We start from the raw sequence: 121,896 nt of genomic DNA on the forward strand, positions 1-121,896 counted from the left end.
GCTGATGGCTCAGAGCCTGGAGCCTGTTTCCGATTCTGTGTCTCCCTCTCTCTCTGCCCCTCCCCCGTTCATGCTCTGTCTCTCTCTGTCCCAAAAATAAATAAACGTTGAAAAAAAAAATTTTTTTAAATGCTCCAATCAAAAGACATAGGTTGTCAGAAAGAATGAAAAAAAACAAAAAACAAAAAACCAAGACCCAACAACTGTATGCTGCCTATAGGAGATTTATTCTAGACCTAGAGAGAGTGGAGAAACATCTATTATGCAAATAGAAACCAAAAGAAAGCCACAGTGGCAATACTTAGATCAGACAAACTAGACTTTTTTGATCTTGTATTGTTTTTATCCTGCTCTGGTATCAGGGCATTACCGGCTACATGGAATGATTTTGAATCCGTTCCCCCAATTCCATTATTTGTAAGATTTTGATAAAGATTGTCATTAATTATTTGTAATGTTTGTTAGAAATGACCAATGAAATCATGTGGACTTGTGCTTTTCTGTGCTGGGAGATTTTTGATTCCTAATTCAAATTTCATTCTATTATTGGTCTAAGATGATTTCCTATTTCTTGGCTTCATCTATGATTCAATCTTGATAACGTCCATTTTGAGAAACTATCTGCATTATTTTCTAAGTTATATGAATTGTCAGTATATAATTATTTATACTAACCTGTTATCACACTTTGTATTTCTGTGGTTATCTGTTGTATTTATTTCTCTTCCATTTCTCATTTGAGTCTTCTCTCTTTTTTCTTGGTTAATGTAGTTAAAGCATTGTCAATTTTGTTTGTTTTTTGGAAAAACTGATCATCACTTTCAATGTTATCTTATTGTTTATTCTGTTCTTTATTTCTGATTTTTCTTTGTTATTTCCTTTCTCTACTGAATTTAAGCTGCTTCTACCTTTTGGTTCCTTGTTGTGTGATAGTAAGCTGTTTGTTTAAATTTCTCTTTTTTTTAAGTCTATTTTTATTTGTTTTGAGAGAGAGATAAAGAGGAAGTGGGGGAGTGGCAGAGAGAAAGAGGTATGCAGAATCCCAAGCAGACCACACACTATCAGTGCAGAACCCAATACAGGGTTTAAATTCACAGTGAGATCATGACATGAGCCAAAATCAAGACTCAGCCATCTAACCAACTGAGCCACCCAGGCACCCCTGAACTTTTTTCTTAACACAAGCATTTATAGCAAAAACTTCACACTAACATCTGCTTTTGCTGCATCCCATATGTTTTGGAATATTGTTTTCTTTTTCTTTGGTTTTGAGACACATGTTGATGTGCCATTAGATTTCTTATTTGGCCCACTGCTTGTTCAGTACTGTGTTGTTTCATATTTATATACTAAATATTTAATATTTACATTATATATTTTCCAGCTTTGTTTTATTATTGCTCTTTAGTTTTGTACGATTGTTCCTGGAAGATATTCTTGGTATGATTTCATTCTTCTTAAATTTGTAATATTTGTTATGTCTTTTTTTATGTGATTTAACTAGGGGATTCCTTTGTGTGTGCTTGAAAAAAATTGTGTATTCTATTTTTCTTAAATGGAATGTTTTATATGTATTTTTAGAACCATGTATTCTGAAGCATGCTTCAAGTAAAAAATATTTTACAAAAAAACTAATAACTTTAGCTGAGGTTAACCATTTAAAATAACGCATACCAGAAAGGAGGCAGATGGGAGGATGGGTGAAATAGGTCAAGAGGGTTAAGAGTACACTTATCATGATATGCACTCTGTCTTAATGTATGGAATGGTTGAATCACTATATTGTACATCTAAAACTAATAAAATACTGTATGTTAACTATACTGGAATTAAAATAAAAAGCTTAAAGAGAAAGAAAGAAAGAAATAAAGAAAGAAAGAAAGAAAGAAAGAAAATGAATATTAAAAACAGCTCCCCAGAATACACCACCACAGATACGAAATCTACAGATAACATAAAATCTACAGATAACACTGTGCCAATAAATTCATATCTTTCAGTACTCACTCTAAATGTCAATGGAGAAAACGCTCCAATCAAAAGACAGAGGGTTACAGGAGGGATAAGAAAACAAGATCCATCTATATGCTGTTTATAAGAGACCCACTGCAGACCTAAAGACACCTTCAGGTTGAAAGTAAGGGGACAGAGAACCATCTATCATGCTAATGGTTGCCAAAAGAAAGCTGGAGTAGCCATACTAACATCAGAAAACCTAGATTTTATTAAGTTTATTTATTTGTTTTGAGAGAGAGACAGAGCACACGAGTGGGGGAGATGCACAGAAAGGGAGAGAGAATATCAAGTAGGCTCTGTGCGGAGAAGCTCTGTGCTGGAGCTCAATCCCACAAACCATGAGATCATGACTGAGATGAAACCAAGTGTTGGACGCTTAATTGACTGAGCCACGCAGACGCCCCCAGACAATCTAGATTTTAAAATAAACACTGTAACAAGAGATGAAGAAGGGCATTATATCATAATTAAGGGGTATATCCACCAAGATGATCTACCAGTTGTAAACATTTATGCCCCCAACATGGTGACACCTAAATATATAAATCAATGAATCACTAACAAAGGAACTCATTGATAATACCACAATAGTATGGGACTTCAAACCCCCTTATAGCAGTGGACATATCATCTAAACAGAAAATCAACAAGGAAAAAATGGCTTTGAATGACACACTGGACCAGATGGACTTCACAGATATGTTCAGAACATTTCATTCTAAAACAGCATAATACACATTCTTCTGGAGTGCACATAGAACGTTCTCCAGAATATAACATATATTGGGACACATCAGCCCTCAAGAAGTACAAAAAGATTGAAATCATACCGTGCATATTTTCAGACCACAATGTTATGAAACTCAAAATCAACTACAAAAAAAATTGGAAATACAACAAACACTCAGAGACTAAAGAACATCCTACTAAAGAATTAATGGGCTAGCCAGGAAGTTAAAGAGGAAATTAAAAATTACATAGAAGCAAATAAAAATGATAACACCACAGCCAAAAACCTCTAGGATTCGGCGAAGGCAGTCATAAGAGGGAAGTATATAGCAATCCAGGCCTTCTTAAAAACAGAAGATAGGACTTAGATACACAAGCTAACCTTACACCTTAATTAGCAGGGAAAAGAACATCAAATAAAACCAAAACCAATGGAAGATGTGAAATAGTAAAGATTAGAGCAGAAATCCATGCTACTGAAACTAAAAATACAGTAGAACAGATCAATGAACCAGAAGCTGGTTCTTTGAAACAATTAACAAAATTGATAAACCACTAGCCAATCTGATCAAAAAGAAAAAGGACCCAAATAAATAAAATCAAAATGAAACACAAGAGATCACAACCAACACTACAGAAATACAAACAATACGAGAATATTATAAGCAATTATACACCAATAAATTGGGCAATCTGGAAGAAATGGACAAATTCCTAGAAGCATATATACTACCAAAACTGAAACAAAAAGAAATAGAAAATGTGAACAGACCCATAACCAGTAAAGAAACTAAACTAATAATAAAAAAATTTCCAAAAATCAAGACACCAGGGCCCAATGGCTTCCCAGGGAAATTGTACCAAACATGTAAAGAAGAATTACCACTATTCTCTTGAAGTGTTCCAAAAAATAGAAATGGAAGGAAAACTTCCAAACAAATTCTACAAGACCAGCATTACCTTGATTCCACAAAGACCCCACTAAAAAGGAGAACTGCAGACCAATTTCCCTGATGAATATGGATGCAAAAATCCTCAACAAGATACTAGCCAACTGGATCCAACAATACATTAAAAGAATTTTTCACCACGACCAAGTGAGATTTACACGTGGGCTGCAGGGGTGGTTCAATACCACGAAATAGTCAATGTGATACATTACATCAAAAAATAAACAACAGGAACCACATGATCCTCAATAGATGCAGAGAAAGCATTGGACAAAATACAGCATCCTTTTTTTTGGTCTTTTGAGACTAGTCCCCATTATCTGCCTGCTGTCTGTTTGGAATTAGGTCCGTGTGTCCACTCTTTTTGCTTTTCACATATATATATTATATTATATTATATCATATTATATTATCTTATCTTATATTATATTATATTATATTATATTATATTATATTATATTATATAATTTATTGTCAAATTGGTTTCCATACAACACCCAGTGCTCATCCCAAAAGGTGCCCTCCTCAATACCCATCACCCACCCTCCCCTCTCCCACATCCCTCCATCAACCCTCCGTTTGTTCTCAGTATTTAAGAGTCTCTTATAGTTTGCAACCGTCCCTCTCTAACTTTTTTTTTCTTCCCCTCCCCCATGGTCTTCTGGTAAGTTTCTCAGGATCTACATAAGAGTGAAAACATATGGTATCTGTCTTTCTCTGGATGACTTATTTCACTTCACATAACAGTCTCCAGTTCCATCCATGTTGCTACAAAAGGCCATATTTCATTCTTTCTCATTGCCACATAGTATTCCATTGTGTATATAAACCACAGCTTCTTTATCCATTCGTCAGCTGATGGACATTTAGGCTCTTTCCATAATTTGGCTATTGTTGAGAGTGCTGCTATAAACATTGGGGTAAAAGTGCCCCTATGCATCAGTACTCCTGTATCCCTTGGGTAAATTCCTAGTAGTGCTATTACTGGGTCACAGGGTAGATCTATTTCTAATTTTTTGAGGAACCTCCACACTGTTTTCCAGAGCGGCTGCACCAGTTTGCATTCCCACCAACAGTGCAAGAGGGTTCCCGTTTCTCCACATCCTCGCCAGCATCTATAGTCTCCTGATTTGTTCATTTTAGCCACTCTGACTGGCGTGAGGTGGTATCTGAGTGTGGTTTTGATTTGTATTTCCCTGATGAGGAGCGACATTGAGCATCTTTTCACGTGCCTGTTGGCCATCTGGATGTCTTCTTTGGAAAAGTGCTTGTTTATGTCTTCCACCCATTTCTTCACTGGATTATTTGTTTTTCGGGTGTGGAGTTTGGTGAATTCTTTATAGATTTTGGATACTATCCCTTTGTCTGATATGTCACTTGCAAATATCTTTTCTCATTCTGTCGGCTGCCTTTTAGTTTTGTTGATTGTTTTCTTTGCAGTGCAGAAGCTTTTTATCTTCATGAGGTCCCAATAGTTCATTTTTGCTTTTCATTTCCTTGCCTTTGGGGATGTGTCAAGCAAGAAATTCCTGCAGCTAAGGCCAGAGAGGTGTTTACCTGCTTTCTCCTCTAGTGTTTTGATGGTTTCCTGTCTCACACTCTGAACCTTCATCCATTTTGAGTCTATTTTTGTGAATAGTATAAGAAAGTGGTCTAGTTTCATCCATCTGCATGTTGCTCTCCAGTTCTCCCAGCACCATTGGTTAAAGAGACTGTCTTTATTCCATTGGATATTCTTTCCTGCTTTGTCAAAGATTAGTAGGCCATACATTTGTGGGTCCAATTCTGGGTTCTCTGTTCTATTTCATCGGTCTATGTGTCTTTTTTTGTGCCAATACTGTACCGTCTTGATTATTACAGCTTAGTAGTAGAGCTAAAGTCTGGGATTGTGATGCCTCCCGCTTTGGTCTTCTTCTTCAATATTACTTTGGCTATTTGGGATCTTTTGTGGCTCCATACAAATTTTAGGATTGCTTGTTCTAGCTTCAAGAAGAATGCTGGTGCAATTTTGATTGGGATTGCATTGAATGTATAGATTGCTTTGGGTAGTATTGACATTTTGACAATATTTATTCTTCCAATCCATGAGCATGGAATGTTTTTCCATTTCTTTGTACCTTCTTCAATGTCCTTCATAAGCTTTCTATAGTTTTCAGCATACGGATCTTTTACATCTTTGGTCAGGTTTATTCCTAGGTATTTTATGCTTCTTGGTGCAATTGTGAATGGGATCGGTTTCTTTATTTCTCTTTCTTTTGTTTCATTATTGGTATATAAAAATGCAACCGATTTCTGTACATGAATTTTGTATCCTGCGACTTTGCTGAATTCATGTATCAGTCCTAGCAGACTTTTGGTGAGTCTGTCGGGTTTTTCATGTAGAGTATCATGTCATCTGCAAAAAGCGAAAGTTTGACTTCATCTTTGCCAATTTGGATGCCTTTTATTTCATTTTGTTGTCTGATTGCTGAGGCTAGGACTTCCAACACTATGTCAAACAACAGTGGTGAGAGTGGACATCCCTGTCGTGTTGCTGATCTCAGAAGGAAAGCTCTCAGTTTTTTCCCATCAAGGATATTATTACCTATGGGCTTTTTATAAATGGCTTTTACGATGTTTAAGTATGTTCCTTCTATCCCGACTTTCTCGAAGGTTTTTTAAAGAAAGGATACTGAATTTTGTCAAATGCTTTTTCTGCATCGATTGACAGGATCATATGGTTCTTATCTTTTCTTTTCTTAATGTGATGTATCCCAATGACTGATTTGCGAATATTGAACCAGCCCTGCAGCCGAGGAATTAATCCCACTTGATCATGATGAATAACATCCTTTCTTGATAAAAACCCTCAGAAATGTAGGGATAGAAGGATCATACCTCAAGATTATAAAATCCATATATGAAAGACCCACCGCTAATATCATCTCAATGGGGGGAAATTGAGAACTTTCCCCTAAGGTCAGGAAAAGACAGGCATGTCCACTCTCACCACTGTTATTCAACACAGTATTGGAAGTCTTAGCCTCAGCAATCAGACAACACAAAGGAATAAAAGGCATCCAAATTGGCCAGCAGGAAGTCAAACTTTCACTCTTCAAAGATGACATGACACTCGATATGGAAACCCCAAAAGATTCCACCAAAACATTTCTAGAACGGATCCATGAATTCAGCAAAGTCGCAGGATACAAAATCAGTGCACAGAAATCAGATGCATTCCTATACACCAATAATGAAGCAACAGAAGGAGAAATCAAGGAATCGATCCCATTTACAGTTGCACCAAAACCCATAAAATACCTAGGAATAAACCTAACCAAAGAGGTGAAAAATCTATGCACTGAAAACCATATAAAGCTTAATAGAGATTTGAAGAAGACACAAAGAAATGGAAAAACATTCCACGCTCATGGATTGAAAGAACAATTGTTGTTAAACTGTGGATACTACCCAAAGCAATCTACATATTCAATGCAATCGCTATCAAAATAACACCATCATTCTTTACAGAGCTAGAACAAACAATCCTAAAATTTGTATGGAACCACAAAAAAACCCAAATAGCCAAAGCAATCCTGAAAAAGAAAACCAAAGTTTGAGGCATCACAACCCCAAACTTCAAGATGTATTACAATGTTGTAACCCTCAAGACAGTATGGTACTAGCACAAAAACAGACACTCAGATCAATGGAACAGAATAGAGACCAGAAAAGGACCCAGAAAAATATGGCCAACTAATCTTTGTCAAAGCAGGGAAGAACACTGAATGGAAAAAATGACAGTTTCTTCAGCAAATGGTGCTGGAAAAACTGGACAGTCTCATGCAGAAAAATGAACCTGGACCACTTTCTTACATCATACACAAAAATAAACTCAAAATGGATGAAAGACCTAAACATAAGACAGGAACCCATCAAAATCCTAGAGGAGAAAGCAGGCAAAAACCTCTTTGACCTTGGCCGGAGCAACATCTTACTCAACACCTCTCCGGAGGCAATGGAAACCAAATGAAAAAAGCAAAAATGAACTATTTGGACCTCATCAAAACAAAAAGCTTCTGCACAGCAAAAGAAACAATCAACAAAGCTAAAAGGCAACCAACAGAATGGGAGAAGATATTTGCAAATGACATATCAGATAGAGGATTAGTATCCAAAATTTATAAAGAACTTCTCAAACTCAACACCCAAAAAATAAATAATCCAGTGAAAAAATGGGCAAAAGACATGAATAGACACTTCTCCAAAGAAGACATCCAGATGGCTAACAGAAACATGAACAAACGCTCAGCATCAGTCATCATCAGGGAAATACAAATCCAAACCACAATGAGATACTACATCACACCTGTCAGAGTGGCTAAAATTAACAATTCAGGGGGCGCCTGGGTGGCACAGTCGGTTAAGCGTCCGACTTCAGCCAGGTCACGATCTCGCGGTCTGTGAGTTCGAGCCCCGCGTCAGGCTCTGGGCTGATGGCTCAGAGCCTGGAGCCTGTTTCCGATTCTGTGTCTCCCTCTCTCTCTGCCCCTCCCCCGTTCATGCTCTGTCTCTCTCTGTCCCAAAAAAAATAAATAAACGTTGAAAAAAAAATTAAAAAAAAAAAAAACAATTCAGGCAACAACAGATGTTGACGAGGATGTGGAGAAAGGATCTCTTTTATACTGCTGGTGGGAATATAAACTGGTGCAGCCAATCTGGAAAAAAGTATGGAGGCTCCTCAAAAAATTAAAAATAGAACTATCCTACAACCCAGCAATCGCACTACTAGGTATTTATCCAAGGGATACAGGTGTGCTGTTTTGAAGGGGCACATGTACCCCAATGTCTATAGCAGTGCTATCAGCAATAGCCAAAGTATGGAAAGAGTCCAAATTTCCATCAACAGATGAATGCATAAAGAAGATGTGAGACACACAATGGAATACTACTTGGTGATTAAAAAGAATGAAATATTTCCATTTGCAATTACATGGAAGGAAGTAGAGTATATTATGCTAACAAAATTAGTCAGAGAAAAACAAATATATGATTTTGCTCATATGAGGAATTTAAGATACAAACCAGATTAACACAAAGAAAGAGATGCAAAGGAAGAGATATAAGGATAACACAAAGGAAGAGATATAAAAACAAGGAGGGGACAAAACATAAGAAACTCTTAAATACAGAAAACAAACTGAGGGTTGCTGGAGGGGTTGTGGGTAGGGGGGTGGGCTACATGGGTAAGGGGCATTAAGGACGACACTTGTTGGGATGATCAATGGGTGTTATACACAGGGGATGGATCACTGGAACCTACTCCTGAAATCATTATTGCACTATATGCTAACTAACTTGAATGTAAATTAAAATATAAACAAACAAAAGAATTCCCTATTTTTCTGTCACCTCTTCCACTAATTTACTAAATGTGGCTTCACTATCTTTATATTTTCTTTCACATGGGCTAAAACTATCCTGAACAAACAGTAAAAGTCACCCGTTGCCTGTGAAGGGTGGGGAAACATTCCAAAAAGGGACAATGCTGGATGTCAGTCTCTCACATGAAGCCAGAGGGTGCCCCAAAGTAAGCACATAATGAATCTGATTGACAAAATTAATTTTATGCTTCCTGACTCCAGTATTACAAATAAAAATGGAAGACCATATACATAACCAAGGTTCACAGCTCTTTATTAGTTTGGAAAAACAACATTGCATAATATGAGAACATCCAGCCCCAAACCTGAGTGCTAAGTTACTTAGCACTAATAAGTGCAACAAAGAAGGACTCCTCCAAAAAGTAATGAGTAAGTCTGATTTGGAGGAAATAGAAACGTATTCATGAAGTACATGGCACTTGAGCTGAACTTTTCTCTAAATCTGAATTTTGCAGACAATATCCAGGTAGAAAGTCTGTTGCAAATCCAGGGACATTAAAAAACCAGCATGGATGGTTTCTAGAACAAAGAGTATAAATAAATAGATCCAGGGAACGAAAGTGTGTTGCTACAGGGAGGCAAGATAGAATAAATAAATAAATAAATAAATAAATAAATAAATAAGTAGGAAATGCCTGCTGTGTGGATGGCGCTATGCAAAAATCATCTCATGCGTTAAAATCTTGTATGGTTAACATTTGGGAAACATTGTTTTTGCTTTATCAAAGAAATAAATATATTCAACAATATTCTTCCTACTAGAATCTTTCACTAATCAACTAGCTATGGCTGAAAATGAGTACAAACCAGAAAAAAGTAAATCAATGGCCTTTCAATACCACCAAACCCAAACATACATGTGAAACTCATTTTATGTAACTTGACATTATATAAATAGTCAGATTGACATGAATTTTCAGGTGTATCTACTTTTTGTTTCTGCAAAGAAAGACAAATATATCTGGTTAGTAGATATATTTCTTAGAAGCAATGTACCACAATAATCAAGCATCAGCATATTTAGATAAATGTCAATTAAATTAAGTACCAAATATTGAACATGTCAGAAATTTTGACAGATTGGAAATATAAAGATAAATTTTAAGAAAATTTTCTTCTAAATAATTCCCAACTTGTAGAAGACTTAAATATATGAAGAAATCTGTTAATTTTTTCACTCTGGTCCCACATATATGTCAAAAGATAAATGAGGCTCTTCTTAATAAATGATGAGTATGAAATCTAAAAATTTTTGAAATGGCAATATATTTGGTGTTCAACATAGAGACTGTAGTTGTCCTAAGAAGAATTCTTTCCTATGGAGTGATTTGCAAGAACTTCTCAGTTCCCTACTACAGACCCCTCAGTGATTCATCAAGTTAATTTTTTGTCATTAAGATAGTTCAGAAAGGAAGACACGTAGATATGTTATCACATATACTGAACTACCAATGAATAATAAAATGTAAGTTGGGGGGAGGAGTTAAATGGAAGAGAAGTAGGGGAACCCTGGGCATCCCACCTCCCTCAAACACAGCTGTAATGGAGTCAGATCACTTGGAACACCCAGGAAACTGATCTGAGGACTTGCAGAAGGATCTCGACAGCTGGAGGGAAACAGCTTGGCATGTGTGAGGTGTGTGGATGTGAGATGGGGAAGAGAATACAGTGGAGTGAAGGAGGGGAGGGAACCCTTTCCAGGTTCCCTGGAAAAGGGAGAGAAAGAGAGGGGTTGAGGTAGTGTGGCATCGAGTTAGCACAAGAGGAAAACCTGTCTTGACCACAGACTGGGGAGCAGGAAGTACTGAGTGTCCCAGTTCTTTTTTGCAAACAAGAACTGGAGCTCAAACTCCGAAGTTTTGGAAGTGCATCACTTTCTCTGGAGCAGAGCTATGGCACGTACTCCTGGGGAGGAGGGAGCTGGCTCCAGAATGTATAGCATGGTGTGACAATCTCCATGGAGCACTAGGAAAGAACAGTCTCCCACCTGGAGTACATTTGGAAGAGGGTTTATTGCCTCCCAAAGGACAAAAGACCCAGCAGGTGCCAGCCCAATGCCTTTCATCAGCAGGGTGGAGAGGCTCTAATCCAGAGCAGGAGAGCAGAGCTATGCCCTGCCAGGTCCTTTAGGACTTCCGGTTTTAATCCCAGCTGAGAACCAAGAAGGCACAGAATCACTGAGGCCCAGGACAAGCTGACCTCCCTCACTATTCTGTGAGGGCTGATTGAACAGCAAGGGTTGAGATCCCTGTTGTGAGGAGGAGAGATAGGGGTGTCGCCATTTTCTCCCCAACATCAACACGGTGGGACTTTAGAGACAACACAGCGGCCCCCAGTGGAGGCAGGACATGCTTACATTGAATCCCTCCCCTCGGAGTCTGGCAACTGCTTTTTTACTGGGGCAAGACTGAAGCAGACCCAAACCAGCCAGCCTCTATCCAGACCAGCCTGGCCACAACCCCCGGGCACCAGTAGACAACTCTCTTTTACCTCACTCTTGTTTTTTCCTTTTGGAATCAGGCTCATACTTTCTGATTTGTATTTTGTCATATCATTTTATCCTTTTTCTTTAATCAAGCTTTTTTATTCTTTTCTTTTTCCTTCTTTCTTCTTTTCTTCTGCTTTGCCTTTTTTTTTTCATTTCTCTTTTCTGTGAATCAGCCTTATAGTTTTTTTATTCTGTTTGTTTTTTGGGAGTTCCCTTTCCTTTTTCTCTTTTTATGGGATGCAGTTTCTTCTACCCCTCTTTTTTTTTCTCCCCAGGGTTACTTCAACAAACAAATCAGGCAAACCTAGTTAAGGTCCAAACACTCCATCACTGCAAGCAACGAGGGGCTTTGCAGAGGACTGACCAGTGGGAAAGAGCGGCCAAAATGCAACAGCAGAGGCACAGTACACCAGAAACACTTCCAGGAGTGCCAGTTCTGGACAGCGTATGACCTCTTTTTAATATAGTAGTACGCTCAGGTGAAGGACACATAACAAGCTTTTGACACACACAAAAGACACAAACTTAGCCAATATGACAAGATGGAGGAATTTTCCCCAAATGAAAATTCAGGAAGAAATCACAGCCAGAGCCTTCTTAAAAACAAATATAAACAATATATCTGACCAAGAATTTAGAACTACAGCCATAAGTCTACTTGATGGGCTTAAGAAAAGCTAGAAGATGGGAATGCAAGCTGGTGCAGCGATTCTGGAAAACAGTATTGAGGTTCCTCAAAAAAACTAAAAATAGAACTACCCTATGACCCAGCAATTGCACTACTAGGTATTTATCCACGGGATACAGGTGTGCTGTTTCGAAGGGACACATGCACCTCCATGTTTATAGCAGCACTATCAACATAGCCAAAGTATGGAAAGAGCCCAAATGTCCATCGAAGGATGAATGGATAAAGAAGATGTGATATGTATATATATATATATATATATATATATATACACACACACACACACACATACACACACACACACACACACACACACACACAACAGAGTATTACTCGGCAATCAAAAAGAACGAAATCTTGCCATTTGCAACTACATGGTGGAACTGGAGGGTATTATGCTAAGTGAAATTAGTCAGTCAGAGAAAGACAAATATCATTATGACTTCACTCATATGAGGACTTTAAGAGACAAAACAGATGAACATAAGGGAAGGGAAACAAAAATAATATAAAAACAGGGAGGGTGACAAAACAGAAGAGACTTATAAATATGGAGAGCAAACAGAGGGTTACTGGAGGGGGAGTGGGCTAAATGGGTAAGGGGCACTAAGGAATCTACTCTTGAAATCATTGTTGCACTATATGCTAACTAATTTGGATGTAAATCTAAAAAAATAATAAAATTATTTCAAAAAAGAAAAGAAAAGCTAGAAGATACCAGAGAAACCCTTGCTACAAAGATCAAAGACCTAAGAAATAGTCAGGACGAATTAAAAATGCTATAACTGAGATGCAAAATAAATTAGATATAGTGACAGTAAGTATTGAAGAAGCAGAGGAGAAAATAGGTGAAATAAAAGATAAGATCATGGAAAATAATGAAGCTGACAAGGGAAAAATAATACTAGATCACAAGAGGAGACTTAGAGAACTAAGTGAATCCAGGAAACAAAACAATATCCATATCATAGGCATCCCAGAAGAAGAGTGAGGAAAAGGGGCAGAAGGTTTATTTGTACAAATTATAGCTGAGAACTTACCTAATCTGGGGGAGGAAATGCATCCAAGTCCAAGAGGCCAAAGGAACTCCCTTCAAAATCATCAAAAACATATCACATATGATAGTGAAACTGGCAAAGTACAAATATAATGAGAATTGTATGATGAGAATTCTAAAAAGCAGCTAGGGACAAAAGAACCTTAACCTACAGGGAGACACATAAGATTGGTAGCAGACGTATCCATTGATCTTGGAAGACCAGAAGGAAGTGGCAGGAAATATTCAATGTGCTGAATAGGAAAAACATGCAGCCAAGAATCTTTTACCCAGCAAGGCTGTCGTTCAGAATAGAAGGAAAGATACAGACTCCCAAACAAAAACTAAAGGAGTTCATGACCACTAAACCAGCCCTAAAGAAAATTCTACAGAGAGGACGATCTAAGCGGAGAAAAAAAATAAAGGCCACGGCAGCAAAGACAACAAAGGATCAGAGAACATTACCAGAAACACGAAATCCACAGAGAACATAATGGCTATAAATTCATATCTTCCAATAAACCTCTGAATGTAAATGGACTGAATACCCCAATCAAAAGATACAGAGAGTCAGAACAGATTAAAAAACAAACAAAACAAAAAAACAAAAAAACAAGATCTATCTATTTGCTGCTGACAAGAGACTCATTTTTGACCTGAGGACACCTGCAGATTGAAAGTGAAGGGATAGAGAACCATCCATCACGCTAATGGGCATCAAAGAAAGCTGGGGTAGCCATACTTATATCAGACAAACTGGATATTATTTTTTTAATGTTTACTTATTTTGGAGAGAGAGAGAGAGAGACTCAGAGCACGAGTGGGGGAAGGGCAGAGAGAGAGAGGGAGACACAGAAGCCAAACCAGACTCCAGGCTCTGAGCTGTGAGCATAGAGCCCAACATGGGGCTCGAACCCACAAACCATGAGATTGTGACCTGAGCCGAGTAGACAGCCCAGGCGCCCTGAGACAAACTGGATTTTAAAACAAAGACTGTAATGAGAGATGAAAAAGGGTAATATATCATAATTAAGGGGTTTATGCATCCAGAAGAGCAAACAATTGTAAATATTTACGCCCCCAACTTGAGAGATTTCAAATATAAATATCAATTAACCACAAAATTAAACTCATTGACAATAATACCATTATAGTAGAAAACTTTAACACCCCACTTACAACAATGGACAGATCACTTAAGCAGAAAATCAACAAGGAAATAATGCCTTTGAATGACACACTGACCGGATGGACTTAACAGATATATTCGGAATATTTCATCCTAAGAGGCAAAATGCACATTCTTCTCGAGTGCACATGGAACATTCTCCAGAATACATTACATGCTGGGTCACAAAGCAGCCCTCAACAGGTACAAAAAGACAGAGATCATACCATGCATATTTTCAGATCACAACACTATGAAGCTTGAAATCAACCACAAGAAAAAATTTGGAAAGCCCTCAAATATACAGAGGCTAAAGAACATCCTACTAAAGAATGAACAGGCTAACCACAAAAGTAAAGAAGAAATTTAAAAATACATGAAAGCAAATGAAAATGAAAACCCAACAATCCAAACCCTTTGGGATGCAGCAAAGGCAATCCTAAAAGGAAAATACATTACAATTCAGGACTATCTCAAGAAGCAAGAAAGGTCCCAAATACACAACCTAGCCTTACACCTAAAGGAGTTAGAAAAGCAGTACCAAATAAAGCCCAAAGCCAGCAGAAGGGAAATAATGAAGATTAGAGCAGATATAAATGATATAGGACCCAAAAAAATAAAGGTAGATCAATGAATATAAGAGCTGCTTTTTAAATTTTTTAACATTTATTTATTATTGAGAGACAGAGCATGAGCATGGGAGGGGCAGAGAAAGAGGGGGAGACACAGAATCTGAAGCAGGCTTCAGGCTCTGAGCTGTCAGCACAGAGCCCAACACAGGGCTTGAACTCACGAACTGTGAGATTATGACCTGAGCTGAAATTGGACGTTTAACTGACTGAGCCACCCAGGTGTCCCTAAGAGCTGTTTTTTAGAAATAATATACAAAATTGATAAACCTCTAGCCAGAGTTCTCAAAAAGAAAAGAGAGAGGGCACAAACAGATCAAATCATGAATGAAAGAAGAGAAATCACAACCAACACCACACAAATACAATTACGAGACAATTCTATGAAAAATTATATGCCAACAAACTAGACAATCTGGAAGAAATGGACAAATTCCCAGACACCCACACAGTTCCAAAACTCAAACAGGAAGAACTAGAAAGTTTGAACAGACCATAACCAAAGAAGAAATTGAATCACTTATCAAAAACCCTCCAACAAATAAGAGTCCTGGGACAGATGGCTTCCCAGAGGAATTCTACTACACATTTAAAGCAGATTTAATACCTGTCCTTCTCAAGCTGTTCCAAAAAACAGAAATGGAAGGAAAGCTTCTGGACTCTTTCTACGAAGCAAGCATTACATTGATTCCCAAACCAGACAGAGACTCCACTAAAAAGGAGAATTATAGGCCAATATTCGTGATGAAAATGGATGCAAAAATTACCAACAAGATACTACCAAATCTAATTCAACAGTATATTAAATTAATTATTCACCATGACCAACTGGGATTCATTCCTGGGCTGCAGGGATGCTCAATATTTGCAAATCAACCAATGTAATATATCACATTAATAGAGGAAAAAATAAGAACCATATGATCCTGTCAATAGATGCAGAAAAAGCATTTGACAAAATACAGCATCCTTTCTTAATAAAAAAAAAAAAAACCCTCGAGAAAGTCAGGATACAAGGAACATACTTAAACATCATAAAAGCCATTTATGTAAAGCCCACAGCTAATATCATCCTCAATGGGAAAAAACTGAGAGCTTTCACCCTGAGATCAGGAACACGACAGGGATGTCCACTGTCACCACTGTTGTTTAACATAGAGTTGGAAGTCCTACCTTCAGCAATCAGACAACAACATGGAATAAAAGGCATCCAAACTGGCAAAGAAGAAGTCAAACTTTCACTTTTTGCAGATTACATGATACTCTACATGGAAAACCCAAAACCAAAAAGCTACTAGGACTGATAGGTGAATTCAGCAAGATACAAACTCAATGAACAGAAATTAGTTGCATTTCTATATACCAATAATGAAGCAACAGAAAGAGAAATCAAGAAATCAATCCCATTTACAATTGCACCAAGAACTATAACATACCAAAGATAAGCCTAACCAAAGATTTAAAAGATCTGTACGTGAAAACTATAGAAAAACTATGACAGAAGTTGAAGAAGACACAAAGAAATGAAAAAACATTCCATGCTGTTAGATTGGAAGAACAAATATTGTTAAAATGTTGACATTACCCAAAAGGTCTACCCATTCAATGAAATCCCAATCAAAATTGTACCAGATTCTTCTCAAAGCTAGAATAAACAATCCTAAAATTTGTATGGAACTACAAAATACACCGAATAGCCAAAGTAATATTGAAGAAGAAAACCAAAGTGGGAGGCATGACAATCCCAGACTTTAGCCTCTACTACAAAGCTGTAATCATCTAGACAATATGGTAATGTCTCAAAAACAGACACATAAAGCAATGAAACAGAATAAAGAACCCAGAATTGAACCCACAAATGTATGGCCAACTAATCTCTGACAAAGCAGGAAAGAGTATCCAACAGAAAAAAAGACAGTCTCTTTATCAAATGGTGGTTGGAGAACTGTACAGCAACACACAGAAGAATGAACCTGGACCATTTTCTTACACCATAACACAAAAATAAACCCAAAACGTATGAAAGACCTAAATGTGAGACAAGAAACCATCAAAACCCTAGAGGAGAAAACAGGCAGCAACCTCTTTGACCTCAGTTGTACCAACTTCTTACTCGACAAGTCTCTGAAGGCAAGGGAAATAAAAGCAAAAATGAACAATTAGGACGTCATCAAGATAAAAAAGGTTTCTGCACTGCAAGAAACAATCAACAAAACTAAAAGGCAACCAATGGAATGGGAGAAGATATTTGCAAATGACATATCAGATAAAGGGTTACTATCCAAAATCTATAAAGAACTTACCAAACTCAACACCTAAAAAACAAATAATCCAGTCAAGAAATGAACAGAAGACATAAATACACACTTTTCTAAAGAAGACATCCAGATGGCCAACAGACACATGAAAAGATGCTCAACATCACTCATCATCAGGGAAATACAAATCAAAACCACAATCAGATACCACCTCACACCAGTCAGAGTGGCTAAAATGAACAACTCAGGAAACAACAGATGCTGGGAAGGATGTGGAGAAATAGGAATCCTCTTGCACTGTTGGTGAGAATGCAAACTGGTGCAGGCACTCTAGAAAACAGTATGGAGATTTCTCAAAAAAATCAAAAATAGAATCACTCTACAACCCAGCAATAGCACCACTAGGAATTTGTCCAAAGGATACAGGAGTGCTGATCCATAGGGGCACATGTATCCCAATGTGTATAGTAGTGCTTTCAACAATAGCCAAATTATGGCAAGAGCCCAAATTTCCACCTACTGATGAAAGGATAAAGATGTGGTTTTTATATACAATGGTATACTACTTGACAATGAGAACAAATGAAATACTGCCATTTGCAACAACATGGATGGAACTGGAAGTATCATGCCCAGTGAAATAAGTCAGTCAGAGAGAGATATCATATGTTTTCACTCATATGTGGAACTTGAGAAACTTAACAGAAGACCATGGGAAGGGGAAGGGGAAAAATAATTTCAAACAGAGAGGGAGGCAAACCATAAGAGACTCTTAAATACAGATAACAAACTGAGGGTTGAAAAACAGGGGCCGGGGAGAGGGGGAAATGGCTGATGGGCATTGACAAGGGTACTTGATGTGATGAGCACTGGGCATTGTATGTAAGTGATGAACTATGGGAATCTACCCCCAAAGCCAAGAGCACACTGTATACACTGTATGTTAGCCAACTTGACAATAAATCAAATCTTTTTTTTTCATTTTTTTTAACATTTATTCATTTATGAGACACAGAGAGCACAAGCAGGGTAGAGACAGAGAGAGAGGGAGACACAGAATTGAAGCAGGCTCCAGGCTCCAAGATGTCAGCACAGAGCCCGATGTGGGGCCCAAACTCACAAGCTGTGAGATCATGACCTGAGACGAAGTCGGAAGCTCAACCAACTGAGCCACCCAGGCGCCCCTAATTCATATTTTTTAAAAATTCTAAATAAATTAAAAATCACTTCCCCAAAACCAATGACTGGGGAGTCGTCATTCAACTGACTATTGAAAGTTTTTGCACAGTGGAGCTGAAATTATGAGTTTTTGGAAGTCTGTACAATTTGCTGAAGTAGATCTGGGCAAATGGTGGTGTTCCAGGGGAGAAGTGGGGGTAAGCCCATGGACAGTGGACAGTGAGGTGTGGGGATCCCCTGAGTTTCACTGGGAGAGAATGTTCCCCTTCCTGGAGTGCATTTGGAGGAGGTTATATTGCCTCTCCAAGGATAAAAGACCCCCTGGCAACATTGAGTGGTTCATTCAATAGCAGGGGACAGAGGTGCACACAGGGGCAAATAATGTGGTTGCAGCTTTTCTTGTGCTTCAACACAAACCCCAGGAGCCTGCGTGGTTGTGCAACTGCTCTTCTGGGATAGAACAGTACCAGGCACAGTGCCCTTAGGCTCTATTCCAGATGGGAACAGGTCTGCGCCTTGCCAGGTCCTTTAAGATTTGGAGTTTTGAATCCCAGTCATGCGCCAGAGAAAAAACACTGGAAGGCTGTCAATGGCTCAGGAACAGAATGGTTGAGAGCAGGGATCTTATGAAACCCTGGGACACAGGAAGAGAGATTGCTTGCTTGTCTGTGAAGGCTACCTGAGCGGTGGTGGGTGTGAGCTCCCTTATATGGAACAAGAGTGGGGTGATGCCATCTTCCCAATGCAACCCCATGCCCACCAGCACAGTTGGACTTCAACGAGCAACACAGCACCCCCAGTCAAGGCTGAGGCCACTTACTACAACCTCCACTCCCCCTGCACCCTGCAGGGGCACCTTTACTAGGGCCAACACAGTGGGCCTCTCCTCCATAGGACCAACACAAGCCCCCTCAATGCATGAACCATGTCTACCAATCATAGAGTGCTCCAAAGCATCAGCTTCAGTTTTGGTGGAAATAGGACCAGGATTTGTGGGGTTTTGTTTTGGGGGGAATCAGGCTTAAAGGTTTTTTCAATTTTTTTAAGTTTATTTATTTGTTTTTGAGAGAGACAGAGACCATGTGAGTGGGGGAGAGGCAGAGAGAGAGAGAAAGATTCCCAACCAGGCTCTGTGCTGTCAGTGCAGAGCCCAATGCTGGGCTTAAAGACATGAAACCATGAGATCATGACCTGAGAGTCAGAAGTTTAACTGACTGAGCCAGCCAGGTGCCCCATGGCTTATAGTTTTGTTTTTTATATATCTTTTAACGTTTATTTATTATTGAGAGACAGAGAGACACAGAGCATGAGCAGGGGATGAGCAGAGAGAGAGGGAGACAGAATCTGAAGCAGCCTCCAGGCTCTGAGCTGTCAGCACAGAGCCTGATGTGGGGCTTGAACTCACAAACTGTGAGATCATGACCTGAGCTGAAGTGGGACACTTAACTGACTGAGCCACCCAGGTGCCCCATATAGTTTTTTATTCATTTGTTTCTTCATTTCTATTTCTCGTTTTTTGGGATCAACGACCTCCTTCTCCCTGTCTCCCTCCCCCTCCCCCTCTCCTCCTCCTCCTCCCCCTCCTCCTCCTCCTCTTCTTCCTCTTCCTTTTCAGTTTCTTTTTCTTTGAAATCAGGCTTATAGTTTTTTGTTTGTCTGTTGGTTTGGGGTTTTTTGTTCCTTTTCCTTTTCTCTCTTTTTTTTCCAGATTAGGCCTTTTTTTAAATCAGGCTTATATTAACAAACAAATCAAAGCACATCTAATTAAAGGTCCAAACACTCCCCACTGCAAGGAACTCTGTTGAGGACTGGTCTGGGGAAAAGAACAGCCAAACACAATAGCAGAGTTAAGCATACATCAGAAACACTTCCTGAAGTACCAGGCTTTGGATAGTATATGGCCCCTTTCTAATATAGCAATACTCTCAGGAGCAGGAAACATAAATTAACACTCAACATAACATAACATAACATAACTCAAAAACAGAAACCTAGATAAAATGACAAGATGCAGCAATTCTCCCCCAAAGAAAGATCAAGAAGAAACAGCCAGGGATTTGCTCAAAACAGATATAAGCAATATATCTGAACAAGAATTTAGAACAATAGTCATAAGAATACTAGCTGGGTTTGAAAAAAAAATAGAAGACACCAGAGAAACCCTTGCTGCAGAGATGAAAAAAAAAACCTAAAAACTAGTCAGGACATAGTTAAAAAAAAAAAAAACATGCTATAAGTGGGATGCAAAACTGACTGGATGTAATCACAATGAGGATGGAAGAAGCAAAGGATCAAATAGGAGATAGAGAAGATAAAATTAAGGAAAATAATAAAGCTGAAAAGGAGAGGTGGGGGAAGCTATTAGATCATAATATAAACTTAGGCAACTCAGTGATACCATACAGCACAATAATATCTATACTATAGCAATCCCAGAAGAAGAAGAGCAGGAAAAGGGGACAGGAGGTTTATTTGAACAAATTATAGCTGAGAACATCCTTAATCTGGGAAAGGAAACAGGCATTCAAGTCCAAAAGGCACAGAAAACTCCCTTCAAAATCAACAAAAACAGGTCAACACTAAGACATATCATAGTGAAACTTGCAAAATACAAAGATAAAAAGAGAATTCTAAAAAGTAGCTTGGGACAAAAGGTCCTTAAACCACAAGGGGACACATATAAGGTTAGCAGCAAACCTGTCCACTGAAACTTGGAAGGTCAAAGGGAGTGGCAGGAAACACTCAATGTGCTGAATAGGAAAAATACACAGCCAAGATTCCTTTATCCAGCAAGGCTGTCATTCAGAACAGAAGGAGAGATAGAGAGTTTCCAAGACAAGCAAAAACAAAAGGAGTTCATGATCACTAAACCAGCCCTTCAAGAATTATTAAAGGGGGCCCCTTGAGTGGGAAAAAGAAACCAAATACAGCAAAAACTAAAAAGGAATAGAGACAATCTATAGGAACAGCAAATGTGCATGTAATACAATGACATTAAATTCATATCTATCAATAATTACTCTGAATGTAAATGGACTAAATGCTCCAACCAAAAGACACAGGTTTTGGAATAGATTAAAAAAAAAAAACAAGGTCCATCAATACACTGCTTACAAAAGACTCATTTTAGACCCAAAGACACCACCAGATTGTAAGTGAGAGGGTGGGGAACCATTTATCATGCTAATGGACTTCAAACAAAAACTGGAGTAGTCATAGTTATATCAGACAAATTCGATTTTCAACCAAAGACTGTAATAAAAGATGAAAAAGGGAACTATATAAAGGGGATCCATCTAAAAAGAAGATTAACAATTGTAAATATTTATGCCTGCAATTTAGGAGCAGCCAAATATATTAATTAAAAACAAACTTAAAGAGAAGAAGGAAGATGGCGGCATAGGAGGAGGCTGGGCTCACCGCATCCTGCTTAGATTCCACCCACACCTGCCTAAATAACCCAGAAAACCACCAGAAGACTACCACAATGGATTATCCGGAGCCAAGCGTAGACGAGAGGCCCACAGAAGAGGGTAGGAAGGGCGGAGAGGCGGTGCGCGCTACACGGACTGACGGGAGGGAGCCAGGGCAGAGGGGCAGCCCACCGGCAAAGCAGAGTCTGGCTGGCAAAAGCAGAGGGGCTGGACGGAGAGTGTTCTGACAGCAAGAGGGACTTATCATCTGGAAGGTTATAAGCTAACAGCTCTGCTCAGAGAACGGGAGGGCTGGAGGACAACGGGAGGGAGAGTTGTTGAGCCCTGGACGACAGAGCTCAGCTTGGCGGGGAACAAAGGTGCTCGCCAGCGCCATCTCCCTCTCCCTCGCCCATCCCCCACCCAAAATCCCAAAGGGAACCAGTACCTGCCAGGGAACTGGCTTGCACCACGCAAACACCCAATGCTGTGCTTCTGCGGATCCATCCCTCCGGTGGCAGGTCGAACTCCCTCCTGGTCCCGCAGGGCCCCTCCCGAAGCAGATCACGGAAGGAAAAGCGAGCTGAGCCTGCCCCTCCCGCCCCTGTGCACCTTGCCAATCCACCCAAGCTAATACAGTGTGCAAACAGCCCAGAAAGGGGCCACACCACTCCACAGTGAGTCCTGGCCCTGGGAGAGTGGAAGAGGAGGTACACACGGGTCTGACCATGGCCCCAGCGGTGGGCTGGGGGCAGACATCAGGTCTGACTGCGGTCCCGCCCACCAATGCAAGTTATTCAAGACAGCACAGGGGAAGTACCCTGCAGCTACGAACCACTCCAGGGACTATCCAAAATTATGAAATGGAAGAATCCCCCTCAAAGAATCTCCAGGAAATAACGACAGCTAATGAACTTATCAAAAAGGATTTAAACAATATAACAGAAAGTGAATTTAGAATACTAGTCATAAAATTAATCGCTGGGCTTGAAAACAGTATAGAGGACAGCAGAGAATCTATTGCTACAGAGATCAAGGGACTAAGGAACAGCCAGAAGGAGCTAAAAAATGCTATAAATGAGCTGCAAAATAAAATGGAGACAACCACAGCTCGGATTGAAGAAGCAGAGGAGATTATAGGTGAACTAGAAGATAAAATTATGGAAAAAGAGGAAGCTGAGAAAAAGAAAGATAAAAAAAATCCAGGAGTATGAAGGGAAAATTAGAGAACTAAGTGATGAACTAAAGAGAAATAGTCTACGCATAATTGGTATTCCAGAGGAGAAAGAAAGAGTGAAAGGTGCTGAAGGTATACTTGAAGAAATAATGCTGAGAACTTCCCTGATCTGGGGAAGAAAAAAGGCATTGAAATCCAAGAGGCACAGAGAACTACCTTTAAACGTAACTTGAATCGATCTTCTGAGCGACATATCATAGTGAAACTGGCAAAATACAAGGATACAGAAAATTCTGAAAGCAGCTAGGGATAAACGTACTCTAACATATAAAGGGAGACCAAGACTCGTGACGAAGTCTACTCTCTACTGAAACTTGGCAGGCCAGAAAGGAATGGCAAAAATCTTCAATGTGATGAACAGAAAAAAATGCAGCCCAGAATCCTTTATCCAGCAAATCTGTCATTTAGAATAGAAGAAGAGATAAAGGTCTTCCCAAACAAACAAAAACTGAAGGGATGAAGGTATTCATCACGACTAAACCAGCCCTATAAGAGATCCTAAGGGGGATCCGGTGAGACAAAGTACCAGAGACATCACTACAAGCATGAAACCTACAGACATCACAATGACTCTAAACTCTTATCTTTCTACAATAACACTGAACGTAAATGGACTAAATTCGCCAACCAAAAGACATACGGTATCAGAATGGATAAAAAAACAAGACCCATCTATTTGCTGTCTACAAGAGATTCATTTTAGACCTGAGGACACCTTCAGATTGAAAGTGAGGAGATGGAGAACTATTTATCATGCTACTGGAAATAAAAAGAGAGGTGGAGTAGCCAACTTATATGAGACAAACTGGACTTTAAATTAAAGGCTGTAACAAGAGATGAAGGGCATTATATAATAATTACAGGGCCTATACATCAGAAAGAGCTAACAATTATAAATGTCTATGCACTGAACACGGGAGCCCCAAATATATAAAACAGTTAATCACAAACATAAGCAACCTTATTGAAAAGAATGTGGTAATTGCAGGGGACTTTCATACTCTACTTACAACAATGTATAGATCATCTAGACACAGGATCAATACAGAAACAAGGGCCCTGAATGATACACTGGATCACATGGACTTGACAAATATATTAAGAACTCTGCATCCCAAAGCAACAGGATATACTTTCTTCTCGAGTGCACATGGAACATTCTCCAAGATAGATCATATACTGGGTCACAAAACAGCCCTTCATAAGTATACAAGACTTGAGATCATACCATGAATACTTTCAGACCACAATGTGATGAAGCTTGAAATCAGCCACAGGAAAAAGTCTGGAAAACCTCCAAAAGCATGGAGGTTAAAGAACATCCTACTAAAGAATGAATGGGTCAACCAGGCAATTAGAGAGGAAACTAAAAAATATATGGAAACAAACGACAATGAAAATACAACAATCCAAACGCTTTAGGACGCAGCGAGGGCAGTCCTGAGAGGAAAACACATTGCAATCCAGGCCTAACTCAATAAACAAGAAAAATCACAAATACAAAATCTAACACCACACCTAAAGGAAATAGAAGCATGAAACAGCAAAGACACCCCAAACCCAGCAGAAGAAGAGAAATAATAAAGATCAGAACAGAAATAAACAATACAGAATCTAAAAACCTGTGGAGCAAATCAATGAAACCAAAAGTCTGTTTTTTGAAAAATAAACAAAATTGATAAACCTCTGCCATCCTTCTCAAAAAGAAAAGGGAGATGACCCAAATAGATAAAATCATGAATGAAAATGGAATTATTGCAACCAATCCCTCAGAAATACAAGCAATTATCAGGGAATACTATGAAAAACTATATGCAAACAAACTGGACAACCTGGAAGAAATGGACAAATTCCTAAACACCCACACACTTACAAAACGCAATCAGGAGGAAATAAAAAGCTTGAACAGACACATAACCAGTGAATAAATTGAATCAGTCATCAAAAATCTCCCAACAAATAAAGACTCCAGGACCAGATGGCTTCCCAGGAGAGTTCTACCAGACGTTTAAAGCAGAGATAATACCTATCCTTCTCAAGCTATTCCAAAAAACAGAAAGGGAAGGAAAACTTCCAGACTCATTCTATGAAGCCAGTATTAGTTTGATTCCCAAACCAGACAGAGACCCAGTAAAAAAAAGAGAACTACAGGCCAATATCCCTGATGTATATGGATTCAAAAATTCTCAATAAGTTACTAGCAAATCGAATTCAACAGCATATAAAAAGAATTATTCACCATGATCAAGTGGGATTCATTCCTGGGATGCAGGGCTGGTTCAACAGTCGCAAATCAATCAACATGATACATCACATTAATAAAAGAAAAGATAAGAACCATATGATCCTTTCAATCCATGCAGAAAAAGCATTTGACAAAATTCAGCAGGCTTTCTTCATAAAAACCCTTGAGACACTCGGGATACAAGGAACATACTTAAAGATCATAAAAGCCATTTATGAAAAGCCCACAGCTAACATCATCCTCAACGGGGAAAAACTGAGAGCTTTTTCCCTGAGATCAGGAACACGACAGGGATGTCCACTCTCACCACTGTTGTTTAACATAGTGTTGGAAGTTCTAGCATAAGCAATCAGACAACAAAAGGAAATGAAAGGCATCAAAATTGGAAAAGATGAAGTCAAGCTTTCACTTTTTGCAGATGACATATTATACATGGAAAATCCATTAGACTCCACCAAAGGTCTGTTAGAACTGGTACATGAATTGAGCAAAGTTGCAGGATACAAAATCAATGTACAGAAATCAGTTGCATTCTTATACACAAATAATGAAGCAACAGAAAGACAAATAAAGAAACTGATCCCATTCACAATTGCACCAAGAAACATAAAATACCTAGGAATAAATCCAACCAAAGATGTACAAGATCTGTATGCTGAAAATTATAGAAAGCTTATGAAGGAAATTGAAGAAGATATAAAGAAATGGAAAAACATTCCGTGCTCATGGGTTGGAAGAATAAATATTGTCAAAATGTCAATACTACCCAAAGTATCTACACATTCAAAGCAATCCCAATCAAAATTGTACCAGCATTCTTCTCGAAGCTAGAACAAGCAATCCTAAAATTCATATGGAACCACAAAAGGCCCCGAATAGCCAAAGTAATTTTGAAGAAGAAGACCAAAGCGGGAGGCATCACAATCTCAGACTTTAGCCTCTACTACAAAGCTGTAATCATCAAGACAGCATGGTATTGGCACAAAATCAGACACATAGACCAACGGAATAGAACAGAAACCCCAGAACTAGACCCACAAAAGTATGGCCAACTAATCTTTGACAAAGCAGGAAAGAATATCCAATGGAAAAAGACAGTCTTTTTAAAAAATGGTGCTGGGAGAACTGGACAGCAACATGCAGAAGGTTGAAACTAGACCACTTTCTTATACTATTCACAAAAATAAACTCAAAATGAATAAAGTACCTGAATGTGAGACAGGAAACCATCAAAACCCTAGAGGATAAAACAGGAAAAGACCTCTCTGACCTCAGCTGTAGCAATTTCTTACTTGACACATCCCCAAAGGCAAGGGAATTAAAAGCAAAAATGAATATTGGGACCTCATGAAGATAAAACGCTTCTGCACAGCAAGGACACTATCAACAAAACTAAAAGGCAACCAACGGAATGGGAAAAGATATTTGCAAGTGACATATCGGACAAAGGGCTAGTATCCAAAATCTATAAAGAGCTCACCAAACTCCACACCCGAAAAACAAATAACCCAGTGAAGAAATGGGCAGAAAACATGAATAGGCACTTCTCTAAAGACATCTGGATGGCCAACAGGCACATGAAAAGATGCTCAACGGGAACCCTCTTGCACTGTTGGTGGGAATGCAAACTGGTGCAGCCGCTCTGGAAAACAGTGTGGAGGTTCCTCAAAAAATTAAAAATAGACCTACCCTATGACCCAGCAATAGCACTGCTAGGAATTTACCCAAGGGATACAGGAGTACTGATGCATAGGGGCACTTTTACCCCAATGTTTATAGCAGCACTCTCAACAATAGCCAAATTATGGAAAGAGCCTAAATGTCCATCAACTGATGAATGAATAAAGAAATTGTGGTTTATATACACAATGTAGTACTATGTGGCAATGAGAAAGAATGAAATATGGCCCTTTGTAGCAATGTGGATGGAACTGGAGAGTGTGATGCTAAGTGAAATAACCAATACAGAGAAATACAGATACCATATGTTTTCACTCTTATGTGGATCCCGAGAAACTTAACAGGAACCAATGGGGGTGGGGAAGGAAAAAAAAAGAGAGAGAGGTTAGAGTGGGAGAGAGCCAAAGAATAAGAGACTCTTAAAAACTGAGAACAAACTGAGGGCTGATCGGGGGTGGGATGGAGGGGAGGGTGGGTGATGGGTATTTAAGAGGGCATCTTTTGGGATGAGCACTGGCTGTTGTATGGAAACCAATTTGACAATAAATTTCATATGTTTAAAAAAAACTTAAAGAAATTCATTGACAATAATATAATAATAGTAAGGCAGAGGTGCCTGGGTGTCTCAGCCACTTAGGTGCCTGAGTCTTCATTTTGGCTAAGGTCATGATCCCATGGTACATGAGATCCAGCCCCACATCAAGATCTGCATTGACTGCATGGAGCCTACTTGAGATTCTCTCTCCCTCTCTTTCTGCCTCTCTCTCTCTCTCTCTCTGCCTCTCTCTCTCTCTCTCTTTCTCTCAGATAAATAAATAAACTTATAATTTTAAAAAATAGTAGGGGACATTAACACCCATCTTACAGCAATGGACAGATTATTTAAACAGAAGATCAACAAGGAAACAATGGCTCTGAATGACATACTGTACCTGATGGACTTAACAGATCTATTTAGAACATTCCACCCTAGAGCAACAGAATATACATTCTTCTCAAATACACATGGAAGATTCTCCAGAATAGATCACATACTGGGTCACAAATCAGGCCTCAACAAGTATAAATAGATTGATATCATACCATGCATATTTTCAGATCACACTATGAATGTTAAAGTAAACCAGAAGAAAAAAATTGGAAAGACCTCAAATACATGCAAGTTAAAGAACATCCTACTGAAGAATCAATTGATTAACCAGGAAATTAAAAAGAAATTTAAAAATACATGGAAGCAAGTGAAAATGATATCACAACAGTCCAAAGTCTTTGGGATGCAGCAAAGTCAGTCATAACAGGAAAGTATATAGAATACAGGTCTTCCTCAAAAAGCAAGGAAAAGGGGGGCCTGGGTGGTTCAGTCGGTTAAGCGTCCGACTTCGGCTCAGGTCATGATCTCACGGTCCGTGAGTTCGAGCCCCGCATCGGGCTCTGTGCTGACAGCTCAGAGCCTGGAGCCTGCTTCAGATTCTGTGTCTCCCTCTCTCTCTGACCCTCTCCCATTCATGCTCTGTCTCTCTCTGTCTCAAAAATAAATAAACGTTAAAAAAATTTTTTAAAAAAAAGCAAGGAAAGCCTCAAATACACAACCTAACCTTTCACTTGAAGGAGCTGGAAAAACAACATCAAATGAAGTCCAGCAGAAGAAAGGAAATAATAATATTAGAGCAGAAATAAATGATATAGAAATTTAAAAAAAAACAGTAGAATAGATCAATGAAACTAGAAGCTGATTCTTGAAAATAATTAACAAAATTGATAAGCCCTAGCCAGACTTATCAAAAATAAAAGAGAAAGGACCCAAATAAATAAAATCATGAATCAAATAGGAGAGATCACAATTGACACCAGATAAATACAATTATAAGAGAATATCATGAGCAATTACATGCCAATAAGTTGGGCAATCTAGAAGAAATGGACAAATTCCTAGAAACATACACTACCAAAACTGAAACAGAAATAGAAAATTTAAACAGACCCATAACCAAAAAAATAAATTAAATCACTAATTTTAAAACAACAACAACAACAAAGGGGGTTCCTGGGTGCTCAGTTGGTTGAGCAGCTCGCTCTTGATTTTGGCTCAGGTCATGATCTCACAGTTTGTGAGTTCAAGCTCTACATCAGGCTTGGTGCTATGTGGAGGCTGCTAGGATCTCTCTCTTTCACTCTCTCTCTCTCTCTGCCCCTCCCCTGCTTGCTCTCTCTCTCTCAAAATAAATAAATAAGCATTAAAGAAAATCTCCCAGGGCATCTGGGTGGCTCAATCAGTTAAGCATCCGACATCAGCTCAGGTCATGATCTCACAGGTTCATGAGTCTCAGCCCTGCCTCAGGCTTTGTGCTGACAGCTTAGAGCTTGGAGCCTGCTTCAGATTCTGTGTCTCCCTCTCTCTATGCACCTCCCCTGCTCACACACTCTCTCTCTGTCTCTCTCTATCAGTAATAAAACATTTAAAAAATTAAAGGAAATCTCCCAACAAAGAAGAGTCCAGGGCCTGATGGCTTCCCAGGATAATTCTACCAACCATTTAAAGAATAATTAATAATTATTATAATATACATTTACTAATCAATACCTATTACTCTGAAACTGTTCCAAAAATAACAGAAATGGAAGGAAAACTTCAAAACTCACTCTACAAGGCCAGCATTACCTTGATTTCAAAACCAGACAAAGACCCCTCTAAAAAGAATTACAGACCAATATCCCTGATAAACCTGGATACAAAAATTCTCAACAAGACATTAGCAAACTGAATCCAACAGTATATTAAAAGAATTATTCACCATGATCAGGTGGGATTTATTCCTGGGATGCAGGGCTGGTTCAATATCCACAAATCAATCAACGTGATATACCACATTAATGAAAGATAAGAACTATATGTTCCTCTCAACAGATGCAGAAAAAGCATTTGACAAAACATGGCATTGTTTTTTTGATAAAAACCCTCAAGAAAGTAGGCATAGAAGGAACATATCTTAACATCACATAGGCCATATATGAAAGACTCACAGCTAATACCATCCTCAATGGGGAAAAACTGAGAGCTTTCTCAGTAAGGTCAGAAACATGACAGAATGTCCACTCTTGTCACTGTTGTTCAACATAGTAGTGGAAGTCCTAGCCTAAGCAATCCTACAAGAAAAAGAAATAAAAGGCATCCATATCAGTAAGGAAAAAGTCAAATGTTCACTCTTGGCAGACGACATGATACTCTATGTGGAAAACCAGAAAGACTCCACCAAAAAATTGCTAGAACTCATACATGAGTTCAGCAAAGTCACAGGATAAAAATCAATGTACAGAAATTGGTTACATTTATATACACTAATAATGGAACAGCAGAAAAAGAAATCAAGGTATCAACCCATTTACAATTACACCAAAAACGCTAAGATATCTAGGAATAAACCTAGCCAAAAAAGGTAAATAATATGTAAATTTATGAAATAAATTAAAGAAAACTCAAAGAAATGGAAAAACAGGGGCTCCTGGGTGGTTTACTCAGCTGAATGTCCAACTCTTGATTTTGGCTCAGATCATGATCCCAGGATCACGAGATCAAGCCCTGTGTCGGGCTCCATGCTGAGTGTGAAGCCTGCTTGGGACTCTCTCTCTCTGCCCCTCTCCCCCACTCACTTTATGAAAGAAAGAAAGAAAGAAAGAAAGAAAGAAAGAAAGAAAGAAAGAAAGAAAGAAAGAAAGAAAAAGAAAAACATCCCATGCTCATCGATTGGAAGAACAAACATTGTTAAAATGTCCATACTACCCAAAGCAATCTACACATTCAACTGAATCCCCACCAAAATACCACCAGCATTCTTCACAGAGCTGGAACAAACAGTTCTAAAAAAAAAAAACCAGAAAAGATCCTGAATAACCAAAGTAATCTTGAAAAAGAAAAGCAAAGTGAGAGGCATCACAACTCCAGACTTCAAGTTATCTTACAAAGCTGTAAGCATCAAGACAGTATGGTATTGGCACAAAAACAGACATACAGGTCAGTGGAACAAAATACAGAACACTGAAATGGACCCACATCTATATGATCAACTCATCTTCAACAAAGCAGGAGAGACTATTCGATGGAAAAAAGACAGTCTCTTCAACAAATGGGTGCTGGGAAAACTAGAAAAACATGCAGAAGGATGAAACTAGACCACTTTCTTGTATCATTCATAAAAATAAATTTTAAAATGAAGGACTTAAATATGAGACAGGAAACCACCAAAATCCTAGAGGAGAAAACAGGCAACAACCTGTTTGACCTCAGCCACAGCAACTTCTTACTTGACATGTCTCTGGAGGGAAGGGAAACAGAAGCAAAAGTGAACTATTGGTACCTCAGCAAGATTAAAAAAGAAAAAGAAAAGGAAACCTGCACAGCGAAGGAAACAATCAATAAAAGATATATGCAAATGACATATCAGATAAAGGGTTTCTGTTCTCTCCCTATTCCCCCCCACCTAAGTAGAACCTGGGACAATCCCTCTACATCTTCACCCAGAGGCTTAGATTTTTCCCTGTGCCAGAGTCCTAAGTAGGGGACCCCTGCCTAAGCTAACCTGACAAGCCCAGTAAGGGCCAGCCCTTCCCAGGCCTCTTATGGGGAGAAGGGCTTTAGGGATGATGTCCTGGACAGAGGGCCCCTGCCCTATTTACTGCAAGTAGAAATCAGTCTGCAGGTCCACATACAGGCTCTCCTACCTACGGTCCATGAATAGTTCCAGGCTTTGGGATTTAAGCAAGTTCTGAGGACTCAGGGACTGTGACCCAGGAAGCACCCAAACACCGACCCAAGCTGCAGACTCAAGAGACTGGCCTGCTTGTCCCGCTCTTGACTGATAGTGATGTCCAGAGAGAGCTTTGGGAGTGGGGGAGGGTAAAGACAGAACTATGAAGCCTGGAACTGCTGAGAACAGGAAGTTCGATCTCCATAGCAACTTTTAAGAATGAGGTGTGAAGGGGCACGTGGGTGGCTCAGTCGGTTAAGCGTCCAACTTTGGCTCAGGTCATGATCTCACGGTTGGAGCCCTATGTGGGGCTCTGTGCTGAGCCTGGAACCTGCTTCAGATTCTGTGTCTCCGTCTCTCTCTGCCCCTCCCCTGCTCATGCTCTTTGTCTCTCAAAAATAAATAAAACATTTAAAAATTAAAAAAAAAAAGAGCGAGGTGTGAATCACCCAAAACTGTGAATCACCCAAAAGCCAACACTGATAGTCTGCTAACATTTTCTGTTAAAGAGCCAGATAGCAAATATTTAGAGCACTGCAGGCCATACGGTCTCAAGTCCTATGCATGTGCTCAATCCTGCTGTAGCATGAGAGCAATGCATAAACAAATGAGCCTGGCTATGTTCCAGTGACATTTATGGGCACTGAAATTAGAATTTTCAGGGTGCCCAAGTGGCTCGGTCGGTTGAGCGTCCCACTCTCGGTTTCAGCTCAGGTCATGATCTCACGGTTGTGTGGGTTTGAACCCCAGGTCGGGCTCTGCACTGACAGCACTGCAGAGTCTGCTTGGGATTCTCTCTCCCTCTCTCTCTGCCCCTCCCCGACATGCACTGTCTCTGTCTCTCTCAAAATACATAAATAAACTTTAAAAAAAAATTTTAAGAGCTTTATCATTTTCACATGTCACAAAATACTGTAATTCCTTGGATTTTGCTCAACCATGTCTACGTCTTTAAGACGCAGAAACCATTCTTCGTTTGGAGACCATATAAAAACAAGCAATGTTTTTCCTGCCCTAGGGAATAGGGCGGCTACTGTCCAGCTCACAGCAGAGTGGGGGTCCTTCAGGAACAGCGAAGGAGTGGTTTCCAGTCACTTGAGGACAACGTGATGTTCATTCGGGTCTGTTTTTAAATATTTAATGTACAACATCTAAAAATCAGTTCTCACCGCCATCCTTTGGAAGACTTGCTCTAGCCTCTTTTCTACTAGACTTCCAGAACGCTCCTCATTGGCAGGAGGTTCACCGCCCTTGCGGGACCCAAGGAAATGGGATGACATTTTCAGGCTGGATAACTGGAGAATCCGAGGCTGATGCCAAAATCTGCGGCAGCCCGCTCCACCCGTCCTGGGCACTGGGGGCACCCGGATGTAGGCACAGCATCACGGGAGGAGAAGAGAGCTCGAATTAAAATCCCACGAGAGATATGAAGGCGCCATCTCACTGGACTAGGGAGGGAAAATCCAATTCTGTTCCATTTGAGCCGAAGACTATACAGTCCTTCCTACAAACGCGGGCAGCTCCAAGGGCTGTATCAGCACAGTCAGCAGCGGGATTCGGGGAAGAACCTCAGCTGGGGGGCTTTGCCACTACCCCCCCGCCACCCCAGGACCACTACCCATTTCACGGTTGGCCTCCTCTCGCCGATTCTTCCCCAAGAAGATCAACCTGGGGGTGTGGGGGGAGCCAGGATCCCACATCCAGCCCGGCTCTGTCCAGGCAGCATGTCGGGGACCGCTCCTCAGGACAGGCCTCCCAGAGGGACCCGAATCTCCGTGAACACCCATCTGAGCCCCGGGGCGGGGGCTGCCCTGCGTGATCTGCCCACTGGCAGCGTGGCTCTGGACAGCCCTGCAACCCGAGGCTCCGCCTGCATGTCAGGCCGTGGGCCTGCAGGGACCAGCAGGAAGAGGGCCACATCCACAGGTGCGCGTCACTAAGGAGCGCGTGGCCCCAGGGGAAGAAAAGTGGCAGCGAAAAGGCTAGCTGAGGCTCGGGTCGGAATCGGGGCGGTGCGGGCGGAGTCGGTCCTGGGGCGACACGGCAGCGCCCACCTGCCCGCTGGGCGGTCTCCTCACCTGTCGGCCAAGAACCGTATTGGGACTGAGGGGCAGGGACGGAGGAAGAGCAGAGGAGGAGCGGCCGCACGCACCTGCCACAAGCACCTGCCTCTGGCCCCACGCACCTGCCGCCTGCCGTATGCACCTACTGCCTGGCCTCACGCACCTGCTGCCTCCAGCGCTTCCCACCCGCACGCACCTGCTGCACGCACGCACCTGCCATAGGCCACACAGCCCGGCCGCCGGCAGCTCCTCCCGCCGCTCCCCACCCCCACCCGAGGCGCCTGCCGCAGAAGTTCGCGCCCATGTCTCCATGGCAACGTGGGGCCAGCACTTCCAGGACCACCGGGAGGACCCTGCCAGGTGCTCCCGCACTACAGACCGAGCGGTGCACCGGCTGCATCCTGCTTGCTGATTTGGGGCTGTCACCGCTCTGAGAACAGATTAGCTGGAGTCTGAAATTTGTCTTCTTCGGTGTAGGAAGAGAGAGAACAAAGAAAGAAAACAGAAGCACGACTTAATCGCAATTACTTGAATGTCGCTCCAAACGCAGAGGTCTTGAAATGTTCACTCCTGCATCCCAAGCTCTGGGAACAGGTGCTGAAGAAACACTTGTAAAAGAATGAATTGAAATGGGTCTGAAACAAATTGCTGGAAAGCATCTTTGACTAATATCTGCATTTCCCTCTTCTCAGTAGCTTTATTTAAGAGAACCAGTGTTTCATACATTTAAATGTGCTATCATTCTTAGGATTACAAAGATCCAAGGCATACATTATAAGTATGCTGTATTTTCCAAAATATTGAATTTCCAGCATATGGTATTTTTCTATATTTTCATTATGTTCTTTTTCAGTGTGATCAGCAGCAGAAACTTGAACAGAACATATTCCACGTATGTAATAAAGTTAAGCCCAAAAGATAAAAGTTTGAGGAAGTAGTAATACTTTATAGATTTTTCTTTCCCACACTAGAATATGAACTTTCTAACATATAAATTATGAGATATTCTATTTTTAGAAGGGGAAATAAAGAAATGTATTTCTAACTGCCAATATAAACAAAAGAAATCCATAAAATCAAAGCTAAACAAATACTCACCAAAGCTCTGAGTTGAACTGTAAAAGTAATAAGGACAATTAAGAGAATTATTAGAAGGAAAATGAAAAAAGCCTGTGACAGTTGTTAAAATCAAAAACAAACTGGCCAACCTTGAAAATTCCCTGTGCAGATAAAACCAGTTTAGTCACACAAGCAATACTAGCTTGGCCTGCATCATTTCTTGCTTACGCCTCTGGGAATATAAGCAAAACGTAAACTGTTTCCCAAGGTTGATGTCAGGTAACCACTAACCAATTACCTATCATTTAAGAAAATTATAATATTATAACCAATCCCTGTGAAAAATAATCACTGCTTTCTCACTATGTAGGCTGCTTCATAGCAATGTACCCCTGAGCCTCATTCTATGCTTTCGTTTAAGTGCTTCTGGTTTGTAACATGTCTTTTTAACAAACTTTTACTAATTTCTACTGTGGTGATTCATTGGTTTTACTTTGGCTATTTCTTTCCATTTTTTTAAGGTTTATTTATTTTTGAGAAAGAGAGACAGAGCACGAGCGGGGAGGGGCAGAGAAAGAGGGAGACACAGAATCCAAAGTAGGCTCCAGGCTCTGAGCTGTCAGCACAGAGCCCAATGCAGGGCTCGAACTCACGGACCGCAAGATAATGACCTGAGCCAAAGTCGGATGCTTAACTGACTGAGCCACCCAGGCGCCCCTACTTTGGACGCCTATTTCTGAACTCTTGCCACAGTTAAAAAGAATGAGCTGAAGCTATATTTCATTAAGGATAAATCTAAAAACCATAAAGTTGAGTACAAAGTATATAGTTACCCCTATGAAGTATTCTTGCCAAAAACACTGAACCTAAATCAAATTCAGCCCTTCAAACTTAAAAGATATGTACAGAGTGAAACTATTTGTATAAACTTTGTAAAACATGTAAATTATACTATATGACATTTGTGGCTATGCACATGTGTACTAAAAATATACAAACGTGCATGGGAGTAATATCAAAATCAGGATAGGAGTTTACCTGAGAAGGAAAGAGGGAGTAACCATGAAGGAGCAGACAAAGGGATTTAATTGTATTTGTAATATTTATAACTTAAGCTGGATGTTGATTGTTCCTAATATTATTTTTTGTATGCCTGAAATACTTGTTTTACCCCAAAAGCTCCAAAAGGAAATGAATTTGATAATTTCAACAGATGGCAAATGAGCCATAGAATTACTTAACATCAATCAGGCTTCTATTTCTCCATCAAAGAGCATGACCTTGAAATTCGGAATGGTAAGACAAACAGTAACATAAGGAAATTAAATATCAGATAGTAAAGGTATAACTATTTGCCTTGAATGAGTGCAAGTCTTCATACTGAGATAAAATCACTGGAAGGATCCTGAATGTCAGACAGATTGGCAAAGGGACCCCTGGAGGCCACTGTTAAGAAGTTTCACTGATGTGCAACTCAAAGGGGAGGAGCCAAGATAACGGAACAGCATGGAAGCATTTTGTGTGTCTCACATCCATGAAATACAGCCAGACCAACACTACACCATCCTATACACCTAGAAAAATGATCGGAAGATTAACACAACAAGGTGCACAACCTGAACCACAGAATTCAGCAGGTACGTGACACAAAGAGCTGAACTTGGGGAGCAAGAAGCCATGAAAGGTAGGGAACCCCTTTTGTGGGCAGAGAGAGGATGGAGACTGCAGAGGGGGGGAGCATACAGGAAAAGCACCCCTTCCCGAAAGCAGCTGGAGAGAAAGTAGAAAATTGGATACAGCTGCAGGGACTAAAAGGGAGAAAGGAGAAAGGAGAGGGCTTAAATTCCATTAAGACTGTAAACAAAGGGAGCGCAAAGGCTGCAACTCCGCAGCTCCATACCTGGCAGTGCTGTGGTGGGAAAGGTGAATCCCCAGGAACAGAGTGGGGTCCGGAAGGTTCTCGGGCCACGTGGGGAAAAGCGGTTCCACTGCTGGAAGGACATTTGGTAGAGACTGTTGAAGCCACCTGGTCCCAGCAGACCTCACAAGGCGGCCACATTCACTGGTGCTGGGGCAAGGTTGTTGAAGGTAAAGGGTGGTGCCAGATGTGTGTGGTGATTTTCCATAATCCCTGAAATACTGATGCTACACTGTCTTGTGATCTTTTTCTGGGGCGGGCTGGCACCTGGCCACAGTCTCGGGGCACCAGCAACAGCAGCGTCCAGCGGGCGTTCCTGGGTGCAGCCGACATTTGGCCATTGCTCAGTGAGACCCTCCTGCTGAGGGGCGGAACAGATCAAATCCACACTCCTTCCGAAGTAAGGGGCTGGGGAAAACAGCCACATCTGAGACAAAACTTGGGAGAGAGGTACTGCCTGGGGCCTGGTCACGGAGAGTGGGAAAGCAGGGAGTGGAGGAGAGCTGAAGACAGAGTACCGGTGTGCCATTGCTGATGCGGGAGAACAGACTGGGTAGCTGGGTGGCCATTTTCACCGCTCCCACGCATGCGCACATGCACCTACCAGCCCCTCAACAATCCACTCCAGTAGGCTAGCAGCGCCATCTAGTGGAGAGCAGAACTGTTACACCGAGCCCCACCCAACTGGGCCAACTTCACTCTTCAAAAACACAAACCTCACCACCAGCTTAATTTATGGACTATAAAGAACTACATGGACTGACCTCTAGGGGAAAACAAAGCAATTTCAGTCCTACTTCAATCTGTTAGGTTCATCTATTCAATTTTTTTTCTTTTTTTTTTCTTTTTCATTTTTCTCTTTTACAATTCTTTTCTTTTTCATGAATACAGAAAGAGAAAAAACTCATTTTTATTTTCAATTCTTATTAAAAATATGTTTTTAATTTTTATTACTATATTTCTTACTTTTGTGTAAATTTTTTCAAATTCTACTTTACTTCCATCATTTTTTTAGTCTACTTCAGTGTACTCACCTTTCCAAATTTTCAAACAATTTCCTTTTTTTCTTTCTTTTCTTTTCTTTTTTTCATTTCTTTTCTTTTCCTTGAATGCAGAAAGAGAAAAACTTCATTTTTACTTTCAATTTCTTTTCAAAATATTTTTATTTAATTTTTATTACTATATTTTTTGCTTTTATGTAATTTTTTTCAAATTCTATCGTACTCCCATCATTTTATTTGTCTACTACAGTGTATTCACTTTTTCAAATTTTCAAACGATTTTTTTCTTTTCTTTTTTCTTTTTATTTTTCGTTTTTTTTTTTCAACGTTTATTTATTTTTGGGACAGAGAGAGACAGAGCATGAACGGGGGAGGGGAAGAGAGAGAGGGAGACACAGAATCTGAAACAGGCTCCAGGCTCTGAGCCATCAGCCCAGAGCCCGACGCGGGGCTCGAACTCACGGACCGCGAGATCGTGACCTGGCTGAAGTCGGATGCTTGACCGACTGCGCCACCCAGGCGCCCCTCTTTTTTCTTTTTTTATCTTTTTCCCTTTTTCATTTATTTTCTTTCTTCTTACATACAGAAAACGAAAAAATTCTTATTTTTAATTTTTATTAAAAAATATTTCTGTAATTTTTTTCTACCATATTCTGTACTTTTGTGTATATTTTTTCAAATTCCATTTTACCCACATCATTTTAGTCTACTTTAGTGTATTAATTTTTTCAAATTTTCAAATGATTTCCTTCACCCCCCCTTTTTTTTTCATTTCTCTACTCTGTCAAACCATTTTCAACACCCAGACCAAACACACCTAGGATCTAGCATGATCTATTCAATTTTTGTCTGTGTGTGTTTTTAATTTTTAATTTTAATATTTTTTAATTTTAATTTTTTTATTTCAATTTTTCTACCTCATTAATTCCTTTTCTCCCTTCAAAATGACAAAATGAAGGAATTCACCCCAAAAGAAAGAGCACAAAGAAACAACAGCCAGGGATTTAACCAACACAGATGCAAGCAAGATGTCTGAACAAGAATTTAGAATCACAATAATAAGAATACTAGCTGGAGTCAAAAATAGACTAGAATCCCTTTCTGCAGAGATAAAAGAAGTAAAAAATAGCCAGAAGGAAATGAAAAATGTTATAACTCAGCTGCAATCATGGATGGATGCAGCAGTGGCAAGGATGGACAAGGCAGAACAGAGAATCAGCAATATAGTGGACAAACTTATAGAGAATAACAAAGCAGAAAAAAAGAGGGAGATTAAGGCAAAAGAGCACGATTTAAGAATTAGAGAAATCAGTGATTCATTAAAAAGGAACATCAGAATCATAGGGGTCCCAGAGGAGGAAGAGAAGAGAAACAGGGGTAGAAGGGTTATGTGAGCAAATCATAGCGGAAAACTTTCCTAACCTGGGGAAAGACACAGACATCAAAATCCAGGAATCACAGAGGACTCCCACTAGATTCAACAAAAACCAACCATCAACAAGGCATATCATAGTCAAATTCACAAAATACTCAGGCAAGGAGAATCATGAAAGCAGCAAGGGAAAAAAAGTGCCTAACCTACAAGGGAAGACAGATCAGGTTTGCAGCAGACCTACCCACAGAAACTTGGCAGTCCAGAAAGGAGTGGCAGGATATATTCAGTGTGCTGAATCAGAAAAATATGCAGCCAAGGATTCTTTATTCAGCAAGGCTGTCATGCAAAATATAAAGAGTGATAAAAAGTTTCCCAGACAAACAAAAATTAAAGGAGTTTGTGACCACCAAACCAGCTCTGCAAGAAATTTTGAAGGGGACTCTCTGAGGGGCGAAAACATGAAAAAAAAAAATATATATATATATGTCAAAAGCAACAAAAGATTAGAAAGGACCAGAGAACACTACCAGAAACTCCAAATCTACAAGTATCATAATGGCAATAAATTCATATCTTTCAGTATTCACTCTAAACATCAATGGACTCAATTTGACAATAAACTTCATATATTGAAAAAAAATAAACATCAATGGACTCAATGCTCCAATCAAAAGGCATAGGGTAGCAGAATGGATAAGAAAACAAGATCCATCTGTATGCTGATTACAAGAGACCAACTTTAGACCTAAAGACACCTACAGATTGAAAATAAGGGGATGGAGAACCATCTATCATGTTAATGGTCAACAAAAGAAAGCCACAGTAGCCATACTTATATCAGACAATCTAGACTTTAAAATAAAGACTGTATCAAGAGATGCAGAAGGGCATTATATCATAATCAAGGGGTCTATCCACCAAGAAGACCTAACAATTATAAACATTTATGCGCCAAATCTGGCAGTTCCCAAGTATATAAATCAATTTATCACAAACATAAAGAAACTCATCATAGTTGCCATTTGCAACTACGTGCATGGAACTGGAGGGTGTTATGCTAAGTGAAATTAGTCAGTCAGAGAAAGACAAAAATCATGTGACTTTACTCATATGAGGACTTTAAGAGACAAAACAGATGAACATACGGGAAGGGAAACAAAAGTAATATAAAAACAGGGAGGGGACAAAACATAAGAGACTCATAAATATGGAGAACAAACTGAGGGTTGCTGAAGGGGTGGTGGGAGGGGGGATGGGCTAAATGGATAAGGGGAATTAAGGAATCTACTCCTGAAATAATTGCTTCACTATATGCTAACTAATTTGGATGTAAATTTTAAAAAATAAAAAAGAAAGTTAAAAAAAATAAGTTTCACTGATGCGCAAGACTGGCAAATATCCAAATTTTCAAGAAGTAAAAAAGGTGAACTGTGGAATTAACAGGCTGAAAAGTTTGAAATGAATCCCTGACAAAGTTGTCCTAATTATTTCAGATCATTTATGATCAGTTGGGTTAACCAAGAACAGATAGTATATATAAACTCTATTTCAATTGCACTATGTTATTAGAGTCCTGTACTAAGGGTCTGCTGTAGAAGTAAAGTAATAAAGTATCTTCACATCAGCAAAGGCTATGGCAAATGTACCCTGCAAATATATGTGAATTGGACGTTTAGGACTCTTAAGTAGATTACTATTGGGAAGAATGGACACTCAGCCTGGAGGTTAATAGGACTCTTAAGTAGATTACTATTGGGAAGAATGGACACTCAGCCTGGAGGTTAATAGGACTATTAAGTAGATTACTATCATTAGGAAGAATGGACACTCAGCCTGGAGGTTAGTAGGACTGTTAACTAGATTACTATCATCAGGAAGAATGGACACTCAGCCTGGAGTTAAACAGGACTCTTTTTTTTTTTTAACAGGACTCTTAACTAGATTACTATCATCAAGAAAAATGGACACTCAGCCTGGAGGTTAATAGGACTGTTAAGTAGATTACTATAATTAGGAAGAATGGACACTCAGCCTGGAGGTTAATAGGACTGTTAACTAGATTACTATCATCAGGAAGAATGGACACTCAGCCTGGAGTTAAACAGGACTCTTTTTTTTTTTTTAACAGGACTCTTAACTAGATTACTATCATCAAGAAAAATGGACACTCTGCCTGGAGGTTAAAAGGACTGTTAAGTAGATTACTATCATTAGGAAGAATGGACACTCAGCCTGGAGGTTAAGTGACCATACAGAGCATCCTTCCTGCACCTCTTATTCAGTACCTTTGTACAGAAGGCCCTGAACTCAATTACAGAATTAGGGACTTCGTCTCTTTAGGAATAAGTCTAATCAAACTCAATTTCCTTTAGAGAAAGAGGATAAAATGTTACTAAATTGGAGGAATCAAGGAAATATTTTTGTATAATGATCTTTATTTAGCAATTATTATGAGCCAGGCATTTTCCTATATAATATATTGCATTTTCATCCTCACAATGAACTTGTGAGTGAAGGGTTTATTGTCACTATTTTATAGATGCAGTAATTGCAATGCTAAGGAGTTAAGTGGCTTGCCAAAAATATCAAGCTAGTGAGTAGCAAAGCCATTAATCAGGTCTTCTAAGATGGTACCATTTCTGCAATTCCACTTTTTAACAAATATGTCAATTGTTTCTAACCTCCTTTGGCTTTGAATAAACAGAAGGTCTGATTCGGCGGGAGAGGCTGTGTTTACATTCAAAATAACCCAGGTTTGAGATCCACGACTCTGGAGTCATGAGTTTCTTTTATCTTCTTTATCCTCCTTTGTAGTTTTAAACAAATTGTTGATCTCTTGGCCCTCAGTTTTCTTTTTTTTTTTTTTTAATGTTTTATTTTACTTTTGAGAGAGAGAAAGAGAGAGAGAGAGAGAGAGTGAGTGAGTACAAGCAGGGGAGGGGCAGACAGAGGGAGACACAGAATCCAAAGCAGGTTCCAGGCTCTGAGCTGTCAGTATGCGGGGCCCAAACTCACGAACGGCAAGATCATGACCTGAGCCAAAGTCAGACACTTAACTGACTGAGCCACCCAGGCGCCCCTGGCCTCAGTTTTCTGAAGTGTAAAATAAAGGCATTGTACCCAGTGATCACTATGATATCATCCAGGCTTGCAAATCTATTATCCTAATCATGAAATTTGAGGCCAGACAATGTGTTAAATTATTTCAATACAGTATCTCAGTTAATCATCACAACAACTCCAAAAACTAGGCACTTACACTGGATCTATTTTGCAGATGAGGAAACTGAGGCATGAGGTATAATTGGTTGGGATGTCACACACACATACCAAGTGGATTAACCTGAATTCAATCCCATAATTAAATAAATTTTATTTCATTTTAATATGCTTTAAATGAAGCTAATTGTAACCATTCACAAAGATATGCAATCATTCACCCCACCAAAAGGAACCAAGACTCTTGGAGTAATGACTGATACCTTGGAGAAATGAAGCAGGAAATATACAAAATAAGCCTGAAGTATTTTGTCCTGCCAGAAAGTAAAAAAATTATCAAGGACTCTTAGAGTTAAATGAAAAGGACACAGGAGACAAAATAAAGGCACTCCCATCTGCCAAAGATGGAATGATCTGAACATCAAAAATAAAGACTGCAAATGATTAAAACTCCTTCAGTATTTTTTTTAAAATTGATGCATTTGTGGCAGGGGGCCAAGATGGCAGAACAGCATGGAAGTTTCTTTTGCATCTCTCATCCCTGAAATGCAGCCAGATCAACACTAAACTATCCTGCACATAGAAAACTGATGTGGAGATTAACACAACAATCTGCATAACCTGAACCACAGAATTTAGCAGGTACACAGTGTGGAGAGGTGAACTAGGGGAGAGAAAAGCCGCAGAGGGTAGGGAGCTGTTTTTGCTTGTGAAGAGAGGACACAGACTAGGGGGAGAATACAGGAAAAGCACCCCCCCCCAAAGTAGCTGGAGAGAAAATGGAAAAGTGGAAACAGCTGCAGGGAATGAACTAAAAAGGGAGAAAGGAGAAAGGAGAGGGTTTAAATTCCATTAAGACTCTGTAAACGGGAGAAGCGCAGAGTCTGAAATTCTGACACTCGATACCTGGCGGTGCTCTGGTGGGAAGGGTGGATCCCCAGGAACAGAGTGCTATCGGAGAGGTCCTCAGGCCACAGGGGAGAGGTGGTTCCACTGCTGGAAGGACACCTAGTAGAGGCTGTGTGGCCTCCCCATAGCCAAAGGCCCCAGTGGACCCCAGAGAACAACCATGTTCACTGGTGCTGGAACAAAGATGTTAAGGGGGAAGGCTGGTGCCAGATGTATGTTGTGATTTTCCACAATCCCTGAAACACTGCTGCTACACAATTGCATGATCTTTTTCTGGGGCGGGCTGACACCTGGCTTCAGTCTCTGGGCAACATCAGCACGATGGTCCTGAAATGTTCCTGGGTATGGGCGGGCACCCAGCCATTGTTCAGTGAGACCCTCCCACAGAGGGTCAGAACGGGTCAAAGCTGCAGTCCCTCAGAAGTGAGGGGTTGGGAACCAGCCCATCTGAGATAAAACTCAGGATGGAGGTGCCACCTGGCAACCTGATGGATTGGTCACTGACAGTGTAAAAGCAGAGTAGACAGAAGCCAGACACAAAGGAGGGGTGTGCGATTGTTGATCGGAGAGAACACAGTTCAGATACTAGAGACTGGGTAGCTGGGTGACGCCATTTTCATCCCTCCTGCACATGCACATACACACCTACAAGCGCCACAACAATCCACCACAGTAAGCTAAGCAGCGCCATCTAGTGGAGAACGGAGCTGTTACAGTAAACCCTGCCATACTGGGCCAACAGCCCTCTTGGGGAACACCGCAAGTCTCTCCACCTGCTTACTTTACAGACTATAAATTGCTTCATAGTTTGACAACTAGGGAAAACAGGATGTAATCTCAATCATCTTTCAGTCTGTTCACTGGTCCATCTATTCACTTTTGTTTCCTTTTTCTTTTCCTTTCTTATTCTTGATTATAGAAAAAGAACAAATTTATTTTTATTTTTATTTAATAAAAAAGATTTTTCTTTCATTTTTTAACATTTTTTTCACCTTTTTCTAAGCTTTTAAAATTTTATTCTACTTTTATGATTTCATTTTATTCTGATTATAGTATTCATTTTTTCAAATTTTCAAATGTTTTCCCTTTTTTTCTTTTCCTTTCTTTCCCTTTTTTCTCTATTGTAACAAGCTTCTTTCAACAACCAGACCCAAACACACCTACGATCTAGCATCATTTATTTCAGTTTTTTGTGTTGTTTTTAATTTTTTATTATTTTTTTTACTTTAGTAATTCCTTTTCTTCTTTCAAAATGATGAAACGAAGGGATCCACCACAAAAGAAAGAACAGAAAGGAGTGACAGCCAGGGACTCATCACAGACAGCAGCAAGATGTTCTGAATCAGAATTTAGAATCACGAACTAGCTAGAATTGAAAATAGATTAGAATTCCTTTCTGCAGAGATAAAAGAAGTAAAAGCTAGTCAGGATGAAATTAAAAATACTATAACTGAGCTGCAATCTCGAATGAATGCCACAGCGGCAAGGATGGATGAGGCAGAGCAGCAAATCAGTGATATAGAGCACTAACTTATGGAGAAAAATGAAGCAGAAAAACAGAGGGAGACTAAGGCAAAAGAGCATGATATAAGAATTAGAGAAATCAGTGACTCATTAAAAAGGAACAACATCAGAACCATAGGGGTCCCAGATGATGAAGAGAGAGAAAAGGTATAGAAGGTTTATGTGGGCATACATAGCAAAAAACTTTCCTAACCTGAGGAAAGACACAGACATCAAAATCCAGGAATCACGGAGAATTCCCATGAGATTTAACAAAAAAAAACAACCATCAACACGGCATATCACAGTAAAATTCACAAAATACTCAGGTAAGGAAAGAATCATGAAAGCAGCCAAGGGGAAAAGAGTCCTTAACTTACAAGGGAAGACAGATCAGGTTTGCAGCAGACCTATCCACAGAAACTTGGCTGGCCAGAAAGGAGTGGCAGGATATATTCAATGTGCTGAATCAGAAAAATATGCTGCCAAGAATTATTTATCCAGCAAGCCCTCATTCAAAATAGAAGGAGAGATAAAAAGTTTCAAATACAAACAAAAATTAAAGGAGTTTGTGACCACTAAACCAGCCCTGCAAGAAATTTTAAGGGGGACTCTCTGAGAGGAGAAAATACACAAAGAAAAAAAAGCAACAAAGCCTAGAAAGGACCAGAAAACACCACCAAAAACTCAAACTCTACAGGCAACATAATGGCAATAAAGTCATATTTTTCAGTACTCACTCTAAATTTCAATGTACTAAATGCTCCAATCAAAAGACATATGGTAACAGAATGGGTAAGAAAACAAGATCCACCTATATTCTGTCTACAAGAGACTTATTTTAGACCTAAAGACACCTTCAGATTGAAAGTAATAGGATGGAGAACCATCTATCATGCTAATGGTCACCAAAAGAAAGTTGGCATAGTCATACTTATGTCAGACAGCCTAGATTTTAAAATAAAGACTGTAACAAGAGATGAAGAAGGGCATTATATCATAATTAAGAGGTCTATCCACCAAGATCTAACAATTGTAAACATTTATGCTCCAAAAGTGGGAGTACCCAAATATATGTAAATCAATTAATAACAAACATAAAGAAACTCATCGATAATAATACCATAATCATAGGGGACTTCAACACCCCACTTACAACAATGGACAGATCATCTAAACAGAATACCAACAAGGAAACAATGGCTTTGAATGACACTCTGAACCAGATGGACTTCACAGATGTATTCAGAACATTTCATCCTAAAGCAGCAGAATACACATTCTTCTCCAGTGCACATGGAACATTCTCCACAATAGATCACATACTGGGACATAAATCAGCCCTCAACAAGTACAAAAATATCGAGATCATACCATGCATATTTTCAGACCACAACGTTATGAAAATCAAAATCAACCACAAGAAAATAATTGGAAAGGTAACAAATACTTGGAGACTAAAGACCATCCTACTAAAGAATGAATGGGCTATCCACGAAGTTAAAGAGGAAATTTATGGGGCGCCTGGCTGGCTCAGTTGGTTAAGTGTCCGACTTCAGCTCAGGTCACGATCTCGCGGTCCGTGAGTTCAAGCCCCGTGTCGGGCTCTGGGCTGATGGCTCAGAGCCTGGAGCCTACTTCCAATTCTGTGTCTCCCACTCTCTCTGCCCCTTCCCCGTTCATGCTCTGTCTCTCTCTGTCTCAAAAATAAATAAATGTTGGGGCGCCTGGGTGGCACAGTCGGTTAGGCGTCCGACTTCAGCCAGGTCACCATCTCGTGGTCCGTGAGTTCGAGCCCCGTGTCGGGCTCTGGGATGATGGCTCAGAGCCTGGAGCCTGTTTCAGATTCTGTGTCTCCCTCTCTCTCTGCCCCTCCCCCATTCATGCTCTGTCTCTCTCTGTCCCAAAAATAAATAAACGTTGAAAAGAAAATTTTTTTTAATAAATAAATAAATAAATAAATAAATGTTAAAAAAAATTTAAAAGGTCATGGAATCCAATGAAAATGGTAACACCACAACACAAAACTTCCTGGACACAGGAAAGGTGCTCATAAGAGGAAAGTATATAGCAATCCAGGTCTTCCTAAAGAAGAAATAAAGATCTCAGATACACAACCTAACCTTATGCCTTAAAGAGCTGGGGAAAAAAAAACAGCAAAGAAACTCCAAAACCATCAGAAGACAAGAAATAATAAAGATTAGAGAAGAAATAAATGCTACTGAAACCAAAAAAACAAACAAAAAAAAAAAACAGTAGAACAGATCAATGAAACCAGAAGCTGTTTTTTTTTTAAGAATTAACAAAATTGATAAACCCCTAGCCAGTGTGATCAAAAAGAAAAGGGAAAGCCCCAAATAAAATCAAGAATGAAAGAAGAGAGATCACAACCAACACAGCAGAAATACAAACAATAATAAGAGAATATTATGAGCAATTATACGCCAATAAAATGAGCAATCTGGAAGAAATGGACAAATTCCTAGAAACATACAAACTACCAAAACTGAAACAAGAAGAAATAGGAAATGTGAACAGACCCATAACCAGTAAATAAATTAAATTAGTAATCAAAAATCTCCCAACAAACAAGAGTCCAGGGTTGGATGGCTTTCCAGGGGAATTCTACCAAACATTTAAATAGTTAACACCTATTTTTCTGAAGCTATTCCAAAAAATAGAAATGGAAGGAAAACTTCCAAACTAATTCTACAAAGCCAGCATTATCTTGATTCCAAAACTATACAAAGACCCCACTAAAAAGGAGAACTACAGACCAATTTCCGTGATGAATATGGATGCAAAAATCCTAAACAAGATAGTAGCCAACCAGATCCAACAATACATTAAAAGAATTATTCACCACGACCAAGTGGGATTTATATCTGGAATGCAGGGCTGGTTCAATACCCACAAAACAATTAATGTGATATATGACATCAATAAAAGAAAGGACAAGAACCACATGAGCCTCTCAACAGATGCAGAGAAAGCATTGGACAAAATATAGCATCCTTTCTTGATAAAAAAAAATACCCTCAAGAAAGTAGAGATAGAAGAATCATCCCTCAAGATCATAAAAGCCATATATGAAAGACCCAACACTAATATCATCCTCAATGGGGAAAAACTGAGAGCTTCCCCCTAAGATCAGGAACATGACAGGCTTGTCCACTCTCACCACTGTTATTCAACACAGTATTGGAAGTCTTAGCCTAAGCAATCAGAAAACACAAAGGAATAAAAGACATTCAAATTGGCCAGCAGGAAGTCAAACTTTCACTCTTTGCAGATGACATGATACCCTATGTGGAAAACCCAAAAGATTCCATGAAAAACTGCTAGAAGTAATACATGAATTCAGCAAAGTCGCAGGATACAAAATCAATGCACAGAAATCAGTTGCATTCCTATACACCAATAATGAAGCAACAGAAATGGCAATCAAAGAATTGATCCCATTTACAATTGCACCAAAAATCATAAAATGCCTAGGAATAAACCTAACCAAGGGGGTGAAAAGCTACACACTGAAAACTATAGAAAGCTTATGAAAGAAATTGAAGAAGACACAAAAAAATGGAAAAACATTCCATGCTCATGGATTTGAAGAACAAATGTTAAACTGTCAATACTACCCAAAGCAATCTACATATTCAATGAAATCCCTATCAAAATAACACCAGCATTATTCACAGAACTAAACCAAACAATCCTAAAATTTGTATGGAACCACAAAAGACCCTGAATAGCCAAAGCAAACTTGAAAAAGAAAACCAAAGCAGGAGGCATCACAATCCCAGACTTCAAGCTATACTACAAAGCTGTAATCATCAAGACATCATGGCACTGGCACAAAAACAGACACTCAGATCAACGGAACAGAATAGAGAACCCAGAAATGGACCCACAAATGTATGGCCAACTAATCTCTGACAAAGCAGGAAAGAATACCCAGTGGAATAAAGACAGTTTCTTCTACAGATGGTGCTGGGAAAACTGGACAGCCACGTGCAGAAAAATGAACCTGGACCACTTTCTTAAACCACACACAAAAATAAACTCAAAATGGATCAAAGTCCTATACATAAGACAGAAAGCTATCAAAATCTGAAGAAGAAAGCAGGCAAAAACATCTTTGAGCTCGATCGCAGCAACTTCTTACTCAACACGTCTCTGGAGGCAAGGGTAACAAAAGCAAAAATGAACTATTGGGACCTCATCAAAATAAAAAGCTTCTCCACATCGAAGGAAACAATCAGCAAAACTAAAAGGCAACCAATGGAATGGGTGAAGATATATGCATATGACATATCAGATAAAGGGTTAGTATTCAAAATCTGTAAAGAACATCTCAAACTCAACACCCATAAAGTAAATAATCCAGTGAAGAAATGGGTAAAAGACATGAATAGACACTTCTCCAAAGAAGACATCCAGATGGTTAACAGACACATGAAAAAATGCTCAACATCACTCATCATCAGGCAAATACAAATCAAAACCACAATGAGATACCACCTGACACCTGTCAGAATGACTAATATTAACAACTCAGGCAACAACACATGTTGGCAAGGATGTGGAGAAAGAGGATCTCTTTTGCACTGCTGGTGGGGACACAAACTGGTGCAGCCACTCTGGAAAACAGTATGAAGTTTCCTCAAAAAACTAAAAATAGAACTACCTTAGGTAGTTCTATTGCAATTGCACTCCTAGGTATTTATCCAAGGGATACAGGTGTGCTGATTCGAAGGGGCGCATGCACCGCAATGTTTATAGCAGCACTATCAACAATAGCCAAAGTATGGAAGGAGCTCAAATGTCCATCAACTGATGACGGATAAAGAAGATGTGGTATATATGTACAATGGAGTATTATTAAGCAATCAAAAAGAATGAAATCCTGCCATTGGCAACTGCGTGGATGGAACTAGAGTGTATTATGCTAAGCGAAATTAGAGAAAGACAAATATCATATGAATTTACTCATATGAGGACTTTAAGACACAGAACAGATGAACACAAGGGAAGGGAAGCAAAAATAATATAAAAACAGGGAGGGGAACAAAACATAAGAGACTCTTAAATACAGAGAACAAACTGAGGGTTGCTGGAGGGGTTGTGGGAGGGGGGATGGGCTAAATGGGTAAGGGGCATTAAGGAAGACACTTGTTGGGATGAGCACTGGGTGTTATACATAGGGGATGAATCACTGAAATCTACTCCTGAATCCATTATTGCACTATATGCTAACTAACCTGGATGTAAATAATTAACTAATTAATTATGAAGAAAAAAAGAAGAGAAAAAAAACGATGCATTTGTAATGATATTCAAAAAGAGAGAACCAAAAAAAAGTAGTTACCAATTGCTGCATAACAAAGTACCCCCAAAATTCAGAATCAAACATCAAATGTTTATTACCTCACACAGTTTCTGCAGATCAGGAATCTGAGAGCAGCTCAGCTGTTGGCTTTGAGTCTGTGACCTGGGCTGTAGTCATCTGATGGCTAGACTGGGGGCTGGAGGATGCACTTCTAAACTCGTTCAAATGGCTGTTGGCGGGGGTTTCATTTCCTCACCACGTGGGCCACTCCTCACAATGTGACAGCTGGCCTCCCTCAGAGTGAGTGATCTGAGAGAGAGGGAGAGAGAGATCAAGCTGGAAGCCACAGTCTCTTTTATAACTTAACAAAACATTAGAAGCAACATAACATCACTTCTGCCATATTCAACTGGTAACACAAACCAGTTCTGGTACAATAGGCACGGGAGCTACACAGGAAAAGAATCCTGGAAGGGTTCACTGATAGCCATTTCAAAGGATGGCCAACGCATGGTCATGGCACCTAGGGCAAACAACTATTTACTCTGAATACTAGCAGTTAAATTAAAAAGAAAGTATTTACTTTTATTCCTGTATGGTTATTTCAGAATAATCAAATCACCCTGAATTGATAGGCTGAGAGAAAATCCTTTTTAAAGAAATTTCTGTTCATAAATGTGACAAGACCTCTGGACTTAGAAAAATCACAATTCTGCAACCCCTGATGAAATGGTTGATTTAGGCAAAGATCGGTAGGTGAAACCACCAAACGAAAGATTGGTAGGGAACTACACATGGACAGACACAACAATCAAGAGCTGCACTCAGTGAACAATCTTAGCATCACAGAGTGTGGAACAAGTCAGACATTATACACCTCCCAATATAAAGCAAAAAGAAGTACATAGCCCCACCTAAAAATAATTCTTACCCATAAAAGTAAACCAAACTTGAACCAAACTTTTAGAGCTAACAGGAAATACAAGGCTAGAGTAATAAATGAAGACACAAATAGACAAAACCAGCAGCATGTGAAACATTTAGGACAAATACCCAATTTGTTCAGGGGGCATGGAATAGAAAATGGAAGAAGGTACTATTCTAGATCTAAATTAAAAGAAAATTAAAAGAACCAAAAAAAAAAAAAAAAAAGCATGTAGACTTTGGATCTTGATTAAAAAATAAGCATGCTTTACGTATTTGGACAAGTTTAGCATGGACTCAGTATTTAGTGGAAACCAGGAACTTGTTAGGTGGGATAATGGCATTGTAGTTGTCAGAAAATGTCCATATTTTTTAAGAAATGCATTCTGAAAGAGAGGGAAACAAACCATAAGAGACTCTTAGCCACAGAAAACAAAGAGTTGACGGAGGGAGGTGGGGGATGGGCTAGATGGAGATGGGCATTAAGAAGGGCACTTGTGATGAGCACTGGGTGTGTAGGTAAGTGATGAATCACTGAATTCTACTCCTGAAATCAATACTACACTGTATATTAACTAACTAGAATTTTAAAATTTGGGGGAGAAATGTATTCTGAAAAGCACAAAATTGAAAAAGCATCTTTGGGTTTTGCTTTAAAATATTTTTGCATGGAAAACGGCAGGGAAACAGACCAAACCAGAATCCGAATCTTATTTATTGTTAAGTCTGAGTAATGAGCCCATTCGGGTTCATTAGTCTTCTCCCAACCTTCTCCCAACTTCCGATTAGGCTTAAATTTTCACAAGGAAGTTTTTAAGTTTTGAAAAAGGGCATTCCATTATTTATCTCGTGATTTGGGTTCCTAATTAAGTGACTTTTTCACCTATTTCTGTCTCCAAATTCCTGCGAAATCATCGCTGTGCGGACGCGCCGGCCACCACCCAGGTCGCGGCCTCTGAACGCGCGTGGCTCGAGGACGCATGCGCGAGGGGCCCCGCGGGACTCGGAGCCGACTTCCCACCAGCGAGTGGCGCTTCCTAGAAAGTCGCCGGAAGTGGTTCCGGAGGACCAGAAAGCGGAGTTAACGCAGGTGCCCGGGTCTCTGGGCGCCTGGAGACACCTGGGCGGGGAGAGTGGTGCCTCCACCCCGCGCGGGGCGGGGACACAGCGGCGGGCTTTCGAGCCGCCCCAGGGGCGGCCCCAGAGTTGTGGCCGGGTCGGCGAGTCTCTCCCACACACACCTGCCCCGCCCCGCCCCGCCCCCGGCTCCTGTGGCCCCAGCCGCCTGGCGCTCGTCTTTGTCGCCCGCGCCCCTGCCTGTATTCACTCTCTGATCCGCGGGCGCGGGTGTAGACGGGGGTTCTGCGAGCACGGTGGGCAGAGCGCAGGTGTTAGCGGGGCACGTAGTGTGCGCATCCTAGCCCCGCGCGTCGCGGCGGGATGAAGAGCTGCTGAGCAGACGAAGACGCAGCGAGTGCGGCGTCGGGTTCCGGGGAGCACAGGGGCCCGGGGTGTGTCTTCTCGAGATACCTTGGGAAGCTGGGGCGGGGGGGGGGGGGGCGGAGCGCCAGTGCAAAGGCCCTGCGGTGGGAGAGGGTGGACCTGGGAGGGGAGTCGGGTCTGCAGCATGGGGGGGGGGGGGGGGGGCAGGGAAGGGGGAGTAAGGTTTTCTGCTATGAAGTATTCCGTTTCCTGGATGGCCTGGCGACCACCTAAGCTTTCCAGTAACAGACAGTAATGGGATGCCCTTTCTGTCTCTCCTCAGGGACGAGTCCCTGAATTCCTCGCCCCTCCTGATATTTCTGGGAGTTGACGTCCACGGACAAACCTTCATAGCTGCCCAGAGCTTTTTCCCCTCCCTCCTAACCTCCCGGAGTGTTTCTGTGCCTTGTGACAGGTGATGCTGTCAGACGGGAGTTCCGGACCACACCAGCGGGCCCCTGATGCCGAGCTCCTGCAGGAAGGAGGTGAGGCGCACAGGAGGCTGTGCCAGGGGCCCTGGCAGCTGAAACGGAGCAGGGGCATGGTGGGTAGGGTGCTTCCTGGGGCCTGGAAATCTCCTTATTGAGCATTTATTGGAAGCCTTCTATTTTTTTCTATACTAGGCTTGGATCAGTATTGAGAGAAACTAAATTATTCAGTTTCTGCCCTCATCTTAAATCAAATTTGGAAAAAATAATAAAAGACTCTACAAAGCCGGAGATGCCTGGGTGGCTCAGTCGGTTAAATGTCCAACTCTTGATTTCAGCTCAGGTCATGCGTGATCTCATGGTTTGTGGGATCAAGCCCCACATCGGGCTCTGTGCTGACAGTACTATGGAGCCTGCTTGGGATTGACTCTTTCTCCCTCTCTCTCTGCCCCTCCCCTTCTGTCTCTGTCTCTCTCAAAATAAATAAACTTTTAAAAAAAGTTTTTTAAGGTACTTCAGAGCAGTTTATCAAGGAAATGGAATGCACTCAATCACTTGTTTTATGTACAACTTGACACATATGATAAATAGCATATATGTGTGCATAAAACTTAAATAATTCAGTAACTCCTACCCCACCCACCAGTTTTACCAACGTTTAAATTTTGAGTGTATGTAATTTTACTTCTGTAACCTTTTTGGAACCCTGAGATTTTAAAGGTATAGAATGAGTACCTGGAAACAACTGGCCAAGAAGGAGCAAAGGTCTTGTCGTGAAGCTTTGGGAAAATGCGAGGCTGGGTTTAGAAATGCTCTTTGATGGGACATGTGCAGAGGAAGGTGGACAAGACTGTATAGACGCGGCTGCTGGAAGCAAAACCCAGGGCCTGGCGTTTAGCAATTCTGGAGTCCTACAGGCAGACCCTGAATGGCACCGACCTTTGGACAGAGGACGAGGCACCAGGCACCTCAAAAGTAGGCTTTTAGTATTTATTGTCTACAACGAAAAAAAAAGTATGTTATTGGCACTTCCAAAGGAGAAATCCTGACATTTCTACTGTATAAGGAATCATAAATGAATCAGTCTCATCCCAGATACTATCTGTGCCCAGCTTTAACAAATAGTTTTGTTATGGACTGAACATGTCCCCTCAAAATGCACATGTCCCTGAACTCCTGTGTAATGATATTGAGAGGTGGGTGGGGCCTTGGGAAGAAATGAGGTTTAGATAAAGTCATAAGGATGGCAATGAAGAGAGTAGTGTCCTTATATGAGGAGGGGCCCAGAACTCTGTCTCTCCCATGTGAGAGGAGAGGGACGGAAGCCAGGAGGGGCCGACACCTGGATCTGAACGTCCAGCCTCCAGAACTGAGAGAAGTGAGCCAGCCAGCCTGGGGTATTTTGTTAGGGCAGCCTGAGCTGACCAAGGTAGTTTCATGTCGTGAGCACACAGCCTGTGTCCCAGATTCATTTTTAACTTGAGGGCAGAAACTGACCTTTCAAAATCTAAAGCTAAAAAATAAAGCCTAAGAATCACTGTGGTGACCAGGGACTGGGGAGGGAGAGACACAGGCAGGTTGTGTGATGCATAGAGAGTTTAAGTTTTGCAAGATGAAAAAGTTGTGGAGATGACTCACATTGTGTGTTTTCAACACTGCTGAACCATACACTTAAGAATGCTTAAGATGGTAAATTTTGTCACATATTCTGTGCCATAGTTCAAAAAACTCTGGGGGCACCTGGCTGGCCCAGTTGGTGCACCACATGACTTGGACTCAGGGTCGTGAGTTCAAGCCTCCCATGAGGCACAGAATCTACTTTAAAAACAAAAATAGCATGATGAACACTTTTTTAAAAGAAGAACCACTATGACTTAATGACTATCCCAATCTGTGAAGAAGATAGTCAAAATCCAACGGGGACATTTCTGGAGGGGACTTTGGGCCAAATAGGGCTGTGCTTTGTCAAAACTCAGCCAATGGTACACTTACGACTTGTGTATGTATGTGTATATAAATGTGTATGTAAATTTACTCAAAAACAAGAATGTAAACACATACTGAACCCCAGTTAATGATACATGGGAGAAAGTGTTTTGGGGTAAAGTTGCTCATGTCTTCATTACTTTGAAACTCAGCAAAGACGAGTGGATTAGTAGAGACAGGGCTAGTTAGACAGACAGAGGTTTATTGCAAACATTAATTGTGGAACATGAGTGGGGAGTATGTGGATGATTACCAAACAGTTCTTTCAGCTTTTCTGTATATTTGAAAACATTCACAATAAAATGTGGATTGAGGGGCACCTGGGTGGCTCAGTCGGTTAAGTGTCTGACTCCAGCTCAGGTCATGATCTCACAGGTCATGGGTTTGAGCCCCAAGTCAGACTCTGTGCTGACAGCTCAGAGCCTAGAGCCTGCTTCAGATCCTCTCTGCCCCTCCCCCATTCACGTCCAATCTCTCTCTCTCTGTCTCTCAAAAATAAACATTAAAAAAAAAGAAGAAAATAAATAAAATGTGGATTGAACAAAAACCGAGCTGGGAGGTTACATTTTTGATGTCATGAGGATCCTTGCAGAGCAGACCAGCCTCTGCTGTGAGCCCAATGGGTGTGGGACCATGTGTGACCAACAGTCACAGAATGCATGGGCTTGTAGGTGAGACATGGAACAAGAGAGCAGGACCCATGAGGACTGAGACACAGCCCAGGTCTAAACCAAAGAACAATGTTCTTGGGAAATTTCTCTGGGAAGAAACCAGTTTGCTCCTAAATTGAAGTTCTGGTAAAATTGGAATGAAATTTTGGGGACCTAAGTCCACAGGGTGATCCTAGAGTCTTATCAGTTGGTGACCAATCTCCCTGGTATCTTCTGAAAGAGACTGCTCAGACTCGGATTGGGGATGTGTTGAAGAACTTTCTAGAAAGGTTAGTCACTGCAAACACAAGCTAAGGAAAGGTAGAGCTGGTCCCTGAGGAGTGAATTAGGGCTCCCTAGCCAGCTATGTGGGCCGGCCGAGGTGGAGGGCCGAAGTGCCCTACGGGCTGCCCCAGACACCTGGACACCACATGCTGCATACGCTGCATGCACTGCAGCACGGTGAGGGGACGGTGGCTCCGTGCCAGGAGCTAACGGGAGACTCAGAGTTGGGACACGTGCTGCTTCTCTAATAAGAACAAGGGAAAATGGCCCGAGGTAGGCCAGCTAGTAAGCTACCTAAAGGAACAAGCTGTGGGCCAATCCCCATCCATCCCCATCCCTAGTCCTTCTGGAGGAAGTGACCTCAACACTCAGATCCTGGAAGAAGGTCATCGAACCAGCCAGGAGTCAGTGATGTGGGCTTGGGGACAGGCGAGGTTATTCTAGGATGAAGAGCGACCACAGAAAACCACGTTGTAGGTGAGGGAGAGCAAGCATTTACCGTCAGCATGGCTGTGTGCCATGGCCTGCTGCCCAAACTGGAAACAGGCTGGAGAAATGAGGGGAAGGTGTGGTCTAGACTTGCACGTTAGGGAAGAGGAGGAAAGCACGTGCCAAGTTGACTCATTTCTCTTCCCTCAGCCCTGCGGGCTCCTCAGCATCCTGCCTTTGCCAACGACGGAAGCCACGGAGACGGGCCAGGAGCAAATACCACACCGGTGAGTGGGGCCCAGGCGAGCTGAGGCCCCTCCATCCTTCCTGGAAATACAGCACCACGTCCTGAATACGGCCTCGTTTTCACTCGCTCCCTGACCCCCCCCCCCCCCCCCGCCCAATCCAGGCATTCCACTCACAAGGAACATTTTGTTGGATGCCACACCATTCGTGGATTGTTCCCGGTCATGATTTTCGCTATGCACAGCCTATGCCCCCTTCCACCGCAACCCCAAATATATGTGGAACAGTAACCACCTTTCATTTCTAGAAACCTCCTGAGAATCCCTTCTTCTGCGTCTGTTTCCTGGGGACTGGGGTTTCCTCCGGGTCAGCGGGAGCATATCCTTGCAGGACGCGGTGACGTTTGAGGATGTGGCCGTGTGCTTCAGCAGCGGAGAGTGGCAGTGTCTGACCCGCGCCCAGAGGCACCTGTACACTGACGTGATGCTGGAGAACTATGGCAACATGCTATCGGCTGGTGAGGACACCCCGTGCTTGGCTTAGTCCTTTTTCCTGTCTTTACTCTTTACTTGCTGTCTATTGACGTCTCCGGGCCTCCCAGTGAAAGTCAGAGCCCTCATTCTTCCCTCGCAGCCACAACGGGGAAAATACAACCAAGTGACTGCTTCCTGGGGTCGCCTCCTCTGCCCTTCTGAGCGTGACCTTTCTGAGGTCATTCCTACATGCTTGCTTACACCTTGGCAGACCCCCCCAAGTACACCCTTTTCCCCCCCCTGCTCACACTCTCCTCTGCAGTGTGAGCAGAAGGGTCAAGGCCGGGTGTTGGGACAGAGGTGATCTGCTATGCACACTGACTTCCCTTCTCCACGAGCAGGCCTTGCCTGCCCTAAGCCACCCCTCATCTCCCATCTGGAGCAAGGGGCCGTGCCCTGCGCTGAGGACCTGCAGGACTGGGGGTTCCTGACCTGCTCCTTCCCAGGTGAGTGACGGGGAAGCTCCAGTCACCAGCCGTGTGCTGTGCGACAGCTGGTTCTAGTATGTTCTTAGTGCTGCGTCATCCATCCTCACCCTCCTGGAGGAAGTCCACTTAGAAAACCCTAATGGAGAGAAAACAAACAGCAGCAAATCGGACAATTATCCTGTCATTAATTGCTTCTGTGCACCGTATCTAACAGGCCCCTTTGCAATGTGGTCCTCTGAAAGGCTCCAAGAATTCGTCTCCCTTCTGTGGATCAGTTACTCCAGTGCCCAGAAAGCCTCCAGCTTTCCTTCAGGACCTTCCCCGTGTTGGGCTTCTGACCCTTCCTTTCCCTGTCCCCCTCACGCTTCAGCTCTGAGCCCTGAGGTGGATGCACACAGTGCTCACCTGGGTGATCTGGCCACAGACACATGCAACACCTCCCTTAGGTGTCAGGGCTAGGATTTCAGCCCAGGTGCTCCCACTCCAGAGCTGCAGACTTCACCCCCGTCTGTCTGGTTCACTGTGGAGCACCCCCGAACTATTTTATGCGAAGCAGTGGCGTGATAAGACCTTATTTTTTGAAAGAAGATTTTGGAAGCAGAGTAGAACACAGATGGTGGGGCTGCAGTGAGCAACCCGGAATGACCTGATGACCTGGCACTAGAAGTAGAGGGCACAGGTCAGGGCGGGGGTCATGGGAAGACTGACAGCAGGAAGAGTTAACCCCTGCTGACTTCTATAAACACACACCTACTATCCCCCTGTGGGTCTGCCTGCCTCTGTCCCTCCACCCCTCCCTCCCTGGCCCACTTTCCTTCCCAGTGGCTCAGTCCATGTGCCCACGCCTTCCCTCCCCTGAGCGGCTGGGGCTCTGGATATAAGTGCGAGCCCAGAGGCTAGGGAGGAGTCCAGGGAGCCGGGCCCAGACGCAAGGGAGGAGTCCAGGGAGCACGGCCCGGAGTCCAGAGAGCAGGCCAGGAGTCCAGGGAGCGGGAGCCCAGAGTCCAGGGAGGAGTCCAGGGAGCACGGTCCGGAGTCCAGGGAGCGGGAGTCCGGCTTGGGTCGGCGCCGGCCCAGACCCCCCCTCCCCCGCCCTACCCCGGCAGCAGTCATACCGCAGACAGGCCCCACGGGGGTAACTTGTACAATGTCCGGGAGGGACAGGGTTGAAGGCTGCGTCTCCTGCCTGAGGTGGGCAGGCGTTTGGATTTGCCACTCGCTTCTCTGGAGAGTCTGGGGAGCGAGCAGGTGTGCAAGGATCTTCATCAGGTTTATTCAGTGTGAACAGCGCGGTACTTGGGAACTTGCCACTACCGAACCCGCCCCAGCCTTTGGCGGTCAGATCACCCGGCCCTGACCCGGCTCCACTCGCCCCGGTGTTTGCTTCCTCTTTTCAGTATCGGCGGACCACACGCGGCCTGAGAACGGGGACCGCCGCGGGCCGGAGGCGAAGCGTGTCCTGGAGCGCGGAGGGGTCTGGGTCCCGGAGCCTGGGTCCCCGAGGAGGTCGCCAGGAGCGGACGGGGGGCCTGGCCGGCCCGCAGCGCGCAGCGCCCGCCCAGCCCAGGGGCCCCGGCCGTGCGCCCAGTGCGGGAAGAGCTTCCGCGGCCGCTCGGACCTCGTCCTGCACCAGCGCGTGCACTCCGGGGAGAGGCCGCACGCGTGCGCCCAGTGCGGGAAGGCCTTCAGGACCGGCGGACAGCTGGCGGCGCACCTGCTCACGCACACCGGCCAGAAGCCTTTCGGCTGCGCGCAGTGCGGGAAGGCCTTCGGCAGCAGGGCGGCCGCGTGCCGGCACAGGAGGGAGCACGGCGGGGACAGGCCGCATGCGTGCGCGCAGTGCGGGAAGGCCTTCGGCAGCAGGGGCCGCCTGCGCCGGCACGGGCTGGTCCACAGCGCGGAGCGGCCGCACCGGTGCGGCGTGTGCGGGAAGGCCTTCGGCCTCAAGCACTGCCTGACCGCGCACGGCCGGACCCACACCGGGGAGAGGCCGTTCGGCTGCGCGCAGTGCGGCCGCGCCTTCCGCGGGAGCTCCGACCTGGCCAAGCACGCGCGCGTGCACTCAGCTGAGCGCCCGTATACATGCGGCCAGTGCGGCCGGGCCTTCCGCCGCCGCTCGGACCTCCGCAAGCACGCGGGGGTGCACGCGCGCGCGGGGCCGGCCGGGTCCCGGGGGGCCCCCGCCCCGGAGAAGCCCTTCCGGTGCGGCGAGTGCGGCAGGGCCTTCCGGCACGAGTGCCGGCGCCGCGCCCACGAGCGGGGACACCGCGGCGACAGGCCGTACCCGTGCGGGCTGTGCGGAAAGGCCTTCCAGGACCGGCACTGCCTCACCGTGCACCAGCGGGTCCACACCGGGGAGAAGCCGTTCGCCTGCCCCCAGTGCGGGAAGGCCTTCAGCGGCAAGTCCAACCTGACCGCCCACCAGCGGGTCCACACCGGGGAGAAGCCGTTCGCCTGCGACGTGTGCGGGAAGGCCTTCCCCCAGAGCTCCGTGCTCACCCAGCACAGGCGGATCCACACGGGCGAGAGGCCCTACCCGTGCAGCCAGTGCGGCCTAGCTTTCCGCCAGCGCGCGGCCCTGCTCGGGCATCAGCGCGTCCACACCGGCGAGAGGCCCTACGAGTGCGAGCAGTGTGGGAAAGCGTTCCGGGTGAGCGCCAATCTGACCGGACACAAGAAAAGAATCCACCCGGCGCGCAGAGCCCACGAGCTGGACGGCACTTTGGGGGCAGCCCTCGCCCCAGGATCGGCCCCGCAGACCCTGTCGGTGGTCGGGGACTGACCACCGGCACCCGGGGTTCCGCACACTGGTGCCTCCCGGTTCTCGGGCCCCTCCCTGACTGGGATCCCCAGAGCCCGTCCAGACCCGGCTGCTCAGGGACTCACTTCCAGGGCGTTGCCCAGTAGCCCAAGGCTTTGCCGCGCGTCAACTCACTTAACCACAGAACTGCCCTGTGGGATGAGGAAGCGAAGGCATGAAAAGAGGACACTCGCTCAGGATCACTTCACCGGGCGGTTCTGCACCAACGCCCCCCCACCCCCACCCCTCCACGCTCCGACTCGCCCGCACCACGTCTTAGATGCGAGGCGACAACTCAGCTCAGCACCCACCGTGTTCTACCTGATGAAACACTGACCATTTTTTAGCAAGGTTTTTCTGTGTTGTTTTAACTTAAGGGCTGAATGGTACTTCCCGTGCGGGGTCAGGATGGGAAAGGAAGGCAGATTTAGAAATCTGACGTAAGCAGGATGCACTGCTCAAGTAACAGTTTACATGGGAAAGAGCACAAAGCCCATCTCACTTTCCTATAAATACATCAAGATGTCAACGTGTTCATTTCTTAAAGATTTGCTATATTTATTTGTGATGGATGAAATGCTCTTTCAAGTGTCTTAGAAATTTGTGGCTATTTTTTCACATTTTTCAATATCTCTTTATACTTTTACTCTTCAAATGTCACAAGTACTTTCTACAAACAGAATTAGGACCCACGGTGAATAAGGCTGTCAGAGACTGAAAATCCTAGAAGATGCTCAGGTCAACATAATTAGCATAATGACCATAACTGAGAATTAAATGTAGTTCTAAGTTCCTCAGCTCCTGGGGCGGGCGGGGGGGGGGGGGGGTACAAGATGAGCAATGGGCTATCCAACATTTCTCAAAGGTGTTTTACACGTTAAAGTTTTTCAAGTGTATTTTTGAGAGAGGCAGCGTGAGTGGGGGAGGGGCAGGGAGCGAGAGAGACATAATCCCAAGCAGGCTCTGCACTGTCAGCACAGAGCCCAATGTGGGGCTCGAACCCATGAAACTGTGAGATCATGACCTGAGCCAAAACCAAGAGTCCGACACCTAGGTGACTGAGCCACCTAGGCACCCCTAAGTTTTTTAAAATAATGACTTTAGGAAAGGCTGGCTAGGGGTGGCTTTTTTAATTAAAGACTTCTCAGTTTATGATATGCTAATATCTTTTCTAAACCTTGAAAGAACAATAAAAAAAATTGCTTTCCAAAACTGACCACAGTCCTGTTTGAAGCATCTTAGTGGGCTCCTGTATCACAGAAAACGTTTTGGGAAATGGTTACAGGTTATCTAATACTGAAGGACAAAGTGTCCAAGAGATGCAATTTTCTAGTAACAATATGGTTTATCTTTAAAAAGGATGGATTGGGGGCGCCTGGGTGGCGCAGTCGGTTAAGCGGCCGACTTCAGCCAGGTCACGATCTCGCGGCCCGTGAGTTCGAGCCCCGCGTCAGGCTCTGGGCTGATGGCTCAGAGCCTGGAGCCTGTTTCCGATTCTGTGTCTCCCTCTCTCTCTGACCCTCCCCCGTTCATGCTCTGTCTCTCTCTCTGTCCCAAAAATAAATAAATGTTGAAAAAAAATTTTTTTTTAAATAAATAAATAAAAAGGATGGATTGAAACATTGTTCCTTAGGCTCAGTTTCTACAAAAAAAATTCTTTTTATTTATGTGGCCATTTCTTACATAGTTTATTAGTGAAAGCCAAGATGAAAACATTAAAGACATAACTCAATGACATTGTCTCTATGGAGGAGAAAATTCTGGATACGTGGCTTCTGGGTGAGAAAACATGACCTAAGGACAGAATTCACGGTATGTCGGGAGCACTGCCAGTGGTTTTCCAATAATTTTTTGACTCTGAGGACCGTTTGTTTGATGGTCAACAAATACCAGCAGCACTCTCCCCCACATGTGCACACATGTTGTACTTTAATGCTTGATGGCAAAATATCATGCTTTCCTGGAAAATCTGAGGTTTTGTTTTTCACAGCAGGTACCTGCTCTTGGAAAATGCATATACGTGTTCATAACATTTATTTCTGCACCCACACGCTACGGTGTATATTGGGATTTGGGGCTCAAAGTCCTCAGCCCAACTTGAGAACCTGACGGGGCAATCCTTCATCTCCCTTCTCCAATGAGTTTTAACAGAATCTGGCAACAGGACAGATCCCGTTTAAGTTCTGGACCGTCCTCGAGCGTGGACATTTTGTGTTGTTGACTGGAGAGCTACATTTCAGACACCAGTTAACCACAGGGCATGGCCAGCCTGACAATCTGTTGTGAGAATTCAGAGGACTCTGTATTGATGAGCCCAAATAGAAGCCTTCTAGACTCACCCTCACCCATCCATCTTCAACATAACTATGTTTTCCTAGAATTCCGCTACGATCCTGACACCTGCTGGAAAGACTCTCAGTCCTGCAGTGAGAAGCTCCCATTACTGGCTTAAACTCCAGGAATCTCCTGGTGTTTCCTGAGCATTAAAATGAATATAGTGAAGAAACACTGAAGAAAGTTCAGATATTTTACCTTTGGGAAAAGTCTGTACATTTAAAAGAGGTCTGCCATAAGGTAGTAGGTTTGGCCTGAATGATGTGGAAGGAATTCAAAGGTGAGCAGCATAGTTGAATAACAAAACATGTTAGTGTTAAAAGCCTAAGATTCTTGTAACTAATTCTGAGGAGTTACCAAAACTAGAGTTATTGATTTAGTTATAATTTACTTAAAAACTCACCAGGTAATAGTTTTTTAACCTAATTACATTCTAAATGTAAAATCTGAGAAAAATTTCACACTAAACATTGATATAACGAGATTGTTTTCACTTGACCTTCACAAAGGAAGTAGAGAATGCCCACTTCACTCATTTTTCAAAAGGAGTAAGATACAGGTTTCAGATTTAAAATCACCCATGTACAGAAATGTCTTTCCGTAGCTTCTTTTTTTTTAGAGAGAGTGAGAATCTTAAGCAGGTTCCACATTGACATGGGGCTCATTCCCACAACCCTGGGATCACGACCTGAGTGAAAATCAAGAGTCAGATGTTCAGTCAACTGAGCGTACTCCCAGGCACCCCCTCTTTCTGTAGCTTCTACGTGTGGGTGCAGTTCGATGCCCTGGGATCATTACAGAGCAATATTAACCCACTTCTCACAAGATACTCTTTCAAAATTTTCAAGACAAATCAAACACTTCTTTTTCCACCAGACAAAATACCTGAAATTTCTTTAGTGCTTTCTCATGAAGTTTATTTTTAAATTTCAAGAAACCTCAAAAGATTCCTGGAGTTCAAGCCAGGAAGCGGGGTTTCTCACTGCGGGACTGAGAGTCAGCAAAGGATCTTTCAAGCAGGTGGCAGGACCCTAGCAGAATTCTAGGAAGACACAGTCACGCAGAAGAGGGGTTTGGGAGGGTTAGGGTCTGGAAGTCTTAGCCTCCCCTTCTGTTCCATTGGTCGACTGCCTATCCTTACACCAATGCCAAACTGGTTAATTACCACAGCTTTATAATATCTTTTCATCTGGTAGACGAAGTCCTATTTCTTTTTCTTCAAGACTGATTTGACTGTTCTTGGCCAAGACTATACTTGTTCATGCATTGGAAGACTCGGTGTTATTAAAATGTCAGTTCCCAAAATTGATCAATACATTCACTGCAACCTAAATAAAAATCCCAAGAGTGCATTTTTGTGGAAAATGGCAAACTGATTCTATAATTTATATTGCAATGTAATTCTTAGCCAAGAATTTGCCTTATGAAAGGCAAATTTTTATCCTTTTACAAGTAAATTTTGGATAATATTTGTATACCCTCAGGTCAAGAAAAGATTTCTCAAACAAGACACCAAAAAGGTTACTTTTAAAGAAAAATTTCTGATAAATTCGACTAGATTAAAATGAATTTCTTTCATCAAATTCACCATAAAGAAAAGGAAAGTACAATTTTCTCATGAATTGAAAAAACATTTTGAACTCACATACTTGGGCAAATAATTGTCATCCAAAATATTTTAGGGTTAGTCACATGAACTGCCATATTTAGAGGTTGAAGAGTGGCAGTTTAATATGGTTTGACCTTATATAAAAACTCCTTTAAATCAATAAGCAAAAGACAACCTCAAAACAGGCAGAAGGCACCAAGAAGTATTTCACAGGAAACAGAGTGATGACCACACACAAAGGGTGTACAGTCTCGTAACCAGGGACTCTGAGCTCAGTGACGGCTGTGAGACTCCGCTAGGTTGAGAAAGATAAAACGGACCTGACCAAGTTTTGGCAAGGACGCGGAGTTGTGGTACTCACTGGCCGCGCTGAAAACTGATGCAGGCACACTGGGAAACAAGCAGGCTCTCCTGTAAAGCTGAACCATGCCCTACAACTCTGTGGTTCCATTCCTAGGAACGCGCCCTGAGAGGGTCCTGCGCGTACGCACCGAGAGCCACGTGCAAGGATCTTCACAGCACATCTGCTCATAGTAGCAAAACCCCGGGAGCAGCCCAGTGTCCACCAACAGTAAGCAGGAAAGCAAACGTTGCCAGATTTAAAGAATGAGCATGTCACAGAGGTGAACGTGCCCACGAACATGGGTAGAGAGCGGACGTTCTTGTCGAGCGGGAAAGGCAAGTCCCACAAGACAACATGCGGTTTGGTACCATTTTCACAAGGTTCGAAAACAAAATAATACTCTGATTAGTGATCTATTCATAAGTGTAGATTATTTGTTTAGGTAAAGGAATGATAAGGAGTCAGTGACAAAAGGAATCAGTGATAGGGTAAGAGAGAGGCTCCTAGTTGGTGTGAGCATCTTAGTAACGTTCTAGCCCGGGCCCGTCCGACAGAGACAATGTGCCAGATCTGTGCTCGCATTCCTAAAACTTACAGTTGAGAAACAAATTCACAAAGCCGAGTTGTCCCAAACATACTTAGAAGTTTTCTAATAACAGAATGAAGAATTGTCTCTTAAATTTAACTTTTAAATAGTTAGAATTAAAAATTCAGTTCCTCAGTCACACTAGCCACATTTGAAGTGCTCCGTAGCCATAGGTGGCCAGTTGATACTGTGTTGGATGGTACAATTCTAGATTTTGAGTGACAAGTTCAAAAGTGCTCATTTTAATATTGCACTTCAAAATTTTTATACTTGGATATCTTCTGTAATGTATAAAATATAGTAAAAAGAAAGCAAAAAAACCTAGAGGAGCAGTCTGGGGATCCCAGTTAGTAGAAGTTCCAAAAGAACAATAAAAACAGACAGGAAATTATCAACATAATCACGTAAGAAAATTAGCTCCTAGAGAGAAAGCCCTGCCTAGCACACAATTCAATGAACGGCAAAACATCTACACCAAACACACCAATGAGAAATCACAAAATCCTGTGCATAAAAGAAAGACTTCCAGAGTTTTCAGGCAGGGGAAAAAAAAAAAGTCAAATACAAAGGAGAAGAAAATAAATTAGCTTGGGAATAAACAATAGTAACACTTGAAGATGACAGACAGTAGAGCAATGCCTTCAAAATCCTAATGGAACATGTTTTTAACTTCAATTTCTATACTCAAAGGATTACCCCACTAGGAGGTAAAATACGTATCGTAAAGACAGGAAAGGTCTCAAAAACTTTACCTCACATGCTTATTTTATCATACACTCCGCCCAAACAATTCAATAAAATAAATCAATCAATCGAATAAATAAATATCCAAAAAGCAAACTTGCAAAAGGAAGCAGCCAAGGCAAACCACGGACCCTGGCAGCAGCCGATCCAGATCAGCGAGGCAGAGAAGGCTAAGAGAAAGATCTCCAGGGAAAAATAATAACTGATGCATTGGCTACTTGAGAAAGAGTATTTAGGAGTGTCACTGTTATTTTGAAGAATTAGGGGGAAATATCCAATAGTGGCAGGAAACGAATCAAGTGAAAACATAAGGTAACGGGGGTGCCTGGGTGGCGCAGTCTGTTAAGCATCCGACTTCAGCCAGGTCACGATCTCGTGGTCCGTGAGTTCGAGCCCCGCGTCAGGCTCTGTGCTGACGGCTCAGAGCCTGGAGCCTGTTATCGATTCTGTGTCTCCCTCTCTCTCTGCCCCTCCCCCGTTCACGCTCTGTCTCTCTCTGTCCCAAAAATAAATAGACGTTGAAAAAAAAATTTTTTTTTAAAAAACATAAGGTAACTAACAAATCCAGCATGATCCAATTGCACGAGATGGCAAATATCAGGTATCTCATCAATGGCATCATCATTTCATACCTGTTTCAGTAGGAGAAAGTGCACAGTACAGAGAGGAAGGAAGACAGAAATCAGCTGTGGGATAGGTGCACAAATTCCAAAGCAGGAAGAAAAGACCAGTGTTTAAAAGGACAAGGATGGAAACAGCAACAGGAGGATGATGACTGTTTGGCTGACCCCTGATGTGCTCCTCACATCTGGTCCTTTTGCAGAACTGTAATCCCTGGATGCGAACTGCAGCTTGTACTTCTGTGCTACAATCTAAACACTACCATGTAAAAGTGAAAGCACTCATTTCTCTTTTCTCTGCCGGTTGACAACATGCATCTATCAAGTCTGATAAAGACACAGATTAGCCTGTCGGAGCACAAGAGATGTAAGAGATGTAAGCTGGGCAAAACTCTACCTCCTCTCTCTCAGGACCCTTACCTGGCCCGACGGAGGGCAGGAACAAGACAAAAAACACACAAACTGACCTCATGTAAGTTCTACACGACACATGAACCCTCCTAAGGAAACGAATATCAAACCAGTGGCAAAACTGAAATGCCTTTACATTAGGTTGAACAGAGAAGCAATTGTGGAAAGGAAACTAAAATAGGTGAGGCTAAAGGAAAAATTATTTTAAGGATGTCTGTGCAGAATTCTCTCAACTTCAGCCTCCTGCCCTCCATGATAAGAATGCTACTTTTGTGTTGGGATAGAAGGTGGACATCTTCCACATACGGGTTTTTTATCTCCTTTCCAGAAGAAAAAAGAGAGGGTCAGAACACCCTTCTTGCAGCTGTATTTGTAAGTGCCTTTGGCTCAAAATAATTCTTATGGCAAAGAATTATTCTACCACCCTACAGAGGCAAAGGACATTTTATTTCTCACCGTAACAGCAAGAGCCAGGCTCTCTCAGCCTCTACACATTCCTCAAGCACCAGCTCCCACAGGGGTGACTCAGATGGGCTGAGATGAATGCCTGCACACACAGTGGGTAGCCACCCTGAGCACAGGGAGCTCAGTATGAACGTCTATCCTTTGCACCAGATGGAGACACTATCTCTGTCTTCCCAGGCCGTTCTTTATATGAGTATCCTTGAAAGACAGTCCAGGAGAAAGGGCAGTTACTGCTCTGGGGGATAATAAGAAATATATAGTTGGTCTTTGTCCCCATTTCCTGACATAACTCCTAAGTCCCTTGGAATTTCCTGGGTGCCAGGAGCCTCTTTTGTTCTAACAAGGCCGTGTTGGTAGGTTTCAGAATGGGACTCGTCGCTAGAAAGACCAAGGCATAGTTAGAAGCCTAGAACTTGCAGCCCCAACCCCCATCCCCAAGCTTTCCGGGAGGGGAGAGGGGCTAGGGATTATAATCCATCATCCCTACATGATGAAACCTTCATAAAAACTCCTAAATGACAGAATTAGGAGCGCTTCCCAGCTGATGAAGGCCTGGAGGTGCTGGGAAGCGCCCCACCTGGTGAGGGCAGGGCAGCTCCGGATCCCCCCACCCCGTGCCCACCTTGCCCTGTGCATCTCTTCCACTTGGCTGTTTCTGACTTACAGTTGTTTATAACAAGCCAGTAAATGAAAGTCAGATGTGGGCCTGAGTTCTGAGCCATTTGAGCAAATTATCAAACCTGAGGAGGGAGTCTCGGGAACCCCTGATTTGTAGCTGGTCAGTCAGCTAGAAGGGAGGTCTGGGACCTGCAAATGGCATCTAAAGCAGGGTACAGTCTTGTGGGCCTTATGGGTGTCTGCAGAAAATCGGAGAATTGGTTGCTGGGGAGTGGAATCGGTACAGATACAATGCACGCAGAAACGGAGAGTCTGGTGAACAGTGTGGTGTGTGTCCTTCCATCCAGCCTGAGCCCCTGCTGTTCTCTAACTTCTCTGTTGTCCTAAATCCGGAACTTCAAAGTCCACATGCGAACTCTCTTTTTAGGTAGACATGTTACCACATTTTCGTAATAACTTATGTAATGCTTGTGAACCCCACTGGACTCTAAGCTTCATGGTGGAGGCGGAGGTTCTCTGAGCTCTTCTCCATATCCCCTCCCTAATACTAACCCTGTAGCTGATAGGAGGCAGACGGAGGCCAGGGAAGGCATCCAGGAGAAAACAGCTTCCACACTAAGGACTAGAAGATGAAAAAGAGGCCTGTGTGCGTAAGATCTGCTCAGAGCAGGGAGCCCCCAAGCGGCGGCGACGTGCGGCGCAGCTGAGAAGAAGCAGAAAAGCACGCAGAGGGGAGGGGATCGCCTCTAGAAATAGCACTCGGCGCTGGATGGCACCCGCCGCAGGGGGGCACTCGGCGATGGGGGCACCCGGCACTAGGGGTACCTGACGCTGGGGGTCACCTGCGGCTGCGGGGTACTCGCCACTAGGGAGCACCCGACGCTGGACGGTACCCGACGCTGGGACGCACCGGACGCTAGGGGGCACCTGGCGCTGGGGAGCACCTGGAGCTGGGAGGCACCCGGCGCTGGGACACACCTGTCGCCGGATCGCACCGGGCGCTGGCGGGTGTGTCCGGAGTCATGGGACCAGTACCCCCTCCGCGGGGGTCTCTTGTCGGATCTGCACAGGGTTCCAGACACGAGACAGCCGGCTGCCGGGGCCTCAGGAAGATCCGGAGCCATTCTGGACACATCTTATTCCTTCACAGGCGTCGGAGGATGTGCCTCGAGGTACAAAGGGATGCCGGAGTCTGTCGTACGGTCCTTCGTTCGTACTGAGGACCGCGAGAACAAGAGCACCTCCTGGCCGGGCTGCGGCTGTATCCGGAGTAAACACGAGTCAAAGGAGGAGAAAAAGGGGCCTGACTCAGGATGTGGGAACGGTCCACACTGCGCGTGAAGAAAGAAAAAGAAGCCCTGGCAGCGGTGGGATTCGAACCCACGCCCCCGAAGAGACTGGAGCCTTAATCCAGCGCCTTAGACCGCTCGGCCACGCTACCACTTCCGGCGGGGATGCTCCCTCCCGGCCCCCTAGAGGCGTGAACAGCAGCCGCCGGAGACTTCCGCCTCGCTAGGCCTCCACCCTCTGCCCGGCAGCCCGCCTCCCTCACTGCGGGCGGGGACCAGGCAGTCCCTGAGGAGCCGGGCGGCGGTGGCGTAGCAGTCTCTGTGTCGTCACAGAGCAGATCGGCTGCTAAGCTGCGCCGCGTCTGCTCTGCGCAGGCGCGGGGCTGCCATGACCCGCACCTTTAACGAAGGCAGTTTGGTCCATACGTGAGTATACGCTGAGGGCATTTTATGTCAGAAATAAAGTCGCAGTAAAGTTAGCAGCTGCAGTTTCTGTTTGATCTGCCTTTTATCTTCAAAACTTTCACGGAGTGTGTTTGCGGACATTCCAAGGAAGCCTAGCCTTTGGTACCATTTCCCACACTCGTTCCGGGAACTCACCGCACGTTCCCGCGGCTCCCGTCACTGCCGGAAGCCGCAGACGCGCGTGCTCTCGCGGGGATGCTTGTGCTCTCGCGCTAACGCGCGTGGTCTCGCGGGACATGCGCTGGAGGGGATACGCGTACTCCCGCGGTCCTGGAGGCAGAGCTGTGATGTCCTCGCGCGCAGGCTCTGGCGGAGGGGGTGGTGCCAGTCCCCTGGTGGCTGCCGGACCCTGGTTGTGGCCACATCCCCCCATCCTCCGAGGTCAGCATCCACGGCTCTCCTCTGTTCACACGGCCTCCGCCTCCTACAGAGGTCACCAGCTGCGCCTTACAGGGTCAAGCTGGAGCACCTCCCAAATAAGCGTGGCGGGCACACTTCACCTCCCCCACAGGAGCCCCAGGGCACCCCTGGAAACACTAGTTATTTTACCGGGGTTTGGCTGGACCGTCATCCTTGAGAGAGACCTGCGTAGACTCGGGTACGACCAGGCAGGTGTAAGGCGCTGAGGTTGACTTGTGCAGCAATAACGCCCCTTGGAAATGTTGGCCTGATAACCTGCTGACAGAGTCCCAGCAGCCTTCCCAGGTGCGACAGCGCCCACACCTACTGTCCTTGACAACGTGTATCCACCTGGACAGGAATAGAATATTCCAGATGGCGGAATATTCACACTGCGGATGACAGGACCCTCTCCGGCCAGACCCAGGAGCCCCATACTCCCAGCCAGGCACGGGGTGTCTTGTTTTAAGTTGTGGTTAAAAACACATCACGCACAACTGATCATTTTAACCGTTTATAAGGGTAGAGCTCAGTGGCGTTAGGTACGTTCACATCCCGTTCCTTGCGTTCTCTGTCTCCTTTCCATTTTGTAAACAACCAGGGGATCACAACTCAGAGTCACAATTTGCCCAGAGAGCCCCACCCGGTGCAGGGGTGCCATCCCATCGATGGGGCTGGGTCATGTTTGTCCCTCTTCCTTTCTCCTTTGAATGGAGAGAAGGCGGCGCATGAAACAGCCAGTGACTGTGGAAGGAGGCTGAGGATTTCCCTTGGGAAGCAGGTGGGAGAGGGAGGGCAGGTGGGTGATCGATCATTGAAGTGTTAGTGTGGCTTCAACAAACAAATGTATGTCACAAAGTGATTCACTAGTGTGTCCTCATCCTTAGTTGCAATACTGTAGTAATTACCTGCAAAACTTCTTCAGGAAAATGACTAAGAAAAAAGATTATCAAGAGAGCAGAAGCAACATAGTCACCCTCCGAGCTAAAGCCTCACTTTCCCTAGTCCCACAATGTATCCCAAGCTGCGAGCCCCCTTCCTCACCTGTGGTGTCTGCTGCCCTCACCTGGGTTCCCTGCCCAGTGCTCCCTGAATCCCTCGCCACGACAGCAGTGTCCTCTCCACCATCAGGACTGTGTACTCCCATGCGTTCTGGATCTCCTGACGCGATGGCCAGAGCTTGGTACAGACCCACCACTTTGTGACCATATTTAATGCTTAGAGACACAGAGCAAGAATACCATCCTGCTACATGTTCATTGATTCAGTGCTTCACCAACTTCACCTTGATCCATCCAAAAACTGATTTCTCTCTCTAGTGTTTGCATTCCTCCATGATGAACTCAGAGGGGAAAACAGAAGGATGAAGTAAGCTGAGAGAGACTATATCAACAAGTGGACAACGACAGTCTACCCAGTCATTCAGCAAGTATTGACTGCTAGCTACAGAGAATAGTTTGCAGGGAGGGGGACAAAACATAAGAGACTCTTAAATACGGAGAACAAACTGAGGGTTGCTGGACGGGTTGTGGGTGAGGGGTGGGCTAAATGAGTAAAGGGCATTAAGGAGGTCACTTGTTGGGAGGAGCATTGGGTGTTGTATGTAGGGGATGAATCACTGCATTCTACTCCTGAAATCATCATTGCACTATATGCTAACTAACTTGGATGTAAAATTAAAAAAAAAAAAATATATATATATATATATATATATATATATATATATAATTAGAAATAAAAAAGTATAGTTTGTCAGCTTCCAGTATATAATATACGAGGCTATTCTGTGTCTTTCTGCCTAATGTTTCACAGGAAATCAGCCCTCTAGGCCTGAAGGTAGTTGCTTCCTGAGCAATCTTTTCATGTTGTCATATTTTGTCTTCTCTATATGTAGCAACAATCTTTGCTTCATTTCTTTTTATATTTATTTTTAGGGAGCAGTCTGGGTGGGAGCCCTGAATGTGCTTAATGTCTTTTTTTTTTTTTTTAAACTTTTCCACATAAAGCTAATTAGATTAGGGACAAGGGACTCTTCTTTGAAAGCTATATGGTTTTTCTCCTGTTATAAACTGTTACTTTTTCTCCATGGAGAAAAAAATTTCCCTAACCTGTATCTTAGCACAGTAGGTTCCGTTTGCTCTCCAGACTGCTACCTGTGGGTTTTGGTTTTGTATATATAGTCAGTGCCAAGCATAGTGCCCAGGTCTATGGTAGACAAACTTATTGGACAACTTAATCTTACATATGTGTCAAACTTTATTAACTGAGGGAGGTATTGGCAGGATGACAAAGGACTGCCCCAGCTCACAGAGGTTTGGGGATTTCATGACTTTATATAGAGGGGAAGGGGCGGGAATGTGAAACTAATCACAAAAAGAGAACTGCTTCCTTTAACATGATCATTAAAACATCGTGTCCCCACCTGTTGGTACAGTGAGATCAGGGGCACCACGACCTCGTGTGGCAGCAGAGAGGTCACGGTGCATGGAACTCGAGAAATGAGGAGGAAACAAGCACTACAACGTGGCTGCGATCTAGACGAGCCGAGTAAGAAGACTGGTGCCGCAGGGGGACAGATGGGACTTCACCGTCGGCTTCCCCAGGTGTGCGTTCAGGGACGCGGCGACCCCTCGTGCGTCCGTCCCGGCGGTTCCTCGGGCAGCTGTTGCCACCGACGTCCCGGGGAACAGGGCGTCCAGGGTTACAGGGCGTCCCGGGGGGCAGGGCCGCGGCGGGGGACAGAGCGTACGGGGGAGGGGGGGCGTCCGGGGTGCACAGGGCGTCCAGGCGTCAGAGCCACGGCCGGGGACAGAGCGTACCGGGGGAGGGGGGCGTCCAGGGTGGCACAGGGCGTCCGGGGGGGAGGGGGGGAGGAGGGCAGGGCGTCCCAGAGTCAGAGCTGCGGCGGAGCAGGCCGTCCAGGGGTCATGGCCGCAGCGGGGGACAGAGCGTCCAGGAGGGAAGGGCCACGGTGGGGGACAGAGCGTACCGGGGGGTGGGGGGGGGGGTGGGGGGAGGCGTCCAGGGGGCCACAGGGCGTCCAGAGGGACAGGGCGTCCAGGGGTCAGAGCCACGGCGGGGCTGGGTGTCCGGGGCTGGGGCAGGGAGGGGCAGGACGGCCTGCCAGGAAGGCTTGTCCGGGGCGACCCTGCTTGCATCAGCCACCGCAGTCCTGGGCGCTCGAGGGGGTGGCGGGACACCCCCGCCCGGTGACTTCCAGGCCCCTCCCGGCCTCCTGCCCGTGGTCCAGGTGCTCAGCTCGTTCAAAGAGCCCCGCAGGTGACCGCTTCCCTCCGAACTTCCCGGCTCCGGAGCCCTTCCGTGGGGTCGGGGCCGCGGGACTCTGGGAACCGCGCGGCGCTGGCAGTGCAGCCAGGTGAGCGTTCGCTCATCGTTTTGTTTACACCACGGAGTTACGTTGTCATTTTGCACGTGCAACACCAACACTTGTGGAGGGTTGCAAAGATGCCTCACGTGAAAATGAAAAGTTAGTTCTTGTAGAATTGAATGCCAAGTGTACTTGCTCCTGCCGGGCCGGCGCAGGCAGAAAAAGTCACTTTCCCTGACCGGGAATCGAACCCGGGCCGCGGCGGTGAGAGCGCCGAATCCTAACCACTAGACCACCAGGGACGGTGCTGGGAGAGGCGCCGAACAACCCTACAGGCTGGATGCACCTGCCTCCGGCCTGTGAGCCGCTGCGCGACCTCGACCTCGGGGTCTATACCTGCGCGGGGGCGTGCGGGGGGGGGGGGGGGATGACTATGTGAACCCCACCCGCAGGGGGGACGGGGCGCGTGTGGACCCCACCCTCGGGAGGACGAGGGGCGTGTGGACTCTATCCTCAGGGGGGACGAGGGGCGTGTGGACCCCGCCCGGGGTTCATGGCGGAGCTAAACCAGTCCTTAGGGCGGTCTTCATGGTAGCTACCTGGACTGTCTTCCGTGCCCCTCCTCGCAGATCGCGGAGGGATCCGACACGAAACCGTTCCTTTAGCTTTGGTTTCCTCAACACGCTTCAGCACGCTGAATACGTAGAGAAAGACTCTCGCAATAAAGTCATACGTCTTAGAAGAGGACGGAGTGGGCGGAGCCGAAATAGCTCAGTTGGGAGAGCGTTAGACTGAAGATCTAAAGGTCCCTGGTTCGATCCCGGGTTTCGGCAAAGAGATCTCCCTTTTTTTTTTTTTTGGAGCCTGTAATAGCTAGAATATTGATTTTGACCTCAACAAGTGTGGCAATATCCGTTGAACCGAAAAAAAAAAAAAAGAAAAGGACGACTTTTTCTGAAAACGTGCAGACCAGGAGGATGGTGCGATAAGCACGCCCTAGGAGAGGCCGGAAGAGAACGTGTAAAGGGAGGAGCCACATGTGCTCAAGGAAAACCGCTTCCCTCCCTTCTTCCCTGCGGCACCTGCTTCTCCGGCTGCAGCTCGGCTCCGCACAAACCCGCCCTCTCTTCCCGCCCGCGGACTCAATCCCAGCACCCGGAGCCCGAGGCAGGAGGCCCGAGGCGCTCCTTTCCGCGTCATGACCCCGTCTCCCACCCCCAGCCCCATTCTCTGCCAAAGGCAGGGACTGCAGGTGTACAGGGGAAAGGGAAGTTTAATAGGAGGAATAGCAATTCCATCTTTTTCTCCATTTCACGTCCCTTCAACAAATATTTATTGAGTGAGTGCGCTCCACGCAGCTCTGCAGAGCAAGAGAGGCAGGAAAGGAGAGCACAGGAAAGGTTCCCGGGACAGGGAACTGGCTGAGAATGTACTCGCCGAGGCGGGGCGGGGCGGGGCGGGGAGCGCGGCAGAGGGAGCCCAGACGCTGCCTTAGCCTCCCTAGCCCTCCTGCTGACCTGCCCGCTCTGAGCTGGGCCCAGTCTTTGCCTTGCTTCTCAGAGAAGAAGGTTTCCCTCATTTCCAAGGCTGATTAACACTCGTCTGAGCTTATGACCGCTCGGCCCATGCCATGCTGCCCTGGGTCTTGACCTCTCCCTTACCTGCCTCTTTTCACGGTAGGAATGCCTGAATCTCCATCTTCACACACCAAACACACACTTGCCCTCCGGCCTTGCCCTCCGGATTCTTCCCGGACTCCCCTTCACCCACCACCACACCCGTTGGAAGAACAGCATTTGTCTCCACTTCTTTGCCGCATCAGTCCCGCAGTAGCTGAGGTCTGCCCTCAGAGAACATTACCCTGCACTTGCCAGCCTTCAAATGCCTTGGTTCTTTTTGGGCCCTAAATTAATGGTGTGCAGGCTGCACACTGCTGGTGTCCCTCCCTGCCTCCAGCGCCTTCCTTTGGTCCTGGGACTTCCACTCCTGCCATCCTTCTCCGGGCTCTGTCTGCTCCGCTTCTGACTCTCCTCTTCAAGACCCTCCTGTAAGGACCCCTAGAAATGGTTACTTTCCAGGTCCTGACCTCCATCATCTTTGAATTAAATTTTTAATTGTTAGACAACTGTAGATTCACATGCAGTTATACATAAGGCACAGAGATCCCAACCAGGCACCGTTTACCTGGTTGCCCCCAGTGGTGACATCTTGCAAAACTCGAGTGCAATGTCACTAGCAGGTTGCTGATATGATAAAGTCAAGATACAGAACATTTCCATCAGCACTGGGATGTCGACCTTTTACAGCCACATCCACTTTCCTCCTGCCCCCCACCCCCACATATGTGGCAATCACTAATCTGCTTTCCACATCCATAACTGTAATTTCAAGAATGGGACATAAATGGAATCACAGAGCATGGAACCTCTTGAGATTGTCTTTTTGCACTCACTATGATAATTCTCTGGAGATTCATCCAGGTTGTTGAATGCATCAATGGTTTATTCCTTTTTCTTACTGAGTAGTATCCTCTAGTGTGAATTTACCACACTTTGTGTGAACTTCCTCCCACTGAAAGACATCTGGGTCATTTCCAGTTTGTTGCTATTATGAATAAAGCTATTATACACCTTTGTGTACAGGTTTTTGTGTAAATATCAGCCTGTGTTCCTCTGGAGTAAATACTCAGGACTGCAACTTGGTACTTGCATGTTTGGTTTCTAAAGAAACTGCCAAACTGCTTTTCAGAGTGGCTGTGCCATCACCTGCCCACCAGCCGTGTACACAGCCTCATCAGTCTTTGGTGTGGTCAGTTTTACTCTAGCCATTCTGACAGGTACAGAATGATGCCTCACTGTGGTGGTAATTTGTCTTTCCCTAGCAGCTAATGATGTGGAAACTTTTTTCATCTGCTTATTTGCATTTATGTATCTTCTTTGGTGAAATATCTCTTTAGGTCTTTTGTCCAATCCAGTAAGAACATTTGTGCGCAGGTTTTTGTGTGAGAAGCCCCTGAAAACAACTTGAAGTTCGGACTTGTTACCAACTGCCTTATTATATACTTGTCACAGCGTGCAATTCTTATGCAGCTGTATTTACAAAATGTGATACAACCTTACTGCTTTGGGAAAGGCCCAGGGCACGATGGAGAAATCCCCACGATAATAGGCTGGTCAGAAGAGTTTCCTCCAGTCCCAACTGACTGCACCACCCTCCCCTGCATCAAAACCTAAACATCAAGCATAGGATAGTGTTTAAAAAATACTAATAATAAGACAACAGGCCCCAAATGGAGTGGCGTATGCTAAGCACCATGTCACCAAAACAAGACTTAATTAGTTTTGGCTCTTCCAGAGATGGAATCTTAAACCAATCAATCAGGAATTTCCCAATCAGTGTAAGTGAGGTAGTCTGCCTGATAGACACCACCCCCTCAACAAAAGAAGTTGGTAGCCAAAAAAAAAAAAAAAAAAAAAAAAAAAAAAGGATTGTTCCAAGCAAGTGAACTTCCCATTGGGTAAGGGGCAGGAGAGTCTTAGGAGGATTACGTCAACTTTGTGGGGGGGGCGGGGGGTGTTGAGAAGGCCCAAGTGACAAATTACCTCTTTGGTGCTGATCAGAAAATTCCCAACTGACCTGTTGAGACTTTCACTTCCAGAGGAGGCTGGAACTGCAGTCAAGTTAGGTGTTACGCCCAGGTTTGGTGACTTGGCCTATATAACACCATTTGGGGCCTGTGCTTTCTTTTGGACAATAAATATATATTTGGTCTTTATTGTGTTCCTGGCACTGAGCTCCCACACCTCTTGGAATTTCCTAAATTAGGAGAACTACAAAGGTGGGCTTTGTTATGTTAATGAGGTGACTTTTGGATCCCCAGGGGACAGAGACTGGTTGCCAGGGAAACCAATCAGGAAATGCACCAGTTACTAGTTTAGCTGGAGAGAATCAGAGGAACACGGGCCAGGCCGATGGAGGGAAGGTAAAGATGAGGCGGTAAAAGGAAGGATGACAGACCCACCTTGTGTAATAACCAGTCTCCAAAGACTGACCTGAATGTGGCACATCTGTCACTGACCACCCTGTGGGCCGGTCCCAGTGAACCTGGGCTGACCTCCTAGAATGTCATTGAAGTGGCCCTGTGACGTTTCTGTAAGAAAGGGCAGTTAGTTAGTCTCTAAGAGGAAGCCTGGAGGCCAGCCCGGAGGAGGCTGTGCACAGCTGTGGGGAAGGTCAGAGTCCTGGCCAGGCAGCACTCCCCGAGGACCCCCATCACACTAGACGGGCAAGGTGGCTACAAAGTGGGTCACAGTTCACACTACTCCTTCATTATAGGACATTAACATACCAAAATCTCCTCCCTAAGGGAGCCAGGACAGGAACCCTTAACCAAATAAGGAGGAAAAGAAGCATGTAGCCCCGCTTCCAAGAAAGCCCTGTCCCAAGTAAGAACATTCCAGCCCCTCCTTAACCGCTGTCAGTAAAAAATACAAACCCAACCCCCGGGGCACGCAGCTCGCTCTAGCATGTTCCCGCGCTCTCTCTCTCTCTCTCTCTCTCTCTCTCTATCTCTATCTCTCACTCACCCTCTCACATCTCTAGAGTGTACTTTTTGAGGAGGGAGCAAAAGGCAAGCTGACAAGCTGCAAACAGCCCCCCCACCACTACCAACCAGGTGGGACATGTGTGATGTTCCTCGGGCTCTCCTGGATGCCCAAGAACAAAAAAAGGGGGAAAACAAAGGGTTAACTAGAGATCGAAGTCCTGCAGGACGGGAGTCTCCATCAGTTTACAAATGCCTTAGTAACTAACAAGAAAAGGCAATCTTATCCATTGTCTAATCTCCAGAAACCTATAGACTCTGTTTCCTGGAGCCCCGACATCACCCTCTCCTCCACAGTGATGTGGGAACAAAGGCAGAAGGAAATGGCAGGTAGAACTAAGTTTCCTTATAACCTGCAGCCCATTGACAAATATTTGAGAGTAAAACATTTCTCCAGGAACCCCCTACTGTCTCAATGCTAATGCTTTGCTAGAGGGAAAACCACCACACCATGACAATAGCTAGGCCTCCAGTGTCCTGTGAATCTTCTCTAGCACATGAAAATCTCACTTGAAACTTCCCCTGTACTTTACCTGCCTCAACACCATAGTATATAACCAGTCTCTCTTCGTGGTCCTGGGCAACTCTTTCTGCCCATGGGTCCTGTCCCCATGCTTCAATAAAGTCATCTTTTTGCACCAAAGACGTCGTCTTCAGGAATTTTTTCTTGGCCGTCAGCTCCAGACCCCACCATCACCGCAAAAACCTCATCACTCTTCACTTTAATAAACTTACCTGCTTGCGTCTCTCGTCCACTGCGTTGTGTCTACTCTTGAATTCTCTCTCCTGGGGAGATCCAGAGCCTCAGCGATGTCTTGGACAGGCCAAGTGGAGGCCTCAGGGCCCAGGGTCTCCCCAGTTCCCCAACAACAACTCCAGGCCTGAGGCCTGAGCCATAAGAACCCTTGCAGCTTCTCACTTGGTTTCCTGGAAAGCTCCCTCTCAGAACCCGGTAACCAGACTGTGGGAAAGCAGCCACGTGGCAAGGCCAAGGCGAAGCCCCCCAGGGAGCAGCTTCAGCTGAGTCCTAGTGTTATGGAACCAGGCTGGAACGCTGGCGGAAAAACCAAACAGCACTTGGAGATCTTGGTGGTTCGGAAATTTATTTAACACCGGCGGGCTCAAAGGAGACCATTTCTCCAAAGACCTGAGCCCCGAATGCAAGCGGGAAGGGTAATTTATAGTTGTCAGCCTCCATATCTGTGGAGGTTTTCTCGGGCACAGCAAACAGGGCAAGAAGAACCCGGAAGAGGGGTCTCCAAGCCAGAGACCAGAGCTTGTTTTAGTCCCGTTGGCCATCTTTGGCGAAGTACTTTATTCATTTCTCCAACACTAGTAGATCTGAAGCATCAACTGCCCCTGCCAGTCAGGTGAGTGCGCCCTCAGGGACATCCCAGCCCAATCATGCCTGCTGGGGAGGACTGGAGTTCCTGCTCACATCACATGAAACAATTGCCCAGTCAAGCCCACAGAGTCAAGAAAGAGAATAAAATGGGGTTTGTTTTGTTTTGTTTTTGTTTTTAGAAATCATAGCACATTGCCGCAAACTTAATTGGCTTCAAGCAGCACAGATCTTGGACTCCTGTCGCCCCGGAGTCTGGTGTGGTCCCACCATGCTGAAATCAAGGCTTTGGCCAGTGCATTTCTTTCTGAGAGGCTTTAGACACTGATGTCTTTGTTTTCTGCTGGCTGTAGGCTAATGGCCATTCGCGGCTTCTAAAGGCTCCTAAGAGCCATCAGTGGGGTCCTTCTCAAATCACACCCCTATGACCTACTCTCCGCTTCCCCTGCCACTTTTAAGGACTCTTGTGATCAAGGTCCTTGACCTTCATCGCGTCCCCCAAGTCCCTTCTACCATGTGAAATTCACAGGTTCCAGGGATACGTGGATACCTTTGTTGGGGGGCGGGGGGAGGCATTATTCTTCCTTCCACAAGCCTCTATGCTTTGGAACTCTTGTTTACGCTTTTATAGATCATCAGAACACATTGTGAGCTGTGTCTTGACAACGCTCCAGACTTTAAACTTGACCTCAAAGACCATGCAGAGACCGAGAAGTGTCCTTCTGGCCGGAGAGGTCGGTGTAACTGGTATTTTTGCAGGCTGGTCCTGCCAGTACTGTGGGAGCTGGGCCGCAGCTGACACGCAGGTGCCTTTATGCAAATTATGTGACCCACATGGATGGATGAATTACAATAAAGTACCAAACAGGGGAAATGCCAACTCTTTTCAAGGACTCAGGGCTGGGGTCTCTGGGCTCAGCCCAACGTCAGCCCCTATTCACCTTCTCCACAATGGCTTGCAGGACACGTCAAGTGACAGGCCCTGAGTAGAGCACAGAAGAGGGAGAATCCATGGGACCAGGTCGCTGGAGGAACATGGCAAGTAAAACAGAACCGGGGGTTGAAAAGGACAGGAACATGATGATGCCATTCACCTGCCATCACAGCAGCTGGTCTCCTCCAAGGCGATGCTTTTCTTATGAAGATGTGAGATTGGAAAATCAGGGTCTAAACAGAACAACAGGCCCAGTCCACACAGGTGGAGAAATGCCATTGTTCACTGCCACATGGGAGTCCCCAAGGTCAGAAGACAAGTTTGGAAGTGAATGAAAGGAAGCCAACAGAGCTGATGAGGACGTGTTGCTGGGAATCATCTCCTTAACATACTTGAGAACTGGCTCAGAACTGAGGGGTCTCAGCAGGTGGGGAGGACAGAGCAGGAGATTGAGGAGAAAAAGGAGGGGAGAAAAGGATTAGAAGACAATGACAGGAAGATATTTCAGGATAAAATCTAGGCTAGACTAATTGTCAAAGAGGGAGAGAAATATTAACAATTCCCTTAATCTGAGAACTGTAGTTTCTTCCCCCTTAAGAATCACAGTTTCAGTAAATTTGCCTGCATGATTCTGTCAGGAGCCAACTTCTATACTTCCGCCTTCTCCAGGTACATAGGAAACTTGTGAGAAAAAATCCTACCCATGCTGCCTTCTCTTTCCCTGCAGAGAGAGGATACGCCACAGCTTCCAAAACCTCGTTGAGCAAATGGGGCCCAGGTGTGCAAGCGGGCTGCTGGTTCCCTCAGCCCTTCCTGCCATCCAACCCTCCTCTCTCTAGGCTTTTCACCGCTGAAGGTATTCTCTCCCTCCTCCCCTAGCGTTTCTCAAATTTTTTCTAGTAGGGTCCGTAATTAGAAACACTATTCACATCACAACCCTTACTTATTTGTAATGCATGCTGACATTTTGCAACCTATTCTTTCATCTAAATTGAAATTCTAGTTGTGATCCCCTGAAGTGATTCATGGCGCACAAAGGCGTCACAACCTGCAATTTGAAAAACTCACCACCTTTGACCTTACACTTAAACTTCAAGTACCAACCCAAGATGTAAATTTCAATTATATCTTATACTGACCACTTCTGGCCTTTCTGGCTCATTTTCTCTTGCCTACTGGCAAATTATTTAACGTGTCTCGTTCCATATGCAGCCCAGGTTTCATGGGTAATCATTAGAATTACTAGCAAGGATAGCCTTCATTTCCTTTCCCCACTCCCAGCCCCGGGACAAATCAAAAATGCACCACCACTTTCTCCAGACTCTGACTATCTGGGGGTCAAGAACACCCCTGACTGTGCTCCTCTTTTTAACCCATTCTAAACCAGACTTCTCCCCCCACTCCTCAGAAACCCTGTCATGTCTCCACAGACTCTATGCTGAGAAATCCAGTGGTCAATTCTCAATCTTCAGTTTGCCCACTTCTCAGGAGCGTTTGGCCCAGTTGATATTTCCTCTTCACAGAAACACATTCTTCACTTCGCTTCCAGAATACCACACCCTCCCAGTTTTCTTTCTACTTAAACGCAGTTCCTTACTTCCTCATCTTCCCAACCTCTAAAATTTGGAGTTCCCCAGGGCTCTGATGTGAGTCCACATACGTTCTGTATGTACACCCGCTGCCTGCCTGAGCTCACCTGATGACGTGACGGTAAGAACCCTCTGCCCTGATGCTTCCCATACTTAGACCTCCAACCCCATTTCCCACCGAGTGTAGTCAGTGATGTGACTGATGTCTCCTCCACTGAATGTCTAAAAGGCATGTGCTCACAGATGCCTTGATCTGCTCTCCAGCCTACAGAGCTGCTCCTTCCGCATTTGTCCTCATCTTGATAAAAACACAGCAGTAGGGGCGCCTGGGTGGCGCAGTCGGTTGAGCGGCCGACTTCAGCCAGGTCGCGATCTCGCCGTCCGTGAGTTCGAGCCCCGCGTCGGGCTCTGGGCTGACGGCTCGGAGCCTGGAGCCTGTTTCCGATTCTGTGTCTCCCTCTCTCTCTGCCCCTCCCCCGTTCATGCTCTGTCTCTCTCTGTCCCAAAAATAAATAAACATTGAAAAAAAAAACACAGCAGTAATTTGCTTTTCTTTTATTTGTTTGTTTATTTATCTTGAAAGACAGCAAGTTGGGGGAGGGCAGAGAGAGAGAATCCCAAGCGGGGTCCATTTGCACTGTCAGCGCAGAGCCCGAAAACACAGCAGTAATCTGAACTTGTGAAATAAAACTTGATTTTAAATAAGTTATACTTTTAGTAAATAAATTAAAAAAGTCCCGTTTCACCTGTTTGGCTGTCCTTTCCTGTGAACATTTTCTTTCTTTCCAAAGCAGTGTTATTTCCCCTCAACACGAGTCTGTGTCTGCATGTGTGTATAAACTTTTGTCACAATCTGCATCATACCATCAAACAATGTTGGAGAAAGAGCATATAAATTTCTGTTTTATTTTGGTCCTTTTCACTACTCTCACCCTCAAAGTGTTTCCAAATTAGAGGATATTCTCACACTTTGAAAGTGAAGGTTTTACAGGAAGCCAGCGGTTCGACATTTTTTCCTATGGCAGATGGCACACAGTAGCCATCTGGGAGGCACATGCCTCGGTCCATTTCTATGAAGTCGGAAATCTCATTCAGTTCTTCTGCACATTTTGAAGAAACTACACAGTGACCATAAAGCTCCAAAAACCACAACAGCCTCAATATCACAAGGAAACAAACACAATTATTTTTTAGCAGTGCTGTGTACAAGGTGTGCAGAACACTTACCAGATATTATCTTTTCATTTGCTTTGGTAAAAAGTTTGTAGGCTAAATAGAATTTGTCAAAATTTACATTTGTGCTTTTTGCCAAATATACAGATAGGCAGGCAAGGTCTAGTTTGTATTTGAACAAGATACCAACAACCATTTGTTTTATGTATCTGGTAATTTCGTTAAATCTACATACTGACCGAGAAGAAGGTTTTCAATGCCATGATGCAAATAAAAGGCATAGGGGCTGGGGGAAATCTTCTGTCTTGCTGCTGTATTTTGACGCATGACTTAAAGTGATAGCACATTGCAGACAGCAAGGTCCTCTGTGGAATCAGCTCCAGGCTACAAGGGGCCAGCACGTGGTACTAACGTGTCCTCTCTAGTTCATGCACCTGCTGCAACCTCTGACCAGGAAAGAGAGCAACCAATAAGATCGTGCCTGTTTTTTCCTAGTATTAGACCCCATGCCATTTTCAACTGTTAGTGTCATTTGGGAGGTGAAAGATCTTTGGTTAGAACGTCATCGGACTTGTGGACTCAGTGTCCCTGTGCAGGTCCACACCTCCTCCTCCCCCGTGGGGGGTTCCAGATCCTCTTCTCTAGTGAGGCTCTCCCTGTTTTGATTACATGGCTCATCCAGTTGTACCCGGTTTTTCATGTTAGAGCTTTTCAGCGATGTCTGGGTCGCACTGGGGCTCAAACGGCAATCATTCTCGTTTTCATTACCGGATCTCTTAGAAAACGTGGTCACACTATTCACAGTCTTAAGAATCACACTAGCATGAGAATGAACAAGTCACTGGGTGAAAGGCACAGCCCCGGGCCACTAGCCTGGCCTGGGCACCGATGGTGGCTGCACCCGTGCTGAGCACAGCAGAGGGTACAGACTTGCCTGGTCGCTGTGTTGCACGCCTGAAACGAGCACCTGTGTGTGTCAACTATGCTTCAATTAAAAGTACTTAAACTGCAGAATTTGATTCAAAGCACGCGAGTTAAGCTACAGGCAGAACACAGCTGCTCCAAAAATGCTCACTTGGCATATTGAAGTCATTCAGACGGCGTGTCTCTAGAATCCCAAACCACAGCTTGCAGACAGGCAGGGGGACAGGGACTCAGGAGCAGGAGTCGGACGGACGACAGGGGCTGGGAGAGGGGGGGCAGGCACTCAGGTGCGGGAGTCAGACAGTCAGACGGACGATGGGATGCGGGGGGTGGGACAGGGACTCAGGTGCGGGAGTCGGACAGACTACGGGGGGGGGTGGATAGAGACTCAGGAGCGGGAGTCGGACGGACGACGGGGGGGGGGGGACAGGCACTCAGGTGCGGGAGTCGGACGGACGAGGGGGGGGACAGGCACTCAGGTGCGGGAGTCGGACAGACGACAGGGGCGGGGGGGGGGGACTGGGACTTAGGTGCGGGAGTCAGACAGACTACGGGGGGGGGATAGAGACTCAGGTGCGGGAGTCGGACGGACGAGGGGGGGGGACAGGCACTCAGGTGCGGGAGTCGGACAGACGACAGGGGCGGGGGAGGGGACTGGGACTTAGGTGCGGGAGTCAGACAGACTACGGGGGGGGATAGAGACTCAGGAGCGGGAGTCGGACGGACGACGGGGGGGGGGGGGACAGGCACTCAGGTGCGGGAGTCGGACAGACGAGGGGGGGGGACAGGCACTCAGGTGCGGGAGTCGGACGGACGAGGGGGGGGGGACAGGCACTCAGGTGCGGGAGTCGGACAGACGAGGGGGGGGACAGGCACTCAGGTGCGGGAGTCGGACAGACGACAGGGGCGGGGGGGTGGGGACTGGGACTTAGGTGCGGGAGTCGGACGCGCCGCAGCCACCCCTTTCCGGACGCCTCAGCGTCTGGACCGCGCGGCCGGGGGTGGGGGGAGGCCGAGAACGGGCGGGACCTGGGGCTCCTCCTGACACTGGGGGTCGCAGTCGTGTGTGTGCAAGGTGGTCCCGCGGGCGGGCGGGCGGGGTCCCCGAGGGAGTTCGGGACAAGCCGGGGCGGGGGGCGCGCGTCCGGGTCCTGGGCCTCGGCCTCCGTGGGCCCGAGGGTTTGGCAGCTCCGGCCGGAGGGCGTTTTCTGCCCCGGGCGGGGGCGGCGCGAAGCTGGGCCACGTGCAATCTGGGTAAAACCGTGCGCCGAGGGCGTTTTGCCACCTGCCTCCTTAGCGCAGTAGGCAGCGCGTCAGTCTCATAATCTGAAGGTCCTGAGTTCGAACCTCAGAGGGGGCAGCTCACTTTTGCGCCCTGGCGGGTGGGCCAGAGAGAGGGAGGGGGGGTCTCAGATTTCTGGCTCCTGGTCCGTCTACACCCGCCGCGACTTATCCTCACCTCTTCCCAAGAGCCGGATCTTGTGTCCGAGTCCCTCTGATCTCCGTTCTTCCTTGGGGCAGTGGCCTTTACCGGTGCCTCTCAGCGTGTTGCAAACAAGATGGGACGAGGAAACGAAAACCTGACGTTCAGTTTTCCCGGCGAGGCCGTGGCCTCCTCTCACATACACCGCAGGTCCTGGCCGCGGCCTCCGTGTAACCCGGCCCTGACTACTTTCCCACCTACACGCACCGCGCTGGCCGGTGCTCCACAGACATGCGTGTCCGGCGTTGCCGGGACCACCCCGCGCGGGGAAGACGCAAGGAAGGGTTCTTCCCCAGGACCTTCAGAGGGAGCGCAGCTCTGTCAATACCTTGATTTTGGACTCTAGCCTCCAAAACGTAATTAATCACTTGACTTCTGCGAATAGAAAATGAAGCTCTAATTGTGTTAAGCCACACAGTTGGTGGTGATTCGAGCCGTCAGCCCTAGAAAAGTAACACACCAGGCCTTCTCGGCCTCTGACCTCCCAATACACCAGAGCACCTGTGTTCTTTTCTTCACAGCACTTACTGCTGACCTGCCTCGTCCTTTTATTCAACACGCTTACTATCACCCACCCATGCCCTTACCCTGTACACTCCACGAGGGTCCTCCCGATGTGTTTTGTCCACTCCTGTAGCTCCGGTGTGTATACCTCACTACCTGACCATGAGCCCTCGTCAAATAAATCCATGAGTTAATTAGCATTTTAACTCTTTCTGTCTTCCATATTCCCTATCACTCTCTTACTCCAGGCAATCAACATTTCAAATTTGGATCTTTGCAATACTGTGCACAGGGGACACACCTACTGAAATCCAACACCTCTCTGGCTTAGCGCTGGGAAAAGACAGGGCAAGACTTGGATTGTTCCCCCAAAACGTCTGGGCCGCCGAGACTTTGTATTTTGGGAGAGCTCTCTCAACAGGCTGCCGGGATGCAGACTCAACACGGCACATCTCAGTGTCTTCAGGCCCCTCAGCCTCTGGTTCCAGAAGCCTGTATCCCCACAGCTTAACGGATGCACTTAAAGATTTGGGAGACACCAGAGGGCTGGATGGGCTGGGTCTTCAGGCAGTTCCTTAGAGAATGATCCTTCCTGGTGCCATCGCTGTTCAGAATCTGTTCCTCTCCTTTGCAGAAACAGAAACCATGTTAATTCACCCCAGAGTTTTTTAGGCCTGGAGGACAGACACACTGTAACCAAATGTCAGAGACATTCCAAGCCAGGGTGTGAACGTATTTCAGCCACATTCGTAGTCGATTAGCATATTCTCATCTATGTAAAGCAGACTGCAGTGGAAATCAAGTACATTGGAAGATTGCTCCATGCATCAGTGATACAAATCAAATATCAATGACTATGATATCAGGCAATGATGGTCTTGGCCCATGTGGTTGGCCCCAGGGCAGACATGGAAACCCTGAGTTCTGATCATAGCATGCTATTTTCTTAAGCAAGTTTACAATATTACGACACCTTTACAGAATAGTGTACAATACAAGGCTACATGAGAGTTCTGTTTAATTTGTATCCTTGTTACCCTTACTGAACTTGAACTGAATATCCAAAAACCTTCCTCAGCCCTTCACTTACAAACCAACCCTTAAAGACACCTGTGCCTCACTCAGGAATCCTACAAACAGCCAACCACATCCTTTACAAAGTGGGTGTAGTAACTACTCCAGCCTTTTTTTTTTTTTTTTTTTTTTTTTTTCACTTAAATGAGACTAATAGGCAAAGATTATGATCCTGGTGCTATGTTCACGTTCATTCCATTCACAAAGATCTCAACCAGCCATCTACATTAGTACAAATCCCAGGTATTCCCACTATCTTTACTTTCTATGGGAGTCACTTACCCATTTTGTTAGCTGAAAGATTTGACCCTTGGGGGTGTTGCAACCTACCTAATCTGTCCCTGTTTCTGCACAAAACAACACCTTCACAAAGGTGGGGCCTGACACCAGCAGACACGCCCGAACAGGGACTTGGACCCTGGACCCTCAGATTAAAAGTCTGATGCTCTACCGACTGAGCTACTCGGGCCCCTGCTGCAAGGTATTTCCTCCATGTCCTAGTGTGAAATAAGTGTTTTGTCCAGAGTGCAAATGTCTTCCTTTTTGTTCATTCATTTATTTACTATTTCTAGCCCTTCCCTTTAAATTCTGTCCGTGTTCCTTTTCCTTATTCCCAACCCTATCTTCACTCCTTTGAACATGGCTCCAGGCTATTTGTGGCCCCAGGTCACTGGGGAAAAGTAACTTACCAATCATCCACCAAAGACTGTCCTGTGGCTCATTTCTAGGTATGTGTTTATTCATGCCACCACTTAAAGCAGATTTGCTGTGGTCTTCACAACTTCACTATGATAACATAAAGTGGAAAATGTTAATGGACTTAAATTAGAATAAAGGAATAGAGGCAGAAAATTAAGAAAAAAGTATGCTCACTGTACATAGAGCCCCCCACCCTACCCACATCTCCAGTTCAGCCGACGCTAAAGGGATGGCACCTTTTCAAGGGGTCAGAGGACACTTCTCCGGGGGAAGTGTTGTCTAAACAGAGAATCGGAGGGTTGGTATAAGACGCTGGACAAAAATGTGGCTCCCGCATCCCAGGAGGAGGGAAGAGCACAGCACCTTCAAAGAACTGAAAGCAGACCTGAGGTGCTGGCAGGCAGGGCGGGTAGATGGTGGGGGAAGAAGGCAGGGACACACCCGAGAGGACAGGTCCTGAGACCTCACCCCTGCAGCAATGCCTAGGTACTGGGCATTTCAAGCAGGGAGAAACAACCTGATCAGAGATGATCCTGGAAAGCGTATGCTGGCCTCACATAAAGAATGGGCCAGAAGGGGGCAAGAGGTGATGGGGACCCACAGAGGCCGTGCAGATTTGGCCTGGTGGCTCTGAGGCAGTAGCCGAACGGTGCAGAGCACGTCCTAGGCCCAGGACTCCAACATGTTGTTCACCTGACTGCATTGAGGTCTCCTGGCAAAGGGGTGGGACCTGTGGGAAGGGCAGAGGCCCAGCCCCAACATCACAGCACAGAGAGCACAAGGGTGGGCTTGAAAGCTGAGAGGGAATGGATTCACAGGGAAGGAAGGACACAGCTTTGCCTGGCACATAGTAGGCCCTCAGTAAACACCTGCTGAATATTTCCTACACAATAGGCTGAGAGGCTAAGGGTAAGATACTAAATTTCAATCGTGTTCATTTTGGTGTGAGTTGGGTGCTTATCTTGACTCTTGAAATATCACTTCAGTGTGTTCGCTTCTTGTCTCTCTGTGGGTGACTTAGAGTCCAGTAAACGTAAAAGAGCAGAAGGGGACAATGTGGTGAGACTGGGGGCGGAGTGGGTACGGATTCCCTGTCTTGTGGGATGTCCCTGGTGACCTAAGCAATTCCAGAAGAATGGTGAGAGAGGACCAATCGGTAATTAATAACAAAGGATTGCACCCCACGGTACACCCCCCCCCCCAAAGAGCCCTCCCTCCGCGCCTCCTCTCTGGGCCCCAGAGCCAGTAGGTTTCTTGACCCTGGTGTTTTTGTAACAAAAACAATTGCCAAGCCTATCTGAAAGGCATTTAAATAATGTCCTGGCTGTGTCTGAAATTGGTATAAAAAACAACCGTGAGAATTTTGGAGCATTTGGTTCTCGGTGGAAAGTCACTATTTGTAACTGAGCGTCACGTGGCCCCGTTACACAGCAGTGAATTGTCCGTCAGTCTTACCAGGCGATTCCCGCGGTTGAAAAAGCACACTTGTGGGAGAAAGGGATGGAGAAGGAAGGCAGACTCGTCCCCCACCCCATCCCCCGCATTGGTGGAAAGTCACTATTTGTAACTGAGCGTCACGTGGCCCCGTTACACAGCAGTGAATTGTCCGTCAGTCTTACCAGGCGATTCCCGCGGTTGAAAAAGCACACTTGTGGGAGAAAGGGATGGAGAAGGAAGGCAGACTCGTCCCCCACCCCATCCCCCGCATTGTCGTGGGGTCGGGGAAAAAGACGTGCCCCCTCTGAGGTTCGAACTCAGGACCTTCAGATTATGAGACTGACGCGCTGCCTACTGCGCTAAGGAGGCGCCTGCTCGCGCTCCTTGCGCACACTCCTACAAACATACCGCAGGACCCAGCTCCTGGGCGGGTCGGGGTCGCGGCTGCGCGGGACAGGGAGGGGCGGGGGTCACGCTGCGGCCGCCCCGGGGCACCTCGTCCGGGCGCGATCGGGGCTTGCGCTCCTTCCTTGGCTGCTGCTGCTGCTGCTGCTGCTGCTGCTTCTCCGCAGCGGCTCCGGGGCCGGACCCGGACGGCGGGACTTGCTCGCTCCTGAGGCCGGGGGGCTCACTCTCTGCCGGCGCCTGGCTCCCGCGCGGGTGAAGATCGGACAACGCCAGGAAGGCGAGCGCGCGGGTCGAGCGCGCGACCTGGGCAGGACCGAGGGGGCGAGGGGCACGCGGGAGGGCGGGACCTGCGCGACCTTGAGGTCGGGGAAGCGCGGGCAGCCCGAACCCTCAGGGCGGTAGCGTGGCCGAGCGGTCTAAGGCGCTGGATTAAGGCTCCAGTCTCTTCGGGGGCGTGGGTTCGAATCCCACCGCTGCCAGGATGCTTTTACTGCTCTGTCCACGTACCTGCCCGCTCCTTCACTCCCCGCTCTCGCCAGAGTCCCCCAACAGGGCATCGGCCCCCAGTCCATGATGACAGTGAGAGAGCCACACATCGGCTGTGCGGGCTGATGACCCCCCGATCCTGAGTACCCAACGTGTGGCACACCTCCACTTTACTGCTTTATTTTAGAAATACTTGGGCGCCTTCTTCGTGCGCTGCGTCCTCGCGGGGGCTCCCTCCTCTCCTGCGCGGTCCACTTGCTTCTGCCCTCAAGGTCTCGGCTTGGAAGGCGCTTTCCCCAGGAAGCCTTCCTTGATCTGTCCCTCCAGAATTCCAGCCAGTCAACGAAGGCACGTGAGGAACGGGAGTGAGGTTCCCTGCGCCGGTGCGTAGGAGGGGGACAAGCGTTAGACACTTAATGGCCCCTGGATGACACAACTTCCGCAGAGAATGAGCTGAGTGACATTCTAGATCTGCTATCAGGACAAAGAATGTAATCGAACATACGACCGCACAAGGTACAGGGAAGGACGCGATTCCAACCTTTCAGGGGCTCACGGTGTCAGAGGAGAGACAAGGTGGGGAGGGACTTGTTAGAGTGAGTGCTTATGTGTCTCATGAATCGAATAAGCGGATTCATGAATTTATGAATGAACTTTTAAAACCCCAGTGTGGTAAACACAGTAAAGGAGCAAGGCAGCGCGCTGGGGAGGATGCAACAGGCCCGGGCGTGGCCAGCCTTTCCGCGGCCGGCTTCCCTCATTTGCGCCTGGCGTCTGGTGGCCCACTCCTGTGGGCACGCCCGGGGCTCTTGGTGGCACGCTGTGGGCACTTCGTGGCCCACTCCTGTGCGCACGCCCCAGGCACGCTCCGCTGTCGTTCAGTCGGTCTCTTGGTATTTACCAGAACTTTCGGAAACTTTTGTGTAGTTGTCTGCTTTGCCTCATGTGTCATAAGCTTCGTCAGATACACAACCACATTTCTCTTGCTTCCCCATGTCATGAAAACTAGGTACATGTTTGTGTTAAATTCCAATGAATAAATATATGAAAGAATAACTTGCTAATTTGTGAGGAGAGCAGGGTATACAGAGCTGAGGACCCAGCTCTGTCAGGGCCATGTGTCCCGAAGGCCCGTTTCTACAGGACACCCCCGGTGAACTGGGTTGTGAGCGGCTGATTACACCACACTGACCTGATCCTTGGGGGTTCTCTCTGCTACCAGGTAACTGCAAGCCATTCTTGTTTAGGTCACCAGGGACCAGCTTGTTTCTGGACTGTGGGGCCCAATCATCTCTCCCCTTCCCCAGGTAGCTCCCCCTCTGTGTCTTCATTTGTTTGCATCTGCCCTGCAGTATTTGTTAGCCACGCACAGGCAATCCAAGGAAAGGGTGCAGCCTTTTAAATTCCACACTCAAAATTAAACCAACCCCTTGCCTTCTTTTCCAGGTCTTACCCACTGTCCTTTCCTAGGGAATAAATGTGCTAAGGTTGAAAAACCAGTCATTCCTACCCCTCCCCTTGCCTATCCTCAGAATATTCTGGCATCCTTTTAAAAGCAGTGGACACTTTCTTTTTCTTTAAGAAATAAGGATGTAGCTCATCCAAAAAATAAAAACAAATAAATAAATAAATACAGGATGCCCCCTGAGCTGGGAAAAAAAGACGGGAATTATTGGATCTAAGCTAGCTTAGACCATCTTTTAAAGACAGGGGACTCATGAAGAGGGAGAGTTATATGTGTGGACACTTACAAGAACTTTACAGTCACCTGGCCAAAAGTCCTTGGGTTTGACTGCTTCTCTCTACGCCATATTTAATAAGCAGCTATTTTGTGACAGGCGCCTTGCTTGGCTGGAGATCGAGCAACAGGATGAATTACAGAAAATGACTCAGGGATTCCTTAGCAACTCAGCCTTGGGACACTACCAGAGGCACATTGAGAACATGACCAATACTTAATATTTAGGTTGAGTAAAGAGTAATTTATACCTGAATATTTCATGCTGTATATATGATCTCTTTGTTATGTGTTGTTCTTACAGTTACTAGGTAAATAATCATGGTATCTTAACAAAGTTAAGATTTTGAAAAATAAGTGAGTATGTCTAGCAAGATCATGTCCTTCCTGTCTTGTTCACCAACGCCTGAGGACACCTATGTAGGGGTCCACATGAACACTGGAGTGTCCACTGGGAGCCGTGACCTGGCCGGCACAAAAAACAAGCAAAACCAAACCAAATATGCATCAGTCATCCCCTTTAGGCTTGTCAGATTTAGCCTATGGAGGAATGGGAAAGGAAACCCTCCCGAAAGTCTAACCCTGGGCTATCCCTCTGAGCAGTCATGCTCGCATCCTTTCGTCTACACCTTCAAGCAACAAGAATTGATGAGACTTCTATGCCCTACCAGACTTGGGGCATCAAAGAGGAACGAGACCGGGTCTGACACTTAAGACATTTTGCAGTGGGAGGACACATGTTCAAATTCCGAGCCCATGATTACAGCTGAGCAGGGAGGTGCCAAGAAAGTCTAAGGTTGCTCCAAAGGCCTTGGCAGGTATTTTGAATAAATAACTGAGGCTATAGAAAGGAGATGTTATATTTTTCTTTTCTCCCTTTTGAACTGTGAGATGAAAATCCAATTTATTTTTGCATGGATCAGAAATGAAGGCAAACTCAAAACCACCAGAAGTAAGAATATCCTTAGGACTCCATGCTTCCCCTGACATCAAGGGTAAGAAACCTGGGGGTTCGGCCCAGTGGAAGGTCAGTGCAAGCCCCCTCCCACCACCTGCCCCCCATCTGCCTCTCTTGTATTTGGCTTTTCCATCGCCTTCAGGCTGGAAAGTGTAGGAATTTTTCCATCCGCCAGAAAATGCCTTCATAAATTTAAGAAAGAAAGAAAGAAAGAAAGAAAGAAAGAAAGAAAGAAAGAAAGAAAGAAAGAAAGAAATTAGGAGGAAGCGGCAGAGCTTTTGTTTAAAGTGGTGCTTGATTCCTCAAAAAACTACCCTAGACCCAGCAATAGCACCACTAGGTATTTATCCTAAGGATACAGGAGTGCTGATTTGAAGGGGCACATACAGACACCCCAATGTTTATAGCAGCACCATCAACAATAGCCAAAGTATGGAAAGAGTCCAAATGTCCATCAACTGATGAATGAATAAAGAAGACGTGGTTTATATATACAATGAAATACTAGTTGGCAATGAGAAAGAATGAAATCCTGCCATTTGCAGCAACGTGGATGGAACTGGAGGGCATTATGCTGAGTGAAATAAGTCAGGCAGAGAAAGACAGATATCATATGTTTTCATTCATATGTGAAATTTAAGAAACAAAACAGAGGAACATGGGGGAAGGGAAGGAAAAATAAGATAAAAACAGAGAGGGAAACCAACCATAAGAGACTCCTAAAAACAGAGAACAAACTGGGGTTACTGGAGAGGACGTGGGGGGAGGGGCTAGATGGGTGATGGGCATTAAGGAGGACACCTGTTGGGATGAGCACTAGGTGTGTATGTAAGGGATGAATTCTTGGGTTCTACTCATAAACTCTACGCTGGGTGCTAAGTAACTAGGATTTAAATCAAAACAAACAAAACTGGTGAAATGGTGTCTCATTTTCAATCGTTAGGACAAGGCCACAGGAGGAAGGTCTCAGATGGATGGTGCACAAGGCCTCTTTCACGTGGGGTTCCATGGTGTAATGGTTAGCACTCTGGACTCTGAATCCAGCGATCCGAGTTCAAATCTCGGTGGAACCTTCCTATTTCCGGTCCTTTTACATGATTTCACTCCCAGGCCTGGACTTTTGCGTTGCTGCGTGGCCAGCCCAGGCACTCAGGGAAGGCCGTGCCCACCGAACAAAAAGCACGCCGAGGGCAGCGAGGTCGCGGGGACAGTAACCAGCACTGAGGAGTGGGTAAGGGGGTGGGCGGGAAGGGGGGAAGTGGAGGGGAGGGAGGGGAGAAGAGGGGAGGGGATTGTAAGCGGACAGACTTCACGGGCCGCAGAAGGAAAGCACAGTTCAAACCGAGGACAAAAACGGGGGAAAAAAAGCATGTGTCAGAAGTGGGATTCGAACCCACGCCTCCACACGGAGACCAGAACCCTCGAACCGAGGAAGCGAAGCTTGAGTCTGGCGCCTTAGACCACTCGGCCATCCTGACACCCGGGGGTGCGCTCTGCGCGCGAACAGACTCTTTCGTCGTCTCCAGCGCGCGCCCCGTGCGCGCCCCCGGGGTTCAGTGCGCTGTGGGGTGGATCCCTGGAGGCGAGGAGCTGCGCCCCTTCCTCGGCGGGTCGGAAACTCCGAGCTCCGGTGCTTTGCTCCCCGCCGAGGCTGCGATTGGGGTCCCTCCCCGCGCTCTGCCCTCCCTGCCCCGCGGGTACCCCAGGGCGCAGGACGCTGGCACCCGGAACGACCCCAACTGGCCCTGGAGAAGCCGTTCGTCTACCAGCAGCGCAGAACGGGCGGAGCTCAGCGCGGGCGGGCGAGCGGGTGTAGACCCGGGGAGAACGGCGGCGGTCGGGGTAGACTGCAGCGGGGAAGGGCGGGGCGGGGAAGGTCCAGAACTGCCGGTGGCTTCGCGCGCGGACGCGGGAACCCGGCGCGGCAAGGAGGAGACGCGCCGCTGGGCTCTGGCGCCCCCTGCCCGCAGATCCCAGAGCCCGGGGACAATCCTGTTCTCCCAGAGCCCCGGGGACTTCCCTGTCCTCTCGGGGCCCCGGGGATGGTCCAGTTCTCCCAGAACCCCGGGGACGGTCCTGTCCTCCCATAGCCTCGGGGACAGTCCTGTCCTCCCAGAACCCCGGGGACTTCCCTGTCCTCTCGCGGCCCCGGGGACGGTCCTGTCCTCCCCGAGCCCCGGGGACTGTCCTGTCCTCCCAGAGCCCCGGGGACTTCCCTGTCCTCTCGGGGCCCCGGGGATGGTCCAGTTCTCCCAGAACCCCGGGGACGGTCCTGTCCTCCCAGAACCCCGGGGACTTCCCTGTCCTCTCGGGGCCCCGGGGACGGTCCAGTTCTCCCAGAACCCCGGGGACGGTCCTGTCCTCTCAGAGCCCCGGGGACGGTCCTGTCCTCCCCGAGCCCCGGAGACTGTCCTGTCCTCCCAGAGCCCCGGGGACTTCCCTGTCCTCTCGGGGCCCCGGGGATGGTCCAGTTCTCCCAGAACCCCGGGGACGGTCCTGTCCTCCCATAGCCTCGGGGACAAACCTGTCCTCCCAGAACCCCGGGGACTTCCCTGTCCTCTCGGAGCCCCGGGGATGGTCCAGTTCTCCCAGAACCCCGGGGACGGTCCTGTCCTCCCATAGCCTCAGGGACAATCCTGTTCTTCCAGAGCCCCGGGGACTTCGCTGTCCTCTCGGGGCCCCGGGGATGGTCCAGTTCTCCCAGAACCCCGGGGACGGTCCTGTCCTCCCAGAATCCCGGGGACTTCCCTGTCCTCTCGGGGCCCCGGGGACGGTCCAGTTCTCCCAGAACCCCGGGGACGGTCCTGTCCTCTCAGAGCCCCGGGGACGGTCCTGTCCTCCCCGAGCCCCGGAGACTGTCCTGTCCTCCCAGAGCCCCGGGGACTTCCCTGTCCTCTCGGGGCCCCAGGGATGGTCCAGTTCTCCCAGAACCCCGGGGACGGTCCTGTCCTCTCAGAGCCCCGGGGACGGTCCTGTCCTCCCATAGCCTCGGGGACAGTCCTGTCCTCCCAGAACCCCGGGGACTTCCCTGTCCTCTCGGAGCCCCGGGGACGGTCCTGTCCTCCCCGAGCCCCGGGGACTGTCCTGTCCTCTCAGAGCCCCGGGGACGGTCCTGTCCTCCCAGAGCCCCGGGGACTGTCCTGTCCTCCCAGAGCCCTGGGGGATGGTCCTCCCGGAGCCCCGGGGACTGTTCTCCTGAAGCCTGGGGACTTTCCTGTCTTCCCACAGTCCCCGGGGATGGTCCTCCCAGAGCCGCGAGGACAGTCCTCTCGGGGCCGCGGGGACGATCCTCCCAAAGCCTGGGGACTGTCCTTCCAGAGCCCCGGGGACTGTCCTCTGCGTCCGCCTGGGGCCGGGGCTGGGCTGGGCTGTGCTGGCATCACGGAACAGACCCAGACCCTTGACCCTCGGAGGCCCCGCACCCACGCGGCCAGGTCCCCACATCAACCTTCTCCACCCGAAGGAATTCCGCAGCTGGGCTCGTAGTCCTCACTTCAAACAGGAACCATCAGATGTCTGTGAAAATATTTCTGGAATAAAGACAAAACCAACAGGCAGGAGGTGGGACGAGAACTAAGGCGAAAGAAACACCTTCGGGAAACTGGATTTTAAAACCATCACTAAGTCCCGAGTGACGTGAGAAACAACATTCATGAAACACGGCGAGAAGGGGAGGCGGGAAAAAATTTAGTGCAGTGATTTCAAAGCAAGGTTGTGGAAAGCCCTGGAAGAGTGTGGTGCAACGTGGAAAGTTGTCTCTACTGTATTATCTGCCTACAAAATAACAGATGCTTGCAGTCAAAATAAAACACACATCGCAGAAAAATGGAAGTTGGAAAGCAGACATCAGTCAGCATCCATGCCTCCCTCCAGTCCTGCTGACACGTCACACCCTTATTAATTGGGGTTAAATTTCCCTACGGATTTCTTTAGTGTGTGCACGTGTGCGCTATTGTCTTATAAAAAATTAATTCATTCCACACAATGTACCACAACTTCTTTCTAACATAGCAACTACCAGGGATGTCTTTCCATGTCGGTACACACACGCTTTTTAACGACAGAATAACATCGAGCATGCACCGTAATTTTTAAACTAATACATTTTTGATGATTTTTTTCTGTGCTGCTTTCTTTTTAACTATTTTGGTTCTCCCTTTCTCACTAGACAAAAAAAAAAAAAAACACAAACAAACAAGCTAAATTTGAGTAGTAAAATAAACCTGAAAATAGCAAGATACATGCTGTCTTAGAATGGAAGTGTTCAGACTCTGAGGAATGCACAAACTGTTATCTCCGAATGAAATATCTCAGGCTTCTTTTACTGTTAGAAGAGATTCCAGAGCCTGTTTGTAAATGGACCAGTATCTCTCAAAATCAAAGTGTAAATTTCTGGAACAAAACTCACTCCTTTATTCAGGCAAAACCATCACTGAAGTTTGAAGTTTAGAATAGAATACCCATTTCTCTGTGCTGAAAGGGTGCTTCACATCCTTGAGAATTCATTCATGTCCTTAATACAACTTTTTTTAATTTGCCTTGGATAAGGAAGGTGTGCAGGTGGTACAAAACTCAAAAGCTACAGAGGACTTTTCACCCCAACGCAGAAAGGCCCCCATGTTCCTGGGAGTCTGATCATTTCTCTGCAGGGATTTTTGTGGGCCTGGCCAGCCCCCCACCATGCTGTTTGCACCCCTCCTGGCCCCTCTACATCAGCCTGAGGGCAAAGGACAGAAGGCGAAGAGGGCCGTTCCTCATGTGTCACTTTTACACGCTGCCCTGAAGTGCTCACCCAAGATGAGTGGTGGCAGTGCAGTACCGGACTTGAGACACTTGGAATATTTCTGTTTTCCTCATCTTGTGTTCACGGTCATTGTGCAGTAACGAATCTGGCCTCACCTAAGGAGAGGTCTGGCCCTCATCTTCTCCTGGAAGTAAGCTGTAAACATATGAGGTTCCCCTAGGGACAGCAGCCCCTGTGGTCCCTGTGGGCCCCTCCCAGCACCTGCGACAGACAGACAGACAGACAGCGTGTGCCGCCCAGACTCAGCCCATGGCCCACACACTCCTTGGGTTCTCTGCACAGGCACTCCTGGCTTCGGGATGCGGGAAGGTGTTGGAAAATGAAGACACAAGGACAAGACAGGCCCAGGGAGGGTTTGGCCGCAGCCACGTCTCACGTGCTATTTGGAGTGACTTCAGAGAGATGGGTGAAAGGCAAGAGGTTTCATAAAACTCTGAAATCGGGTCACAGACCTTGCTAACTCAGGGCTGGTGACAGAAACTGCCAACAGCCATTTTCACCTTCCTCCTTCTTTGCCTAGGAACCCAGATGTTTATGTTGGGTCAGCAAATGTGCCCAGGAAGCAGTGCACGTCCCAGCCTCCTTTTGCAGGTGCCCAAGACATTTCAGTGAAAGTTGCTGTGGAGAAGAGCATCGGGAGTAGGATCCTCGAAGACCCTGTGATGATTTGTCTCAGTTTATCTGGGATGATGTGATGCGGTGTTGGGGTCTGGGAGCAAATAGTCAAGAAAGAATCGTGAGCCATTTTCGGTACAAAAAGGTGGTTTCACGAAAGCACGAGGACAGGACCCGTGGGCGGTTGGGGGGTTGTGAGGAGTGACAGGTTCCCAGGGCCTTGAGGGGCTAGCTGCTGTTAGGTCACTGACTACAGTGGAGCGAAACCTGGGTCCTGAGACCCTCCCGCTGTGTATCAGCGGCCATAAGCCTGGAGGATGATTGCAGGCATATACCTTGGGGGGGGAGGGGGAGGTAAAGGAGGTTCCCAAAGGAATTTTATATGTCAAAGTGGATGTTGGCTGATGTCCAGCTAAGGTTGCCTTTTGCCTCCAGCAAAGTAGGAACCTGGGGGCCGCTGAGCTTCCAGAGGAAGGTGGCTGTTTCAAGTACTCGTCGATGGGCTGCAATTGTAAGGAAGTTTAATTTTTCTGCACGTCTGTTGCCTTTGTTCTCCACATCCTGGGACACTTCCTATTTGAATAATGCTCTGTGCAGATATTTGTGTGAATGTAAGTCTTCATTTCTCTGAGATAAATTCGCAATAACAGACACATTTGAGACTCCAAACTGTAGCAGCCATTTGGTTCCCTCATAGGGGAGGCGCCCCCTGACTGCTCCGTATAAAATAACACCCCCATCACTGCTCCCTCCGTATCCTGACTCCTTTTTCATGGCATCTTCCACACGCTGCATTTATTTCTTGGTTTGCTTTTTGTCCATCTTTCTTTCTAGAAGGCAACTCTGAGCACAGAACTTTATTTTGTTCCCTGCAGTATCCTGGAGTCTGGAAGACAGTCAGGCACATCCTGGCCACTCAACAAATATTTGTTGAATGAATGAATGAGTGAGTGAGTGAATGAATGAATGAATCCCAGACATCTTTCCATATTCGTGTACTAAGATGTAACTCATTCCTTTGGGCACCTACATAGTATTCCATGGCAGGTGTGCATTCAGTGTCTTCCATCAACCCATCCCCTCATGAAGCCTATTTATGTCGGTTCCAATGTTTTACAAACCCAAACAATGTTCGAATTACAGTCCTTATACAATCCATCATCTCTGTGCAGAGGGGGCAGAAGTGGACTGGATGGTTCAAAGAGTATGTGTATTAAGATTTTTTTAGCCATTGCCAAATTGTTCTCAACAATGTTCTCCCAGCTTACACCTGGCGTTGTCCTAGAATGCCTCATTCTCACCAATAACCAGTATTGCAGTTTTCTAATCTTTACTAATCTCATAGATACAAAGCATCACATTTTATCTCATTAACTTTGAGTGAGCTGAACTTTTCACATGTTTAGTAACCAGTTGTTCTTCCTACACTGTCTTCTCAGCGTTTTCTTTTTGTCTCTTCTTACTTATATTTGTGAAAGTATTTTCTCTCTCAAGGAAATTCATCCTTTGTGTTATTTGCTAAAAGTACTTTTTCCTAATTTTCCTTCATTATTTGACTATTTGCCTGAGAGGAGGGGGAGGGGCAGAAAGGGAGACAGAATCCCAAGCAGGCTCTGCACTGTCAGCACAGAGCCCAACCTTGGGACTCAAACCCACAGACTGGAAGGTCATGACCTGAGTTGAGATCAAGAGTCAGACACTGAACTGACCGAGCCACCCGGGGGCCCTGATTGCTCAGCTGTTTAAAGGTACTTTCCTGGGGGCGCCTGGGTGGAGCAGTGGGTTAAGCGTCTGATTCCAGCTCAGGTCACGATCTCGCAGTCCATGAGTTTGAGCCCCTCGTCGGGCTCTGGGCTGATGGCTCAGAGCCTGGAGCCTGCTTCTGATTCTGTGTCTCCCTCTCTCTGACCCTCCCCCGTTCATGCTGTGTCTCTCTCTGTCTCAAAAATAAATAAACGTTAAAAAGATAAATAAAGGTACTTTCCTGTACAGAAGTCAGTCGGTTTTTACCTTTATGTAACCAAATGTATCCATTTGATGGATGGCTTCTGGGTTTGTGGTCCTATTTAGAAAGACCTTCCTCTAGACAACATTTTTTTTTAATCTTTTTTTTTTTAAAAGAGCTTTTATTGATTTGTTTTTTAAAATTTAAATCTTTCACTGATCTGAAATATAATTTGGTGTAATAAGAAGATGAGATATTTCCCCCAAACAGGATCATTTGTTGAAGGTAGGACACCAGTCTGAACTTTCCCTTTTATCCAAACTGAACTCTTATTCTGACTTGGGTCCACAGGCCAGCTTCTATTCTGTCCCATTGATCTGGCCATCTTTTCCTTAATTATCCTAGCCTTGTGTTTCTCCTGACTGGTCTTTATTTTTATTTTCCAGACTAACTTTGGTGTCACATGCTGAAGGCAGATAAGAGGAGCAGAGGAAGCACAAATACCTTAGGCATCACCAGGCCCTACTCAGTTTGGAGCCCAGAGAAAGAGCAATCCAAGAAGGGAAGGGGTCAACCCTGTCAAATGCCTCAAAACCTGTAAGGTAAAGACTGAGGTGTCCTCTGGTTTAGCTAATATTAGGAGCTCATATTTAGCAGCCAGATTGAGTAAAGAGAGTAGGTAGGAATTTATTTTAAAATAAAATAGCTTAGGGGCACCCAGGTGGTTCAGTCTAATAAGCATCTGACTCTTGATTTCGTGCTCAGGTCAGGATCTCACAGTTCGTGAGTTTGAGCCCCCACATCTGGCTCTGTGCTGACTGGTCCTCCCCTGCTGGCTCCTGCTTGCGAGCATGCTCTCTCTCTCTCTCTCTCTCTCTCTCTGTCCTTCTTCCCCTCAAAATAGAGAAAAAAAGAAAAAGAAAATTGTTTATTAATAAAAACTGTATATTATTAGTTAGGGTTGGTTTTAGTTGCATATGCAGACCATCCAAGTAAGTGGCTTAAATAAGACAGTGGCTTTAGCGGACCATGAAGCCTGCTGCAGACACTCTGCAGTGTGTAAGGACCCAGGCTTAGTCGCCTTTCCACTGCACCCTCCTAGTCGGCTTCTGGTGTTCCAGATTGCTTCCTGGTCCAGGACAGCCGCTCAAGCTCCTATCATCTCGTGCACATTCCAGGCTGGAAGAAGGAAGGACAAAGGTTAATCCCAGGGTCACAGTGCAGTTCGTTAGGCTCTAAGGGGAAGCCTGGAGGCCAGCACGGAGGAGGCCACGCCCAGCCGTGGGGAGGGTCAGAGGCCTGTCTGCCGCGCACTCCCCGAGAAGCCCCAGGTGGCACACCAGGACAGGAAGCTCCTGGTCAAATAAGGAAGGGAGCCCCCAAACCCTGCTTCCAAGAATCCCCGCCCCAAGCAAGGGATTCTCCACAGCCTTGTTAACAACTGTCAATAAAAGGCAGAAACCCAACCCCAGGGCGTGCAGCTAACAGGCTTGCACCCTGTGTCCTCTGGCTCTCTGCCTACAGGCAGCTCTCTCCATCCATCCCTGTCTCCGGCTCTCCCAACTCTGTCTTCAATAAACTTTCCTGCTGTGTTGCTCGTCCACTGTGTTGCCTCTGCCCTTGAATTCTTTCTCCTGATGAGACCAAGAACCTTTGGTGACATCTTTGGGTGGGGCTGGGTTGAGGCCCCAGGGTCTCCCCGGTTCACCTGATAACAACATATCCATAACCAGTTGGACAAGGTAACACTGCCTTCAGGAGGTACTTTCCCACTGGCAGCAAAGGGCCCAGGAAGTGTCTTTTATTGAGCATATTGCTATCTGGAATAAAACTGGAAGGTACGAGTGGAGACTGGCTGTAAAATATTATTCTGTTCAGACAGAAAGGCACTTATTAAAATAAATATGTGTCCCAGAGCCCCAAACTGGAGACCAGGAGGTCAGTTTCTTCTGCAGAGATATTTTTACAATCTTTAGTTTTCAACACTTAAAAGTCATTAAAGTTTCGTATAAAACTCTAGATTCCTGCCTTCTCTTGAGCTAAAACTTTGGCAGTATGCTGGGCCCGCATTTTCAACGGCAATCTTTGGTGAGATAGGAGAGTATCTCCTCTCCTGGAAGGGACATCTGTCCTACAGTTAGTCACTGTCCCCACTTTGCCTATTGGTTCCTGGTCTGGGCTGCCTAGTAAATTCCCCTCTTGCCTCTGGGCGCCTGGGTGGCTCAGTCCATCAGGCCTCTGACTCTTGATTTCAGCTCAGGTCATGGACTTGTGGTTTATGGGACGGAGCCCCACGTCCGGCTCTGTGCTGAGCATGGGGCCTGCTTAAGATTGTCTCTCTCTGTCCCCCCCCACCCCAACTCACACTCTGTCTCCTTTCTTTCTCTCTCCAAATAAAATAATAACAATTTTTTTAAAAGTCTCCCTCTTGCCTCTAATAGGCATGTGTGTTTGAACACTGGTCACTTTACAACGGAATAAATAACAAATTATTTTCAGTCTGATTAGAGCAAGTCGAAATAGAGAGCAGTCTGATTAGAGCAAGTCGAAATAGAGAGTCCTGGAGAGGACTCTCCTCTTTGAAGTACCTTAGTGTCTGGTATCAGTTTCCTATTTATGAAGTATGTTGGGCTGTGTGAGGGCTAAAGTCACTTCCTACTTTAAAAGTATGCTTAGGGGGTAAAATGGAGAAACATTGGGCGGGGGGATGAAAAAAGAAAGAAAGAAAAAAGTATGTCCTGCTTTAGAACTTTGTAAGAGAGGTGAGGGTTCCAGGCAAGGGAGCTGAAGTCTCCGCCTAGAAAACAGCCAAGTGCTCAGAATCTGAGGTTCCGCGTGAACGTGGGAGACTCACAGGGGAAGAGAGCCGTCAGTGTGCTGTTTGCTTAGGTTACACTCTGAGGAGGGGTAGGATCAGTGAGCAGGCCTGCAGAGGGCTGTGGTGGGCACCACCTAAGCCCTAAGAAGCTGGGTTGGGGTTGTGGCTTCCTGAGAGGACAGTGAAGGTGTTAGTCTGCGGTGGAGGCCAGAGCACTCCCTGGAACCTGGTGCTCCACGGTGTGGACAATGTCTGGGAGGCAAAAAAAAAAAAAAAAAAAAAGGGGTAGCTTTGGAGATTTGAGTGAGAAGTGACAGAATGAAAGGGGCATTTGGGGGCTTTTCTAAGGAGGAGTCCCATCCTGGCAGTGTCAGTAGGGAAATTACTGGAAATGCTCAGTCACCTGGCTACTAACTCACCTTAAAACGTCTGCAATCTGACAGTGTTGAAATAACTTCGGTCACGGTGTAACAACGGAAATTAAAATAAAGAGAGGTCTGTAGAGAGAGAAAGCAAGGCGAGACTGTCCGGATTGAATGAAACCAAGAGGATGAGGACAGTAGTGAGGAAACAGCAAAGGAGACCAGGAAATCCCAAGGTGGGCGCACTTGTCCAGTGGTGACCAGGAAGGGGCAGGCTTGCGGGTTTCTAGCCGATTCTGTGCCCGGTGAGCACTTTCGGTGTAATGGATAAACACCCTTATGGCTAAAACACTAAACGGGGTGGGCTCCCTCCTTGTTGGGCTGTCGTGATCATTCCCATTTCTCCGGAGAGGATGCTGAGGCTCTGGCGGTAAACCCGCTGGCTTGGGAACAGTGGGAAGGAGCCGAGGGGCACGGGTCTGATTCTGTGTTACAGAAATGTTGCCAGCACACAGGTAAGACTTCCTTTCTGGAAACAAAATTGCGAGGGTTCCGGCTGCTCGCATGCTCCAGCCTCCTGGAAACGCCACAACTGTCCTCGCCAACCCCACCCCCCACCCCCGCCCCCCACAACTAGGCTGAGGCCGGGGGCCGGGCAGGGACCCTGAGCAAAGCCCGGGTGAAGGTGGGGGGAATCCAGGCTCAGGGAGGGGAGGTCCGGGCCCGGGGAGGTGGAGGGGCGGTCCAGGGCTGGGGAGGTGGTGGTGGTGGGGTCCAAACGCGGGGAGGTGGGTGGAGGTCCAGGCTCGGGGAGATGCGGGGGTGGGTGTCCAGGCCCGGGGAGGTGGAGGCGGGGTCCAGGCCTGGGGGGAGGGGGGACTAGGCCCCGGGAGGTGGAGGGGGGTCCAGGCCCGGGTAGGTGTGTCCAGGCTCAGGGAAGTGGGGGGAGCTCCAGGCCCGGGAAGGTGGGTGGGGAGGGAGGTGGATGGGTAGGGAGGTCCAGGCCCGGAGAGGTGTGTGGGGGCGATCCAGGCCCGGGGCCGCGGGAGGCGAAGCGCGCACGGACCCGGGGCGGTGAAGGCGCGCGGGATCCCGGCCCAAACCCCGCCCCCGGGCCGCCCCTTCCGCTCGCGCCGGGATCCGCTCGGACGCGGCCACGTCGTCCTGCGCGCCCCGAGCGCCGGCCGCGCGAGTCCGGCCCGCGGCGCCCCTCGGCGGCCCCCCCCCCGCCCCTCGCGCAGCCGCGGGACCCCCGCCCCCCCCCCCCGCCTTCCGGCCCCCCGGCCCCACGCCCGCTCGGCCCCGGGGGCGCGCCGCGGCGCAGGGAGGGCGCGGCGCAGGCGGGGGAGGCCCAGCGCGCGCGCGCCCCGGGGTCCCGGCCCGGGAGGCGCCGCCCGGAAGCGGGAGTGGGGCCGCGCCATGGCCTCCGGGAGCGTGGCCGAGTGCCTGCAGCAGGAGACCAGCTGCCCCGTGTGCCTGCAGTACTTCGCCGAGCCCATGATGCTCGACTGCGGCCACAACATCTGCTGCGCGTGCCTCACCCGCTGCTGGGGCGCGGCGGAGACCGACGTGTCGTGCCCGCAGTGCCGGGAGACCTTCCCGCAGCGCCACATGCGGCCCAACCGGCACCTGGCCAACGTGACCCAGCTGGTGAAGCAGCTGCGCACCGAGCGGCCGTCGGGGCCCGGCGGCGAGATGGGCGCGTGCGAGAAGCACCGCGAGCCGCTCAAGCTGTACTGCGAGGAGGACCAGATGCCCATCTGCGTGGTGTGCGACCGCTCCCGCGAGCACCGCGGCCACAGCGTGCTGCCGCTCGAGGAGGCGGTGGAGGGCTTCAAGGTGAGGGCCGCGCGGCGCGCGGACAAAGGCGGGCGGGGGCGGGGGCGGGGGGCTTCCTCCTCCCCGCCTAGAAAATGGCTGAGCCGGACGCGGGCGCCGCAGCCGTCATTTCCTCCGCGGAGCCCCGGCGCCCGCGTGCGGGGGAAGCCGGGGGTCTCCCGGTCCCCCCCACCCCCGGGCACTTCCCCGCGGAGACCCGCCCCCCCTCCCTGGACCGAGCGCAGGATGCGCGTCAGACCGCGCGCTCCGCACACGGATCGCTCGCGCGGAGCACACGCGCACGGTGACCGGCAGGTGCTCGCGTCCCGCAGGTGCGCGTGCCTCCGTCTGCGCGCGTTTCCCCGGCCCTGGCCTGGGCTCCGGCCTGTTCTGGAAGCTCACGGAAGGCAGCGGGGTCCTTTCCTGCTGGAGGCAGTTAAGAGCCCCGAGGCTCCGGAGTTAGCAGCTACTATGAAGGTTGAACGAAACAGCACGAGTGGGTGGCCCTTGTGAAGCGTCGAGCCAGCACGCTGGCACAGCCAAACAGCCACATGGAAACAGAGTGTTGAGTGTGACAGTTGTCAGGCTATGTGTGGGGAACGCATGTGCTGTTGTCCGTGTGTTTGAGGGCTGCGGGAAAGGCACACGAGCAATGGCCTGTGTGTGTAGGTGAAAGTGACTACATTCATGCATAGTCACGTAGCCTTTAAGGTACATGCTTTCAGGTACATTATTTTAGGCTGGTGATAACCTTCGAGGAGGCTGCGAAGGTAGTGGTCAGGGCATTTTCTCCGTGTGCGCGTCGGAAGAGCCCCCGCTTACCCCTAAGCCTCCACTCACCTTTTCGCTGAAGGATGCCTTCCTGGGATAGGCAGGCCCCCCGCAGGTTTAAGACACACACACTGACTGCCGAAGAGAGGAGTGACCCCTGTGCCCTGGGGATGGCGGTGCGGTCCCAGGACAGGCTCTAACCAGGGAATATGGTCTCGCGTGGGTAATAGGCACAATGGCCATGCTGAGGTCTGCCTAATTTCCAACTGTGCAACTTTTTGCTTTTGCCAGGAGCAAATCCAGAACCAGCTGGACCATCTGAAAAGAGTGAAAGACTTAAAGAAGAGGCGTCGGGCACAGGGGGAGCAGGCCCGAGCTGAACTCTTGGTAAGGGAACTTGGGATTCACTGCTAGTATCGCCACTGCTGCTCACTCTGTCGCGTGTGAGGCTGTTACTTCCCTTAACATATCCAGTCAAGTCATCCAGAACTTCTGGATGCAGATGAAACAACCCCACATGGCAGTTGGGGACTCACCTGGAGAACCGAGGGGTTCCCCACACTTGGGAAGAGCTGAGGTTGGGACCCCTGGAGATCTGACCTATCAAAAGTGTAACCTGTTAGTTTTGTGTACATGGGGTTGATCCTTGACGACACTGATACACGTGAAATTCTTGGCCATGGTTAGCTTCCTTTGGTGCCATTCTGCTGACAGTGGCTTATGAAGTGGCCTCAGCAAGTGACTGATGTCCTAATTTGTGATCGAGATGTGTGTGTGTGTGTGTGTGTGTGTGTGTGTGTGTGTTTATTTTTTAACAGCCAAAACAAAATAAACTAGAAGTACAGACTTTTTTTTTTTTTTTTAATATTTACTTATTTTTGAGACAGAGCACAAGCAGGGGAAGGTCACAGGGAGAGCGAGACACGGAATCAGAAGCAGGCTCCAGGCCCCAAGCTGTCAGAGCCCATTGTGGGCTCGGGGCTCGAACTCACAAACGGTGAGATCGTGACCTGAGCTGAAGTTGCTTAACCGACGGAGCAAACCAGGTGCCCCCATAGACTTTTACGATATATACTTCTATATCCACCATGTAGGTGCTTGAGTAATTTTTTAAAATAGTAAATAAAATATTAGAAATTCCCTTGGGGTGCCTGGGTGGCTCCGTCGGTTAAGCGTCCGACTTTGGCTCAGGTCGTGATCTCGCAGTGTGTCGGTTTGAGCCCCGTGTCGGGCTCCGTGCCGACAGCTTGGAGCCTGGAACCTGCTTCAGATTCTGTGTCTCCCTCTCTCTTTGCCCGTCCCTGCTCACTCTGTGTCTCTCTTTCAAAAATACATAAAACAATTAAAAAAATTTTTTTTTAAGAAATTCCCTAGAGGTGCTCACATCTGAAAGGCAAGTCTTAGACTAGTAGAGTCTGGCACCATCTTGTGAAATTTTGCCAGTCCTGGACAGGGAACTTCTCAGGATGCCTTCAGACACCGCCGTTTCCTCTGCCCACACAATCCTCCGAGACCTCAGCTCCCCTTGCTTGAAAATAGTTCTGACGGATGGAGAGTGTCCTAGTGAGCCTGAGTGGACTCAAGTCACCATGCACACAGCCATTGTGTCCCCTGGGGGACGGTTGTCAGAGGGGAGGAAGACCCATCTCTGAGAACCAGGACTCTTGCACATGCTTCTTGGCCCTGACACTAGCCAGTTGGGTAGATGGAGAGAGTGATACGCCCTCCCTGGACCGGTCTGCTCCTCTGTGAAATGGGCAGGCTGGCCTCGTGGTTTTTCAGCAAGGCTGGTACTGCTCTCTCCTTCCCTCCAGTGCTGTGTGGTTTGGTTGTCACTTGAGGAACTGAGTGACTGGGGAGGGGAGGGCAGAGATCCTGAATGTCCTGCAACGGGAGAACAGGGTCATGCCAGGCAAACTTGTCCCCCCACCAGAGTGCCAGTAACAACCCCTTTGAGAAGCACTGAGTCAGTTGCCCTTTAAGGTCTCTTTCAGCTTTAATTTTCCATTTCTAAGATTACATTGTATCCTTTATATCTTTAAAAAACTCAGTGTAGCTAAGGAGAGGTGTGACCTTGTGGGAAGGATTTAAAACAAGTGTGTGAGCGTCACTGTCCCACAGTGAGTGCTTAGGAATGGCGGTTAGTCGGATGCTTCACGAAGGGATATCCTCAGGAGTCTGGCTTAGAAAGCTTCTGTAAAGGGCCAGATACTAAGTATTTTTGGCTCTGTGGGCCGCATCATCTCTGTCACAACTGCTCAACTCTTGTAACTTGACGACAGCTAAGTACACTATGTGAACGATGGGTGTGGTTGTGTCCCAATAAAACTATTCCACAGGAGTAAACAAAGGGAGTTGAGCAGAGAGCTTTAAGGGAGGCCTGTCATTGGGAGGTGGGGTGAGAAGGGAGGGCGGACTGGCTTTGGCAAACAGGTCTGCACCAGGAGGGAACACACCCAGAGCCAGGGAGGGGGTAGTTGATGAACACCCCTGAAGGACAGAAAGAAGGTACGGGTGACATGGGAAGGGCCTCAGTGACGTGGCCACGGTCATGATGCAAGGAATAAGTGTTCCAGTCCGTCCCCCGTACCTGACCCGTTACTTCCTGGCAGTCTTTCATGCCTCCCAGCGCCCTGCCAGGCAGGTATGTTCTCCTCTCTTACCTTCTGTGGCTTCTCTGTCACTGCGTGTGCTCCGCGAGAACACTGGGATGGGATGATTGGGGGGGGGGGGGGGTGGCGCTGACAGTCCAGGACAAACACAGAGGGCACTAGAAGAGAGCCTTCCCTCTCCTCAGTGCCCCTGCCTGTCCCCTGCGCAGAGCCTGACCCAGATGGAGAGGGAGAAGATCGTCTGGGAGTTTGAGCAGCTCTATCACTCCTTGAAGGAACATGAGTACCGCCTCCTGGCCCGTCTGGAGGAGCTGGACCTGGCCATCTACAACAGCATCAATGGCGCCATCACCCAGTTCTCCTGCAACATCTCCCACTTGAGTGGCCTGATTGCCCAGCTGGAGGAGAAGCAGCAGCAGCCCACCAGGGAGCTACTGCAGGTAAGCGTCAGCGCACCTGTCCACACGGCCCGCAGGGAGCTCAGTGGACAAGTGCTGTGATCACAGGCAAGGTTCTTGGCTTCTCTGGGCCTCAGTGACCCGATCTCCTGGTGGAAGGAGGGCTTGGGCCCACATGCCCTGTAAAGACCACCTCCGTGCAGTATCTCGTCATTTTCACGTGCACACACGTGTGGGCACAGCCAGCAAATGGTCGGCACTGGAGCCGGGGCCATTGGCCCAAGCCGCCCTGGGAGTCGAGCCTGGGGTAGGGCCTGTGATACGGCTGGGTGGCCCCCCAACCCAGCCAGACCAGGACAGAGCTGGTGTTCACTCTGTGCTTGTGGATAGTCTGCTCTGGGTCAGGCCCTGGTCCAGGCACGGGGTGAATGGTGCAGGGGCTCTGCTGAAATTCATCTCGTGTGGAGGTCGGACAACAAAGGAGTGAACAGCGATAGAAGAGATGTTGATAAACGCCGTTAAAAGGGAGATGATGGCCCAGGTCAAGGGTCAGCAAAGTGCTCCCCTCCTGTTTTTCTGTGGTCTGCGGGCCCAGTGTGGTTTTTACACTTGTAAGTGATTGGAAACCATCAGAGTTTTATTTTGTGGAGCGTGAAATTATATAAAATTCTAACTCCGTCGTGTGCGTGCTGTCGGCACGAAGCCACACAGTGCATTGTTGCTTTTCCACTGCCAGAGCAGAGGGTGCACCTGTGAGACCCACACGGCTCGCAAAAGCAGAACAGCGTGCCATGTGGCCTTTGAGAGCTAGTGTCTGACTCCTGCTTTAGGATAAGAAGGCCTAGCCTTGAACCTTAATGAGCACCGGTATTTCATCGCCAGGGAGCAAAGGAGGACTTTGCAGAGGGAACACGTGGCCAGCGTGTGTGGCAGAACGTGACCAGGAGGAGGGAGGGGGACAGCAGGGTCCCACGCAGTCGAGGGCTGACATCCACTTGGTTTAAAGCCGTGGGCACCACAGATGCTCTTCTGTAGGAACACTGGACAGTGTGGGGCAGGACCCACGTTGGGGACAGTGGTCACTGGCAGGGTGAGGGACACCACAGGGGCGGGTGAGTATGTCGAGGAGTAAGACCATGAGGAGAGGCAAGAAAGTACTCGGAGGTGGGGTGAGGTCGTGGGGCTTTGCGGGGAGGGGATGCTTAAAGAAACGAGGTAAACAAGCAGAGTCTGCTGTAAGGATGCGGGTCGGGAACATCACTGAGGCTGTAAATCACGGCTGTCTGCCTGAGAGGGAGGGCAGAAGGGAAGGAGGACCAATGTGTGCATAGGAGTTAGTTCGGGAAGATCTTTGGGGGGACAGGAGGGTGAGGGGAGGATGCAGGCAGGGTGAGGCTGGGCAGGCGACCCTGGTGTCTCTTGTTCTCTTGACTTTGGAAAGCAGGATCCTCTATTGTTACCGAGCAGGAGTTTGGGAAAATGTGGGCTTTGGAGAATGGGGGGAAGGTTTTAAATAATTGTTTCAGAGTCTGGGAAGACCAGGTGCTTTGTGAGACATGGGAGGGTCACTTGGTCAGGGAACGTCAGTTTATACTGGGGCCAGTCTGCCCTGTCGTGTGACATTCTCTGAGACCACGACTGCTGGGGTACAGGCCCAGGGGAAGTTGGAATTTGTGTGTATCCAGGATTAGGGCTTTATAAGGTGGAGTGGAGAGGTTTTTTTTCGTTTTATTGGGAGAAAATTTACATAAGTTCATCATTTCAACCATTTCTTTTTTTTTTTAGTTTTTTTTATTTTTAATGTGTATTTATTTTTGAGAGAGAGACAGAGTGTGCGTGGAGGACAGGCAGAGAGAGAGAACCACAGAATCCGAAGCAGGGTCCAGGCTCTGAGCTTTCAGCACAGAGCCCGACGCAGGGCTCGAACCCACGGACCATGAGATCATGACCTGAGCTTAACAGAGTCACCCAGGTGCCCCCATTTCAACCACTTCCGAGTGTAGGACTCATGGGGGCACATGGGTGGCTCAGTTGGTCAAGGATCTGACTCTTGGTTTCAGCTCAGATCATGATCTCTGGGTCATAGGATCAAGCCCTCTATCAGGCTGAGTGTGGAGCCTGCTTGGGATTCTCTCTCTCTCTCTCTCTCTCTCTCTCTCTCTCTCTTTCTCTCTCCCCTCCTCCTCCTCCTCCACTGCTTGCACTCACTCTCAAAAAAAAAAAAGTGTACATTCAGCAGTATTTAGTAAACTCACAGTATTGTTCGATCATCACAACTCTGTAGTTCGGGAAGGCTTTCATCATCTCAGAAGGAAACCTTGTATCCATCCGTTGAACAGTCACTCAGTTCTACCCACTGGCGACCGTGTCTCATGGGTTTGCCTGTTAGAGTCCGGCACCCGGAGGCCTTTTGTCTGACTCCTTTCACTCACAAACCTTATTCTCGGTTCAGCTGTGTCAGTGCTGCATTTGCTTTCGCGGCTGGGTAACGTTCCACTGTGCGGATACGCAGCGTGTTATGTTTCCTCGTGTGGTATTCCGTTCATGAGTTGGCGGACGTTTGGCGATTGTGAATGGCGCTCTGAAAGGCAGTGCCTGACTCGCTTCCCTCCTGGTTGCATCATGTGATCAGGGGCCACGTTCCGGTCTGAGTGGATGTGCTGCCAAAGTGAGCGCTCGGCGTTTTAAAAATTATCATTACTTCTTAAGGCCGATGATACTTGCGAGGACATTTTTGAAAGGATGGATCTGTTGAAGAAAAGGGCTGTGGACATGGAGGAGGGAGAGGGTCTTGATCATGACCAGAGTGGCTACGGTGGACAGCCTGGGAAAAGTGGGCTGAATCTTACTTCACAGGGAATTGTTAGAAGCATTCCCCGTGAGGTCAGGGACAGGACAAGATGCCCGCTGTTGCCTGCCTCTACTTAACATTGTATTGGAGGCTTTTGTTTGTTTTCTCACAATTTTTAAAATGTTTTGTTTATTTTATTAACTTTTTTTATGTTTATTTTTGAGAGAGAGAGAGAGACAGAGTGTGAGTAGAGGAGGACCAGAGAGGGAGACACAGAATCTGAAGCAGGCTCCAGGCTCCAAGCCGTCAGCACAGAGCCCGACGCGGGGCTCGAACTCACAAACCGCGAGGTCATGACCTGAGCTGAAGTTGGACGCCCCACCGACTGAGCCACCCAGGCACCCCTAAAATGTTTTATTTTAATGTTCATTTATTTTTGATAGAGACAGCACAAGCGGGGGAGGGGCAGAGAGAGAGAAGGAGACACAGAATCCGACAGAGTCTCCAGGCTCTCAGCCGTCAGCACAGAGCCTGATGCAGGGCTCGAACTCCCAAACTGTGAGAACGTGACCTGAACAGAAACCAAGAATCGGATGCTTAACCGACAGAGACAGCCAGGTGCTCCCAGAGTAGCAAAATTTTCCTAATTCGATATGCTGTTAGCAAAGATGTGGGAGAGAGAACTCCTGTGCTGGTAGGAAGACCGAGTGTTTGGCAGAGTATTTAACAAAGTGTGTGTGCAATTAGACCTGTACCAAGGGTCCTTGCAGGAATTTACCCAAGTATGAAAATGGGTCCAAAAATGCATACACACAAAGTTACATGATGTAACATTGTAGTAGCAAAGTACTGGGAAAAACCACCTTCCAGACTGAGACTGGCTGAATCAATTCTGCATGTGTACACACGATGGGATAGTAGGCAGCTGTAGGCAAGAGGAAGGAAGATACCCATGAGACCCATGCACTGATGCAGTGTGTCCAGGAATGTGTTAAGTGAAAAAGCGCAAAATGCAGCATATGGTACTTTCTGTGGAAGAAAGAAGGTAATTGAAAATCATGTATCTGCTTATTTTTGCAGAGGAAACCATGGAAGGATAAACCAGGTGGGGGAAATGGATGGAAAGGGATAGGGTAAAAAGTGACAGAGACTCTGGCCAAGTCTCAGTTTTTAGCACCAAAATAAATAAGAACAGTGATGGATTATAGCCTATTAAAGTAAGAATATATGAGTCCATACTAATAATAAATAGGAGGAAACTACTCTTTCCAGGAGAATGTCGATTAAGTGATATGGGAGGAATTTGGGGGCGCCTGGGTGGCTCAGTTGGTTGAGTGTCCGGCTTCATCTCAGGTCATGATCTCAGGTTTGTGAGTTTGGGCCCCGCGTCCCGCTCGCTGCTGTCAGCACAGAGCCCACTTCAGATCCTCTGTTTCTCTCTCTCTCTACCCCTCCCCCACTCACACTCTTTCTCTCAAAAATAAACAAACATGTAAAGAATAAAATGAACTTTGAAGCTAGAAAAGGACCAGTTAACAACCATCATAGAAGTTAATTCAGACAGTCGTTATCAGTGGATGTTAAATCTAAGGGAGGAAGTTTGAGAAAGATGGGAATAGTAACACAATTTCAAAGTATCACTTTCACATTGCTTGCTAGTTACAAGAGGAAACACAGTACCTAGCCAGTGATCAAAATATCGCCAGTAAGGGGCCAGGGAATATCATGTGTCTTTAGGAGGATGCACCATACACTCCTCAAGGGGATACAGCCTGGATTTAATCATGAGGGGAGTGTCTGAAAGACTACAAAGGACGGGTGACATTCTGGCGTAACAACCAGGGTCAGTGTCGTGAAAGCAATGCTGGGGAGCCACTCCAGATGGAAGGTAGTGTCAGGATAGCTGAATGCGGCAAATGGTCCTGGGTTACTAGGGGGAGGGGACTAGCTGTGAGGAACTTTGTTAAGGTGAACAGTTGGGGCGCCTGGGTGGCTCAGTTGAGTGTCTGACTTCGGCTCAGGTCATGATCTCCTGGTTCCTGGGTTCGAGCCCTGCGTCGGGCTCTGTGCTGACAGCTTGGAGCCTGGAGCTGCTTCGGATTCTGTGCCTCCCTCTCTCTGCCCCTCCCCACTTGCACTTTCTCTCTCAAAATAAATCAATAAACTTAAAAAAAAAAAGATGATTAGGGGTGCCTGGGTGGCTCAGTTGGTTAAGCGTCTGCCTTAGGCTCAGGTCATGATCTCACGGTTCGTGGGTTCAAGCCCCGCATTGGGCTCTGTGCTACCAGCATGGAGCCTGGAGCCTGCTTCAGATTCTGTGTCTCCCTCTCTCTCTGCCCCTCCCCGGCTCATTCTCTCTCTCTCTCTCTCTCTCTCTCTCTCTCAAAAATAAATAATAAAGATTAAAAAAAAAAGATGATTGGTTAAAGAAGAATATGGACTGTGGGTTAGATAATTGTTGCATCCATGTTCATTTTCTTGGGCTTGATTACTGCGATTGTGTAAGAAAACATGCTTGTCCTTAGGAAGTACACACAGAAGTATGAAGGGGTAAAGGATATAATGTAAAGAGTGATCTCAAATGGTTCTGAACATAAATGTGTTCATAGTGATTTGGTGACAAGTGTACACGAGCTATGTACTAGCAGTTTTTCTGTGTATTTGAAATTATGTCACAATAAAAAGTCGAAGCAAGTTGGACAAGTGAACAGTTGGGGTGCATGGGTGGGGTACTTGACTTGGGAAATTTGATCAAGATGTCCTTGGCCGGTGGGGCGGGAGCCGGACACAGGAAATGCTGGGACAGCAAATCATGTGCCTCCTGGTTTCCTTGGCCCGATTTTTAGCCTCTTGACTGGGTTGTGTCCACGTCTCCCTGGCTTCTCACAGGAGGGCCAGCCCATGGTTGGGTTTTCAACAGACATCCCTGAAAGAAAAGCGAAGTTACAACTTCTCACAGTTACCCTTCTCCTTTCTCTCGTAGGACATCGGGGACACGTTGAGCAGGTACAGTGTTCTCTCCCCCCAGTGTCCAATCGAGTGCAGGATGGCGTGTCCCTCACACTCCTAAGTCCCGAAAGGAGCCCAGAGCCTCGGAAGGATATCTTCCCCAAGTGACATGTCCTGCCCGTCTCTGGACTGAGTCACTGTGTGCAGAGAGCCACATGGACCATGGATCTTCTCAGTAAAACTCAGGAATTACTGACAAATTGTGAGGGTGAAGGATGGAATTGTGCTTGTGGTTTGTGAGGACACGTCTGGGGACCTAGTGAAGGCTCCCAGGGGCCCAGTCACTTCTTACGGGTTGCAGAGTCCTGTCCCCGCCACCCCTCCTGGTTCCATAATGGGGAGAAGAGAGTGGCTCAGGGTTACATAATTACTGCCCCGTTCCGGGGATCCCGGCCTTGTCCTCATTACTCCTGGGCTGTGTCCGCAATGGGGAGTGAGGGAGAGCTCCCTGGATGCCGGGCCAGGAAGGAGCAGGGGCACCCCCGTGTGGGCAGGTGTTTGCAGGGCAGACAGTGAGGGCCAGTGGGCTGGGCCTCGGGGACACGCTGTTTGGTGCAGGGGCAGAGACTGACTTTGAAGGAGCCGGACGCTGAAGCTGCTTGACATGCTGAACGGTGAAAACCTCTGGGGGGCTGCAGGTGGGCTGAGAGGGAGCACTCCCCAGGGACCCTGAGGGAGCACTTCAGAGCCTCATGAGGGAGCACTCAAGAGCTGTGAGGGAGCACTCGGGCCCTGAGGGAGCACCCCAAGAGCTGGGGCAGGGCCTCGTGTGTCCGTGGAGTGACTTGGCTGGGAGGCCATGTGGATAGAATTATGTTGGTAAAATTGCTGGTTTTGAGGAGACGGGTTAGAACGCGTCCAGTCCCAGCCACGTGGCCCCGGTGATTACGGCCCTTACTTGTTGCTTGTGCTGTTTGGTGCCACGGTCCATCCTGGCCCAACCTAGGGAGAGCAGGTCCTTCAGAGCCCAGCACCTCGTGACGTTCGTGTTTGGGTTTGGCCACGGGAAGTAGGGAACCCAATATCTCATTGGCTTAGGGCTTACACATGATACAACGTGTGTCGCCGTGTAAGAGACGTGCAGGTAGGTGGCCCGGGGCTCGTCTGCTGGTTTCCTTGCCTTTGCTCTTCTGCGGTGCCCGAGTTGTGGTCCTGGATCTTACAGTCTAAGGTGGTTCCTGGAGCGCTAGCCAGCCACACTCCTCTTAAAGCAGGCTTCTCAATGGGCACAAGACCCTTCTTCCGTCTCATTGGTCAGAACTCAGCCACAAGGTCACATCTAGCCCGGGCAGCCAGGAACCCAGGAAAGCTCGGAACATGGGAGAAGGGGTATCCGGGAGGCAGTTGGCAATCGGTTTTCACCACAGACCCACCACCCCCCAACCCCCACAAGCAGGGAGCAGAGTGGGCACCTCTCTGAAGATGTTCTCCCCGTGTTTGGGAACCTGAGGGCACTGGGTCATTGTCCACCGTGAAGCTCAGGTCTTGGATGGAATCTGGTGCTTTCTGGCAAAGTCAGCCTTATGTTCAGTTCAGGTGAACCTTCCTGAGGACAGGCCATTTGAAAATCCCTGAGCTACGTGCTATGGGGGGTTTGGAATGAGCAAGAGGTTTCTTCTGCTCTTGTCGAGAGGATCACAGTCTAGGAGGGGAGCAGGGAAAGAGTTGTGGTGGCTGCTTTTAAAGACCGTTTGCCAATGTATCCCAGGCTTTGTCTGGGATCCTGAAGTTGTGGGGTTGGGGGACGTACTTACTCATTGTTTTGTTTTGTTTTCTTAACTTAGAGCTGAAAGAATCCGGATCCCTGAACCGTGGATCACACCTCCAGATCTGCAAGAGAAAATCCACATTTTTGCACAAAAATGTCTGTTCTTGACAGAGAGTCTGAAGCAGTTCACAGGTAATGCAAGCAGAGAGATCCAGTGGGGGAAATGGATTCATGCTCTGAACATCTGCATATTGCCTGAGGGGAAGATCCATATTCCAGCCAGCTGTGGGGTGCAAACTGAATGTCTCCTTTTCTCCCCTTAGAAAAAATGCAGTCGGATATGGAGAAAATCCAAGGTAAATACGTACATTTACTGGGCTTTTGATGTTGAAGTTTCCTGGGAAGATGAACATCTACTTAAAAAAAATTTTGTTTTAATGTTTGTTTATTTTTGAGAGAATGAGAGAGCACGAGCAGGGGTGGGCAGAGAGAGAGGGAGACACAGAATCCGAAGCAGGCTCCAGTTTCTGACCTGTCAGCACAGATCCCCACACAGGGCTTGAAGTCACAGACCAGAGATCATGACCTGAGCCCAAGTCGGATGCTTAACCGACTGAGCCACCCAGGTGTCCCATTTAATAATTTTTTTAATTTGAGAAAAAGAATGAACAGAAACTATGCCAGTTGTACTTGATGTGAGCCGGTATTTAACAAACATCATAACTTCTGCCCGTGGGCACTGGTGCTGACCAGGACGGGGGGTCACGCGGCGCCTGCAGGGCAATTGCGGGAACAGGGTTTCAGGAGTCAGGCCACCCAGGGCCCAGCTCTGGCGCTTAGGAAGGATTCCACACTGTAGTTTCCTTGTCTGTAACGTGAGGAAAGTAGTTCTCACCTCACAAGGCTGTAGAACTAAGTTAGTTACCATTTCTAAAGCCTTTGGAATGGGGCCTGACACATGATAAATCCTGTATTTTTGTTTATTAGATAAAGTGTTTTAGGTATTTAAGAGAAGCCCCTTTAAATGTAAAATTTTCTGGTCACGAGCCACATTCAGTTAGGAGTTGAGTTTATCCTAAATGCTAAAGTTCCTAGGTGGTCTTGTGGGATCCGAAACCCTTAGATGGAAGTGAACCCTTTTCTTGTTTATTACAGCTTACAGATCCCCATAATCTCTGGTGGTTTCCTGTGTGACGTATGCTAAGACCTTGTTTGCATTTTATCTTTTCAGATACACACTCTTTTGGCATCTTAGCAACACTTAGGTAGGGGACACCCAATGTCTTCCACAAGCAGACAGATAGGGAGAAACTCTACCAGAGACTGGATGATCCCAGAAGTGGTCAGTTCAGTGGTCAGTGCAGACCTGACCTTCCTTGCTGTGGCTCTCCTGCCACTTAAAAGGCTCGTGAGAGCTCATTTGTGAACATGCTTTGTCCACTGGGAAGTGCCTTTCAAGTGAGTGGTCCTGTTTTCCCAGCACGGTAGCGGCTGTCACGCAGCCCCTCGAGCAGAGGCGGCTTGTGGAAGCCAAGAATTCTGTACTGTGTGAACATGGAACCGAGTTTCCGCCTGCAGAGCCAGCTGGCCCACTTTGGGGTGGGGTCCTTGATCTTGGCTCAGTTTGGCCCCATTTGCTACCAGCCTCAGGCACATGGTTATCCTTCCCACCCACAGTTCCCAGCCCCCCTTCCCCTCGGATTCTTGCTTGAACGATGGAGTCACGTGCCATGTAGAGAACTCTATGCATGATGGCAGCAGGGATTCTGGGCTGTGTAATGAGGCCACGGCTTCATGGTGACGGTGACCAGAGCCCCTTCTGTTAGGCATTTCTTGGAAATACTCACATGATGTCCATAACTTCTTCTCTCTTGTTCTTTCAGAATTGAGAGAGGCTCAGTTATACTCAGGTAGGTGATGGAGACAAAACTATATGGAAACGGGTAAAAACCCTAAAGCCCAAACTACTGTCGTGAATGATTTGAGAAACTGCCTAAATTTGGGCTCTTCGGGTTATGTGTGTAAAAGTGATAAACACAACCAGATAAAAACCATTGTCTCTATGTGTTTGCAACGTGTTTGCTTCCTAAAATGCCCCAAAGCTAAAGCCAGTGGAGGAAGTGGAGGCCAGGAGCTTGAGGAGAAGCCTCTCCCCCTTCCCACTGTGCCCTGTGGCTCTGCGGCCCAGCCTCAGGACCGCCGTGGGCTTCCACTTAGTGAGCTCGGCTTTTGTTCTCAGCTGGGGGTCCAGGAATGTCGGGTCCTCCCATCTCTGGGCGGGAACTGAACGAAGCCCCCTCCCCATGACCGTCACTGTCACCCAAGGGTCAGGGGACTGGGTCCCAAGGACCCAGAGGCACTACATCATGGGTGTGTGCTGTCTGCAGTCATGTGCACCCCCCGCCCCCCTCAGGAAGACAGGTGCTCTGAGCACAGCAGGTCTACGTTCGTTGGTGTTGGCCACTGTGATCCATATTCCACTGTTTCAGCAGGTGCTAAGCGCATGCCTCGTGTGTGTCCTGCCCTGTCTGACACCGCGCAGGGTGCCGTAGAGGGAACAAAGGAGCAGGAGACACTGTTCTGCCCTGGAGTTTAGTGTCTGCTGGGAGGTTCAAGGCACACCCACGGCATGGCAGACAGATGACCGTGCACAGATTGTTGAACCACGAACCCAGTGTGGGCCCGGGTCACCTCCCCGGTTGCCCATCATGAAGCTTTCATGGGAGTCCTTCAGCCTGCCTGGGCTGTGGTTTGGAGTTCTCCTCCCGCGCAGGATTTGACAGGCATGTGAGAGCCCCTGGCAGTTCAAAGCGGGAAGTCCCCACACGTTGGCAAGGTGCACCCAGGGATGGGGCGTGGGCGATAAATCATGTCGGGCCTAAGGGAGGGAGAGGGTGATGGCACGGCTGGCTAACAACAACTTTTTGATGAAGATGTGGGTCTTGCACCGGACGTTAAAAAGAGATGACTGGGGTTTTTTTGCACGGTTGAGTAAGGATACAAAAGAGTGATTTGAAAGGCGGGCAAATTGGTAACAGGATTGCAGTCCCTTATTCACATACCTCGGATCCCAAAAGCCGTCTGGGAGATTCAGCCGATAATGGGTAATGTGGCTTAAGATGCAGAAGGAAGAGAATGGAGGTAAGACCTCGGCACTTTCGACACATCTGGGCTTGGAAAGGTGGTGAGCTAATGCAGAGTCATCTGGGGGATGTTGAGTCCGGGACGAATTTGAGGTGAAGGCAGCCTGCAGGGGGCGCTCGTCTTCTCCCCTTGGGGAGGTGGGGGAGAGGCCAGGAGCCCTCCAGGCGCTCTGCGGGCCCTTGGCTCACCTGCCCCTCGCCTCCCCTCTGTCTGTGCAGTGGACGTGACTCTGGACCCGGACACGGCCTACCCCAGCCTCATCCTCTCCGATAACCTCCGGCAAGTGCGGTACAGCTACCTGCAACAGGACCTACCTGACAACCCCGAGCGCTTCAATCTGTTCCCCTGTGTCTTGGGCTCTCCGTGCTTCATCGCTGGGAGGCACTACTGGGAGGTGGAGGTGGGAGACAAAGCCAAGTGGACCATCGGCGTCTGTGAAGACTCGGTGTGCAGAAAAGGCGGCGTGACCTCGGCCCCCCAGAATGGGTTCTGGGCCGTGTCCTTGTGGTACGGGAAAGAGTACTGGGCTCTCACCTCCCCAATGACTGCCCTCCCCCTACGGACCCCTCTCCAGCGGGTGGGGGTTTTCTTGGACTATGACGCTGGCGAGGTGTCCTTCTACAACGTGACTGAGCGGTGTCACACTTTCACTTTCTCTCATGCCACCTTCTGCGGGCCCGTGCGGCCCTACTTCAGCCTGAGCTACTCGGGGGGGAAGAGTGCGGCCCCACTCATCATCTGCCCCATGAGCGGCATCGATGGGTTTTCCGGCCATGTTGGCGACCATATTCATTCCATGGAGACTTCCCCTTGAGGAGGTGAACTCAGGCCACCGGGGCTGGCGGCCGTGATCCCACCCCGGGCGGCAGGCGGCTTGCTGCCTCGCCGCTCCTGTTGTCTCAGCCGGACGCCCCTAGGCTCCCCAGGTCCTGCAGCGGGACGCGGGGTGTCCACGTTCTCCACCCTCTCCCCCTTCCCGTGCAAATTGTGAGATGTGATGACACGTGCCAGAGTGCCCAGAAACAAAAAACCGGATGTCCACCTCCGTTCAGCCCGTCCTGGAGGGGAGAGAGTGTGGACGGCCCTTGGAGAGCCGCTGGGGACACTTCACCGGGGCTCCGCCCGGCACCCTCTGTTTTGGCCCCACAAAGTGGTCACGGATATTTGCTGTTTTCTGGGCTGAGGCTCCTTCTTAAGAACCTGGAGAGGAACCACAGGGCCCTGCCAGCATGGCTCCCTCGATCCCGGGTTCTCCTTGGGGAGTCGTACCTCTACCCCGTTCCCATTCTGCCGTAGTTTTATTAACTCCATTAAAGAGGCCTCTGTGTTTTGATTAGTTACAGTTATTTTACAGTAACGGTGGGAAATGGCGCCACCTCTGTTATGAGATAATGTTCTAATCAATGTGCTCTTTGCCTCTGTCTGTTCCGAGGGCTTTGTCTGCTCCCTCCATTCTGACCGGTGCACATCATCCAGGATAATTTCCTGCCAGCACTATCCACTGTCCCCAGATCCCCCTCACACTCCCATTTGTGGACTGACGGTCAGTCATACCCCATCCCTGGAGTGATTCTGAGGCACTATTCCAGGGATTCATTGACTTTTTGCCTCCTTTTCTCCATTTCCTGTGGGGAATGACCTTTCTAGTATGTGTACCATTGAGGGGCAGCTCTATCCCCATAGCCGTCGGGTCACGAGGCTAAACAGATCACTTCAGCAGGCCCCCACGATGGCTCTTCGTCCTCCTTTCCTTTGGGTATATGCCCCTCTGTTTGAAAATAAAGTGACCATGGATGTTGTTTACATTGTTGTTGCTTTCCGGGTCTTGGTAGGATTGGGTTCAATCCTAGATGTTGGGGCGGGGTTGAAGGGGTTGGCTCGCGGTGAGTTCCCTATGGGTCCGAATCCTGGTCTGGCCAATGTTTTTCTTCCACCTGGATGATAAAACAAGTTTGGGTGCCACGTCCCTGCTTCCTAACGGTGCCGAGAGAGCAGTGTCAGCTGTTCACTGTCTTGTAAGTTCACCAGGAAAGGGTTCTCAAGTCCTTCTCTTTTAAGTTTATTTATTTTGAAAGAGAATGTAAGCAGGG

General features: G+C 46.7%; 2 protein-coding genes, 3 long non-coding RNA genes and 9 other non-coding genes across 16 annotated transcripts; 7 read left to right on the plus strand and 7 right to left on the minus strand.

Moving 5' to 3' along the window:
• The first annotated feature begins 43,623 nt into the window (after window positions 1-43,623).
• ZNF311 (zinc finger protein 311) lies at window positions 43,624-60,994 on the plus strand. The gene is made up of 7 exons (XM_043590575.1): window positions 43,624-43,628; window positions 44,026-44,030; window positions 53,078-53,148; window positions 56,652-56,728; window positions 57,078-57,204; window positions 57,562-57,666; window positions 59,046-60,994. Exons 3-7 carry the CDS (start codon window positions 53,082-53,084, stop codon window positions 60,428-60,430), a joined length of 1,761 nt encoding a protein of 586 aa, XP_043446510.1. The 5' UTR covers window positions 43,624-43,628; window positions 44,026-44,030; window positions 53,078-53,081; the 3' UTR covers window positions 60,431-60,994.
• Window positions 56,487-70,092, minus strand: LOC122489089. The gene is made up of 4 exons (XR_006298828.1): window positions 69,157-70,092; window positions 57,653-57,784; window positions 56,982-57,201; window positions 56,487-56,768 (listed from the first exon to the last, which is right to left on the minus strand). It is a non-coding gene; the product is annotated as an uncharacterized LOC122489089 (long non-coding RNA).
• Window positions 69,538-69,619, minus strand: TRNAL-AAG. Its single transcript has one exon. It is a non-coding gene; the product is annotated as a tRNA-Leu (tRNA).
• Window positions 70,091-76,298, plus strand: LOC122489087. 3 transcript variants are annotated; one of them, XR_006298824.1, is made up of 6 exons: window positions 70,091-70,313; window positions 71,651-71,760; window positions 72,766-72,934; window positions 73,582-73,707; window positions 73,824-74,018; window positions 74,537-76,298. It is a non-coding gene; the product is annotated as an uncharacterized LOC122489087 (long non-coding RNA). The 3 variants fall into 3 exon arrangements; XR_006298823.1 differs by having other exon boundaries at window positions 73,582-74,018; XR_006298825.1 differs by lacking the exons at window positions 73,582-73,707; window positions 73,824-74,018.
• TRNAE-CUC lies at window positions 73,890-73,961 on the minus strand. Its single transcript has one exon. It is a non-coding gene; the product is annotated as a tRNA-Glu (tRNA).
• On the plus strand, window positions 74,420-74,492 carry TRNAF-GAA. Its single transcript has one exon. It is a non-coding gene; the product is annotated as a tRNA-Phe (tRNA).
• Window positions 76,299-85,511: 9,213 nt separating the features above from the next.
• Window positions 85,512-85,584, plus strand: TRNAM-CAU. Its single transcript has one exon. It is a non-coding gene; the product is annotated as a tRNA-Met (tRNA).
• A 2,097-nt stretch (window positions 85,585-87,681) lies between these two features.
• On the minus strand, window positions 87,682-87,754 carry TRNAK-UUU. Its single transcript has one exon. It is a non-coding gene; the product is annotated as a tRNA-Lys (tRNA).
• Window positions 87,755-89,717: 1,963 nt separating this feature from the next.
• TRNAM-CAU lies at window positions 89,718-89,790 on the minus strand. Its single transcript has one exon. It is a non-coding gene; the product is annotated as a tRNA-Met (tRNA).
• A 436-nt stretch (window positions 89,791-90,226) lies between these two features.
• TRNAL-AAG lies at window positions 90,227-90,308 on the plus strand. The gene has a single exon. It is a non-coding gene; the product is annotated as a tRNA-Leu (tRNA).
• A 3,704-nt stretch (window positions 90,309-94,012) lies between these two features.
• Window positions 94,013-94,084, plus strand: TRNAQ-CUG. Its single transcript has one exon. It is a non-coding gene; the product is annotated as a tRNA-Gln (tRNA).
• Window positions 94,085-94,383: 299 nt separating this feature from the next.
• Window positions 94,384-94,489, minus strand: TRNAL-CAA. The gene is made up of 2 exons: window positions 94,452-94,489; window positions 94,384-94,429 (listed from the first exon to the last, which is right to left on the minus strand). It is a non-coding gene; the product is annotated as a tRNA-Leu (tRNA).
• Window positions 94,490-101,290: 6,801 nt separating this feature from the next.
• On the minus strand, window positions 101,291-104,330 carry LOC122489092. Its single transcript, XR_006298831.1, has 2 exons — window positions 103,613-104,330; window positions 101,291-101,554 (listed from the first exon to the last, which is right to left on the minus strand). It is a non-coding gene; the product is annotated as an uncharacterized LOC122489092 (long non-coding RNA).
• A 555-nt stretch (window positions 104,331-104,885) lies between these two features.
• On the plus strand, window positions 104,886-121,609 carry TRIM27 (tripartite motif containing 27). Its single transcript, XM_043590582.1, has 8 exons — window positions 104,886-105,394; window positions 106,436-106,531; window positions 108,966-109,196; window positions 114,929-114,951; window positions 116,739-116,854; window positions 116,986-117,018; window positions 118,546-118,572; window positions 120,025-121,609. Exons 1-8 carry the CDS (start codon window positions 104,975-104,977, stop codon window positions 120,618-120,620), a joined length of 1,542 nt encoding a protein of 513 aa, XP_043446517.1. The 5' UTR covers window positions 104,886-104,974; the 3' UTR covers window positions 120,621-121,609.
• The last annotated feature ends 287 nt before the right edge of the window (window positions 121,610-121,896 follow it).

The sequence above is a fragment of the Prionailurus bengalensis genome, chromosome B2, assembly GCF_016509475.1.
Source record: "Prionailurus bengalensis isolate Pbe53 chromosome B2, Fcat_Pben_1.1_paternal_pri, whole genome shotgun sequence".
NCBI lineage: Eukaryota > Metazoa > Chordata > Mammalia > Carnivora > Felidae > Prionailurus > Prionailurus bengalensis.

Bases quoted from the DNA above. Each gene is read 5' to 3' on its own strand.
- TRIM27 (XM_043590582.1), top strand. From the start codon at position 104,975: ATGGCCTCCGGGAGCGTGGCCGAGTGCCTGCAGCAGGAGACCAGCTGC. The intron at 106,532-108,965 runs GTAAGGGAACTT...TCCCCTGCGCAG, and splicing joins AGGCCCGAGCTGAACTCTTG to AGCCTGACCCAGATGGAGAG. The intron at 118,573-120,024 runs GTAGGTGATGGA...CTGTCTGTGCAG, and splicing joins AGAGGCTCAGTTATACTCAG to TGGACGTGACTCTGGACCCG.
- ZNF311 (XM_043590575.1), top strand. From the start codon at position 53,082: ATGCTGTCAGACGGGAGTTCCGGACCACACCAGCGGGCCCCTGATGCC. The intron at 53,149-56,651 runs GTGAGGCGCACA...CTCTTCCCTCAG, and splicing joins CGAGCTCCTGCAGGAAGGAG to CCCTGCGGGCTCCTCAGCAT. The intron at 56,729-57,077 runs GTGAGTGGGGCC...ATATCCTTGCAG, and splicing joins CAGGAGCAAATACCACACCG to GACGCGGTGACGTTTGAGGA.